This window comes from Helianthus annuus, chromosome 6 (genome assembly GCF_002127325.2).
Source record: "Helianthus annuus cultivar XRQ/B chromosome 6, HanXRQr2.0-SUNRISE, whole genome shotgun sequence".
Lineage (NCBI taxonomy): Eukaryota > Viridiplantae > Streptophyta > Magnoliopsida > Asterales > Asteraceae > Helianthus > Helianthus annuus.
This window is the reverse complement of record NC_035438.2, coordinates 39,874,715-40,018,893: the sequence shown is the minus strand read 5'-3', so window position 1 is coordinate 40,018,893 and position 144,179 is coordinate 39,874,715. Positions and strand designations below refer to the sequence as shown.

Genomic DNA, 144,179 nt, shown 5'->3' with positions numbered 1-144,179 from the left:
CAACTGTCCCTCAATGCTAAAATATGATTAGGGGTCGCCCATATCTCTGGAAGATCTTGGCATTTAAGTTTTACCGCTTAAAACAGCCAACAGCCAACTTTCTGTCGCTGGGCGTCTCTTACGGACCGTATGGCTTGGGCCTTGCGGTCCGTAAGCCTGTGGCGGAAACACTTTTACCCCTTCATCCCCTTACGATCCGTAAGGCATGATCCTTACGGTCCGTAAGCGATCATCAGTGGCAAAAAAAATTAACCTTTCATGCATTGAACGGTCAACTTTGAATTAATAATTTTGATGGCTGGCCTTTTACCCATACTTGACCAGATGCCTACCCCATATGCAATATGGGTTTGCAAGAAGGATGGGCTTATGACCAATTATTTGTCTTGCATTATTTTCTTAGGATTAGATTAGCAACTTGTAGGCTTGTGATTATTATTAATGACCCGATTAAGATTAGGTGCTTATAAACTTGCTTGGGGTCTCGGGATTTATAATACGAAGTCGCTCAGAGGTATAAAATTAACATGTCGACATATTCGAAAATCCTACCGCATATCTTAATTAAATCCGGGTTTATATTATTTTTGTCGTATTTGACACGTGTCATTTATTTATTGGACACAAAAATTCGAGGTGTTACAAAACATCAATTTAAACCATCCTTTTTATCCAGTTCGCGTCCGACGCTCCAGTCTCTCCAGATTCGTCATCTCACTTCACATCACACTAAATCCCCCAAAATTCGTCATCTCGATCTTATAATTCATCGTGTATTTCGTCGTATATTCAAATTAGGGCTATAAGAAAAGAATCACGATCATATATTCGTAATATATTCAAAATTATGGCAATAATAACATAATCATTGAAGATTGTGGCACAATTAGGGAGAAACTGAAGAACAAACGTCCAACGGATTTTCCATAACCTAGTTATTGTCGGAATATCCAACATCGTTACACAGTTCCGTGAATTTGTAAGTTTATACAGTTTGTTTTTGCACTTTCATATGTTAACATGACACTTAATCATCGATTCAAATCTTTTATATGTTAATATGACGCTCAAATCGTAGTTTCATATCTGCATTAGCGAAAATGGAGCGATGTATATGATGTTTGAGGGATTAGGGGTGATTGTTGTGATAGACCGATTTGTAATGTGGTAGGTATGTGTGTTTTTTGTTTGTATGTAGTTTTTGTTACTGAATAATTTTAAATATGTTTGATGGTAAGACGAAATTTGAGTTGGTAAGGGTTAGGGTTTTCTTTTGAAGCAAACATGTTGATAAGGTAACTCATGTTAATGCACATGTGCATATTTTTTGCTAGATTATTTAATAAGGTCAATAATGTTGATGCAAATGTGTATATTATGCACATGTGCTTAATTTTTCAGAATAGGTTAATAAGTTCATTCATGTTGATGTACATGTGTATAGTTATGCATATGTGCATAGTTTGTCAGAATACATTAACAAAGTCATTTATGACGGTGTACATGTATATAGTTAGGCACATGTACATAGTTTGCCATAATAGATTTGTTAATGATTAATGTTAAACATGATTGATGATAATATGAATTTTGATTTGGTAATGGTTAACACGTTTTATTGAAGCAAGCATGTTGATAAGTTCAGTCATGTTAATACAAATGTGTATAGTTATGCACATATGCATATTTTTTCCGATTAAGTTAATAAGGTTAGGCATATGGATGCAAATGTGCATAGTTATGTACATGTGCATACTTTGACTGAATGGGATAATATGGTCATTCATGTTGATGTACATGTGCATAATTATGCACATGTGCATAGTTTGCCAGAATATGTTAACAAAGTCGTTTATGCCTATGCACATGTGCATAGTGTATATGGTGATGATAAAGTTAATGTTAATTCACATATTCATTGATAATTTATGTTTATTGTTCTTTTTTTTTCCTGTTATTGTAAATCAACAATGGAAAAAATCAAAGAAAGTAATTTTGGTTTTAAAGTCGAGGGATGAAGGGTCAAAAAAATGTCAGATGCAATAGAAGATGATTACAGGACGGTTAAACAAAGAGGTAAAAAAAGATTGATTAATTTTTATGATGCAATTAGGAGTTTATGCACATGTGCATATTTGTATTACATTCATTTTAAATGATATTTCAAATGTCATATGTAGGTGGTTAGCAAATAGAAAGAAGAACAGAGGGTGTGAGGTTGTGAACTATTGAAAATGTTATATGTAGGTGGTTTATGGACATACAAATCATAAAGACAATTTTATTTTTATGTTGTTTTTCTTTTCTGTTTTGATGTCTTTTGATGGTATTATAAAATCTGAAACTGAAATTTGGGTTTTGGTTAGGGGATGATGATGATGGTTGAAGGTGGTCATGTTCTTGAAGATATGTTCTTGAAGATGAAGATGATGATGCATGTGCAGATGATAGAAATTAGATTTAAAAGGGATGAGAAATTACAAAAATACTCATCATGTGACTTGCATGTGACAAATAATTAACAGACTCAGGGGCCAAAATAGTTAGTGTCACACCCCAACCGATGGCGGAATCATCGGGGCGCGGCACTAGGCGAATCAGATTGCTCAAGGGAATCCATAACAACTATATTGCGACAGTATTTATTACATTTGTTATCCCATACTAACAATCAGTACAATCACATAAGTTATCACAGATTTCTTGTCCTCTCGAACAATACAAATCCGACAACCTAGATTTTAGGTGAGTTTCTAGACTTCCTAGCTTGATTTGATGTAGGCTGCGACTAAACCTGTAACATACGTTAAAACAACGTCAATACAAAAGAATTGGTCAGTATGCAAGTTTTGATAGTGTAGGGTAATCAGATAAAAAGTGTTGCGAATTACCAAATACATAAACGAGATACCTAAACATATATGCATATAAGACTGATACTACCAGCTAAGTCACTCGAGTTGCGATTGCGATTGCTATTCATCCTAACTAGACCCCGTCGGGTGCTATAGTACTATACTAGTTAAGGCGGGACCTCGCGAGTATAAGTCCTAACACATATGTAACTAGCATCACGTGTAAATGTGCATAACAGTTATTCGCAAGTGATAAACAGTTTGATTGAATAATTCATTTTGATAAATTCGATTTAATAGGAACGTATGTTACACCCAAAATGCGATAAAAAGGGATTCGAGTATACTCACAGTCGGTGTTTGGCAAGCAAACACAACTTGGTTGGATCGAAGGGAGCGCGTCTGAGATTAACCTGATTACAGATTGATAATGTAAGCGTCGAACAGTGCGTTAAACGGTGGCGAGTGAACCAAGTGTCGAATGGTAATCCGATCGGATGGCCAGTCGTTCGGGTGGCAATCCGTTCGGATGGTCATCCGATAGGATGGCCAGTCGTTCGGATTGTCACCTGGCTTGGTGAAGGTGTGTTTGAGTGTGGAACTAAGTGTAATCCGATCGGATGGTTGTCCGAACGGATGGCTGTCCGAACGGATGGCAGTCCAATCGGACGGCAATCCGTCCCAACGATCTAATCGTCTTTGGCACTTGATTATTTTTTAAGGTTTTGCGGTTTTCTCGAGATGGTGTGACAACGTGTCAAACAACAGAACCTTATCAACACCCAGGTGACCCGATCGGGCAGGAATCACCCTAGTCCGATCAGTCCCCTATTTGACACGGTTGCTCATGTTTAACCCAAAATCAGTAGTCTCTTTGGAAGAACTCAGATCTTGAACCAACGCTTCACTAAGAACGAGTAGAAGATCAGAACAAGCTCCGATTCTATCGGTTTTAAGTGCATTGAATGTAAAAGAGTTAAAAGAAGGTTGGAAAACCATCCTTCAATCCTTTTATCCATGAATAAGTGTAGATCTATGCGAAAATGTTGTTTATTCATGTGGAAATCCTTCAGATCTGAGTGGTTCTTGGTGGAATGAGGCCAACTCTTGAAGTTCATAAGAACTGCATGATGACATCACCCTAGAACTCCTCAAATCCATTGATTTCACGGTTAAAAATTAAGATTCAAAAGAGAAAAATGATGAAGAAGTGCGTGTAGATCATAGAAGTACAAGATTTGAGTTGTAAACTTACAAGAATCATGAGAAATCGAGAGAAAATAGCCCAAAAGCGTGCTGGTCGAGTGGAAGTTGTCACATCAAGGCAATTGATGTGAGAGTGGGGGTATTTATAGGTAAGAGAGGAAAGGAGGTGGTGCAGTGAGTCGGGTCAGCTGGCTGTCCGATCGGATGGCGGTCCGATCGGATGGCTGTCAGATCGGATGGCAATCCGATCGGATGGCCATTCGATCGAATTACCATTCGATCAAATGCCTCCGGCGAACTGAGTTTTGGCGTTTCGTTTCGACCGTTAAGCGTTGCGATAGTTTAGTTGCACATTTTCATCCTCATTTTCGTATATTTATTTTAATTAGTCACATAGGGTCGTATAAATATCCATATTTCAAAGTTGCGGTACAATAACCGGGTTTCGTTTCGAATATGCGTTACTCTGCGACGCTTCACGACCATCGAGGAGGGTAGAATAGGTCCTCACTCAACGTCATCGTGAGCGTTGATGTGTGTGATGCGATGTGTTATAGCGATAATGTGTGCGTAATATGCGAAAATACTGCGAAATAGCGATGTATACGATATAGTTACATTATGATCCGAATCTCTGGTGCTAGGCATAACGAGTATAGTGAGTGGTAACGACGCACGAACGTGCGGGTTGTTACAGTCTCCCCTGCTTTAGGAAATTTCGTCCCGAAATTAATCCATAAGAAGGGTTGCAAGAGTTGATGCGAGTGAGAGTAGCGACTAAAAGCGTCAAAATAAGCGAGCGATTGATTGAAGATTGACGAGAGAGAGCGCTGCAAAGGCTGGGCGATTGCGGCGAGTAAGACGATTCGTATACGAAAGATGAGGGATGAGCAAAGGGTATAAAATACCGTCCCGATCCCATCCCGATCCCGATCCGTTCTCGGTACCGGAAACGGTATCCACTTTTGTGATTTTTCGGTATCGGTACGGTACGGTATCGGTAAAATACCGACTTTTACCCTTAAAATACCGATACCGTACCGATACTATCCCGAACCGACGTATTTCGGTACCGGTATCGGTATCAAGTTTACACAAAATTCGGGATCGGTATTGGTCGGGATCGGGACGGTATTGGGACGGTATCGGTATTTGCTCATACCTACGAAAGATGGCAACACACAAAAAAAGTGATCCAAAAGTGTTTTGAATTCTCGAAAAGTTGATTTAATTCGAAAAGGTTTGAAGGAACTTGTTTATGAAAAATCTTCCCACAGTGTGGCGTTAAACTATTTTGATGTTCATACTAGCGCTATGAGTGGGGTTTTATTAGGTTACTAAAAGATTTTAGGACATTTAAACTCGTTTTACGATATTTTCTCGTCATGCAGCAGTAACTTGAGTCGATTGTCACACCATCGTTACAAGAAAATCTCGTTTTGTACAAAGGTTTTAATAAAAAAAAATTGGAAAAGCTTTGTAAGAAAAACCTTGTTTACATAAAGGTTTTAATAATATCAAAAGATTTTAATTTTAAAGTCGGCCCCGCATGGTGATTTCCCACGAAAGTTCGACAATATGGCTAAAACACTTATATATAGGAAGTACCAGCGGCGTATCCACCATGTTTTTGCCATATGGCTTCCATCCCGTGAGGCGGTGTCATGTGTGTCGACATCACACTTATAGATTTCGATCACCTCGGCCCAGACGAAAGAGAGTCGGACCAAGTGTAAGAGAAAGATTGAGCAAACTGAGCGATGAAGTCGTTTTCGAACTCAGTTTAGCGAGCAAGTGCGATAAGCAATAAGCAGTATGCGATAATTGATAGCACAAAACAAACATAATAAGCGAAGAAGACGACGATAAGTGAAAAACGATGAGCGATAAGCGACGAGTGATAGCGACAACCGTCGAGCGATAGGTGACGATCGATACATTGCAAGTGATGGGAAATATGCGCGATGAATGCGGTTCGTTTGGATTGATTAACACCACAAAATTTAACTAACATTAGACCCCACACGGCCTTTTTCCATGAAAGTCTGCTGATATCGCTAAAACACTTATATATAGGAAGTACCAGCGGCATATCCACCATGTTTTAACCATATGAGTTTCGTCCCGTGAAGCGACGTAATGTGTGCTAACTTAACCCAGACAGCACAGATATTGGTAAGCGATAGCGATATTGATTACGTTAAGCGTTACACGATGAGCGATGGAGCAATACACAAGCGATGGAGTGATACCCACGATATGCGATAGCGCGACATAACAAGCGATTGAGCGAACACACACTAAGCGATCGAGATTGCGAAATACCCATAATAAGTTATAGCGATTGCGAGGTAGATTCTAGCGATAATGCGATTGCGAGCGTGTTGACTTACCAAAAGTCTAGCGAACACACGCTTTGAGTTGCGATTGAGATTGTTACACCTTGCAATGTAGTGTAGTGTGTCGAAAATAGATCCAATAGTATACTTGGTCTAATAATGTTCAACTTGTATGGCACTTTCTTCACAATACATCGGTTGGCATGGCGAAGCACTTATATATAGGAAGAACCAGCGGCGTATCCACCATGCTTCAACCACACGCCTCTGCCCCGTGAATAGGTGTCACACTGTGTCGACATGGTCAAGACGCTTATATATAGGAAGTACCAGCGGCGTATCCACCACGCTTAACCATGCTTTTAATGTTATGGCATCATTGAAACTCATTACGATCTCCGTGCACTGATCACAGTAATCCCGTGTGCACCCGTGATTAATTTGATCTTTGCACGTTTATCGTACTTTATCTCAAGAACGCATAGTAGGGGTAAAACGCATTATATAGTACATAATGCTAGCATATAGTCCGTGCGTGAGTGCGAGAGAGTGAAAGATAAATAGAGTCCATATTGCGTCGAGAAATAGAACAAGTTCAACATGCAAAAGAAATTATCGGCGAAAATCGTATCATTACAACAACATTGGAAGCATAACTAATGTTGTCGTGGAGGACTTCTGCGGAGACTGCGATCGTTGCTGAAATTCCTCAAGTCTGCGGCCCCGTGCGGCAGTGTTGGGTAAGATGACCATACCAGTTGCAATTTGCGCAATAGCGGCAGTTAGCTTCTGGCGGGTGATGATACGTACACGTGAGACACAGGGGATGAGTTCCGTCGTACGCGCGCTTCGAGTGAACTGGAATGGCTTGGAGAGGTTCTGGTTGCGACAATTCAGTTGTTGAAGAGTTCAGGCTCATGGTCTTTCGTTTGCGGCTGGACTGAGCTTCCTGAAGCGGTGCGTTGTCGTCGGAGGATTCGTCTGAGGACTCGCTTGAAGAATCGTCGGTAGAATCGTCCGAAGAATCGTCGGAAGAATCGATGATGATTGCTTGGTGAGCTTTCTTGACAGGATTCTTGGAGAAAAATCCGTCCAATACTCGTTTGTCGTTGATTTCTGCGGCCAAGCGGTAGGTTTCTTCGATGTTAGCAGGTCTTGCAGCTTCGACAAAATCGCCCACACATTCAGGCAAGCCACGAATATACTTCGTGCTGTCTTTTTCTGAAGTGTTGACTTGACTTGGGTAGATTATGCTAAGCTGTTTGAACCTTGCAGTGTAGCCAGTATTGTCACCTCCGACTTGCTTGATTTTCCAAAATTCATCTTCTAGCTTCTGGACTTCATAGGGAGGGCAGTACTCTTTCTTCATGAGCTCTTTCAGCTCATTCCAAGAGAGGGCATAAGCTGCAGAGATCCCATGTTTGTTACGTTCAGCTGTTCACCAGTCGAGTGCTCGCGATTGAAATACTCCGGTAGCGCAAGTAGTACGAAATCCATCGGGACACCCACTCTGACGAAGGGTAACTTCGATAGAATCGAACCACTGGAGTAGATGGGACACACCTCCTTCACCCGTGAAAACTGATCGGAGTGTCGCGCTCCGGTCAAAGATAATGTTTATATACCCTAATTACCCTTAACAAATAGCTAGGGGTAGTGAGGGGTCGAACCACGAAGAGTATGTGGTTTGTGTACGGATTTGATTGAATTATGAAGTTGTCACAATTATGAAGATTGCTAAGATATATTTTTGTGTTTTTGTTTGATTGGAAGATGTGAATTAGAATTACTAAAATGATTAATTAAATTAACTACTCGAGATTACTAAATGCAAGAATTGAAAATGATTGTTTGAACAATAATGAGAAAACAAGGTTCACACCCGGTTTCAACAATTGCAAGACTTAGGGTTACTATGTATTTTTATTAGTTTCACTTGAAATAGTTCATTAACGGATCACAATCACAAAGCTTAGGTGTCAATCGCTATCAACGTCGTAAACAACGGACCATGATACACTTCGTTACTTTGGACTAGCAAATCCTACCAAAAGACAAGGCATAAATACGTGTACTCATTTCACAAAGTCAAATTTAATCATTCACTCGACAGTTTGCAAATTCAATACCAACGTAGGACAATTGTCTAAGATTCAAACGCAATTCAAGTTGTCACAAAACAATTAACAAAACATAATAAACCCTAAACCTTACAAAAGTCTACACCGGGGTGAAACCTCCAAGAAATTAGCCAAGCATGATCGAAGAAACTTGATCACCGGATGTTGGAAGCATGAATTGGATCATTGTGAAGCTTGAAGATGAATTGATGGATGAAGGTTAGGGATTTGGATGATTGGTGATGGTGAATGGATGAGTGAATTGATGGATCGGGGAATTCGTGGAGCTAGGGTTTCGAATCAAGAAGATGATGATGAATTCTTCTTGATTCGGGTTGTCGAGAGGATGATAGATGGAATGCTAGGTGAAAGATAGATGATGATTGGCTCCAAGAACAAAGTTCAAAACCCAAGAATTGTGTAACTCCCGAATTATTGCCAACAACCCCCTTTTCATTCGTCAAAACAAGCTAATGTGCAAACAAACGCGGCTGCAACATAGAAGGACCGTCGCCGACGGCCTGAAGCCCCGTCGGTGACGGTGTGTGCTTGTTCCATTTCACCCGATGGCCTAACACGCTGTCTATGGTGAAATCTTGGCGACGGTAATAAACAATGGTCGTCAGCGACGGCCCATATAGGCGTCGGCGACGGTGCTCAGAATTCCGTTTCTTCGTTTTTCGCGTTCCTTGCTCCCGGTTGACCCGTTTCGCTTCTTGGTGGTTTATTTTTCGCTCCGGTGACTCGTAAAGCTTCCGAAAAGCTCCTTAAACTCTGTTAAACCTGTAAAATACATATCTAATCAAGAGTAGGCGATTCGAAACTAAAACTTGCGAAAAAACATCAAATTAAACAATTACAAGCACCGGATTTCGACCACGTATCACATCCCCACACTTGTCTTTTGCTTGCCCTCAAGCAAATCTGTTTTTCACTTTCACGTGAGTCGAACAACGAATGCACATCCCATTCCCGAGACGAAGGTCAAGGTCTAATGCCATGCTAAAGTTCAAACTCTTTACAATATTCAACGTATTTAATGGTAACACGATTTTAGTTGCACAAATGGTTACCCAAGATTAACCCGCCCGTGAAACCAACAGTTCATGCACATCCCTCACAATGTTCTCTCCACTCGGCTTATAAATTGGCTAATATTTATAATGTATTAGCACTTCAAAGAATATGCACTCAAACCGATTAGAGCATATACCCGCATAAGCTTGCAACTCAATCATTCTCCACTATTGATCACGGACACTAAGCACAAGTCATAAGGTCTTGTAAGGGTTGTAACGGGGCTAGGCTAAGGGTAGGAATTAGGATGTTTTTAAAGTGGCTAAGGCGATGAAAATTCGATTTTTATTACAAACCACGAACCTAGACAAAACTAAATATAACTATCAACTATAAGGCAACAACTTTCGCCTTTTATTCAACGACTACTAACACATCTTTTTGTATTTTTCTCAATGCCTTTTTACTCTTTTTCATAACATTTTCTGATTTTGATGGATTTTTTTTATCAAAACAACTATACAAACTTAAATTCCTAAAATCGAATTTTCATCACACGGGTTTAAAAAGAAAAGGCTTATGGTTATGGGCTATGGGTGGTCAAACGAAAGGTTTAGGCTCAAATTGGGCGACTAGGGGATTTATTTGGGTAAGGCTAGATAAATGGTTTTAAGAGAAAAGGTTTACCTAATGCCTTAATCATTCTCGTACTTGTATTCGGTCTATAGTCTCAAACGTATCAAAAGTTGCAAGTTCTACAATATATGACTAATGGTCCACTCAAACAAAGAAATACAAACATGTAATCTATGATATAAAAGTGGCTCAAATTCTCACATATCTAGAAGGGTATGTTATGTGACATGCATAAACTACTAGTTTCTTAGGCGGATTATTCCCAAATAACCACCCACTAAATACCCGTCATGCTATTAAATTGAACTTGACCATGACAAAAGACTAAATGGTTTGTGACATCCCTCGTTGACTTAGTTACTTGTGTTTTTACGATCGCTTTTGAAACAAGAATTTTTGAAAATATTTTTTGAAATTTTTCCCCCATCTCCACACTTGAGGTAAACATTGTCCTCAATGTGTAGTGTTTAAATGAACGGGTCAAAATCGAAAACTTTAACTACTCCCCCATCCCCACACTTGAGGTGAACATTGTCCTCAATGTGTAAGAACTAGAGTTTTAAAAACGCACAAGGGATGTGACACGACTAATCCCCCAAATTTTTCACCCCGGAAATAAAAATACAATATACAATCCACTTATTCCTAACTAACAATCAAAGTAAAAAGAAACACATGCACCTGATTTTTTATCAGTTGATGTTCATATCCTTCATCTCTTCATAAAAATGGTTGTCCCGCGAACATGTTGTACCTACAAATTCTAATCCTTGTGTAGAAGCATGCTTCTCACAACCACCAAAATTTGTTAGTTACATAGTTCTACCCTTTTTATGAACACATTACCAAGCCATGCATTATTTCACTTCGATTTTTGTGGAAAAGATTTTACAACAACAACAAACCTAACTCACTTTCGTAGGAATCACGGTTGCATTTAGCTTATGCAACAAGCCCTTTTAAACCCCCCAATAGCTTGGGAGGACGAGAGGTCTCGTGAGGGTTATATAGGGAACACACCCACAAAGTTCATTTAACTAGACATAAATTAAATAAAAACGATAAGAAATAAAGGAACAAAATATACAACAACAACAACATAAAACGTACCTCGCTTCTACCACTGATATCTCTCATTAGGGTTCACTGGCGGGTTCGGCTGGTACGGATAACCAGTAACGGCCTCAAACATATCCCTATAGTTATCCAGCGGGCTTGACCCTTGTTGAGGTGGCGGTTGGTACGGCATCGGAACAAAACTCGAACCGACTGCTTCGGGCCAATGAGGGGTTGGATCGGACGGCCCTTACGGGTGAGGAAGGTTGGGGTAATCGGTCCACCCCGAGTGTTCAGCATATGGGAGACCGGCTTGATAATCTCATTGATGGCGTTCTTGGTCATGGAGCACCTTGAAATTATTAAGCGCCATCTGGTTGGAGAAAGCCATCGCCCCCCATCGGCGTTGGTCCAACTCTGCTTGTGCATTTCGGTGCCTAGCATCCTCTTCCTCCCATGCTTGTCTGCTGGCCCTTTCCTCTTCTTGCAACTGTATCATGCGTTCCATTTGTGATTGTTGCAACGCATATTGCAGCTGCTGTTCCTCCAACTGCTTTTCCACCCTCTCGCGAAAAGACGATTGAAAACCCCATTGTTGTTGCGAGTACGCCCCTTGCGCCTCTTCCCATCCTTTCTACTAGCATGGTACTCTCTTGCTTCACCAATACCCGCCGACACATTGTCGTAGATTGCTTGATCCCCACGATTCCACAACCGATACGACGGTATTTGCCTTTGATTCACAAAATCTGCCACATTGGCAGAGATTTCCCTATGCTTCTTCCTGTACCTACGCCTCAGTCCCCGTGGACCGGAAGGATCAATGTCCTCCTCAACATCGGGCATCTCCTCATCGCCCCCTTCTTCATCACCTTCTTCATCACCCTCTTTGTCGTTGAACCGATAACTATCCCCTTGCTCATCTTCAACCGTGTGCAAATGCCCAAAAGCTTTCACGGTTATTCTCCAATGTCGCCTCATAGAAGCGAAGTTGAATTGATCAATGGGCTTGGACACCCACAGTGAGTCTTGAGGTAATGCATTTTGTTGGAGAATCATGGCGCTAATCAACCTTGGATAAGGAATCATTTTGCGTTTAAACGATTCCCGTGTATCCCATGTGTTAATCATAACAATTTGACGCCACGAGAGCTTGGGCGTCCCATATAACAATGCATGCACAACCCGACAGTCGGGTGCCTTCACCGTTCCATGGTCTCCGAACCGTACCATAATGTTCTCCAATGAGATACCTTGAAGTATCTTTCCCATCAGAGACAAATCGGCCCTTGCATCACCCGCACCCCTAGAACCCGGTAGGGTGTCCTCTAAAAGCCTTGTTGGGTCAGCATCGTTCTTCTTGTTGTCCAAAAACTGATCATACCCATAATAGTCATACGCATCGACCCCAAGCGAGTCAAACCTCGCTATAGCATTCATATGTTCGAAAAACATGACCATTTGACTTTTTCCAATGTTACCAACCAACTTCCACCTATGAGCCGGCCTATCAGAATTCTCAAAACGAAGGGTGGATAGCCATTCACAAACTGCCCCCAAGTATACCCGAGTGGTGATGTCATCACACCAGTCAATCACCCTTTCCCAGCCAAGTTTCTCAAATCTTTGCACTATACCAATCTTCCTAAACTCTTCAACATCTACCGTACGTTCACAAACCGCCCTGTCGGGTACGGGTTTTGAAATGCCCGTAACCATTTTCATCTTCCACATTTTAGCTTCCAACCTCTTATTATTGTATCGAGAAAGGCCTTTGTTTTCTCTTCCTTCCATGCCGAGGCCGACCCACTGTTCTTAGCCTCTTCCCAATTCCAATCTTGTCTTTCAAGTTGCCCATCACCCTCTTCTACGTTACTAAGTTGTTCCCAACGTCTTTGATATACCCTGGAGCCCGAGCCGGCTCCCGAAGATGAACCTTGGCTGGAAGTCTTTGCTTTCTTGCTTCCTTGAAACATGGCTACAATCACAAGACAAAAACAACAATTAGTACATTCCAGACCTTTAACAATCTCAAACTTTGAACATGGTATGCAATGTTGAACTTCAATCAAATTTTAGATGTAAAACCGCCATTTTAAACTTCCAAAGTCGCTCATTTTATCATCTATATTGACTAGCATGTTTAATCCTAAGATTTTTCAACAGAAAATCATGGTTCAACAATGTTCAACATCACTACTATGTTCAATCATGCCGAAATTTTAGTGTAATCACATCACTAGAACTAAGCATGCTCAAATCCCACCCAAATCAAGCAAACACCCTGAAATTTATGCTCACACATCCTACATTGTGATAAACAACCTACTCTTAAACAATAAGTTTAAAATATCGGAAGAAATCAACAACACATATGAAAATCATGCATAAATTAAATGAAAGTTCATACCTTTGGTGAAGATTGACAAGAAGAACTAAAGAAAAGTGTAAAACAAGAAACTTGGATGAACACTCTTCAAAACCCTAAAACACACGTCCAGAAATCTTGCAAACGAGCAAGAATTGATGAAATTTGTTATGGGGGTTTTGTTCCTCTCTGAAAATCACTCAAAATAGACTCAAGAATCAAGTGATTTGATGGAGATTTGAGGAAGTTATGAGAAGTAGAAAGATTAGGGTTCTTGAGAGAAATTTGGGGAAGATGAAGTTAGAATGCAAGAGAAAGAAAGAGAAAAACGTATGGATCTGAATTGGCAGTGATATTAGGTTGATTCCGGGTCAAAGGTCTGGTTAAAAGATGTTTCGGGTCAAGTTTTATGCCCAAAGAAAGGTTTGGATGCAATTGTGAGCCACAAAAGCGAATCAGCGTCGGATGATTATTTACGGACCGTCGGCGACGGACAGGCCCACCGTCGGCGACGGTGGATGGTTTGTGATTTGGTATCGACGGCTTAAGTGGCTGTCTACGGTGAAATGTCATCTACGGACATTTTGAGAGGCCGTGGGCGACGCCCAAACCCACCGTCGGCGACGGTGTTTATATTTTTCAATTTTTAATTTTAATTTTAATATTTTTTTTTATAAAAACTAGGAGGAAAATTATGACTTTTTAATAAAGGGCCTATGTACACAAAAAAATCCTAAAAATTATTAAAAATCTTTTTGTGAATTTTTATAAGTTAAAATTTTGAAATGCGAAAACCGTTAACGGCCCTACCACCCCCCGAAAAGTCGTGTATTGTCCCTAATACACACAAATAAGTCTATAAACATACCTTTTGTCTTCAAGACCCGTTTATGATGTCCGGACTTCACACAATTACAAAGGTTAGTAGGAAACGAAAACAATTCACACTAAAACACTCAAACAATGGAACCAAATGTACATAACTTTACAAAACTCGTTACCGATTCCTTCAGTTGACCTCATAAGTTGGCATACTTACCACGAAGTTTACCAACTCCACATTCTCATCCTTTTTTCTCATTGTTACCATCAAGAAATGGTTTAAGGCAATGCCCATTAACCGTTTGCTTCGACCCGTCCTTCGGGTCCTTGATTGTAACATCTCCAAGCCTTCCGACCCGTGTAATCACATACGGGCCCATCCACTTACTCTTGAGCTTTCCGGGAAAGTATTTAAGCCTTGAGTTGTAGAGCCAAACCTTTTGACCCACTTCAAACTCCTTTGGCTTCAACTTCGCGTCATGTGCCCTCTTCATGTCATCCTTGTATTTCGAGGCACACTCATACGCTTCTTCCCTAAGCTCCTCCAACTCGCAAAGCTTTAATTTCCGCTCTTTACCTGCATCATCGTATTTCATGTTAACTTCTTTAATAGCCCACCACGCACGATGCACAAGCTCAACTGGCAAGTGACAATTCCGCCCATAAACTAAACGATAAGGAGTGGTCCCAATAGGTGTTTTATGAGCCGTTCTATAAGCCCATAAAGCATCATTCAACTTCGTTGACCAATCCTTTTGGTCGGGTCGAACGGTCTTTTGCAAAATTTCTTTTATTTGCCTATTGGAAACCTCAACTTGACCGCTTGTTTGTGGGTGGTAGGGAGTAGCAATTCGATGGTCAACACCATACCGTTTCAATAGTTTGCCAAAATTAAAATTCTTGAAGTGAGATCCCCCATCACTAATGATCATCCGGGGAACCCCAAATCTAGAGATTATATTTGTTTGAACAAAATTGCAAACAACGGTATGGTCATTTGTCTTGGTGGCAATCGCTTTGACCCATTTGGATACATAATCGACCGCCACCAAAATATATAAATTGCCATGCGAATTAGGGAATGGGCCCATGAAATCGATCCCCCATACATCAAAAATATCTACAATGAGGATCGGTTGCATGGGCATTTCATCCCTTTTTGATATACTCCCTAACTTTTGACACTCTATGCAATTTTTAGCGAAATTAAAAGCATCTTTGAAAATAGTCGGCCAATAAAGGCCGTTATTGAGCACTTTGTGCCCGGTTTTGTGACCACTAAAATGGCCCCCACAAGCAAATGAATGCAAGTGCATCAAAACACTAGGAATCTCCTCGTCGGGTATGCATCTTCGAACGACTTGATCCGGACAAAACTTGAATAAGTCCGGTTCTTCCAACGTGTAGTACTTGATTTGAGATAGGAAGTGCAACCTCTTCCTTCTATCCCAATGAGCCGGCAAGTCACCTGTAACCAAATAGTTGACAATATTAGCATACCATGGTAATATTACAACTTTTAAAATTTGCTCATCGGGAAAATTCTCATTGATTTCTTCACGGGAAGAATCCTCCACACTCAACCGAGACAAATGGTCCGCAACCACATTTTCGCTTCCTTTCTTGTCTCGGATCTCCAAGTCAAACTCTTGTAACAAAAGAACCCATCGGATTAGTCTCGGCTTCGCATCCTTCTTGTCCATGAGATACCTAACTGCAGAATGGTCAGAATAAACAATGACCTTAGTACCCCATATATAAGCACGAAACTTGTCCAACGCATATACTACCGCAAGTAGCTCTTTCTCGGTAGTTGTGTAATTCAATTGTGCATCCGAGAGAGTCTTACTTGCGTAGTAAATGGCAACCGGTTTCTTATCTACCCTTTGACCCAACACGGCCCCCACCGCATAATCACTTGCATCACACATAATTTCGAATGGTAATGACCAATTCGGTGATTGCAAGATTGGGGCCTCAACCAACTTTTGTTTTAACACATTAAAAGCATTTTGACATTCTTGGTTAAATTCAAACGGTTGATCCTTTAGCAATAATTTACAAAGAGGTTTGGTTATATCACTAAAGCCTTTTATAAATCTCCTATAAAATCCCGCGTGACCCAAAAATGATCGAATACCCTTAACATTCATGGGATAAGGTAAAGTAGAGATGACTTGCACTTTTGCACGGTCAACCTCTATCCCACGACTCGACACTACATGCCCCAACACAATCCCTTCTTGAACCATGAAATGGCTCTTTTCCCAACTCAAAACAACATTCTTTTCAACACATCTTTTCAAAACTTTTTCGAGTTGGTCAAGGCATGTATCAAATGATGATCCGAATATTGAGAAATCATCCATGAAGATTTCCAAAGACTCCCCCACCATATCTGAAAAGATACTCATCATACACCTTTGAAAGGTGGCGGGGGCATTACAAAGTCCAAACGGCATTCGCCTAAATGCGAAAGTACCATAAGGACAAGTAAAGGTAGTCTTTGCTTGGTCTTCCGGATGTATGGCAATTTGATTGTATCCAGAATAACCATCCAGAAAACAATAAAATTTTTGTCCGGCCAACTTCTCAACTATTTGGTCAATAAATGGCAAAGGAAAATGATCTTTGGAAGTTGCAGCATTTAACTTCCTATAATCAATACAAATACGCCACCCGGTTACCAGCCGAGTGGCGACCTCTTCACCTGCGTCATTTGTGACGACTTGAATACCCACCTTTTTCGGAACTGTTTGTGTCGGGCTCACCCATTGGCTATCCGAGATAGGGTATATGATACCCGCATCTAGCCACTTTAATACCTCCTTCTTGACCACCTCTCGCATATTTGGATTTAATCTTCTTTGGGTGTCACGGGAAGGACTCATACCATCTTCTGTGATGATCTTGTGCATCACCACTGAGGGACTAATTCCCTTCAAATCCGCGATGGTCCATCCGATAGCGGCTCTATGGATGACCAATACCTTCATCAACTTCTCTTCTTGCTCCCCGGTTAAATTGGATGCAATAATTACCGGGAGCGTGCTACCTTCACCCACATAAGCATATTTAAGATGCTTGGGTAGCACCTTCAACTCTAACACCGGAGGCTCTTCCAATGACGGCTTTAACTTTGTATCGATGTTTTCCGGAAGACTCTCCACTTAATGTGTCCAAGTAGGTCTTCCTTCCCTTGCCGCCAAAATCTCCAATTCCTTCATTTCTTCATCCATGCTCCGATTTGTTTCTCCTTGCAACCTGTCAAACATGAAACACTCTTCTATTGTGTTTTCCTCTTCGACACTAGTGTCACATAGAGGTATACACTCGTTAACGATGTCCGCCATGTAACATTCATCGCCAACTAGAGGATCCGTTAATCTTGAAAAGACATTTAACCGCAACCGACGGTTACCAAAAGTCATGTCGACCGTACCCGATTTGCAATTAATTTGGGCATTCGATGTTGCCAAAAATGGTCGACCAAGGATCACCGTTGGTTGCTTGGTTCGGTCCAAAGAAACATAATCTAACACAAGAAAGTCCACCGGATAGTAAAAGTCCTCGACCTTGACTATTACATCCGTGACTATCCCACGGGGTAGTTTAGGAGTCAAATCGGCTAGCACCACGGTGGTGTTAGACACTTGAAGTGGACCAAAATCGTATTGGTCATATAAACTACCCGGCAAGATACTCACACTTGCCCCAAGATCCAAAAGTGCCCTTGTCATTTTGAATTCACCCACTTGTATAGAAATAATGGGCGCCCCCGGATCTTGAAGTTTTAGTGGAAGTGCACCCGAAAGAATTGAACTCACATTTTCAGTTAAATCAAGTTTCTTAGGAAACTTGTGAGTCCTCTTTTGGGTACATAAATCCTTCAAGTATTTAGCATATGAAGGTATTTGCTTAATAGCATCTAAGAGTGGTAAGTTAATTTTAACTTGTTTAAAAATTTCCCACATCTCTTCTTGATGTGGACCTCTCTTGTTTACCACTTTCTTATATGGTCCCAACAAAGCTTTGGGATAAGGGGCGGTATTAACCTCCACGCCCTTTTCCTTAGCATTTGGGACAGGAACGGTCTCAACGGGGGTGTTAGTATTAATTTTTAGATCACTTTTCTTTTGACCCGTTTGCCCATTTTTACCTTCATCATCACTCGCATCTTCCACCACCCCTTCAACAAACTTGGGTGATGGTGGCTCAACACCACTATCTATGACTCGACCACTACGCAAAGAAATTTGATTAATTGGTACCTCACGTGTGTTCCTCGAGCTTGACCCTTGGTGCTTGGGGTTCAGCGTGGTATCACTTGGGAGTCCTCCTCCACTTCCACGCATTTGAGCCATCTCTTGAGCGAGTTGCCCTACTTGCTTCTCTAATGCCTTTTGAGATTTATCCTTCACTTCAAACTCTTTCTTCACTTCGGCTTTGAACTCTTGGTATGAATTGGTAAGAGTTTGTTGTGAGTTGGTAAGATTACTCACGGCATTCATGATAGCATCAAACTTCGAACTTATCGACTCATCACCTTGGGAGTTTGATGCACCTCCCCCATTTCCACTTTGGTTGTAAACCCGTTGATAGTTGCTTTCACGACTTTGATATCCTTGGTTACCCCCTTGATTGTAATTCCTTTGGTAACCCCCTTGGTTACCACCTTGGCGATTATTATACGAGGATCCACCTTGACCACCTTGATTACCCGATTGAAAATTCGGGTTCATTTGATTCGAAGAATTACCATACCGGAAATTAGGGTGATTTCTCAAGCCCGGATGGTAAGTGTTGGAGTTCATGTCATATTGCTTTCGGTCCCCATACACTTGATTAACTTCTTCGGTGTAGTCATTCGACCCCGTTGGACATCGTTCCGCTCTATGCCCAATATCACCACAATCTTCACACACCTCAAATTGAACCGCGTTTACTTCTTTCTTCTTCATCCGAGCCATTTCCCGCTCTAGAGTAGAAATCCGATCTTTAGAATCAAGATCGGGAAGTGACCGGGAAACGGGATGCTTCTTGGCTCGGTCGGCCGATTCTTTCTCTTTCGAGCGCTTGCTCATTCGTTCCAAAAACTCGCAATCATCATCTTCATGGTTGCTTAGAAGGGTCCCGTTGCTTGTGGATTCAAGTCGATTCCATGTATTGTCGTCTAGACCCCGCACAAAGCATTTAACTAACTCCCACTTTTCGATTTGATGATAAGGGCATCTTCGCATCATTTCTCTAAATCTTGTAAAGGCCTCATGTAATGGTTCGCCCGACAATTGGCGAAAAGACCTAATTTCGTCACGAGCATCATCGGTCTTCGCCATTGAGTAGTATTCATCGAGGAACGCTTGTTGCATTTCTCCCCAAGTGTGAATACTATTTGCCAGGAGTGTAAAAAACCACTGCTTCGCTTTATCCTTTAGTGAAAATTGGAATAAGCGAAGTTTGACTTCTTCTAGAGCAAAGTTATGTCCCCCAATAGTATTGCAAAATGAAGAAAATTCCGCAAGATGTGTGTAAGGCTCATCGTTAGACCTCCCACTGAAATGAGGAAGTATGTTGATGTAATGTGGTTTACAATCAAACATCCTTCGCTCACAAACAATAGGCGAATCGTTCTCGGTGACGATCGGCCTGAAACGGTCATTTACCCCCGTGGAGGTTGTTGACGACGATAAGGACCATTGACCTCTTGATCTCCCGGCCTTCGGTTACCTCTTCGATCACCACCCCTATCATCCCTTCTATCGTCTCTTCTTTCATCTCGCCTCTCATCCCTTCTCTCACCCCTTACTTGATTTCCACCTTGATTACCTCTTTGATTTCCACCTCCCACGAAACGAGGAATCCGATTGGGGTTTTCATTATTATTGTTATTGTAATACCCTTCATTTCGATTCCGTTGGTTGTTGTTTCGTGGTTGGCGGTTATTCCCGTAACCGTCATTCCTTCTATTCCCGTAGCCATACTCTTCATCCCCAACGTAGTTGGCATTTTGATAGCCGAACTCTTCATCTTCGTACCCTCTTGCGTTGTAGACGTTACCCCTATTGATGTATCCCCAATCTTCATCATCGTTCATTCGATCATCATAGTAACCCCCATCATCCGAGTTTTCCGTATGAATGCTTACATGTTCCTGTGAGTGATAACCGGGAACACTGTAAGGTTCATCATCGGGGATTGCATTCCTCAAATCGTCGATATTGAAAAATGGGTCTTCATCCGCGGGATTGCCGCGATCACGATTACCCCTACGGTCGGAATTGACATTCCGATCATCAAGGTTGATAGGTAACGACGCTTGTCGGTGAAGGGTTTGTTGTTGAGGTGTTCGTTGGGTGTTATTAGGATTTTGGTTTCGGAAAGGTGGGGTGGGTGGTCTAGCGTTGGTATTACCACCTGGTTGTTCTTGAGGTATAGGTTGGGTGTTTTGAGCGGGATTAAAGTTGCTCCGGGATTAATTTGATCTTTGCACGTTTATCGTACTTTATCTCAAGAACGCATAGTAGGGGTAAAACGCATTATATAGTACATAATGCTAGCATATAGTCCGTGCGTGAGTGCGAGAGAGTGAAAGATAAATAGAGTCCATATTGCGTCGAGAAATAGAACAAGTTCAACATGCAAAAGAAATTATCGGCGAAAATCGTATCATTACAACAACATTGGAAGCATAACTAATATTGTCGTGGAGGACTTCTGCGGAGACTGCGATCGTTGCTGAAATTCCTCAAGTCTGCGGCCCCGTGCGGCAGTGTTGGGTAAGATGACCATACCAGTTGCAATTTGCGCAATAGCGGTAGTTAGCTTCTGGCGGGTGATGATACGTACACGTGAGACACAGGGGATGAGTTCCGTCGTACGCGCGCTTCGAGTGAACTAGAATGGCTCGGAGAGGTTCTGGTTGCGACAATTCAGTTGTTGAAGAGTTCAGGCTCATGGTCTTTCGTTTGCGGCTGGACTGAGCTTCCTGAAGCGGTGCGTTGTCGTCGGAGGATTCGTCTGAGGACTCGCTTGAAGAATCGTCGGTAGAATCGTCCAAAGAATCGTCGGAAGAATCGATGACGATTGCTTGGTGAGCTTTCTTGACAGGATTCTTGGAGAAAAATCCGTCCAAGACTCGTTTGTCGTTGATTTCTGCGGCCAAGCGGTAGGTTTCTTCGATGGTAGCAGGTCTTGCAGCTTCGACAAAATCGCCCACACATTCAGGCAAGCCGCGAATATACTTCGTGCTGGCTTTTTCTGAAGTGTTGACTTGACTTGGGTAGATTATGCTAAGCTGTTTGAACCTTGCAGTGTAGCCAGTATTGTCACCTCCGACTTGCTTGATTTTCCAAAATTCGTCTTCTAGCTTTTGGACTTCATGGGGAGGGCAGTACTCTTTCTTCATGAGCTCTTTCAGCTCATTCCAAGAGAGGGCATAAGCTGCAGAGATCCCATGTTTGTTATGTTCAGCTGTCCACCAGTCGAGTGCTCGCGATTGAAATACTCCGGTAGCGCAAGTAGTACGAAATCCATCGGGACACCCACTCTGACGAAGGGTAACTTCGATAGAATCGAACCACTGGAGTAGATGGGACACACCTCCTTCACCCGTGAAAACTGATCGGAGTGTCGCGCTCCGGTCAAAGATAATGTTTATATGGCCTAATTACCCTTAACAAATAGCTAGTGGTAGTGAGGGGTCGAACCACGAAGAGTATGTGGTTTGTGTACGGATTTGATTGAATTATGAAGTTGTCACAATTATGAAGATTGCTAAGATATATTTTTGTGTTTTTGTTTGATTGGAAGATGTGAATTAGAATTACTAAAATGATTAATTAAATTAACTACTCGAGATTACTAAATGCAAGAATTGAAAATGATTGTTTGAACAATAATGAGAAAACAAGGTTCACACCTGGTTTCAACAATTGCAAGACTTAGGGTTACTGTTTCACTTGAAATAGTTCATTAACGGATCACAATCACAAAGCTTAGGTGTCAATTGCTATCAACGTCGTAAACAACGGACCATGATACACTTCGTTACTTTGGACTAGCAAATCCTACCAAAAGACAAGGCATAAATACGTGTACTCATTTCACAAAGTCAAATTTAATCATTCACTCGACAGTTTGCAAATTCAATACCAACGTAGGACAATTGTCTAAGATTCAAATGCAATTCAAGTTGTCACAAAACAATTAACAAAACATAATAAACCCTAAACCTTACAAAAGTCTACACCGGGGTGAAACCTCCAAGAAATTAGCCAAGCATGATCGAAGAAACTTGATCACCGGATGTTGGAAGCATGAATTGGATCATTGTGAAGCTTGAAGATGAATTGATGGATGAAGGTTAGGGATTTGGATGATTGGTGATGGTGAATGGATGAGTGAATTGATGGATCGGGGAATTCGTGGAGCTAGGGTTTCGAATCAAGAAGATGATGATGAATTCTTCTTGATTCGGGTTGTCGAGAGGATGATAGATGGAATGCTAGGTGAAAGATAGATGATGATTGGCTCCAAGAACAAAGTTCAAAACCCAAGAATTGTGTAACTCCCGAATTATTGCCAACAACCCCCTTTTCATTCGTCAAAACAAGCTAATGTGCAAACAAACGCGGCTGCAACATAGAAGGACCGTCGCCGACGGCCTGAAGCCCCGTCGGCGACGGTGTGTGCTTGTTCCATTTCACCCGACGGCCTAACACGCTGTCTACGGTGAAATCTTGGTGACGGTAATAAACAATGGTCGTCGGCGACGGCCCATATGGGCGTCGGCGACGGTGCTCCGAATTCCGTTTCTTCGTTTTTCGCGTTCCTTGCTCCCCGTTGACCCGTTTCGCTTCTTGGTGGTTTATTTTTCGCTCCGGTGACTCGTAAAGCTTCCGAAAAGCTCCTTAAACTCTGTTAAACCTGTAAAACACATATCTAATCAAGAGTAGGCGATTCGAAACTAAAACTTGTGTAAAAACATCAAATTAAACAATTATAAGCACCGGATTTCAACCACGTATCAAAAACCATCTGGTCACGGGCTTTGAAGTGCTTGTAGAGGAAAGCAGATTGCGGCGCTTCCGTCTTAATGTCTTCCGAGGTTCGAGAGTTACTGACAGAGTGCACTTGAGCGACAATTTGAGGAATGACCTTGGCAACTTCCCTGGCCATAAGCGAGGCAATCCTCTTCTCGGCGCTTCGTTTGGCTCTTCTCATAGCTTTTCGTCTCGAGGTAGAGTCGTTGGAAGACATCTAGACAGAGAGAGAGATTTGGAGTGAGATTCGATCATAATGATTTTGAGTTTGCGATGCGATTGAGTGCGATCAAAACTTGTTGCGAGTAATATAATAGACTTCACATAGGAGCCACATAGGAGACACGAAATTCCTAAGTTCCCACACAATTGATTTGCTTGTATATATATAATTAGTTGTAGTTTATGCTTACCCACATACACGTCAGGATATAATGCGCAAGGACGCGTTGAGGGGAGAAAGCGAAAGCGAGGAATTAGACATTAATTTTGTTGCGAACATTCGGTTTTCGTTTTAGATTGCGATGGTTGTGCGAGTTGTGCGGTTGCAAAAGCAGGGAGCGAAAATCGATAAATCGAGAAATCGATAAAGCGTAAAGTTTAAAAGTGTAAACACATAAGCGTAAATAGATTCTGATAAGCGTATAATCGGCGAGTCGTAAGCTAGAAAAATAGATAGAGTGCCTCGGGTGTTTAGGCGTCGACTACCCAAGGTAACCCAACTATACGCAACAAGTTCGTGCACGCGTGTCGCCCTAGAAGACTTATGCTTCCACTGGGATGCAGCTCATGGCACTCGTCTTCCTAGTCATCGCGTGGCTCGAGTTATCGTTATAGCCGAGTCCTTGGTAAGATCTTTTGAAAACCATTTCATAGAGAGTGGAACGGTTTATTAAGATACGGGTTTCACCCCTGACTTAATAACTTCGCTCCTAGCTGTGGTTGTGCTCTTCGAATAGATTCGGGAGTTCCACTAAATTTTGAAATGGAGACTTTCGTTGAGTTATGGATGTCACTCCTAGCTCGACGAAAAGTTCTCGTGCTAGAAAAATGCGCTGAGTGAGCGATCTTATCGAGAGTTCTTGGTCTTTACGCCTGATCTCGACTGGACCACTCGGTTGTGTTATGCGAGTATTTTCGAAAACGTGTGTATTGTGTTGGCCTTAGGAAAGGCTAAGTAATATTCCAGCCTTAGGAAAGGCCCTTCGCGTGAAATTGTAGTATGCGGTGTCCACGCGAAGTTGTAGTTTTAGCAGGTTTGAATGAGAGTATCAAGTAGGCCCGTGCATATCCTACTGGGTTCGCACGAGTCAGCCCGTTGGTACTTAGACTATAGACTAGGTCATTTCTAAGACATTGACCCGGACTAGGTCAAGTCTGGCCTAATTCTCTATAGTTATGGCTCTGATACCAATCTGTCACACCCCAACCGATGGCGGAATCATCGGGGCGCGGCACTAGGCGAATCAGATTACTCAAGGGAATCCATAACAACTATATTGCGACAGTATTTATTACATTTGTTATCCCATACTAACAATTAGTACAATCACATAAGTTATCACAGATTTCTTGTCCTCTCGAACAATACAAATCCGACAACCTAGATTTTAGGTGAGTTTCTTGACTTCCTAGCTTGATTTGATGTAGACTACGACTAAACCTGCAACATACGTTAAAACAACGTCAATACAAAAGTATTGGCGAGTATACAAGTTTTGATAGTATAGCGTAAATAGATCAAAAGTATTGCGAATTACCAAATACATAAACGAGATACCTCAACATATATGCATATAAGACCGATACTACCAGCTAAGTCACTCGAGCTGCGATTGCAATTGCTATTCATCCTAACTAGACCCCGTCGGGTGCTATAGTACTATACTAGTTAAGGCGGGACCTCGCGAGTATAAGTCCTAACACATATGTAACTAGCATCACGTGTAAATATGCATAACAGTTATTCGCAAGTGATAAACAGTTTGATTGAATAATTCGTTTTGATAAATTCGATTTAATAGGAACGTATGTTACACCCAAAATGCGATAAAAAGGGGTTCGAGTATACTCACAGTTGGTGTTTGGCAAGCAAACACAACTTGGTTGGATTGAAGGGAGCGCGTCTGAGATTAACCTGATTACAGATTGATAGCGTAAGCGTCGTACAATGCGTTAAACGGTGGCGAGTGAACCAATTGTCGAATAGTAATCCGATCAGATGGCCAGTCGTTCGGGTGGCAATCCGTTTGGATGGTCATCCGATTGGATGGCCAGTCGTTCGGATTATCACCTGGCTTGGTGAAGGTGTGTTTGAGTGTGGAACTAAGTGTAATCCGATCGGATGGCTGTCCGAACGGATGGCAGTCCGATCAGACGACAATCCGTCCCAACGATCTGATCGTCTTTGGCACTTGATTATTTTTGAAGGTTTTGCGGTTTTCTCGAGACGGTGTGACAACGTGTCAAACAACAGAACCTTATCAACACCCAGGTGACCCGATCGGGCAGGAATCACCCTAGTCCGATCAGTCCCCTATTTGAGACGGTTGCTCATGTTTAACCCGAAATCAGTAGTCTCTTTGGTAGAACTCAGATCTTGAACCAACGCTTCACTAAGAACGAGTAGAAGATCAGAACAAGCTCCGATTCTATCGGTTTTGAGTGCATTGAATGTAAAAGAGTTAAAAGAAGGTTGCAAAACCATCCTTCAATCCTTTTATCCATGAATAAGTGTAGATCTATGCGAAAATGTTGTTTTTTCATGTGGAAATCCTACAGATCTGAGTGGTTCTTGGTGGAATGAGGCCAACTCTTGAAGTTCATAAGAACTTCGTGATGACATCACCCTAGAACTCCTCAAATCCATTGATTTCACGGTTAAAAATTAAGATTCAAAAGAGAAAAATGATGAAGAAGTGCGTGTAGATCATAGAAGTACAAGATTTGAGTTGTAAACTTACAAGAATCGCGAGAAATCGAGAGAAAAAAGCCCAAAAGCGTGCTGGTCGAGTGGAAGTTGTCACATCAAGGCAATTGATGTGAGAGTGGGGGTATTTATAGGCAAGAGAGGAGAGGAGGTGGTGCAGTGAGTCGGGTCAGATGGCTGTCCGATCGGATGGCAATCCGATCGGATGGCCATTCGATCGAATTGCCATTCGATCAAATGCCTCCGACGAGCTGAGTTTTGGCGTTTCGTTTCGATCGTTAAGCGTTGCGATAGTTTAGTTGCACATTTTCATCCTCATTTTCGTATATTTATTTTAATTAATCACATAGGGTCGTATAAATATCCATATTTCAAAGTTGCGATACAATAACCGGGTTTCGTTTCGAATATGCATTACTCTGCGACGCTTCACGGGCATCGAGGAGGGTAGAATAGGTCCTCACTCAACGTCATCGTGAGCGTTGGTGTGTGTGATGCGATGTGTTATAGCGATAATGTATGCGTAATATGCGAAAATTCTGCGAAATAGCGATGTATGCGATATAGTTACATTATGATCCGAATCTCTGGTGCTAGGCGTAACGAGTATAGCGAGTGGTAACAACGCATGAACATGCGGGTTGTTATAGTTAGTTATAGAAATCATGGGGGTACAGATGTTAAAAAATCATATTTTAGGCTAATATAGTAAAAGTGATATAACCATAGGGGCCAAAATCGTAATTTACTCTTAATTAAATTTAACATACATTAACGGTAGACCCTCTACTTGTTACAAATGTAAAGCCACATAACACAAATATACAACTTTTTAACTTAGGCTTCAAAAATGTGATTTAGAACAAAACCACATGTAAATATAGTAAATAACTCAAGTTTTTATGAAGAATAAATGTTTGGCCAATATGATGGTCATCTTATATCAGTGATATCATGTTCTTATGTGTTTGTATATGCATATAGGTTGGGTTCAAATAATTCCACCAAGAAAAATAAGAACTCATTAGAAACTACATATGGGCCGTACATCTTCCATAGAAAACATCACACAATGACATTTTTTTAATGAGGTGGAACATCTATCTATAAACTAGTTGCTTAAAAACATAGAAACCACATCATGGTAATATATTGTGAATAAGTGAAACTTTAATAATATAATGTATATAACAATGAATATATAACGAGTCAAAGAAATTTCGCATGGTTGTAGTATGGTGATTAAGTTAAACATTAATAAAATAATATAATATAATATAATATAATATAATATAATATAACACATACATTGATGATTAACCTACATATTTTAGTGATAATACTGTGTTAACGATGATACATCTTTTGTTTTATTTTTACGTAACATGACATCCAATGTTTGACGCACATTTGATTTTTTAAAAAAATTTATTTTGTGGTTTGATTTTCGGTTTTTTTTTCCATATCTTCACTTTTGAAATGTTCTATGTAAGTAAGTGTAATGTAATAGGTGTGGAAGAAAACCTTTTATGAGATATTGTATAGATGTCAAGATGTGAATGCTTTTACCATAACTTCCAAATATGGTAGAAAAAGACACAAAAACCATACAAAAGCCGTCCAACAAGACACACAAAAACCATACAAAAGCCGTCCAACCACAAATGCACAAAGAATATACTTTCCACACCAAGAAAAGAAGGCGGACCTTCCATCATAAACTCAGCCGAATGGCCACCTAAAACATCGAAATAAACTCATCCTCCCATCATTTTCAAACATCTCCAAATGCCCCAAATCAATAATAAATTGCATCACCACAAAAAAAAATGTTTAAAACACACATCCAATCATGGACAAACCATCAAAAATGGAGTCCAAGAAAGACGAGCTCCGGTACCACCATTTCAGCCACAACCATTCACTAGACTACACCAAATTACACCCGCACACGGACGCCGTATGTTCCGGCTGCAGACAACCCATAGCACCGGGTAAATTCTACTACAGGTGCAAATTATGCGGCTTTTACCTTCATCAAATATGCTTCAGTATGCCCGAAAATGTCACTCATCCATCCGACCCGAATCACAATCTCACCCTCGAAACGTTCCCTACACCTTCCAAAGTCCCCATTAGATGCAAAAGTTGCGAAAGCCCAATAAAGGGTTTTTACTACCGTTGTTCAAAATGTACAGATTATTACCATACTTTATGTTTAGCTGCCCCTTTGTCAATGAAAACCCCTTTGCATCGACACTCGCTTAATATCGAGTTTAAGCCAGTTTATGATTTCCAGTGTGATTTGTGTGATAAGCCCAGTTACAGTGGATGGGTGTACCATTGTAATTTATGTGAATTTGATGCTCATCTTTCATGTGTTCTTACTAACAAAGGTTCGGTGCTTCCGCCTGATGATCATCCAGTGACCGGTTTGGATCGTAACCAGCGACAAGATGAGTTGATGGAGTTGCTAACGGGGAGTTCGAATCTACCACAAAATCCAGATAATTCCATGCAAAGCTTTCAGCTCAGTGAAGCGTGTTTTTCGATAGATTTTCAGAACTCGTTGATCGGAAACAGCGATGGTGGTAAGATGCAGGTTGGTCAGGGGGGTATTGTTGGGATCCCGGAAGAGAAAAGAATGTATGGAGGTGTAGATGATAGTGAAGCTTTTGAAGAAGAATCTAAGAGGTCTGAGAAAAGTAGGGGTTCGAGTTACGGTGGTCGAACGTCGACTTCGGGTCGAAAGTCGACGTCGGTGTCCTCGGGTGTGATCGGAGCTCATATTTGGACGGAATTGGAACAAGCTACTGAGAAAAGGAATTCAAACAGAGATAGAGGAGCTGAATTGATTGATGTAAGTCAGATCAGCGCTATCGTTAGCTACTTGATGTTGACTTGTTAACCGTGGTTGAGTTTAAACCAGCTCGAGCTTGAAAAAAATAATTCCAAATATTTAAAAAAATAATTATGAGTTTATATCAAAAAGTTATTAGAATATATAAAAATTAATAAAAAGGTTGAGTTTGAGCCGGCTCGAGCTTGAAAAATGAATCAATGCTTTGAAACTAAAGCTCTAAACGAGCCTAACTTGGACTCGATCATCCGTAAGTTAAAAGCCAAGCCTGAATAGAGGAGAGTTGCTTTTTTTTCTTTAGCTTTTTTATACATATTGAAAAAATAACGATATAATTTAAACATTTTATTATTCTGGTGTTTTTCAGAGGAGACCCAGTTCAAGCTCAAGGTTCATGTGCTGTTTCAACATGGGGAAGATTGTATCCTAAATATTGATATCAAGAGTTTATATCGGTTTCTTTTTAAATAAATAAATGTTTATTAATTTCTTTGTTTCCGAATATTGATATGGTACAGAAAATATATATATTTAAGTTTTTTTCTTAAATAACGTTTATTTAAATAATTGTTTACAGCCAGCACAAGTGTTTATAGAGATTTACGTGTTTCAAGTAAAATTGATTGTAAAATTGATTATGTATTAAACAACTCATATAATTTAATAATTAATTTTGCTTTTTTGAATATAACCTAACATATTTCCAGGTATTTCTGTACTTGGATCTTAGTGTATGAACTCTTCACCTCTTGAATAGAGTGAATATACTTTACCAAAATATCATGTCCCAAAATTTAATATGTTTAAGATATGATTATTGTCTTATTTGCCTTTGTTTAGGTTTGTAGAATGCATAACAGGAAACAAAAATAAAATAATTTGATTGGCAAAATGTTTTATAGATTTTCATTACTAAAATATCTTTAAATTTTGAGTAAATTATAATTTGAGTCTATGTGGTTGATACCCAATGGCACGTTGAATCTTATTTGGAAAAATTGAACGATCAGGTCCCTGTGGTTGTCGATTTAGATCAATAATTTGATTGGCAAAATGTTTTATAGTTTTCTCCAATTTGTTTATTTATTTGTTTTTAAAGGACAACTTTTACTTCAATTTCAATTTCTCAGTGATTTAATTTAAAATTTAAAAAAAATCCAAAATAACGTTACAAACAATTTATCTCAAAAGTTAAACTAAAAAGACTAAATTGTCATTTTAGTCTATGACGTTTAGCCCAAAATGTCACTTTTAGTCCAAATAGTTTTGTTTCTCCCCGAGTCCCGGGCGTTTCCATTCTTGGTCATTTCGTCCATTTTGTTAACTCCGTCAAAAAAACTCAGTTTGTTAAGTCAGGGGTAATTCCGTCAGTTCACTAAATAGATTCTTTCGCATCTTTTCCTTGTGACGGTATCCAGGTTTGCGCCTTCTCAACCCCTCCGTACCTAGATTAGTTACTCTTTCGCTAAACTTTCCCATCCGATAATGTACGATGGCTCAGCCAAGCTCGGACGTGGCCGAGGCGGCGCTCCTGTCAAGCGGAACATCCACTCCACCCTCCAACCGTCTTCCGTTCAAATCCCATCCGCTACCCATGTCGGTGCTCGTCAATCCGTCGGTGTTGGTGGTCATCATAACCGCACCAATACTCCGACCACCTCCAGTCCTCCACCACCGAAGAATCGTTCAGTTTAGTTCGTAACAATCCTCTCAACTTCGGTATGATTATTAGGCTATCGCCTGTCCTTGTTGATGAAATCAAGCACCTTGAAGCTTAGGGCGGTGTTGCCAGGATAAGATATGACTCAAGTGCTAATAATCCTAAGGGAAATGTAGGCTTATTAATCGTTTTATGTATTTTATGAATTTTAATTTGGTACGTAATTAACCTAGATTAGTGATTAGTAAATATTAGATGTTCAGTTTGTTGCTTGTTTGTCTTTGTTGATATTTTATGATAGTGCAGCATAGAGATCTTGTGGAAATAAATTGGTAGCATAGAGATCTTGTGGAAATAAATTGGTAGATGGATTTAAGGTTTGTTGTGTAATGTCCCGTACTTTTGTACTTTCTAATTTTATAAACTTGTTTCATTTCAATCCCGAGACTTCAATCATAATGGAAATTCATATTTTATAACTATCATGTTAGATTCATACTTATCTATTATACAATCAATGATCAAACACATGTTTATGTGTGAAACCGTGACATACTATACATTTGTAATATCATTTATACACACGTCACACTTATACTATACTCTAATACACTTTGCATACTTAAAAACAAGGTAGAATACAAGTTTATGGCTTAAAACAACATCAAAACCAAGTCCAGCGGTCAAAGTTGAACAAAAAGCAAATAAATTTGGGAAAACTCATCTTCGCGTCGCGCGGTGGGTGATAACCCTGGCGTCGCGTGATGCAATCAGCCCTAATCCACAAAAAGTTGTTTCTGGAATCCGGGTTGGTCACTTTCTCCACCTCCAATCACCTTCTAACTCCATTAAAACACAAGCCCTAATCCACCACTATAAAACCAAGCGTCCTACACCTTCATTTCACTTTTTCCACACTCAAATCACTCTCTAAATACTCTCAAACAATCATATTACAACTTTAGGGCAGATTACTCTCAAGTAAACAAAAGTAAGCTTTCAATTCACTTTTTCTTCTCTTCTTCATGAATTCTTGCTTCATCTCACTTGGATAAACCTCTAAGATTGTTACCACAAGTTTATCATGGTAAACTAAGTTGGTACATTACCATTTTAAGGTCCAAAGTTGAGTTTATTTTCTGTTTTGATTGAAAACCTTTGTATTAGTTACTTGTTACAATGTTTACTTGGATCTCAATGCACCAAACCAAGGTACCAACAAGTTCCATTGTTAGGAGCCTTGTATTAAGGTATAAATCCAGAAACTTCGAGATAATACACCTCCTAATCTATCAACTTAAGTCACCAAGTAGCTTTCAAGTGATCAAAGTGGACAAACTACACCAATTCTCTAACATGCCCATGTTGGAGCACTCGTCTAGTTAAACCCACTTGGTTGCTTCGTGAATTAGAGGTTCTACATTTTTGTTCTTATATTCACATCCAAGACCATACGAAGCATCCTTGTAATGTTTTGTGTATTGGTGAATTTCCAAGGTTGAAGGATTTATCCTACCTTTGCATGACAATCTATGACTTAGACTAAGAATTACGACTATATACATACATATATATATAAGCCAAAACCAAACCATGGTACTTGCCAAGATAATGGTAGGATATTATGTGTTAAGGTGAATAATATATTGGTTCTTGGTTCCTCAATTTGGACTTCTAATGGGTGAATTTGTGCCCATGAAAAACACACTAAACATACTGTCCAAATAAGTGTTCAGACAAAGATGTATTTTGTATATTTTCATATTTATAAAATGCCTGAATCCATTCCATCAATGAATCCATAGACTCACACACCTTTGTTTATCCTTTTAGGATAACCTCGATGTTCCATCCTTCCAAACCATCAAGACTCACTTTGTGGAAAGCATTTGCAAACCGTGAGTATACTTGACCCTTTTTCGTTTTAAACCACCTTTGAGTTAAACATGTGTAATCTATCAAATTCGCAAGACACACACAATAAATCTTACGGAAACACTCAATCCATTAGAAACATGCTACTTGTTGTACTTGATGTTTATACATGCTAGAATACATTCCTGCAAACTACTTGTCATTAACTTCGCGAGCTTACCTTAACATGTATAGCGCTATAGGAGTAGCACATCGCCCATTGTTGAGTCATTGTTAAGTATTCTATCATAACGGTCTAATTCATTTGTTGACGAGACTACGCTAGTGGACACTTTGATTTGACACTTAGGTTATGCATGTTAGTATGATTGTTAAACTTAGTATAAAAGTTGTCATGTTTGGATTTGAGATTTTTATCATATATGCTATGTAGACCAAACTTGTATGCCCACCGACCTATTTTGAGTTGGCGGATACTTTAATACATATTGCAGGAAATTGATGAAATCTCGAGAAAACTATTTGGGTGGACTAGAAACGCACCAAATATTTTTCGCTTATGTATTTCTTTATGTTAGTCACGATTAGACCCGAGTTGTTGTACTTTCTCTTTCGAGACAATGTATTTCTTTTAAGTATGAAGTGAAATGAAATATGGTTTATTAAATTTATTGTCATTTTAGTACGTTATGATGTTTTAAGAAATCTCGTTCGTCTCACTCTGATGTTTCCACTATCGGTTGGGGGTGACATGCTAATTTAAGTTTTGCTATGTTAAAATACCAATAGAGTAACACATATAGCATGATTATATCTAACTAGGGTGTCTATAAGTAAGCATAATCGAAAGTATCCTTTTGTATATTAATATATATATGTGTGTTTTATAACATTAGTAGTTTTATTTTATATTTTTATATCTAAATGAGTTTTGGATGAAAATGTCAAAAGTAAAACATGTATGCAATCTAACCAGAATACCCCTGAGTTAACTAACATTTTTCACAAAGTTAGCAGGTTGGACGAAAATGACAAAAAACTGCAAACGTCAGGGATCCAGAGGAAAGAAAAAAAACTAAGACTAAAGTGACATTTTGAGTCAAACCTCATGGACTAAAATGTTAATTTAATCAACTAAAAACTTTAAAACCAAATTGCAAACACATAATTTATAATAGGTCTATGACTTATCTGATTATTTTCATTCATTTCTTTTACCATTCTTCACTCAATCACAAATATCATATATTAATTATCTAATTTCTACTTATAATAAGCTCAAACTTATTATTAATAACAATTATTATGTTATAAATTTATCATAATTTGGTGACTCTTCACATACAAAATAACTAATTCTAACGCTCGAGAGCGTTTAGAACGCGAAAGGAACTCCTAAAAGTGGGTGAATTTCTCTTTCTACTCTCTCACTAAAATGAGAGGACATGGTGCAAGAATGAAAGAACCAAAGCTTGCTATTCATCGAGTTTTAGTGCGCCTCTTACAAAGCGTATTGGTATGCTTCGTAGGGCGAAAATTGCTGTTGTTGATGGTTTTTCTTCAACTCGGTCTTACAAACCCTATGGGAAATCCTAACTTTCACTTGTGGTACTTAAGAGTCATTTTTCAGAAATGACAATTATGGTCCTTCAACTTAAACCTTGTAGAAAAGGAAGTTTTAACCCCTCAACTTTCCAAAACTTTAACAAACCATAATAAATGTGTCATGAGTACCCATACTGACATATATATATATATATATGACTTTAGGATTACAATAGCCTCATAGACCACATCTCTATGCCACTAGGCATGTTCTACTGTGTGTCAAAAGTACAACGAATCTTGGTTTATAGTTTAAGAAGGAGTCAAATGTTGAACTCTGGGATCACTGCGATGCCGATTATTGTAGGATCGTTTGTGCGACCTGAATGAATCGTTAAGAAGAGTTTAGATCTGAATCAAAGGCGGAATCAGTGAAACGGACTTGTAAACAGCTTGATGTATATATATATATATATATATATATATATATATATAATTGTCTCTATTATTGATTTAACAGTGATTTACAACCTGGAGACAATTCGGCAGCACTTCGTTACCGAATCAGAAAAGTTACAAATGAATTGGAGATCAGGGAATTTATAGGTGATGTAATTTCGCACGGAATTAGCACAAGGTTAATTTTGCATGAAATAGCCATGCTGATTTCGTACGAAATTACCTAATGTTAATTTCGTGCGAAATCACCTAATCACACACAAACCCTGTTTTCTCGTACTACGAGCCCTGATCTAACAATCCTATTACATGACTTGATACAAGACGAAGTCAACAAACATATTGCACTAATAGACTCCCCCTTGGATGTTGACGAAGTCTTCAGTGTCTAATCTTTAGCATGACACATCTTCAGCCTTGATCAGTCTTTTTGCTCTTTACCAAATTGTCTAACATTGTAGGCATCCATCAATCTTTCTTCAGGTTCCCCCTTTCGTTAAGTTTCCGTGCTTTCAGGATCGACACCTGTCTTTCTGGATACAAGCTCCCCCTTGTTTCAAGCTTGTCTTCAGACTCCCCCTTAAACTCAGCTATCGGGATCGTAATCTGGAATCACATCTGCAACACTCAAACATTTATAAGTAACAATGTTTCAAATATCCAGAATCTAAAACTCTAGCTCTTTTAACAGATTTTAACAATTTAAGAATCCAAATCCCCCACAGTTAATCATCCAAGTCCAAATTAATGACCTAGGAGATATCACAAACTATTTTTGATTTTTGATTTTAAAACTACAAGTTTCAAATTAATGAACTTGTTTTATTTACAGAAACACAATCAGCATACTAAGATTTTAAAACTCAGCACTCAGACATCGGTTGTCGAACTAAAGTGAAATCAAAATCTTTTTGGATTTTCTGAAATATAAAGCAGTAAAGAAATATTTACAAACATATTTACAATATTTTTGTTTGAGTTCGTGTCAGAGGATCATATCAGTTTATGACAAATCACTAGTACCGTTGAGCTTTAAACACTTTAAGTTTTAAACAATTCACTTAGATTGTCAGCATACTGATCCGCTCAAATTTTCACACAAAGTTCAACTGATTCGAGATACGAGATTAGTGTTTTATAAGACTTAAACTTATTCGCGTGTCCCACCTCAGAATATACTCCCGTATCCAGACTTCTATATTCAGTCTTACAGGTGAATGTACACTAATGATATCTGTAAGCGAGTAATGCGAGACCATGAGAGCTCAGGCTATTGCTTCCGCAAAATCAGAGAGATGATGACTCGTCTTTAGGTGTGTCCCGTTTGGGGATCTTTTCTTCAACAGCACATGATTAGCATTTTTCAATGTTTCATCATTTTTTATGCTGAGGGTGGGCTTTATGATTAAAGCAATGCAAAGTATTATACGAGGACTAGGCTATTGCTCCCGCAAATTCAGAAGTCCCGGTATAATACCCCAGATATCATCACATACAAAGACCTAGTATGTCAGAAATAGAAAGCCCTTCAAACAAGATTTCAGGGGTTACCTATATATCCGAGAGATGTTCCCCACGAGATAAGTAAAGTATTTGATATTTAGGTTTATATCTCGAAAACAATCTACTAAGCGTGTAAAAACCTACTGGCATATCATCAGAGAGACTGTTTATCACATTAAAACATTTCATTTCTTTAGCGTACTGTGATTGTCTACTGATGTACTATCATTTCCTCTTTTTACACAAAAACTCTTTTTCGAATTTTATCATGTTTTTGGCTTTTTCAAATGTTTTTGTATTTTCTGAAATATTCTTACTCCCCCTAAAATGCAAAACCATTTAAAGAAAATTTGACAAACCGACACTGATAGCTTTGTCACGTCATCCATTTTCTGCTTAATGTGTACCGAATTGCATGAAAAGCAATAAATACCCCCATGATTTACAACACATTGATCTTTTACAGTTTGAAAACCGTTTTTCAATCTTGTGAAATTAATCATGTTTGTTCCGCCGTGAGGATTTCGGCATATTCAAGTAACATATTTTTGGTTTTAAATTTTTCAATTTTTTAGGGTTTTTGAAATATTGTTTATCTATATACAGAAAACAAACAAACTCCCTGTTTCAACCAACACAAGGTTCAGCAGCCTCCTCTTCCCGTGCCAGGCTGCTCCGACATTCCTCTTGTTGACATTCGATTTTCTTCAGAAGCACCTGCACATTCAAAGTATTGAATTACTTGAACAAATTAGCCCAGGTCTGTTGGACCTTAGGCATTTCTACACAATATGCATCATTTAACTTCGGAAAATCTTTGTCATTTTGAACAAAGACTTCAACTTTTTCATCATTTACCGAGGTTATTTGTTTCTTAATAGACCATGTTTGACCTTTTGGAGTACCTCTTTTGTAAAAATTTGAATCTTTTTGAATATTTTGACTTTGAACAACATTTGGTTTCCAAAACTGTTGGGGTTTTGTCATATCAACTGATGTTCGCCAACTTTGCGTTGTTCTGAATCTGGGTGTGTGAGAATTCCAGGACTGTCTAGAATTGAACCTATTCAGATTTGATTTCCAAGTTTGATTCGAAGCAAACTTGTTTGTGTTGTACCTCCAAGTTTGTTTTGAATCAAATCTAGTTGACCTTTGTTTCACATTCTCAGATTTCTGTTTCTCAACATTTTCAGACTTCTTTTTTTACTCAACATCAACAGGTTTCAGATTGTGACACTTGCGTGCAAGATGTCTAGTTTGATCACATTTGAAACATGTTCTCTTGGACACATCTTTAACCTGTGGTTGTTGCTTTTTCTTTTGAGCATAGAACTCTTCATTAGACTGTCGTCTAAATTGGAGTTCTTTCTCTTCTTCAGAACTTGTTCCATGAACAAAATTCATTTTTGTCTGATAATTTGGCGTTTCATTTTTATTCCAACTTTGTTTCTTCTTATAACCCAACCCAGCCTTCAATTTTTCTTCTTGAAACCAGGTTTGTTATAAAAAGTTTTGTGACATTTTCCAGCAAACTTTGGAATTTCAGATTTTTCGATCTCAACCATTTTGAAAACTTTGTCAATTTTGTCTGAAATCACATTCTGAATCGGGAATACAATATCTAAGAATAATTTGTCCGATCCAGTCATGGTGTAAACCAATCCTTTTGAATCATCATTCAAATTTTTCTCAGATTTTGAGTTTTTCAGATATTTTTCATGAAAACTACCTTCATTTTCATCCTGTGATTCAGATTTACCTGTATCAACTGACTCTTCTTTCAACACACTTTCAACGACCTTACCTACCACCTCTGAATCACTAGAATCATCAGATTTGGAATAGGTTACGTCAATGTTATCTGGCAATTGATCTACCATGTTGAAAGCTTTTTCGACCTTTTCATCATCATAAAATGCAAACTTTTCCGGTGGTGGAACTTGATGAAATTCTGAACCAATGCCCTTTTTGATTTTCTCAGAATCACCATCTCCCGGTTTTATATTGAAAATACGTTCAAGCACATATGATGATGCGTGATAACTTTTTAACTTGTTATTATCCTGTTCTAAATCAGCAATCTGACGTTTTAGCTTGGCAACATCCTTAATGTAAGAATTTACAACTTGTTGCTTTATTTCATAGTGTCGCTTAAATACATTAGTTGTTTCAGAACAGTAATTCAATCGTGATTGAACAAGTTTCATTTCACTTTTCACCTTTTCATATGACTCTTTTGTAATGTGATATGCCAATTTATTGAATCATATTCTTTTTTCATTTCTTGACAAACATTTTCCTTTTGAGAACATTCTTCCGTTATTTTTAAAACATTTTCTTTCAAATTGTCATTTTCCTTTTTTAAATTTTTACATTTTCCTGAAATCTTTTCATCATTTTCTTTTAAAATCTTTTCATTTTCAAACATTTCTTTGTATTTATTTTTAAAAACTTCTTCTATCTTAGTAAATTCAATATCTCTTGTTCTGAACTTTTCGTCTTTCTCTGTACAAGCACTGCACGTTTCCATGCATTTCTTGCACTGTTCAACGATTTTGATTTGAGTTTCAGAATCAGAATTTACCTCAGTGATTGGCACCTCGGTGTTTACCGCAACTTCTTATTGATCAGCATCTTTCTTTTTCTCATCATCAGCACTAGCATCACTCTTCACTTCACCCGAACTTTCTAGCTTCTCCTCAGCTTCTTCAACTTGCTAATCTTCTGTAACAGCTTCTTTTTCAACAACTCTTTCTTCTACCTTATCTTCCTCTTCTATCTTCATATCCTCCACTTTCACAGCTTCGTCTTTAGCTTCTTCAGCAACTTTCTTCAAATTGTTCACCATCTCATCAACATTCTTCTTCATTCTCTCTTCATCCCTCTTCCTCAGACTTGAAGTCATAACATCTCTAAGAAGTTTTTCAAACTTTTTCACATATGTTTTATCCTTTCCAACATTTGAATAGTATTCGACGGATCGAGGGATTTCTAAAAGAACATCATCAAAAACTATGTCCTTTTTGGGAACAACAGGTTCACCATTTCTGTTGACATAGCACTCTCGCTTCTTATCCCATCTCTTATTGATGACAGCACTCTCATACTCTTCTTGCATTTCATCCATTCTGTTCTAAGCAATATTTCTTTCTCGGTATGTTTTTTCACTCAGAATCTCTTCTCTGGTTTTCACCTTGATTTCAGCCATGATGTTTTCTTCTTGAATCACCTAAAACGAACGAACAACAAGATTAGTTCAATCACTAACAATCAACTAAATCGACAGTTATCCGATCGAGTGAGTCAACAAAAGTCAACAAAGATAGGATGACATCGAATCGGGTGAAATTCCGTTCGGACGAATATCCGATGCTTTGACCTGAATCACAACAACAAATGAAATGATTAGGGTCGGGTGGTAATCCGTTTGGATTTCCACTCGATTTGTTGCACTTTGAACTTGAACAAAACAAAATTCTTTGAACAGACATAAATGCACTAACAATTATGCAGTGATTCGAACGTAAGAAGATCGACAGCTGAATATGTTTTCTTCATTGGTAATAGTGCAATATCATGGTGTAGCAAGCGACACACTACGACTTCTTTGTCAACAATATGATCCAGGTACATAGCTTTAACAATGACACCACAAGAACTAACTTGGTTGGTAAGAACCTTGGAAGATTTGAACGAGAAAGTTGATTACAAGGTGAAGTTATTTTGTGATAATAACGTAAATATTCATAAAATACTTCGATGATTTTATTCATAACCCAAAGGGATATATATACAAAGATACAATAGAGATATAAAGGAAACTAAATATCCTAAACAAAAGGAAAGATATACAATAAATACAAATAATATATACAAGATATATATATATATATATATTCATTAATACGCCCCCACAGTAAAAGCAGTAGCTGGCCGAATGCAAAGACTGGATCTGAATCGTGTAAATAATGGTCGTTGTAGGCCCTTTATAAAAATGTTAGCGTATTGATAGTCAGCGGGAACATGTAAGACACAAATAGCACCAAGTCGAACTTTTTTGCACACAAAATGTATATCGATTTCCACGTGCTTGGTGCGTTGATGCTGAATTGGGTTATGAGACAGGTACATAGCTGAAATGTTATCACAATAAATAATAGATGTATGTCGTATGGGGATATGAAGTTCTAGAAGCAGATTTCATAACCATGACAATTCAACGGCTGCATTAGCCACAATATTCTGCCTTGGCACTTGATCTGGAGATATTTGGCTGTCTTTTGAAGGACCAAGATACTAACTTATCCCCAATAAATACACAATAAACCCGATGTAGATCTTCTAGAGTCTGGCACCCCCTAGTCTACATCTGAATAGGCAGTTAAGGAGACATATTTGGAGGGAGACAGGTGAATGCCAAAATCCATAGGTCTTTTAATGTATCTTAAAATAGCTTGAGGAACTGGAAGTGTGGTTCACATGGAGAATGCATGAACAAACAAACCTGTTGGATGGCATAAGCAATGTCAGGTCTAGTAAAAGTCAAATATTGAAGTGCACTTGGAAGACTATGATAAGAGGAGTCGTCTTCAAGTAAAGAACCAGTTGTGGCACTAAGTTTGGAATTGGTATCTGTGGGTGTTTGAGCAGGTTTACAATTTTGTATTTTAGCACGGGCCAAGATATCAGATGCATAAAATTTCTGTGTGAGAAACAACCCGCCATGCTGATGAAGAACTTCAATACCCAAGAATTGATGTAATATGCCAAGGTCAGTCATTTCGAACTCACAAGACAAAGTTGTAATAAAATGTTATAGAAAAGATTGGCTAGACTCGATGAGGATAATATCATCAACATATAAAAGTAAATAAGCCATGTCATTGCCACGTTTGTAAATAACCAACGAGTTATCTGAAGCAAAACCCGTGAAACCATATTGAACTAGATATGTGGCAAAACGATGATACCACACCTTAGGTGTATGTTTAAGCCCGTATAAATATTGCTTTAACCTGCAAACATGTTTGGGTTTTTATAGGTCCACAAGCCCAGGTGGTGAAACATATAAACCGTTTCATTCAAGTTGCCAAGCTTGAGAAAATACCAACAACCGAGTTGAGCTTGAGCTCTCATAAGTTAATCGAGCTCGGCTCACCTCATTTGCACCCCTAGTTGGAGTCCCATGACTTTCAAAATAGAAGGTTATGGGTTGAAGTCTTAGATAGACAAATTTTGTTTTAGGTTGAGCCAATGGATTTTCCCAGTTATAGATTTCCTCGTACAAGCTCACCTTCTATTCTTATGTTTTAACAATTTCAGTGTGAATGTTTTTTATTTAATTTGTTTGAAAAAGAATAACAAACATCCCTAAATGTATCTTCTAATAGTTCTTATTTTATAAAATTTATTTATGTTTTTAGTCCCTAAAATTTGTAAAAAGGAACAATGGATCCGAATAACAAGCGGTAGAAAAACAAAGTAAAAAGATGACGGCACGTAGACGTTGGCCTCCGTTTTTGGCGGTTTATAAAAATACTCGAACCAGAAACCGATTCCCTCGAGCGAGATATTCATCATACCTCTGTTTCCAATCCTCAATCCGGCGAGAGTGAGGAGAGAGAAACAGGAAAAGAATCCTTCATACTTTTTCTGCTTTCTTTCTCTTCCTGCCTGTTTCCTTTTTCTTCAATTCCATTTGGCTTCAATTTTGTGGTTATGGGGTATGTTCTTACATTCATCCTTCATTAGTTTCATGTTTTAATCGAATTATTTCGTTTCCCCATTTGTTTTTTGGTTTAAATGTTTGTGCATGTAAGGTGTTTGCGTAAATGCCTCACTCACTGGGTCCAAGAAAAATTTGCTCCTTTTGTTTGATCTGGATTTTAAAGGGTTGATTTGTATGTTTGAATGCAGAGATCTGATTGGGTAACATATTGATAAAAGAGAGAATATTGTGGGCTTTCTGTGGCTGCGATTTTAATGATGACTTGCTGTTGTAAGAGGCGAAATCAGGGGAAGGCTGCCGATGGCGGTGGCAAAGCTAACAATTTTAAAACGGCACCGCCTCGAGGACCCCTTTATGGCGGTGGTAAGAAATTCAACTCCGTCCATACATGGTGTCATATTGATATTATTATATCCATAATGTATGTGGATTGTTGTTAATAAGTGAAACTTATCTTTATGGTTAATATGATTGATTATCTTCAAGGAATTTTGATGCTAAAAAGGTGATAGATATGGTTTGTCATGGATGTATTTCTATGTGATCATTACATAATTGCCATGAAACATAGTTATGATGATGATGTAGGCAGTATGAAAGAGCCGAGGACCGGTGGAGGTGGGGCTCCTAAGAAAGTTGCAACGATTGAAGCACCATCATTCTCATTAGATGAGCTAAACAAGATGACAAATAATTTTGGTTCAGAATCTTCTATTGGAGAAGGAACTTATTGTCGGGTTTTTCATGGAAAGTTAAACACCGGTGAAGAAGTAGTCATAAAGATGCTGGATACGAGCTCTTTATCCGATTCTGAATCTGATTTTACAGACAAGGTGAAAATTTCATTTTATGTTTTAAAGAGTAAGAGGTTTGGTCACTTTTGCGACTTTCGTCCAAGGGTTTGTTTTTCCGCATCGAGATCCAAAAGGTTTGAAATCTTGTCCTTTCCATCCGACTCATTAACTACATCCATTTTTTAACGTTATGTCAGGGGTATTTTCGTCTTTTTGGACATCTTTGTGATGAGTAAAGGGTTTGGATGGGGAGAAAGTCAACAGAGGTGGATGTTTATTTCTTATAGTGTTTTTTATTTTAATAAAAATGTATAAGACGACATAAATGCCCTTCATTTAACCGGAGAAAATGGATGGAGCTAACGAGTCGGATGAAAATGGCAAGATTTCAAACCTTTTGGATCCAGATGCGGAAAAACAAATGTTTGGACGAAAGTCGCAAAAGTGGCCAAACCTCAGGGACGAAAATGGCATTTTGCTCTTTTTTAAAATATATGGTTTTATAGTTTATATTGTTTAATTTTGGGTGTCTGCAGTTAGCCATGATTTCAAGACTTAAGAATGAGTATTTTTCTCAACTGTGTGGTTACTGCTTGGAGAAAAACAAACGAATCTTGGTATTTCAATATGCAACCATGGGTTGTTTGCATGAGATATTACACGGTAAACACATCACAAACATCCTTTTTGATGTTTGTACGTGATATTTGACGGTAATAAACATATATTTATGTTAATTAGGGAGAAAGGGCGGTGTAGTTCTCAACTGGGCTCAGAGGGTTAAAATTGCCTATGGTGCAGCAAGAGGTCTTGAATATTTACATGAAAAGGCTCAACCACCAATAGTACATTGTGATGTAAGGTCAAGCAATGTTCTTGTGTTTGATGATTTTGAAACAAAAATAGCCGATTTCAGCTTGAGCAATTTGTCTTCTGACAACGCAGCTCGGCTGCATTCAACAAGAGTGTTGGGAACTTTTGGTTACCATGCTCCTGAGTAAGTCTTATTGTCAGATAACACTGATTTTCCGGTTCATAATGTTGGTACTTACTGATTAGTTTCATGAAAACATTCATATGTTTTTACTCAGATATGCTATGACTGGACAGATAACTCAAAAGAGTGATGTCTACAGTTTTGGGGTTATTCTTTTAGAACTTTTGACAGGAAGGAAACCTGTGGATCACACATTGCCGAAAGGACAACAGTCTCTCGTTACATGGGTGTGTCTCACATGCACATTTGACATTTTGAGTATCAAATTAATTTCTTTTTAACTAAAACATGCAAGTCTCTTAAGAGGGACGGGTAATACAACACCAGTTTTAAATAGAGAACTATCCGTACTTATTGCTTTAAATGTGATACCTAACACGGTTATGTAACCGCATGACCGCCTCACTCTCTCTCCTACGTTAATAAGTGCTTACGATGTTCTCTGTTTAAATCCGGTAGTGTGTTGAACGCTCCCAATCATTAAAATGAAAATATTTTCAGTTTATTTTAAACTATCATGTTCGACTTTCTAATGGAAACGGAACTTCTACGCACATACTGATATTGAGTCTCATGTAATTGTAACAGGCAACTCCAAGATTGAGTGAGGATAAAGTAAAGCAATGTGTTGATCCCAGTTTAAACAACGATTACCCACCAAAGGCAATTGCTAAGGTCCACTTCATATCCTTGTTCTCCATTTATATTGTCCCGTCGTGTATTTAACACGTAAACGGGACAGCGATCACATGATAGTTGGATGTGTTAAATGCAGCCCATTTACTTATAAGTTATAACATATTGATTCAAATAGTGCTTTGCTTCAAAGAGTCAAGTGAGTCAAATCATGATATTTTGCTGAAAGAGAATTGAGTCAAATGGTTAAATGGGTTGAAAGTCAACAAAACTTTTAAATGCATACAATCTACAAAACTATTATGTTCAAAAATTTAGATACTTTTGTAACCATATTTTGATGTATTTATAATCAACTGTTAATCATGTATAAAAGCTTAAATAATGACGAGAAAAAGTGTTTTTTAAACCGATATGAAGAGTTGACTCGTTTCAACATGACCATGTTATTCAACCACCCCAACTAATCACCTCTAATGAAAATGGTTGAACAACAAACAGAAGCTAAATGTGTTTATGATGATCAGTTGGCAGCGGTTGCAGCACTTTGTGTCCAGTATGAGGCAGATTTCCGGCCAAGTTTGACAATTGTGGTGAAGGCGTTGCAACCACTTCTTAACTCAAAACCAGCCTCAGAGTCCTAAACCTAGTCAACATTTGACCATCAAGCACGACAACAAATGTCCCTAAAGAACTGCTATTAGATGGTAGATCATACTAAAATTGTCGGTTATACAAGATACGCTTGTACATATTCTTTTTACAAAGTGTATTCCTTGTCATTCCCCATACAAGCACAATCACTTGAGTAGAAGTATATTTCAATTGAAATTTCTTTTGGGTGTATTTAAGGATCATTCATATAAAATTATCTCACTGGCAGGCACAATGAAGCAATCATGACTTTTTCAACTTAAATCTAATCTTATGATGTAAACTGCACATTTTTTGCAATGAAGAGTAAACAAAGGGAAATAAACCCAAAATCAATAAGATCAACAATTTGTAACAGCAAGAACCACACTGAAACAAGAACAAAAAACGAAATGTCATTAAAACTTTTGTATTCAATTCAAACTGGGCCGTATGTAACGAATTTAAATAGTAACAAACAAAAAGTGTCACACATCTTTCATTCCTCTATTTCCCCCCACCATTGAAACACCTGCTCCACGAGAAAACTTCAACTCATGGGTCACGACTAAGTTAAACTGCTGAAATTATATTTCTATTAAAACGATTGATTTTCCTGAGTCAAAGGTAGCATGATACAGAGTAGTAGATCATTGCACAAATTCCCTACAAAATCTACTTTTTTCACACTTTTCACTTACATTGGTTTCCCTTCACTTCTATCACCATTATTCAACCTGATATGCAAACACTTGGATTAATACGCGATTTCTTGATTATTTGAATGATAACTGTGAGCTTAAATTACTTGCCTAAAAGCGTTAACGTCTAGTGCGTGGCTTGCACCGAAACTCAGCTAAGAGTGCAATGTGATCAGATGACCACTCTGGAGAAGGAAGTGCTGTATCTTTCCTCAAATTATCTTCATCCAAAAGCTCCAACAATGACTCCACCGTCAAACTATCAGCTGAAATAAGCAGTTACAGTATAATAAATTCAAAGATGTAGTGTTTGGATGATGATCACATGTTTTAAGTTTTCAATTAATCCCAGTTTCCGACTAATTTAGAAATTAATCATAAAATGATCAAAGAGTAAAATACCATTTTCGTCCCTGAGGTTTGGCCAGTTTTGAGACTTTCGTCTAAAGGTTTGTTTTTTCAAAACCTGGATCCAAAAGGTTTGAAATCTTGCCATTTGCATCCGGGTCGTTAACTCCATCCATTTTTCTTCGTTAAGTCAGGAGTATTTTCGTACATAAAGTGAAAAAGACCGAATTTCCCTTTTAAGTAAATACTTAAACATTATGCTAAATGCTTGTACATAAAGTGAAAAAGACCGAATTGGCCTTTATGTTGACAAAAAAGATGGAAATATCCCTGACTTGACAAATAAAAATGGATTGAATTAACGAGCCGGATGAAAATGGCAAAATTTCAAACCTTTTGGATCCAGATGCGGAAAACAAACATTTGGACAAAAGTCGCAAAACTGAGGAAACCTCAGGGAGGACGAAAATGGCATTTGCTCATGATCAAAAAAAATCTACAAAAAATACTTTTAAGAGAGGATGACATAGCAAGCCATACAAGCAAAAATAAAGAATAAACATATACCAGAGTAGAATATGTAATCAAGGGTGCCGATAAAGTCTCTTGTGCAATTTGTAAACAAGGGTTCGTTTGTATTAGGGTCCACTCTCTTTTTCTGTTGCTCATAACCAATTCTAGCAAACGACGAGTATGCGCTAACCTGAAAAATATGAAATCATAGTTAAACAAAGTGCAATAATTCCTAAAAACGCTCAACTAACAGTTAAAGGTGCGTAGATTACCAAGGGGAGAGTGTGAGTAAGTTTGGTGGCAGGTCGTAGAATTCCAAGAGGGTCTACAGCTAAATCTGGATGCATTGGATCAACTTTTCCGATTGCAAGAAGGGCATGTGGAGCACTGTAAATGTTTAACGTTGTATGTTTTATTGAAAGTAATAAAGTATTAACGTTTTATTTTACTAAACTATACACCCTTTACTCACCTTCCGGGAACTGAATTGAAGTCACCACACACTAACATTGGAATATCTGCACTGGCGGCTATCTTTTCGAGTCCTTTTAACAGTGTGTGAACCTTCACCATTTGCCAACCAAACACGTTTTGTAAATAATAATATAGTAGTAGTATTGATAACGATAACAAGAAAGATAACAATGATGAACAAATATATATATTTCAAAGGTCAAACCTGCCACAGTTTCACATCCTTTAGGTCATGCTGCACGTTCACATGAGTATTTGCCTACACTCCAAAAGAGAAAAGAGTGAAGTCGGTGAATTTTCATACATGTTTTTTGTATTATACATTTAGAACTTTTATATGAATGTGACAATCCGGTCAGACACATTAATTAAGAGTTTAAATATTCTAATGTATGTGTTGTAGTATCTTACCACACAAACAAGTTGTCGCTTCCCAAGATTATCCACACCTTGGTTACTGAACTTTGCTTCTAGAACGACAATTAATGCAACATTATCCTAAAGACCACAAAGTTATCATCATAAATGACACATTTAACCCATAACAAATCTATTGAAACGAATGATCAGTTAAAGATTTAAAGCTACCTTGACCAGTCGATTTAAAGCGGTTTTCTTCTGTGCATTAGGAACCAAAGCGTCGGTTAAAGATTGTGCGGCTTTATTGAACTCAACCTCGTATTTTTTCACGTGTGAGAATCTATCTCTGCGAAAAAATGTAGCACATCCGTCAATAGTCTGATTACTGCCATTGTAAACCTCAGTAGTTCGCCTCTTAAAAAGCGCCTGATATCCGTGTTTGTCGAGCTCGGGTGCAAAAAATTCTTCAAAATGGTCACTTTGAACCTGAAACAAAAATAAGTCAAAGTCAAACTTAGCACAGCCTTACAAGGAATTAAAGTCAATGTGTCAAACTCACCTCTTGAAGACAAACAATGTCTGCAAGGTAGCCAACGATTTCTCTTAACAAATTCTGCCTGCGGTAAGGCCAAGAGAGGGCCCACGAAGGACAATAACCATACAAATCACTAGTAGCATACGAATCACATAAAACATTATACGAAAGCACAGTAAAAGTTCCCGAAGATGAATCCAAATGGCCTGCCACGTCAGCATTGGTGACGGAAATCAACCGCCTTGGACTCGGTGATGGAGCAGGAATCACACGAGATGTTAGTATAGTGTTTGGTTGTCCGACAGGCGTTTTTGTCTCTGAGTCTACCACAACACACTCGAATTTAAGAACATGGCCGATATCATCTGCTGTTGGTGTGTATGTTTTCGAACGCCCGACTTCAAACCAAGTTTCACCACCGTTTCTTTGTGTAACTGCAGCGGGATATAATGGCGTTGTACCGTTGACAACAGGTTGTACACTTGTATTACTGTTGTTATTATTGTTTATCCCGGATGTTGTATTATTGAATCGCCCATAAATATCCTCCTCTTCGTTTCCGTTCTCGTTAACGGCACTGGCAGCACGCTCGTGTAATACACGATGGTGTTGCCATGCATCAGAAAAACATTTTGGAGTGCAATGGTAGCTTTTAGCAACGGGTATCTTGGCTTTAACACAGCCTAAACACTGCAAAGTGGCTTGTTCGGATGGATGTACACTACAGATAGCAACTTTTTTATCACTCTGTATGCGATACCTGCAACAAAAGTAGAATAACAATATGATTATGAAGACAACATCTGGGTTCAATAATTAAGGCCGTGCAACTTCACTGATCACAGAAAATATATGAAAACACAGAAAAAAAGAGATACAAAAAAGTAGAAAACTTTTAACAATATGATTATGAACACAGCATCTGAGTTCAATAATTAAGGCCTTCTAGCATCGCTAATCACACAAAATTAAATGAAAAACACATAAATAAAGAAGATACAAGTAGAAAACTTTAACAATATGATTATATGAACACAACATCTGAGCTAAATAATAGACCGTGCAACTTCACTGATCACATAAAATAAATGAAAAACACAAAAATAAACAAGATACAAAAAAAAATTGAAAACTTTAACAATATGATTATGAACACAGCATCTGAGTTCAATAATGAAGGCCCTGCAACTTCACTGATAACACAAAATGGATGAAAAACACAGAAATAAATAAGATACATTAAAAAGGTAAAAAAACTTCAACAATATGATTATAAACACAACATCTGAGCTAAATAAATGACTGTACAACTTCACTGATCACAAAAAATAAATGAAACCAGAGAAATAAAAAAGATACCAAAAAAATCATATTCCTATAAGTTTTAACAAAATTCCAAACCTCCGTTATGTACTTATGTCTGTCCTTATTATTACAGTTAACCCCCCCCCCCCCCCACCACACGCACACACACATGCAAGCAGGAACACAAACTCGACGATCACACTCATTTAGCACCACCTACCACTCTACCAGGCCTCAAGTAATCTTTATAAGGAACAAAAGTCTAACTGACGATATTCAGCAAAACAAGAGCAGGTTCACTTGTCATCAAGCAAACTTTCAAAGATATTACAATTTGCACAAACTAATACTTAATCCCAAAACACAATCATACAAATCAAATTCAAATAAATAAACTGTCACAGCATATTAACGTGAAAGATATACCGCATTCAAACAGCAAGCCGTTCATTAATTGTGAATTATTCGGCAAAATGATAACAGATTCACTAGTTTACACAAACTAATACTCATTGTTAAAGCACAATCATACTAATCAAATACAATTAGCAAAATTTATCACAACACATTAATATTAATAAAAAGTAATACTGCAACTAAAGAGTGAAGCATTCAGTAAACAATATGCACTCATTACTAATCAAAGAAACAGTTAAAAACAGCTGCAAGAATAACTAATAACTAACAACTCACCACTTATATCTCAAAAAACAACCCTCAACTGGCGCAGATTCAGGAACATCTTCAGTAGAAACAGTCTTATCAGGATGACGTATAAGCACGTACGGCGAAAGCTCACAGCCCACAATCGGAATATCGGACGGAAGGTGCACTCTCAGCACACTCAGCATACTTGTAATTAAAACAACAACAAACAAACCCTAATTCGAACAGACCCTAACCCTAATTTAATAAACAACAAAGAAGATGACAGTAAAAGTATATTAAGGAATTGGAATACGTGGCGGACACCTGGCGAATCCGCCATTACATAGCGTGTACAGGCGCCAGAATTGCGCAATTGTTTGATATGAGATTTTGAAATTGGAAACCCTAATTTGGGGGAATTGAGATTCTGAGATTGATTGAGAAGGTTCTGGAAGAAGATCGTGAAGGTGAAGAGTTGATGTTGTGATTGGAAAGGGGGATTATTGATTGATTGATTGATTGGATTTTGAAGAAGGAGAATTAGGGTTTGTGATTTGATTTGATTGGGCGTGTTGTATTGTGTTGTATGTATTGGGGATTTGGGGTTTTACAACACACAGATAAGAAGACGACCTAATTTTTAATTTCTTATTATTATTTGTTTTTCTATTCTATTTCGTCAGATTTTGTATTTTGCAAAGGAAAATGAAATTAAACTGTGATATATTAATCACCTTTTTGTTTTCTATAATATATGTTTTTGTTTTCTATAATATGCTTTTCCTATTTTGAAATGATGACGAGTGATAAGATTTAGGGTGTGTTAAACGGATCGGGTTCATTGGTTGGCGGGTTTAACCCGATCTCAACCCAAAAATTTTAGACGAACCCGAAGATTTTGTCATACATATGAACCCGAACACGACCCAAATATTAGTAGGTTAACCCGAACACGACCCGTTCAACCCAAATTTAAAAAAATCGCAAATTAATATATCTAAATTAAAATTTTACTAAAAAAATTGTATACAATACAATTGTATTTTAATTATAAAACTTTATGTCAATCTCTTTTTTCAAGTTATAATTATGCATAAAATATACATGTAAATTAATTTGTGACATAACATATATTGTAAAAAAAGATATATAATATAAATGGGTTAAATGGGTCAACCCGTCAACCTGACTGGGTTGACCCAAACCTGACCCAAACATGTTTAGACTAAACCTAAACCCGCAAATTTCGTGTCGTGTTTTCAGGTCATGTCAGAAATCCATATACTTAATAAAATTTAATAGCAATTGTTGTATGTGATTATTTAAGAGCAATTGTTGTATGTGATTATGTATATCAATTATTGTGAAACATTATTTCATTAGCATACAAGATTGCTTACTACATGGATAAAATAAAATATAAGATTAGCAAGAGGCAAGATTAGTTACGAAATTGTTAGCCTAAATATACCACTCTTTCTTATTTGTCTAGTCACACCTCTAGAAAATCAATTTAAAACTTGTCCTTCATTTGAAAATCATTATTTGTAAAATGTTTTTTAAGGTTTAAAAACACTATGTAAAAGAAAAAATGTAGAAACGTTTTTCAAAAAATAAAAAAGGGAAAAGAATTCTTTTAAAAAACCCCTTCTCTATAAACTCAAAAATAGCGTTAAAAACAGTTTCTATAAGTAATATTTGTTTCTTTATAAAATGTCTTTAAAAAATAATCATGTTTTTCAAACGATAAAAAGTTTGGTGTATTTATTTTGTCATCCCTCAGGCCTGTAAATAAATTGAACTTTCAGTTAACGATTCGGTGGAAAGTTGTTGCATTTATGAGTGTTCGTTTATTCATTTATGTTCGTTAATATTCAAATATGTTTGTTCGTGAATTGTTCGCTTAGAATGTTAACGAGCTTATATAAACGAACACGAATACATTCATTTTTCTAAATGAACACGTTTATTTTTTATAGAAATACTGGATTTTAATAATCAAAATTATTCGTCATTGGACGGCAACGGTCCCAACTTAAAAAATTCTCACTCATGGTCTCACATTTTAACGTATTGTAAACCATTGGGCATTTTTTAACTGAGATCTAACCCAGTTAACTTTTTGGTGACGTGGTTGTTATTTGATGATGTGGCAATAATGTGGCACTCTCATCACCATCTCACCTCCACCTTAACTCCACCACCACCCACCTCCACATCCACCGCCGCCACCCACCTCCACCTTGACTCCTCCACCACCACCAGTAGCCACCGCCACCCACCTCCACCTCTACTCTTCCACCAACAATACACACAAAGTTATACGAATCTCACTCTTTTTCTGTGTGTTCATCTACACATACACATACACACACAGAGTTAGGGCACAATCAAGTAAGTTCGTATTAGCAACTTTTTCAACGAATTCGATTCCGGTGTACCTCCGACGACTTCACCGGAACGTTTGTTGAAAGTTCAGCCATTGCTTTCGATTCCGGTGTATAACTTTGTGTATTGGTGGTGGAGGTGCCTAGTGGTGGTGGTGGAGGAGTTGAGGTGGAGGTGGGTGGCGGTTGTGGAGGTGGGTGGTAGCGGATGATGGTGATTGTGGTGGTGGAATTGAGGTGGCGACGGTGGTGGAGGTAGGGTGGTGGCAGCTTGTGGTGGTGGAGTTAAGGTAGAGGTGGAGATGAGATGGTGATAAGAGTACTACATAATTGCCACCTCATCAAATAACAACCATGTCAGCGTTCATGTCACCAAAAAGCTTAGACCTCAGTTAGAAAATGCTCAATAGTTTACAATAAGTTAAAAAGTGGGATTATCAGTGGGAATTTTTGAAGTTGAGACCGATGCCGACCAATGGCGAATAGTTAAGATTATTAAAATCCATTATTCCTTTTTTAAAACATTTTTAATTTTCTTAAACCACGTTTTTTTTTTCTTATTTTCAACACGTTAATAAACAAGAAGATTTGAATTGCTTGGTGTAAAACTTAAGAGGAAGAGAGACAATTCAATAAAAAAAGGGAAAGTGAGGCATGGTTAGCACCACCCTTACAAAACTTAACAGACTCAAAGAAGTGGCGGTGAAACTAGGTTGGTACGTATATGATGAAATATCGATACAATACCAACAAAAAATTAAATACATAATAGAAAATCAAGATTAAGATTAACAAGCTCAAATGCGACATGTATGATTAGTGGAAATAAATGAAATATATTAAGAACACGTAATGATCACTAAATGTTTGGTTATAAAATGAACAAAGTTTTAAAAAATGTAATGCTATAATATAAAATTAATAAAACTCTCCGAAGATTTTAAAACAATTTAAAGTTTGAAAAGCTCATAAATATAAGATTTGTTGTAGGTGTTGAAGTACTAAATGAAATTGTTACAAGCACTTTCTTATACAAGTCTTTCATCATGTTTTCAAGCCTTAAACTTGTAAATAACACACTTTCATTAAACACTAAACTATTTAAAATACTGGCTCAATGTCTCATTCATTAGCCATGCCATAAATATTCAAAATACTTTTAACTAAGTGGTTCCTTTTTATGTTTCGAATTTGTTAACATGTAAAAGTGAATTTGCTTTCAAATGGGGGCTCAAGCAAGTGACCCGCTCTCCCCATAGCTTTTTATTATTGTGATGGAAGTTGTTATCCTTTTCATGAAAAAGACAGCTAATATTGGGCTTTATCATGGGGTAAAGTTGCCGAACGATGGCCCTTTGATTACGCATCTTTGCTATGCGGATGACGTTATTTTTTGTCGGTGAATGGTCGGCCCATAATATTGTTAGCCTGAATCGCTTTCTTAGATGTCTTTATCTTGTCACGGGCCTAAAAGTCAACTATAATAAATGTAGCCTGTTTGGTGTTAGTGTCAGCTATGATGAGGTGAGTGATATGGCTAAAATTTTAAAGTGCTCGGTTGGAAAACTCCCTTTCAACTACCTCGGAATCCCGTTAGGAGCCAACATGAAACTTAGTAAGAATTGGAGAAATGTGATAGAGAAAGTGCAGCGTAAATTATCGACTTGGAAGGCTAACACGCTATCTTTTGCTGGACGGGTGACTTTGGCTAAAGCTGTCTTGGGTAGCATGCCGTCTTATTACCTTTCTATTTTTCGGCTCCTAAAAATGTAATAAAGAAGATTGAAGGCATAAGAAGGGATTTTGTATGGGATAAAAAAGGAAACGTCAACAAGATGAGATGGGTTAAATGGGATGTGATGACAAAACTGTTGATCAGTTCTGTTTAGATATAATGGAAAACATGAATAACATACCTGTTACAGCAGACAGGCCAGCAGAGAATCCAGTCAGAGAGGCAGCCATCGAGTTCGACATGATTGTCAGGATGATCTGGTTCCTCCTTAGGGTGTAAAGTTATGATGGTGATGAAACCGAAACAAGGGTTGATTTCGGTTAGGAGAGAGAGCCGAGAATGATGTTATGAGGGTTGTGAAATTGTCTAATCGTCTAACCCTTAAACTCTCTAATAATCTCCTTATATATACACCCAAGAGGAAACCTAATTAGTTAATAAGGGTAATATGGTCCATCAACAATTACCAACTAATTATTAATAGGTTATTAATATATTTTGATCTATATAATATAAATGATTATAATGGCTACAAGATTAAATATTATAACAATAATATATTTAATCTCACATTCTCCCACTTAGCCAAGTAATCATTTATTATGAGTATTAGATGAGTCTGGCCAGGAGCATTTTAGCTTTAAACCAAGAACTATAGCAAAGAAATACAGCCATTGAATCATCATTCGACTCAGGACCCCCATTAGTCATACTATAGCCTCAATTTAAAACCTAATAGTTATGATCAAAATACGCATAAGCCCTTTAGCGTCTGACTTGTATTTATATTTGTTTATATATCATTACACCGGCAGAACATATGTTAGAGACATACAAAATCAAACTGAGGAAAATTCATTAATTAAAAACATAAGCTAGTATAATATGCCATTAAATAAGGTCTTTAGTAAGTCCCATATTCGATACATGTTCTTCGAAAACTTTAGGTGGGAGACCTTTAGTCATTAGATCCGCAAGCATATCTTTAGTACTAATATACTCAATACAAAGATTATTTTCCTCAACTCGTTCACGTACGAACAAATATTTTGTATCGAGATATAAACCAGCTCCAATCGAACTGTTACTGTTCGAGAAACTAACGGCAGCTGAGTTATCACAGTAAAGCTTCAATGGTCTAGAAATTGAATTAACGATTTTGAGTCCAGTGATCAGATTTCTAAACAACATTCCGTGACAGTTTGCGTTGTAAACAAAATGTATACTGCCATCATTGTGGAAGTTGTAGTTAACTGTTGTTTATGACTCTTCCATGAGATATGTCCGCCTGCTAACATAAAGATGTAGCCCGAAGTGGATTTCTTGTCATCTTTGCATTTGGCAAAGTCAAATCAGAATAACCTACCACTTCTAAGTGATCACTTCTTCTATAAGCCAGTTTATAGTCTTTCGTCCCTTGCAGATATCTAAGGACCTTCTTTGCTACTTTCTAGTGATCTAGACCAGGATTAGTCTGATAACGGCCTAGCATTCCAGCAATATAAGCGATATCTGGGCGAGTACAGACTTGAGCATACATCAGGCTCCCGACTACTGACGCGTAAGGTATCTGGCTCATTTGCTCCTTTTCAACCTCTGTTGTCGGACACTGGAATGAACCGAAAACATCTCCCTTAACTACTGGAGCGGCGGAGGGTTTGCACTGTTGCATGTTGTAACGTGTAAGGACACGATCTATGTAAGTCTTTTAAGACAATCCTAAGATCCCTTTATGTCTATCTCGGTGAATTTCGATGCCAATGACGTAAGAAGCATCTCCGAGATCCTTCATGTCGAAGTTATGCGAGAGTAACCGCTTCGACTCATGCAACATGTCTAAACTATTACTTGCCAACAGAATATCATCTACGTAAAGGACAAGTATAGTAAAATTACTCCCACTCATCTTGAGGTATGTGCATTGATCCACTTGATTCTTCATAAAACCTTGCCTCTTCATGACTTCATCAAACTTGAGGTACCATTGACGTGATGCTTCTTTTAACCCGTAAATGGATTTCTTCAACTTACAGACTAGATGCTCCTGACCTTCAGGTTTAAAGCCTTCAGGTTATTTCATGTAAACATCTTCGTCTAAGTCTCTGTTAAGGAAAACAGTTTTGACGTCCATCTGATGCAGCTCTAAATCAAAATGAGCTACTAGGGCCATAACGATTGATGTGTGTAAAATGCAACATATAAATCACATCAATTAAGGCATAAAACTAACCCTTTTTAAGTACTAATGTTGGAAAAAGAGTGTTTTTGTCTTTCTTTTGTATTTTCAGGATGAAATGAGCTCAAAATCACAAAAGAAGCAAAAAGACAACTAATTCTAGCATAAATACAAGAAAAGGAATAAAAGTAGACTGCCCGGACCCTCAACGACAACCCCCAAGGCAAAGAAGAGAAAACAGAAGACTGAACACGCCCCGTGTCCAGCGAACATGGGGCCGTGCCCAAGAAGCAGCAGAAAAGACAAACTAGTAGAAGCTTCCATTGCCCACCACGGGGCCGTGTCCAGCGGGCACGGGGGCGTGGTGAAAGTACAGCAGGCGCATTAATTGTAATTGCGAATTACAATTAATGAAGAGAGAGAATGTCAGACGGGCACGGGGGTGTGTCCAGCGGACACGGGGCCGTGCCCAGCCTTCTGTTCAGCCTATAAATAGGGGTGCTTGGTTTCATTCCATCTCATCCCTTGGCACACCACCTCTCTCACACTTCATCCACCACCCACCACCACCATAATACCATCATCCACCACCATCATCCATTGTCCATCATAGAGTGTGTGAGTCGTCTCGGGATCCAAGATTGATCGTAAGAGTTCTTGACAATCAAGGCCATGTTTGCCTAAGTCTCTTACATCACTTGGTGAAGACAAGTGTTTAGTATAATACTTTTTATTTTTAATCTTTTGCACTTTTTATTTGGTTTTGTATTAGTGACTTTAAAAACTAGTTACTTATGTTGAAGGTGATCTTTCCTTATCGTTTGTCCGTGGTGTCTTGGCGTTATTTTACTGTCTATATAAAATAAAAGATTTTCACCATTCATATCTCCACGGTCTATATGGAGGTATGTTGGCTACCTGGTCGGGGGTTAAGGGAACGGTTTGGTAAGGGTCTTGCCCTTGTTCAGCGTTCAGAGGTCCTGCTTGGGACCTGGGTCAAATTTAGTAGGATCTCCTTCAATGCCCATAGGTATTGGATAGCGGGGATCCAAACTCTTTGACCCCCTCATAAGTTAACTACTATTAATACTATAACCCGGCTATTTAGGACTGTATCCCTGCTGACTCAGACTACTTAGCCGAGGGTAACGTCACCGCCGAAAGCGGGGCCTACCACAATTTGCATTAATAACTTAATTCATTATCTTTCAATAATCCGACCCTTTAGGATTGTATCCTTGCTGACTCAAACTACTGGGTTGAGGGTAACGTCGCCTTCAAAAGAGGGGCCTACTACAATAACTAAGATAATCTCTTAAACAAGTGCAAAAGTGCGGAAATAATCAAAGGTTATACTAACACACGTGTCGGATCCAAGTGATTCATCTTGTCTATCTGTTTTTATTTTATTTTATTTTTCAGCATTTAGTTAGTTTTTATTTTTCTTAGTTTAAAACATTTTTCTCACTTTTTGATTTGATTATACGTTGAGGATAAACCGGTATTAAAAGCTCTTGTGTCCTTGGACGACCTCGGTATCTTACCAACACTATACTACGTCCACGATGGGTGCACTTGCCCATATGTGTGTTTAGTGTTAGTAAATATCGTGTTTTATAAATTTAAAACTTGGCTAAAAGTGTAAAAAGGGGCTTAAATATACATCTAAATTATATACACACTAGCACGCATCAAGTTTTTGGCGCCGCTGCCGGGGACACAAGGATTTTAAGAAAGTTAGGAATTAACGGCCTAATCATATTTTCATTTTTTTCTTTAATTTTTAGGATTTTTCGTAGATTTTCAGCTTCTGCAGAGCTCAACACGGGGCCGTGCCTGCTGAACACGCCCCCGTGCTCAATCATTGGAACTGGCAATCCTGTTTTAAGTCAGACAGTAAGCTGAACACGGGGCCGTGTCCACTCAACACGCCCCCGTGCCCAAGATTCTCTTACTGAAAACAGAACCGTTAAATCCCGGCGGTTGGTAATTTCTGACACAAACATGAGTGATAGTAATTCTTTTTACTTTCGGCACTCTTATGGTATGTGGTGTCGATTATGTGGAGGCGAACATGAGGAATTAAAATGTTATTTTCTCAATTATAGGCCCCACTATATAGACCCACCGATTCCTTGTAACCTTAAGAGGGGCGAAAGTAAAAATAAGCACTATCTCTCCCTCGAATGCGCCCAACCAGATATTCTAGGAGAAATGCTCCTTGACGAGTTATTTCAACTAGAAGAGCTAATTCTCAATTGGTCAAAAGAACTTAGGAAGGATTTTATAGATCCATCCCAAGATGATGACCATGAGGAAATGTTGGAACCGCATTCCGACAACCTCGTTGCTCCCGAAAATACCTTCATACCTAGAAAAGACTTGGACGATAGTCGTCCCTTTGTCGATTGTGCCGTGAAGGACTCCCCATCGACTTCGTTCGATGCATACATAGACCTGAGCGATTCGGCATACACCTTCTTTAACGAGAGCCCGGAAAAGGGTTGGACTTGTCCACCTAGAATGAAAATAGGAATTACCCTCACCGATAACCTCTTGCGTTCTCGCCTTAGTATAGGACAATTAAGGTATCTTAGGCACTTTGGGGTTGTTCCAACAAATCAAGAACCACCCGATATAAATAAACTCCTTAGTAGCGACAAACTTCATAAACAGCTACCCGACACGGGGCCGTGCCCGGCCAACACGCCCCCGTGTCCACCAAAAGATTCCCTTCTGATCAGAACGTCAGAATACGGACAAACTGTGTCAGAATTTCATCTGCACACGGGGCCGTGTCCAGCGAACACGGGGCCGTGTCCAGAAGGCTGTCGTTTTCTATAAATGCAGCCAAAAATCCTGCACATTTGGACCAACTTGGGACAGAGATTTGAAAGAATCTTCTCTCAAACAATCCTAGGTAAGTCTAAAAGAAGGTTCCAACAACCCATCTTGTCCTTTCCTCTTCTAGACATTTCCTTCTTTTCATCTTTCTTCAAGAACTACCATGGAAGGTTTGAATTCTTCAACCTTTGTGGTAGGAAACAATGAGTTTTGATCATGGAATCTTGGTGAAAACATGTTGTGTAACATTGTTTAAAGTTATTTATTGCCAAAAAGTCTACATAAATTCAGAAAATAACTTAAAAACCAAAGATTCCTTGTTTCGAAATTCTGCAGAAAGATGAACACGGGGCCGTGCTCAATGAGCACGGGGCCGTGTCCAGAAACTGTTTCGTCATATAAACTACTTTTGGTTTATTTTTCGTAGAATGGCGAGTGAAAACAGCGAAACATCATCCGTTCATTCCTCAAACAGCCGAAGGGGAAGAAGGCCGTCCGTTGAAGCTACACTTGTGCACTATGTGATAGCATTGAGGGAAGCTCTCGACGAAATGACTTCAGTAGAGGAGGTCCTAATTGACCGTATTAACGATCTTACAATGGGACTTGAAAGTAGCTTCCAAGAAATTAACCTTTTGCACCAAAGGTTAAACATTCTTGTAGCACATCCTATGGAGCCAGTGCTTCCACAACAGGACTGGAACTTGGCACTCGGGGTTAACAACCCTACCGGGTGGGACGACTTTCCCGCAGAACCTCCCATGGAACACCCACAAGAAATTCCAGCGGAAGTCGAAACTCCTCAAACTAATGCAAACGAGCCCTCTTTTCTCCTTCCAAGGGAGGTAGAGGAGTGGCTCGCCGATATATGAGGAGGACTACACCCGGAAGGAGTTCTAAAAAGCCTTATCTAACCAAGATTAGTAGCTTCTTGGAAATTTTGCTAAATTAGAATAAAACATAGGGCTAGAACTCCATAGTTTAATATTTATGTACTTTCATCTTTATCTTTATGTAATATCTCTCTATGTTTGCAATGTTATGATGGTTTTTAAGATTGATGGTTGTTTAGCGAATAAAACACACTCATGGTGGTAATGGATGAATAGGGGAACGAGAAAAATGGACCCATGCATGAAGAACAGAGCAACCCGACACAAATCTCCATCACAGAAGGCTCAACACGGGCCGTGCCCAACCAACACGGCCCCGTGCTGAGCCACCTGCAGAAAAACACCCAGTTCAGGTAACTGGACACGGGCCGTGTTCAGCGGACACGCCCCCGTGTCCAGGCTTCTGTTTTAATTCTTTAATTTTTGTTACTGGCACCTGACCACGGGGCCGTGCCCGGTCACCACGGGGCCGTGTCCAGGATGCCAGTAACATAAATCTTTGCTTTTTAACATACTTTTACACATTCTAATCAACCAAAAAACCTTATTTTTGGACACATTGAGGACAATGTGTAATTTAAGTGTGGGGGGATGCTGAAACCTTGAATTTTGCAAATCCTAAATACAAGCCTTACACAAAACTCTATTGGAACCGCTAAACACCCCAAATTTTTTTCAAAAACTTTTTCATTTTTTTTCATTTACTTGTCTTAGTTTAAGTTGGGAATAACAAGTTCTAAAAAGGTTATATTTTTACAAATTTACAACCGATAGCGTCGTGATAACAAAGAACCAACATAAGAAAATTACGAAACGGCATAACAAGTCTAGTTAAAAATTCGATTATATATACTTGATCACATTAAAAACCCATTCCCACAAAAGTGAGTTTTAAGCCTTTATTGAGCATAAAAATATACATATTTAGACTAAATGCTCATTTTTCGTTTCTTGTGTGAATAGCCGCTTGGTTCTTACAACTCTAGAACTTGCCACGACGATACATTCCCGGTCCTTACCAACTTAAACCCAAGTAAGTAAGTGATGGAGGCATTAGGACTAACCATATTTTTCTTTCTAAACCATTATTTTTCATTTTCTTTACCACCTACCCAAAATCCCCCTAGATAGCCCCTTTGAGCCTAAACCTTTCATTTCATTACCCCAAAACCCTTTTTACCCACCAAAAAAACCCTTTTTATTTTTCACCCTTTATTTTAGTAACAAGCTCGGTTTTTCGTAAACTCTCCTTTTTATGTGATGAAAAAAAAAACAATGATGAAGTCAAAAACAAACAAAAGCTATATAAAAGCTTGTTTGGAGAAATACTTCAAAATAAAAAGTCACTAAAAACAAGGTATTTCACGGAAACCGACGCTTTTTACGATTTTCGCCCTTTTACTAACCACTAACCCTAACCACCCACCTTTAACCCAAGCCTAACCCTTCACCCAAAAGTCCTCTTGATATTTACAAAGGTAAAAAGTTAAAAAGGAGGAGGATTGATTGCTTGGCAAGCCTATGGAAGGCGTAGTTCCATGCCGCTCACGAGTGATTCACTAAAAAAAATCTACACCTTCGGCCGAGTGTTGAGTGATCTCCCGTGAGGTATGTGAACTTGTATATAAATGGAATTTTAATAAGGCATGATATGCCCAAATAAGTAAATTATCTTATGAAACGTTCAAAATAAATCATAACGAATAGGATTGTAAATAAATAAAAATAAAACTTACAAAGACCTTGGATTCCCGACACTCTAGGACAAGCTAAAAAACTTTCTCTTCTACCTATTCCATTTGGGAGTGTAAGCCACATTTAAAGAGTTTTGCTTGAGAAAAAAGCAAAAGTTCAAGTGTGGGGGTATTTGATGTGTGTAAAATGCAACATATAAATCACATCAATTAAGGCATAAAACTAACCCTTTTTAAGTACTAATGTTGGAAAAAGAGTGTTTTTGTCTTTCTTTTGTATTTTCAGGATGAAATGAGCTCAAAATCACAAAAGAAGCAAAAAGACAACTAATTCTAGCATAAATACAAGAAAAGGAATAAAAGTAGACTACCCGGACCCTCAACGGCAACCCCCAAGGCAAAGAAGAGAAAACAGAAGACTGAACACGCCCCGTGTCCAGCGAACACGGGGCGATGCCCAAGAAGCAGCAGAAAAGACAAACTAGTAGAAGCTTCCATTGCCCACCACGGGGCCGTGTCCAGCGGGCACGGGGGCGTGGTGAAAGTACAGCAGGCGCATTAATTGTAATTGCGAATTACAATTAATGAAGAGAGAGAATGTCAGACGGGCACGGGGGCGTGTCCAGCGGACACGGGGCCGTGCCCAGCCTTCTGTTCAGCCTATAAATAGGGGTGCTTGGTTTCATTCCATCTCATCCCTTGGCACACCACCTCTCTCACACTTCATCCACCACCCACCACCACCATAATACCATCATCCACCACCATCATCCATTGTCCATCATAGAGTGTGTGAGTCGTCTCGGGATCCAAGATTGATCGTAAGAGTTCTTGACAATCAAGGCCATGTTTGCCTAAGTCTCTTACATCACTTGGTGAAGACAAGTGTTTAGTATAATACTTTTTATTTTTAATCTTTTGCACTTTTTATTTGATTTTGTATTAATGACTTTAATAACTAGTTACTTATGTTGAAGGTGATCTTTCCTTATCGATTGTCCGTGGTATCTTGGCGTTATTTTACTGTCTATATAAAATAAAAGATTTTCACCATTCATATCTCCACGGTCTATATGGAGGTATGTTGGCTACCTGGTCGGAGGTTAAGGGAACGGTTTGGTAAGGGTCTTGCCCTTGTTCAGCGTTTAGAGGTCCTGCTTGGGACCTGGGTCAAATTTAGTAGGATCTCCTTCAATGCCCATAGGTATTGGATAGCGGGGATCCAAACTCTTTGACCCCCTCATAAGTTAACTACTATTAATACTATAACCCGGCTATTTAGGACTGTATCCCTGCTGACTCAGACTACTTAGCCGAGGGTAACGTCACCGCCGAAAGCGGGGCCTACCACAATTTGCATTAATAACTTAATTCATTATCTTTCAATAATCCGACCCTTTAGGATTGTATCCTTGCTGACTCAAACTACTGGGTTGAGGGTAACGTCGCCTTCAAAAGAGGGGCCTACTACAATAACTAAGATAATCTCTTAAACAAGTGCAAAAGTGCGGAAATAATCAAAGGTTATACTAACACACGTGTCGGATCCAAGTGATTCATCTTGTCTATCTGTTTTTATTTTATTTTATTTTTCAGCATTTAGTTAGTTTCTATTTTTCTTAGTTTAAAACATTTTTCTCACTTTTTGATTTGATTAGACGTTGAGGATAAACTGGTATTAAAAGCTCTTGTGTCCTTGGACGACCTCGGTATCTTACCAACACTATACTACATCCACGATGGGTGCACTTGCCCATATGTGTGTTTAGTGTTAGTAAATATCGTGTTTTATAAATTTAAAACTTGGCTAAAAGTGTAAAAAGGGGCTTAAATATACATCTAAATTATATACACACTAGCACGCATCAACGATCCTTAATGAATCTTTATGAGAGACAGGTGAAAACGTCTCTTGATAGTCAATTCTCTCTTTCTGAGTGTAGCCCTTTGCAACCAATCTCGCTTTGTAGCATTGAACGTTCCCATTCGGATCCAGTTTTGTTTTGAACACCCATTTACAACCTACAGGTTTAACACCGTTGGGTAATTCGACCAAATCCCAAACGTCATTTTTCTTCATGGATTCAAGCTCATCAATCATTGTTTTATTCCATTTAGAAGACTGGTCATTACTAATGGCTTCATTATAAGAGGTAGGATCATTGAGCTTTCCTGCATCCATTTCAGTCAGGTTGGTAACATAATCATCCCAATTAGTAGGCCGTCTTTTCCTAGATGACCTCCTGAGTTGATTATCTGGTTCAGCGTTGTCTTGGTTTTGAGTGTTTGATGTGCCTTCGTTATGAGGTATAATGGGTTCTGATTGTGGAGATGGAGTTTGTGTAGTGGCTTCAGGTGCAGTTGTTGCATGGGGTACAAGAGGAGTAAACGGAGTAATGGTAAGCGACGAGTCTCTCCCCCCGCGTCCTGTACTTCTTGCAATTCTTCGTAAGGGTTGGTACTGCTCCCACTGACCTTGAAATCCTCCAGGAATGCAGCACGCTTGGTTTCAACAATATGGGTGACATGGGAAGGACAATAGAAACGATAACCCTTTGAATGATTAGGATACCCGATAAAGAAACAGGTAACTGTTTTAGGGTCAAGTTTCCTTAGGAAAGGATTATAGAGTTTTGCTTCAGCAATGCAGCCCCATACTTTCATGTATTTAAGACTCGGTTTCCTTCCTGTCCAAAGTTCATAAGGAGTTTTATGGACAGACTTAGAAGGAACTCTATTGAGTATATGAACAGCTGCTTTTAACGCTTCAGTCTAGAGGAATAATGGTAAATTAGTGTTGGCTAACATACTGCGCACCATGTTCATAAGGGTACGATTTCTTCGTTCAGCGACACCGTTCTGCTGAGGTGTACCAGGCATGGTGTATTGGTTCATGATCCCCTGGCCCTTACAAAACTCATAAAATGGACCAGGAGCTTGACCCACATCAATATGTCTTCCATAATATTCACCGCCTCTATCTGATCTCACAACTTTAATCTGACGATCTAATTGCTTTTCAACTTCAGCTTTATAATCTTTAAAAGTTGTAAGAGATTCAGACTTTTCCTTAATAAGATACAAGTACATGTAACGAGAATAATCATCAATGAATGTGATAAATGAAGTATGTCCTGTTATGCCAGCGATTTGGTAGGGACCACTAATGTCAGTGTGAATGAGTTCTAATAAATTAGAACTCCTAGTGGCACCTTTCTTATTCGCTAATGTCATTTTGCCGTTAAGACATTTGACACATGTTCCAAAATCGGTGAAATCGAGAGGAGGTAAGACTTCATCCTTTACGAGACGATTTAATCGTTCTCTTGAGATGTGGCCTAAACGTTGATGCCACAACATGGATGAAGTCTCTAAGTCTCGTTTCTTTTCCATCTTTGTGAGTAATTCATTAATATTATATGACAACAAAGATTTGGAAAAATTATTATCTAGTTCTAATCTATAGAGACCACCATCCAGAATGCCAGTACCATAAACAACGGAATCATAGAGAATAGAGAGTTTGCGATGACCATGAGAAACGACAACACCGTCCATGTCTAACTTTGGTCCTGATACAAGGTTCCGAGTTACCTCAGGAACATATAAGGTATCATAAAGTTTAATACATAAACCAGTTTTCAAAAATAATTGTAATGTTCCTATGGCATTCACTTCTAATTCCCGATCATCCCCAACTTTAAGTGTTCATTGGTTTCTTCCCAGCTTCCGGATTGAAAGGAAACCCTGAGTAGAGTTAGTTACATGAACCATAGAACCAGAATCAAACCACCAAGAATTAGCAGGAACATTTAAATTAAAGGACTCAAGTATCATGAAAAAATCGTTACCTTTCTTAGCCAGCCACTCCTTAAAGTCAAGGCATTCCTTTAGCTTATGTCCTGTTTTCTTACAGAACTTGCAACCCAAACCTTGTCGTGAAGCGTCGCAGTATACTACGAAGTCTTCAGTTCCTTCGGGTAAAGATAGTATTGGTGCATCGCATAGCTTATTCTTAAGTAGTTGGAAGGCTTCTTCCTGCTTGTCACCCCAGTCGTACTTCTTGTCTTTCTGTGTAAGGGTAGTTAGCGGTTGAGCTATCTTTGAGAAATTCTCAATAAACCGTCGATAATAGCCCGCTAAACCCAAAAATTGTCGAACTTCAGTTGGGGTTTTGGGGGCTTCCCAATTCTTTATGGCTTCAATCTTGGACGGGTCTACATGAATGCCCTTCTCAATCACAACGTGACCAAGAAATTGTACTTCGCGAATCCAGAATTCGCACTTTGAGAACTTTGCATATAGTTTTTCTTTCTTCAGTAGTTCCAAAATGGTTCTGAGGTGTTGCTCATGTTCGTCTTTCGTTCGCGAGTAAATCAGGATATCATCGATAAATACAATCACGAATTTATCGAGATATGGTTTGCATACGCGGTTCATCAGATCCATAAATATTGCTGGCACGTTCGTCAGTCCGAATGGCATCACAAGGAACTCGTAATGCCCATAGCGTGTTCTAAATGCAGTCTTTGGTACGCTTTCCTCTTGTATCCTTAACTGATGGTATCCAGATTGAAGATCGGTCTTGGAATAGTAGCTTGATCCTTACAACTGATCAAATAAGTCATCAATCCTTGGTAGTGGGTACCGATTCTAGATTGTGAGCTTGTTCAGTTCTCTGTAATCGATACACATCCGTAGTGTTCCATCCTTCTTCTTTACGAACAATACTGGAGCTCCCCAGGGAGAGAAGCTTGGCCTTATGAATCCTTTATCCAACAACTCCTGGAGTTGTGTAGATAATTCTTGCATTTCGGATGGTGCAAGCCGATAGGGTGCTTTGGCTACATGAGCGGCTCCTGGAACCAAGTCTATACGGAATTCGACTTGTCGTTGCGGAGCTAGTCCTGGCAGAACTTCAAGAAAAACATCAGGGAATTCCCTCACCACTGGAATGTCTTTGAGTTTCGGCTCCACCACCTTCTTATCCACAACGTGTGCTAGGAAAGCAACACATCCTTTCCTTAGGCACTTCTGTGCCTGCATACAACGGATGATTCATAGAGGCGCGTCTCGATTTTCTCCATGTACGATGGGTGTTTCATCATTCGCCAAAGGGATGCGAATGATTTTCTCATGACAAATACTTCAGCTTTGTTCTTGGACAACCAGTCCATTCCGACCACTATATCGAAACTACCCAATTGAATAGGTAAGAGATCGATGCTAAATCTTCGTTCACAAAGTTCTAATGTGCAGCCTCTAACAACTTCGCCCGATTCAACAAGTTTACCATTGGCTAGTTCTATGGAGTAAGGAATATTGTAAAACCCCGTGTTACCGAAAGTCAAAGTCAAAGTCAAGATTGACTACTTTGACCGTAGTTAGTCTATTTTATGTTTTTACGTTACTTGTATTATGCAGAGTAATTAATTACAATCGAATTAATCGAAGTTTATTTATCGACGCGAACCGCTTTACGACTGTGAATAATAGGAAGTAACAATGTGATAAAGTCAATTAATCAATAATCGAGCTAATCTAATCATCATCAAACTCGAGACTCGAATTACGCGGATTTTGGTGTTAATATACGTGTGTGTGTGCCTTATGTGTTACTTGTGCGTGTTTACTTTATGTTGTGTGTGGTAATCAATCGAAACTCGGCTCGAAATCGAAACTCAATCGAAATCGAATCATGATAATTGGTGGAGAAGAGATAGCGCGATATATAGATGATTGTATGTTAGGTATAGTGGTTGGGACTAAAGTAATTTGCAAAGTAGCCTACAGACTAAACCTACCAGCTGAACTCGGTGCAGTTCACAACGTATTCCACGTGTCGGATCTGAAGAAGTGCCTGTCAGATGAGACTCTCATAGTTCCTTTTAAGGAACTCACTATCGACGAGCGGTTGCAGTTCGTCGAGGAACCAGTTGAAATCACGGACCGGGATGTTAAGGTCCTCAAGAACACTAGAATACCTCTTGTACGAGTTCGTTGGAACTCCCGTCGTGGCCCAGAGTATACCTGGGAACGAGAAGATCAAATGGAACTCAAGTATCCCAGTTATTCAAAAACCGTGCAACCACTACTGAGGCTGAAGCTACTATTACAGAATTCGAGACGAAATTCCAAATCAACGGGGGGATGATGTGACACCCCAGGAAAACCAGTAAACGATACAACTTACCTAGCTTCCTCAGTAACCGCATGCTAAATTTCGGGACGAAATTTCTTTCAAGTTGGGGATAATGTGACAACTCGAGTTTCCAAGATTCCATTTTCGCATTTATTGCACGCTCACTGTTTGTTTAGTTGTTTATTTGCACAGTTTGGTTTGCTTTGTAACTGTATACGTTTTGATACAATAAAGTGTATTGTGATTGTGCTTGGTTATGTGTTACGTGTGAAAGATTTGGCAAATACTTGAATGTGGTGATGAAACTGTAATAGATAATACTTAAGGGTGTTTAGTGCTATTAGTGAAACTCTAATCATTCTTAACCCTAATCCCTTTCACTAATCATCACCCAAGAATCAAAGCACGTACTTTCACTTTTTCTAACCCTCTCTGGCAATCATCATCCTCATCATTGGCACAAGCTCTTCATCACTCTTGATTTCCTCTCTTTGTCTAGAATCAATCCAAGGTAATTGTTTAATCATTGTTATTGTAAATCATTGATTGATTGACTCATGCTAAAACCCTAGTTCTTCACATACTAGTTCTGTGTTTATTGATTTGGATTCTGATTTTTGTGAAATGATGTTGATTAGTTGTGTAATCAATTGCCTGATGATTTAGATGCATGATATGTTAGAAAGATTGATTGTTGATTTGATCAGTGCAATGCAAATGTATGAAGTTAGGGTTTCTTAGTCGTGAAAACGTGAAAACGTAACTGTTACAATTACAATGAACTTGAATAGTCGTAGGTATGACTGATTGTTTGTCTGAGTTTCATGAGAATAAGGTCCGAACTTTATGAATGATATATAGGGTCCGAAGTTTGTATAAATGTTTTGTCTGAGTTTTGTAATGGAAAACATTAGATCCGAGTTTGTTATGATGAATACAAGTCCGACTTCTTGAATAAATGAGGTCCGAATTTTTATATAGCTAACAAAGGGGTCCGAGTTTTGATAAGCATGCTAGTCCGAATTTTGTAGAAGATAAGGGGGTCTGACCTTGTGTTTATGAGAGGTCCGACTTTTTGACCAAGGACAGGGTTGTCCGACTTTTAAGGGGAGAGCCCCTCTTGTCCGACCTTTACACATGTGGTCCGAGTTTTAAGGCCCTTCCCCCCCCCCCCCCCGTCCGAGTTTTGTTAATGTATCAAGGGGTCCGAACTTATGAGGCCCATGATGTCCGAGTTTTAGTGAAGCCATGATGTCCGAGGTTTAGTGAATCTCATGATGTCCGAGGTTTTGTATTCGAGTCTGTGTTCGAGATGTGTGAATGCCCTGAGGCTCGCAGGGTGAAGTACGCCACTGGCACACTTGAAGGAATTGCGCTAACTTGGTGGAACGCGCATGTTCAGATTTTAGGGTTGGCAGCTGCTAACGCCACCCCTTGGAATGATTTCAAGGAACTGATCAAAAGGGAATACTGCACACGGGAAGACATCCACAAGTTGGAAGATGAGTTTACCATTTGAAAATGACTGGGTCAGAAATTGAAGCTTATACTAAAAGGTCAAACGAACTGGCCGTGTTGTGTCCAACTATGGTGGACCCTCCAATCAAGCGCATTGAGTTGTATCTCAAGGGGTTAGCGCCAGAAATTCAGAGCCATGTGACATCGGCTAATCTTGACAACATCCAGGCTATTCAACGCCTCGCTCATCGCCTCACGGATCAGGCAGTGGAACAGAACAAGCTGCCTAAACGTATCAGCGCTACTGCTACCGCTACCACTTCTACTACACTTGCTACTCCTAGCGACAACAAGAGAAAATGGGATGGAGATTCCAGCAAGGGATCAGCTTCAGTTCAGTCACAAGTTCAGCAACGAAAGACTGACAGTTATCAGAGTCCCAGTCAGCACTCTTCAGGCAGTCACAGGTAGGGTGGATATCGAGGGAACCTTCCAAGATGCAACAACTGTAACAGACACCACAGTGGCCAGTGTAACAAGGGTCGCTGTCAAAGATGCCTCAAGATGGGTCATGAGGCCAAGGATTGTAGGAGCCCTCGGCCTGCGAACCAGAATCAGCAGCAGCCACAAGCACAGCAGAATCAACAACAGGGCAACAAGGGATGTTTTCATTGTGGCGCTGAAGGTCACTTCAAAAGACACTGCCCTCAGCTAAACCGGAACCAGAACAACAACAACAACAATAACAACAATCAGGGCAATGGCAACAACAACAACGGTGGGAACAACAACGACAACGAAGCAAGGGTTCGTGTATTTGTGTTGGGGTAGGGTGATGCCAGAAATGATCCCAACGTAGTCATGGGTAAGTTTCTTCTTGACGACTTTTATGTTACTGTATTGTTTGATTCGGGTGCGGATACGAGTTATGTGTCTTTGAAAGTTAGCCAAATGTTAAAAGGTGCTCCAACTCCCTTAAACACCAAACATGTCGTAGAGTTAGCTAATGGTAAAAGTCTAGAGGCCACACACATAGTTCAGGGTTGTAATCTTATCCTCGCTGGTCAGACTTTCTCCATCGACCTCATTCCTATAGTTCTGGGTAGTTTCGACATCGTCATTGGCATGGATTGTTTATCCAAGCAGCAGGCAGAGATCCTGAAGATCATTCGTATTCCTCGTTCTGGTAGAGAACCTCTCGAAGTTCAAGGCGACAAGAGTGGTGCTGTGGTTGGCATCATCTCTTTCCTGAAGGCTCAGAAATGTTTACAAAAGGGTCATACTGCCATTTTGGCACTAGTTACTGATGCATCGACGAAAGAGAAAAGAATAGAGGATATCCCAGTTGTACGTGATTTTCCTCAAGTGTTTCCTGAAGATTTACCTGGTCTACCGCCTCATCGCCAGGTCGAGTTTCAAGTCGAGCTAGCTCCAGGAGCAGCACCTATAGCCCGCGCACCGTATCGTTTAGCTCCAACTGAACTGGAAGAACTGTCTAAGCAATTACAAGAGCTCTTGGATAAGGGCTTCATTCGTCCAAGCTCTTCGCCTTGGGGAGCTCCAGTATTATTCGTGAGAAAGAAGGATGGCACTTTCAGGATGTGTATAGACTACCGCGAACTGAACAAGGTCACAGTGAAGAACCGCTATCCTCTTCCACGTATTGACGACTTATTTGACCAGTTGCAAGGGTCGAGCTACTACTCCAAGATTGATCTGAGGTCAGGGTACCATCAGCTGAGAGTCCGGGAGGAGGACGTCTCCAAGACAGCATTCAGAACTCGCTACGGTCACTACGAGTTTCTAGTCATGCCATTCGGGCTAACGAACGCGCCTGCAGTTTTCATGGATCTTATGAACAGGGTGTGCAAACCTTATCTAGACAAGTTCGTCATAGTATTCATCGACGACATTCTGATCTACTCCAAGAGTCAGGAGGAACACGAGCAGCACTTACGTCTTATCTTGAAACTTCTTCGAAAGGAACAATTGTACGCCAAGTTTTCAAAATGCGACTTCTGGCTTCGTGAAGTCTATTTCTTAGGCCATGTGGTAAACAAGGAGGGGATTCATGTTGATCCATCCAAGGTAGATTCGATCAGGAACTGGCCTGCACCGCGTACACCAACGGAAATACGCCAATTCTTGGGTTTGGCGGGCTACTACAGACGCTTCATCAAAGATTTCTCCAAGATCGCACAGCCGCTTACCATGTTGACACAGAAAGGTGTTACCTATCGTTGGGGTAATACACAAGAAACGGCTTTTCAGTACCTGAAGGATAGACTATGCAGCGCACCTATTCTCTCATTGCCAGAGGGCACGGATGATTTTGTAGTCTATTGTGACGCATCGATACAGGGGCTTGGTTGTGTATTGATGCAGCGTGATAAAGTTATTGCCTACGCTTCGCGGCAACTCAAAGTTCATGAACGGAACTACACGACGCACGATCTAGAGCTGGGAGCTGTTGTTTTCGCGCTTAAGATATGGCGACACTACCTGTACGGTACCGAGTGCACTATTTACACCGATCACAGGAGTCTCGAGCATATCTTCAAGCAGAAGGAATTAAACATGCGTCAACGACGATGGGTCGAGCTGCTTAATGACTACGAATGCGCCATCAAGTACCATCCAGGAAAAGCCAATGTTGTGGCTGACGCTCTCAGTTGAAAAGACACTCTACCTAGGCGTGTACGAGCTTTGCAGCTTACTATTCAGTCTGATCTTCCTGCACAGATACGAGATGCTCAGGTGGAAGCATTGAAGCCAGAAAACGTCAGGGCTGAAGCCTTACGCGGCTCAAGGCAACGATTAGAACAGAAGGAAGACGGCGCCTACTATGTAACAGGACGTATATGGCGGTTTACGAGAACTTGTGATGGATGAAGCTCATAAGTCTCGCTACTCGGTACATCCAGGTTCGGATAAAATGTACCACGATCTTAGAACTACATATTGGTGGCCTAGCATGAAGGCCCACATAGCAACTTACGTCGGCAAGTGTTTGACTTGTGCGAGGGTCAAGACAGAGTACCAAAAACCCTTAGGCCTACTGCAACAACCCAAGATACCACAGTGGAAATGGGAAGAAATTTCCGTGGATTTTGTCACTGGTCTGCCTAGATCCCAGCGTGGGAATGATACTATTTGGGTGATCGTAGATCGACTTACAAAGTCTGCTCATTTCTTGGCTATCAAAGAAACGGATAAGTTCTCTACATTGGCAGACATCTACTTGAAAGAAGTTGTTTCGAGGCACGGAGTGCCAACCTCTATTATTTCGGATCGGGATGCACGATTCACTTCAGAACTATGGCAAGCAATGCACAAAGCTTTTGGCTCTCGATTAGACATGAGTACAGCTTACCACCCTCAGACGGATGGGCAGTCTGAGCGCACTATTCAAACCCTAGAAGACATGCTTCGGGCGTGTGTTATCGATTTCGGCAACAGCTGGGAGAAACATCTTCCTTTGGTGGAATTTTCATACAACAACAGTTACCACACCAGCATACAAGCCGCTCCATTCGAGGCATTGTATGGACGTAAATGCCAGTCACCTCTCTGTTGGGCAGAGGTGGGGGATAGTCAGATCACAGGTCCAGAAATGGTAGTTGATGCTACTGAACGAATTGCACAGATACGACAACGCATGGCGGCAGCTCGTGATCGCCAGAAAAGCTACGCTGATAAACGTAGAAAACCGCTCGAATTCCAAGTTGGGGATCGAGTGCTACTCAAAGTCTCACCCTGGAAGGGTGTGGTTCATTTTGGTAAACGAGGCAAGCTCAATCCACAGTATGTTGGACCGTTCGAAATAACTGAAAGAATAGGCAAAGTAGCCTACAGACTAAACCTACCAGCTGAACTCGGTGCAGTTCACAACGTATTCCACGTGTCGAATCTGAAGAAGTGCCTGTCAGATGAGACTCTCATAGTTCCTTTTAAGGAACTCACTATCGACGAGCGGTTGCAGTTCGTCGAGGAACCAGTTGAAATCACAGACCGGGATGTTAAGGTCCTCAAGAACACTAGAATACCTCTTGTACGAGTTCGTTGGAACTCCCGTCGTGGCCCAGAGTATACCTGGGAACGAGAAGATCAAATGGAACTCAAGTATCCCCAGTTATTCAAAAACCGTGCAACCACTACTGAGGCTGAAGCTACTATTACAGAATTTCGGGACGAATTCCAAATCAACGGGGGGATGATGTGACACCCCAGGAAAACCAGTAAACGATACAACTTACCTAGCTTCCTCAGTAACCGCATGCTAAATTTCGGGACGAAATTTCTTTCAAGTTGGGGATAATGTGACAACTAGAGTTTCCAAGATTCCATTTTCGCATTTATTGCATGCTCACTGTTTGTTTAGTTGTTTATTTGCACAGTTTGGTTTGCTTTGTAACTGTATACGTTTTGATACAATAAAGTGTATTGTGATTGTGCTTGGTTATGTGTTACGTGTGAAAGATTTGGCAAATACTTGAATGTGGTGATGAAACTGTAATAGATAATACTTAAGGGTGTTTAGTGCTATTAGTGAAACTCTAATCATTCTTAACCCTAATCCCTTTCACTAATCATCACCCAAGAATCAAAGCACGTACTTTCACTTTCTCTAACCCTCTCTGGCAATCATCATCCTCATCATTGGCACAAGCTCTTCATCACTCTTGATTTCCTCTCTTTGTCTAGAATCAATCCAAGGTAATTGTTTAATCATTGTTATTGTAAATCATTGATTGATTGACTCATGCTAAAACCCTAGTTCTTCACATACTAGTTCTGTGTTTATTGATTTGGATTCTGATTTTTGTGAAATGATGTTGATTAGTTGTGTAATCAATTGCCTGATGATTTAGATGCATGATATGTTAGAAAGATTGATTGTTGATTTGATCAGTGCAATGCAAATGTATGAAGTTAGGGTTTCTTAGTCGTGAAAACGTAACTGTTACAATTACAATGAACTTGAATAGTCGTAGGTATGACTGATTGTTTGTCTGAGTTTCATGAGAATAAGGTCCGAACTTTATGAATGATATATAGGGTCCGAAGTTTGTATAAATGTTTTGTCTGAGTTTTGTAATGGAAAACATTAGATCCGAGTTTGTTATGATGAATACAAGTCCGACTTCTTGAATAAATGAGGTCCGAATTTTTATATAGCTAACAAAGGGGTCCGAGTTTTGATAAGCATGCTAGTCCGAATTTTGTAGAAGATAAGGGGGTCTGACCTTGTGTTTATGAGAGGTCTGACTTTTTGACCAAGGACAGGGTTGTCCGACTTTTAAGGGGAGAGCCCCTCTTGTCTGACCTTTACACATGTGGTCCGAGTTTTAAGGCCCTCCCCCCCCTGTCCGAGTTTTGTTAATGTATCAAGGGGTCCGAACTTATGAGGCCCATGATGTCCGAGTTTTAGTGAAGCCATGATGTCCGAGGTTTAGTGAATCTCATGATGTCCGACTTTTAATGTGAAGCATGATGTCCAACTTTTTGGAGTGTTATATTTGTCCGACTTTCTTTGAGGTGCTTTGTCTTAATGTATTAACATTGTTAGTATGTTAACCCTAAGGGTTGTCAACTTCTGTTAGTTTACATGGTTCTGTCAAGCATGCTAATGAATAACAATGTTACAACAAACTGTGAAAGACACGTGTGTGAAGCATGAATGTTATGAATGTGATTACCTGTTTATGTGGTGCATGATGTTAACTGCCAAGCATTTTGTGATATAGACTTGCATGCGAACCTTTATGATCTTGAACTGATTGTGTATACATGCACGCTATAGGACTTGACTGATTACTTGTGAACACATAACTTAGCATACCGAGCAAACCAAGGTGAGTTCACACTCTTTACCAAGGCATGGGATTCCCGGGGATAGGGAATGGGTTGAATTATGGAATTGAACAATTACGCGTACATACACGGTTACTAGACTATCTACCATGGTCCTCGGGTTAAGCAGGACACTTACGTAAAACCTACGTAAACAGGAATATGCTACTGTCTTCCGGAGTCAGGAAGGACACTTACGTAAAACCTACGTAAACAATAACATGCTACTGTCTTCGGAGTCAGGAAGGACACTTACGTAAAACCTACGTAAACCCCACGCGTACCACTATCCTCGGGTACAGAAGGACACTTACGTAAAACCTACGTAAAGCTTGTACGTACTACTGTTCTCGGTTGTGAAGAACACTTATGGTTACGAATAGTCTAGTGGATATACAACATGGGAAGCCCCCACCAATAGAACGTACTATCGGCCCAGTAGAGCCACATGTTACAAACGAACTTACTATTACGCATTTACTTTCTGTGAACTCGCTCAACTAGTTGTTGATCCTCTGTTACATGCCTTGCAGGTCGTTAAATACATAGAGCTTGCACAGGGAGGAGCTGGTCGTTGTGGGCTTGGATCGTGATTGTTTCGTTAATCACTTTATGACATTTCATACTTTATTATGTTGGGTTTTATTTATACGCTTCCGCTAAACAGTGATAACATACTTATATTTTGAACACCTTTCATATTGGTGGTTGAATGGCATTTACTTTTATATATTAATTACATGTTCAATATGATTGGTGGCTTGATCCTGGTCAGTCACGCTCCCAAGCGGTGATACTCCGCAGGTGGATTTTGGGGGTGTGACATGGGTGATTCCTGTCCGACCAGGAGGAACAAGTAAGAACGAGGGTTCTATGGTTCAACTTGTTGTGAAAACACCTCGAAATAACAACAAACAATCAGAACAGCCAAGTGTTAGACGAACAGGCTGATCAGGTCAGGATGCTGACCGATCGGACTGCTGTCCGAACGGACAGCCAGCCGATCGGACAGTCAGCCGATCGACCAGTCCAGCCGATCGGCTAGCACATGGTCCCTCACTTGAACAATTCATTGAAGTCTAGTATTGAACGAACTGCTGTTCGATCGGACTACCGTCCGATTGGATTACTCTTCGGATCATGAGATACTATACTTCAACACTTAGTCGATTTTCAACGTGTTCAATGCACTAGGAGTGCCACCCAATCGAACAGCCGTCCGATCAGGTGACACCCTGCTAAGAACTTGTCTGCTGAAGTACCTAACCGATCGGTTAGCCAGCCGATCGAACAACCGTCCGATCGACCGACCTGAAAGGTAAAGATACTTCAATGTTTCCAAATGCTACAACAAAAACTTCAAAAGTCAAACATCATACGCAAACACATCCTTCGCAAAGGAAGGAACAATCCACTCAACAGCCATCCGATCGGCCTACCGACCGACCGGACTGGCTGTCCGAACGGAATGCCACTCCGAACGGTCAAGCCGTTTGATCGGACAACCGTCCGATCGACCAGCTGTCCGACCCTCCAACATTTGCTTTTCGTCTTACGCGTTGCTTATCGTTATGCTATCGAACTATTCAGGCTAACCCTACTCTCAAGTGCTCCCTTCAATCCATCAATCACTGTGAGTATACTCGATCCCTTTTTGCTTTCAGCACTTTTGGGTGTTACATACGTTACTTATTCTAAATCACAATCGAACACACAACTCAATTACTTTAAACGCTAACCGTTTTACGTGACTAAATGAATGCTTGTTGTTATGTGTACACGTGGAATGCTCTCTACCTGCCTTAACGACGATAGTACTATAGTTTGGACTCAGCACCCGTTCACACGGGGGTTGTTAAGGACAATTACTTGCATGGATTACGGTGGTAATCATGTATTGCGAACTGCCTCGGGCAGTCAACCCGCAGTCATTGGTATCGATAGATCCATGTCGATAATTAACATGCTTCGCTTTCCTCTGTGTACGTGCTGGTTATGTGTAAATTATTCGAACTCTATTATGCTATTATCAAACTTGTATGCTCACCTTTACATTTTATGTATTGACTTTATTTTAACGTATGTGACAGGTGTTTAAGATGCTTATCTGCTAGGAAGGCGAAACTAGAATAAAAGTCTAGAGTATAGTTGTCTGTAGATCTTGCAGCTTGAGTCTCTAGACAGAGATAAACAATATTTATATTTAAATCTGAGTTGTCGGAACAGAATATTTGACTAGATGTTATCTGTAATAATTTGTTTGCTATTTGAGGTACGGTATGGGACGTATTATATAAATTAAATAGTAATGATAGTTGTTATGGAAACTTCTGGACAATCTGTTTTGCTCAGTGCCATGCCCTGATGATTCCGCCATCGGTTGGGGTGTGACAAATATCCAATCTACTAGACTCCATCCCAAGCATACGTTTAAATTCCACAGACATGAAACTATAATCGGCACCAGTGTCAAATAATATGGATGCAAAGTGATTGTTAACGAGAAACGTACCGGTGACCACGTTAGGGTCCTCGCATGCGTCCCTTGCTCCAATCACAAATGCTCGAGCCTGAGCGTTGTTTCCCCCTGGGCAATCTTTCACGAAATGATCCTTGCTTCCACAACTGAAGCATCCTTGGTTCCGCCCATTCCTGTTACCATTCCTGTTACCTTTGCCATTTCCATTTCCACCACCGTTCCTATTACCAGCACCGTTGCGGTTTCCATTCCCGTTCCTATTTCCCTTACTCCAACAGTCTTCAGTGCGGTGACCCAGCTTTCCACACTTGTCGCATTTTGGAATGCGACAAACTCCCTCGTGATGATGCTTGCCCTGATTGCATTTGGGCATAGTGCCCAGGTATCCCTTAGCTGGAGCGTCATTCATGGCTGCAAAAGATTTCGCCTCCTGAGGCGGGTTAGTGTCACGCTTCTTGTTGGAACCCTTGTTGTTACGAGTTGCTTGATTCAGGTTTGCATGTTTCCTTTTCTTGTCGCCGGACGACTCAGCATGCGTCTCGGTCTTTTCTGTTGGGTTCAGTGATAGCTTCTTCATACGAACACAATCTTCAGTAAGGCTGACAGCCAGAGTTACAGCCTAGGTGATTGTTTGAGGTTTGGCCGAAGTTACCATGCCACGGAATTCTGAGGCCAATCCCCAAATGTAGCGTTCAACGCGCTTAAATTCCGGAGTCACCATATAGGGGATCACCCTTGACAGATCGTGGAACCTTCGAGTATACCCAGTGATGTCAGCACCTTCCATAGTCAAGTGCCAGAACTCAGTCTCCAACCTTTGGAGTTCAACACGAGAGCAATACTTCTCTCTCATACGTTCTTTTAGCTCATCCCACGTCATACTGTATGCAGCATCATCACCCAGAGTTTGAACTTGCAAGTTCCACCAAGTCAGAGCTTCATCGACAAACAACCCAGTAGCAAAAGTGACTTGTTGATCCGCAGTACACTTGCTCATACGGATAGTGGCTTCAGTCTTTTCCGTCCAATGTACAAATGCCACTGCACCTCCCGTGCCATCGTAGTTCAGTGGTTTTCAGTCGAGGAACTGCTTGAAGGTGCAGCCCTGAGCTGCGTTTCCTCCAGACGAATCTCCATGTCCGTTACGTCTAGCATTGCTTGGTCCTCCACTGTCTTTGGTGCGGTTCGCCTCATATTGTGCGATAGCTACGGAGATTCTTTCTTCCCGTAGGGCGTTCAGCTCTTCAGCAATCTTTGGCAGTGGGGGAGGAGGAGGTTGATCACGAGCGTTCACAACTCTTCTGGGTGCCATGTTCTGACAGAACACAACACAATAGGGTTAGACATTTGTTTGATATCGTCATATGAGACAGTAGTAGTATATATATACATAGGCATATACCACATAAGTGACATCAAACAATCCGCCCAATGTATAAATCAATTCATACAGCAGCAAGCATGTATAATTAGGTAAACACCTTACTTCACATTGGCGGTTCTTGTCTTTATACCCTAAATCATTACTCTTAAAAGAGTATTTAATAGGCTGGGGGGAGTGTTCATGTTTGACCTTTTCTTGCACTTAGGGAAGCTATACGTGACAAGACTTGTTGTGGTTTCTGTGCACTGAATTCCATAATTATGTATGCATCCATAATTATGTAACTCCTTGCACAGTCCACACAGTTCGTTTCATCCTTGTATTTCTTCCTTCAGATGGGCCATTGTTTTCAGGTAAAGTCACGTATACTTGTGACATTCTACTTCTAGTATATACATCAATTATCACACATAATTGCAAGTAATTCTTAATCACAGACAAGTGCTACTCCAGTGCACCCTAAGTCTCGTAGCGTCTTTTCTTGATTCTTGTAAACAGTTTTCAGGTAGTGGATGTCGCGGGACGTTTTATGCAATGAAAACTTTTTGAAAAATTGTTTTCGTGCAAGGATCCTTAGAGATTGTAGACTAGACTCGAGAAGGAATCCTGGTTCACTTCAATCGCAGCTCTGATACCAATCTGTCACACCCCTTTCTTAGGCGGAAGCACGAGGTGTGATCATGAAAGGTTCTCATTGCATACGAAAGGTAAACATACTATATGCTCGTAAAAATAACTTCAAATACCCAAAACATTGCATTACTGAAAACATAGGTTTAAGCGTTTACATCACGAGACAACACATTGTCTGGAAGTTTACAACTTTATTTAAAGATAAACATAAACAACATCCAGGAGCTTGAGTAAGACCGCATTCACATCCACTTTAGTTACCTGAAATACATGTGAGTTTTGGAAAAAATGTCAACATAATGTTGGTGTGAATTCATTCAGTTCTTGTATTGAACGCTTGTATACTTTGTATGAAAAACATGGTATGTATCTTGTATAAATCAAGTATTCATGTATAAATCAAGTTTTCTCGTATAAATCATGTATTCTTGTATAACTCAAGTATTCCTGTATGTATCAAGTTGTTAATGGGTTGCAAGGCCATTAACATGTGACACGACATAGGAAGCAACCAAACCATAGGCATTTTTCTAGTTGTCGATTCACGACGGAGACACAAAAAAACTACTCGGTACTAGTTATCACCAAGAGTGGGGCTGCCCTAGTACCCATTAGATCTAACCTTTTGTTTTGCGGTCTAAGTATGTACACGATTAATGGTGCTTATGGTACCCTATTCGTGACACGATTTCTCGTATCATTCTCAAAATGCATCATACTTGGTACTAGTTATCACCAAGAGTGCTTCTTGTTTTTGTAATCAACATACCATTTGTAAACATTGTAATATTTGTAACATGTATTTCACCCCCGAAGTTATAAAACTGAAAACAGTTAAAAGAAAAGGGGGAGCATGAACTCACAACTTTGCGTTCCTGCGTCGTAAACTTCACCGGATTTGCTTATCTAGCTTCGTGACCTAAACGTGTTTTATTATCGTTAGTCACTAGACTTGTATCGCACAAGCACAAGTCACTATCTTTTGTATATGTATTCTTATGTTAAAAATAATTTATATTTTTAACTAAGTGTCTTACTTATATTATTTTCTCAACAATAAATATAAGTATCTTGTATTTTTCACCCGAATTAAGTATTTTGTCCAACACTTCATTTCATGTTCATAACTTATCCAAGTTACTTATTCTATCAAGTAATATATTTCCACAAATATATTTTCTTGTGTTTGTCTAAGTATATTGTATGTGTATTCTTTGTGCTTTTACTTCTTATGAGTATTTAGCGTATTTTCAAGTCCTAATTCACTATCACGTATAATACATACTACATACACTTAGCACAAAATTTGGTGATCAATTAAATATGTATATTTTCTCCAAAAATATATACATGCTTAATATCAATTTTAAATCTTGAAGAAATCATCGTTTCTTACACCAAAAATTAGGGAAACCTTGGAAAATATTTTTAGATACACTTTTAGGGAAGAAGTTTCTCAAAACTTATATTTTTCTAAGTGTCAAAATTTATAGAAATTTTGACAGAGTTTCCCTTAAAAATGGAGGTTTCCCATGTTTTCAAACATGTGTTTATTTTCTTTTAAAATCATCATCAATACCAACAACACAATCAAGTCTTACCATAAGTCTAGATCCTGTAAATCACACTACATCATGAACTTGAAGTTCTTGTAAAAAATTGTAGTAACTTACTAGTGTTCTTAATAAGTCTTGTTACCCTTTAAAGTGTGGTTGATCTTTTAAAAATATCATTCTTAAAGAATTTAGATCTTTACAACTTGTGCTCATATTTTCTAAAAATGTTTCTTCATGGATTTTTCTTGTTACTTACATACTTCTATACTTTAGTAACCTCCAAAAATAAGGTTTATTTGTTTAAGAACCAAGATTAAGTAAAACTTGTACTTTTAACTTGGTTTCTTGAGAAATCATCCATGAAATTTTAGGTCTACAAGTGTTACTACTCACCTTGATCATTATTTTTCAAGAAATCCATGTATTCTTTCAAGTTCATGCTTCTCATGAGGATGATCCATTAACTTTCATCAAGTTCATCCTCTCATCTTGCTAGATTATGTTTTTAATCATGATCTAGCAAGATCATATGACGATCAACATCAAATACATGAATAAACAACAATCATCAAGCATAACAACACATAAACAACATAGTTTCTTCATGATTTAAGCTTATGTTCAAGTTTCATCCTTGTGATTCTTAGTGTTCTTCATGATTAACATTAAGATTCTTCTTTTAACCACTTAAAATGGAAGTAAAATATCAAGATCAAAGTTCTTACCACTAGCACAAGGCTAGGGAAGTAAGATGATGGAAATCGAGTGGATAAAGGCACACAAGAGAGGTCCTTCAAGTTCCGTGTTCACCGAGCTTCGTGATTCACCTTCTTACACCTTAGGATAACTTGAGAATGAATGAGGATTGGATGAAGATGATGATGGTGTGTGTATGTGGGTTCGGCCGAGAATGGGCAAGGGGAAGAAGAAGAGTTGGTGTGATGTTCATGGAGTTATGATCTTGAGGTCCTTCATATAGTCCATAATCTCATGTTAACCCTTGGTTTTTATGTCCCCTCTAGTACACTATGTCCCCTCTAGTACACTACAAGATCTAATAAACAATTCAAATAAAATCCCACAATTAGGCATGTGGGCCGATTCTTAGGATGAGGGGGAGGGGGTCTAAATGCAACTTTGAGCTATTTAGTTAGTTCATCATTCCAATCTAAGTGTAAGGTTACAAGTATTAGTTACTAGATAATTTAGTGGGTGTTAGGGTGTTCGGGAATCATAACTAGCTCTGAAAAATAAAAACAATGCTTCTAGCAATATTTTGGTGTTCCGGGTAGTGTCCGGTTGTTCGGTTCGATACTGGTTCGTTAAAGTGCTAAATTGCACCGTTTAGTGTCTTTTGTGTACCCTTTTGTAACCCTTTCAATTCCCGACACTCAGGGAAATATTCTGGATGATATTTATGTGTTAAAAGCTGATTTATTGCTGAATTTAATAAAATTCAGCACTTAAAGTGCGTTTCGGAAGCTTTTTAGTGCATATTTTAGCTTTCGTAATGTCTATATATAAACCCTTGTATGTATTCTTGGGTTTTAATGTATTCTTGTCATTGGACCTACACCTAGGCTCCAATTCTATTGTCTAACTGCTTTATGCAGAATTGTTGACACAATGTGTCTTACCGGTGAGTTTACTAGTATTTCTGACGCAACGTTGTTCATTAATGCATAAAGTAATTCTTGTAGTATAAAACGTGCATGAATTCACTTGTTTAGTATGTAATCAGACAATGTTAACATTTAAGCACATAATTGCAGTCATTAAATAATAATTAAAGTGTATGGAAATTACCGGTTTGGTGCCAGTTGTCACACATCAGTAGTGCAATCCATCTTCATACGATCTTCCTCCTGTACGCACATAGCGACCAGCTCACTCATCGTCCATTTGTCCTTCTGAGTGTGGTAGTTGATCTTGAATGCTTCATAGGACGAAGGAAGTGAAGTGATGACGAAGTGAACAAGAAAACCATCACTGATTTCCATCTCTAGCCCTTTCAGCTTATTGGCCATGTCATGCATCATCATGATGTGTTCGCGAATGCCGCTCCTCCCATCATACTTAGTCGTCACCAGCTTGAGGATAAGAGTGTTAGCGTGTGCTTTTGATGTTCCTTTGAATTGAGCCTCCACAGAAGCCAGGTAGGTTTTAGCATCCTCAGAATCAGGAATAGCGCCTCTAATAGCGTTGTGAATGGATTGCTTCATGAACATGAGAGACATGCGGTTACACCTAGTCCATTTTTCATGAACTATCTGCTCAGCAGCAGTACTTTGAGTAGTAAGATCCGCTGGCTTATTCTCTCTAAGAGCATAATCGAAGTCTAGCAATCCTAGTGTAAGCATGAGGGCATCCTTCCATTCAGCAAAGTTATCACCAGTCAAAGGTGGAATCGCGCAATTGGGTGCTGATAGTGGAAATAAGATGAGCAAGTTATGATACTAAGAAAGAAGTCCTAATGTGATCTAAGGGCATGTTATACTAAGGCAGGCATAAGTAATGACCATTTTAATTATGAAGCTGTGATATTGTCTATTACTAACATCAAAATAATAGACTTAGTAAAATTATACTTAAACGAAGACAAATCAGCTTTGGCCAGAAGTGTAATCATTTAAGTATGTGTGCAAAGTAATCGTGACAAATCAGCTTTGGCCAGAAATGAGACAATCACTTTAGTTATGCACTTGTAAAGCATGCTAAATATAAATGAATTAAATCAGCTTTGGCCAGAATTAAGACATTTCACGTTTGTAATGCATACTCAACATAGCTTTTATAATACTTAAACAATAAATAGATGTATTAAATCAGCTTGCCCAGAAATGATACATCAGAAGCTCATTCAAGTGAAGCTATTTTGGTTTTGTAAAAAAAAATTATCTGATTCTGATTAGTTAATTAAGTGTTAACAAAACCAAGTATTTAATAGCAAACCACCTGTTAGCGCGGATCGAACTCCGCGGTGAGTTCGCTGGGGGGTGCAGCCTAAAATAATGAGGTTTCGAGTCAGGTCTCGACTGAGTTATGAGATCTCGAGTCATTATGAGGTCTCGAGTCGTAACCTTGTTGTTTCGAGTCGGAATCATGGTCTCGACTACTGCATTTTATGAGATCTCGACTCATAATGAGGTCTCGAGTCGCAACCACGGTCTCGAGTCGCAACCACGGTCTCGAGTTGTGAAAATTGAAGCCCTTAGTCGAAATCTCAGTGGTCTCGAGTTGTGACTTTATGGTCTCGAGTCGAGACCTTTGTCTCGAGTTGTAAACATTTGATGACCCTTATGATTTCGAGTCGAGACTTTGTGGTCTCGAGTCGAGATCTGATGGTCTCGAGTCATAGTCTGATGGTCTCGAGTCGAGATCTGATGGTCTCGAACCCACTGTTAACAGCTGTTTTGTAATAATAACTGAAAACTCGAAATTTTAGAGATTGTGGGATAGTGTTCCTATTTTATTGCTGATCTAAATTATCAAAAGATTTCGAAAATAATAACTGAAAATCTATTAACAGTTTTCGAAGTTTTAAAAGATAAAATTCAGATCAAAGACAGAAAAAACACCCACTAATCCAAATTATATTCCAAAACTTAAGGAATTTTCGAGTTTTCCTTAGAACAATATGATGAACCCTAAAAATTAAAACATAATTCTGGGATCCGAAACCTTAATTTTAAGACTTCTATTAACAGATTTCCGATATTAATTTACCCGTATTAGTTTCGGGTGACATGATTAATCACCCCTTTCCTGAAAACATTGATTTCGGTACAATAAAACCGAAAACCAGCCGTGATGTATATGGCTTTTAAAAAACTTTTCTGTTTTCCAGATTATGATCCCAGAATGATGGATACGAAAACAGAACTGATTTATCAACATATGCTCTGATACCACATGTTGATCAGTTCTGTTTAAATATAATGGAAACAGAACTGATTTATCAACATATGCTCTGATACCACATGTTGATCAGTTCTGTTTAAATATAATGGAAAACATGAATAACATACCTGTTACAGCAGACAGGCCAGCAGAGAATCCAGTCAGAGATGCAGCCATCGAGTTCGACATGATTGTCAGGATGATCTGGTTCCTCCTTAGGGTGTAAAGTTATGATGGTGATGAAACTGAAACAAGGGTTGATTTCGGTTAGGAGAGAGAGCCGAGAATGATGTTATGAGGGTTGTGAAATTGTCTAATCGTCTAACCCTTAAACTCTCTAATAATCTCCTTATATATACACCCAAGAGGAAACCTAATTAGTTAATAAGGGTAATATGGTCCATCAACAATTACCAACTAATTATTAATAGGTTATTAATATATTTTGATCTATATAATATAAATGATTATAATGGCTACAAGATTAAATATTATAATAATAATATATTTAATCTCACAAAAACCCAAATTTAAAGGTGGGTTAGGGATTGGTAAGTTGTCGGATTTTAATTTAGCGATGATGTCGAAATGGTGGTGGAGATACAAAGACAATCCTACTCAGCTCTGGGCTGCGGTGATCTATGCTATTCACAAAAACAAAGTCGATATGAAATTGATCCCGGCAAAAAAATCGATTCCAGGTGTTTGGAAGGATATCGGGGCTGTGGACGGGAGTCTCTTAAAGCATGGTATTAGTATAGATGAGAAAATGAAAGTCGATATTGGCAACGGGATGAAGGTTCGCTTCTGGAAGGACCGCTGGCTTCAGAAGATGGCTTGGTGTGGAGTTATTCGAGGAAGATGGGCCTGGATAATGGTTGGAAGTGGGACTGGATTCGTGAACCCAGTTCAGCGGAGGAATGTGACCAGTTTCAACGGCTCTCGGGTCTGCTGCATTCGGTCACTATTGATGAGAATAAAAAAGATGTTTGGCGTTGGGATACCAAAGATGGTGCAAGTTTCTCCACAAAAAGTGTTCAGGCTGAGATAGCGGTCGAGAATGATACCAATAGTGAGGATTCGCTTTGCTGGAACTCGTGGGCTCCGTTAAAGAGTAACTATTTGCTGTGGAGGGCATTAAAAGGGAAAGTGGCGGATAAAATTAGTTTGGAAAAAAGAGGCATTCCTATTCGAAATCATATGTGTGATAGATGCGGGTATGGGATTGAAGATACTAATCACGTTTTTGTTAATTGTATATGGGCCCGAATTGTTTGGTGGCAAATTGTGGTTTGGATGCGGATTCCTCCTCCGATAAATCTGGGCAGCCTAAAGGAAGTGGTGGATGTTTTGACTGGAAATATTGGTTCGGCTAGATGGAGGAGAATCGTTTACACGGTAATCTTGGCTACGGTATGGCGAATTTGGAATGCTAGAAATCTCAAAGTTTTCGAGGGGCAGTTTGTTTCAACACTGAGAACAGTCGACCTTGTTAAAGAAGACGTGTATCTTTGGATTGCTTACCGCACGAAGCTTCCGAAGCTGGAATGGGACAAGTGGGCGGATTTTAATGTTTTAGATATTTTGTAATCGTTGCTTTTGTGTCTTCTTTTTTGTTCGTTTGTTTTGTTTGTGTTTTTTCAGCCCATTGCTGGCTCTATTTATATATATAAATAGCGAGTTGTCGTTCAAAAAAAAAAAATCGTTTCTGCTCTAATGTAATCCCGCACTCATTACATTTAACAAATCCTTGTACAAAGGATCTTAACCCTCTTACATATTTCATTATCAAAATCAAGGTGATGATTAAAGATCTAATGCCACATGAGAAGAAGTGAGGTTCTGAGTTTCATTGTAAAACTACAAACCACTCATTTCTATATCTATATGTGATCAATAGTGAAAATAAAAATCGATAATCAATACCATGTTAGTGAGATGAGAAATGGTGATAATTGATCTCTACCGCCTAATAGAGGCGATGATAGTAAACAATTTTCGACTATGCACCTTGGATCTCTCTCTTTTTCACATTTTTTTATATTGTTCTTACAAAAAAATGTTTCAGGAAAAACCCAGAAAGTAAAAACAAAAAAAAAGCATATCGTTCTTTATGTTTCTTATAATTAAGTGATTCGGTCCATAAACTTTCTACCAAGACATCCTATGAAAATACAACACTATTCAATGAGTATGTTTACACATTGTCAAGTTTCCAAGACATTATAAAACAACAATGTCATATGCTGCACAAGAGTTGTCATGTACTATCCCTTTAACCGAATAGTTTAATTTTTCTTTTTCTTTTTTTGGAATAGGAGAAACCATTTGTGACCAATAAGTTAGCCACCTAAATCTTCAAAATGAATAAAAAAACCCACTTTTTGTCTTAAATACCTGAGCTGAATCGCTCAGGAACACAACACAATTAATCAACCATCTTGTTTCACTGTTCTAATTTTCTACATCTAAGTAAATGGCAAGCCAGCCAGCCAACAACACTCAAATATGATACAAAAAGCATTCGCCCCACGAAAAATACAGATTACAGAACAGTCTCCACTGCTATAGAAATTGTGTATCTCAATGTAATATGACTTTGTAATCCTACATCATTTTGACTGGCCCGAGCTTGACGACTGATTCGACTGACCCCCGTTTTCTTCACTTGTTAATAAACGTGGAGGGCCTAAAGTGAACCCGTTTTCCTTAATTGACCCAAACGGGTCATCTTTAGAGAGTAAGGATGTAAGTTGTGGTGTCTGATTCTGAATTGTTTCCATTCGCTTTAAGGATGGAACTTTACCGTTACAGTACCCACGCCACATATCGCGATAAGCGGACTCCAACCCAGTAATAAACTTCGATCCATTACACAGTGCGGATTTTGACATGAGGTTTCTTAGATCCATACGAAGGCTTGAAAGTGATGCAACATCAGAAGCCAATTCTATTGCTAACCGAATATACTCATCTTCAGTTTTTGCAACCAGGCGTTCTAATCCTGAAATTTAATGTTATATTTAACTAATTATATAAAAGTTGACGCAAGTACAAACTGTGTTAAATAAATTAATAAAAAACGTGACATAAGATATCTTACCAACTGCAGTTAGAAGACTAACACCGACATTATGTGCGTGTACTAAACCACCCATGGTGACACATGGAACTCCCATATAAAGGGATTCACATGTGGTTGTAGTTCCCGCATATGGGAAGGTATCCAAGCTACATCCCAAGAAAAGATCATCAAATATAACACAAAAAAGTAAACCGATTACATCTTCTACTCTTTAACAAATGCATGAAAATAAATATGTTTTTCATCCCTGTGGTTTGTTGAACATAACCATTACAGTCCATTAGTTTAAAAATTGCCAAAACAGTATCAGTACTTTCACTTCTGTAACAGTTACAGTCCACCTCCGTTAACTCCATCCAACTCACCGTTAAGTTTCGATGAAAGGACTAAAATACCCCTCAGAAGAAGAGAAAAGGTAGAGAGAGAATGAGACTGAGGGGTATTTTAGTCATTTCATCAAAACTTGACGGTGAATTGGATGGGGTTAACGGAGGTGGACTATAATTGTTACAAAAGTGCAAGTATTGGTACTGTTTTGGCAATTTTTAAACTAAGGGACTGTAATGGTCATTCAACAAACCACAGAGACGAAAAACGTAATTAACTAATTTATAATTATATGATGAAAAGTTTACCTAATGTCCATAAGAGAATACGCTTGCATATGGTCATGGTTGAGTAAAATCAAGGGGACAAGATCAACACGATGCGATTCCAAACCCAACTGCTCCAATGTCGATAGAAATTTCTGTCTTACACTATCACAGCAGAAAGGCTTGCACTTCACAATAAGCCTAGAGTTCGGGACTGCGCATAAGATTTTGGCCCAAACTTGAAGCACTTTCGGTGTTATCTGATACAAAGTAAAAATTTTAGAAGTCGAGAAAAGCCGCTGAAAATAGAAAACTATAAAATTGCCTATGTTCTTTACCTTTGCTAAATTGTTGAAACTACCAAACGTAACAAAGCCATTAGAAAGAGCAGGTGCTGGTGATGCGGGCCCGGCCTCAGGAGATGGTGTATAGCAAAGAAAGCATTCAGGTAGACGAACAAGATCCTCGACATGCCTGTCATCAGTACAAATCTTCCATAGAGTTTAATATCCATATTAATAAAAAAAATGTTTTACCAGGTCATGAGAATATATTGTTTAAAAAACGTACTTCTGCTTTGTATCAGGAGGGTCAGCCAAGGCATCAGTGATTCGATAGTCGATAGTAGGCAAACCAGTGGTATTTGGGTACCCAATCCAAGTCACCTGTCGGTATATGAAGCCAAAATGATATAAGCAACATGTTGAATTTAGAGCATTTGCTTCAACCATGTACTATGGATGTATTTTCACAGATAGAAGAGTAAAATGCCACTTTCGTCCCTGAGGTTTGGCCAGTTTTACGACTTTTGTCTAAGGTTTGTTTTTTCACATCTGGATCTAAAAGGTTTGAAATCTTGCCATTTTCATGCGAAAAAACAAACCTTTGGAAGAAAGTCGCAAAACTGGCCAAACCTCAGGGACAATGGCATTTTACTCCAAATAAAAAATAATTTAGAAAAATACAATAGGTGAATAATAAATATGTTAATTAATAACCTGAAGAGGTGCAGGGCGGCAAGCCATCATTCCGAGCTTATTATTAGCGGTATGACCGGTTAGTTCAACCAAAATATCAACTTTGTCTTCTCGAACCATGCTTGCAACCTTCTTCTCATCAATTCCGTAAATATCTCTCCATACGCCTCCTCTTTTCATAACTATATCTCTGAACTTAAAAGTTTTTGCATCTGCCTGTAACATTTACAAATAGCAAATAACTGTCATTACAGTTACCTTTCTTGAATCAGAAGAAATAGCGGGCGCATAAATGGCATGTAGACAAAAGCTTTACCTTAACAACCGCCGAGTAAACAACCACCTTATAGTTAGAATAGTCATGATAGAAAAGAGGTGCTTCAATGAAATAAGATACGGAATGTGTGAAATAATCAGGAGACACGTATCCTATAACAAGTGGCCTTTCTGGAGCTTTTGAATTGTCCCATGAAGTATATTGAGGATATAATCTCATAAATCGCCAGCCCCAGTCCCTGCAAAAAGTCATATAAGTTACATACGTGTGTGTGTATATATAATTGTGAACTAATAACATGCAAAGTATACAATATTTCGCATGTGTAATAGTTGAAGGACCTGTGAGCTTCATATAGTTTATCATCTGTTCCCTCGTTTATGTAGTTCATCGCAAGTAATCGATTCTGCAACAAATAGTCAACGTACGGAAATAAAAAAATGCTGTATAGGCTCAACCAACAACCATAAGGTAAAGAATTTCTAACCGTCTTCAATTATTGGTTTAATTCAGATGCAATCAACACATGTATGCGTTGAGCTATTAAATATACATAACAAATACCAAATTACATTAAATATACATAACATATACCAAATTACATTAAATATACATAACATATACCAAATTACATTAAATATACATAACATATACCAAATTACAAGCTCCTCACTTGTAGTAAGCAAATGATCAAAAGAAATCGACTTTAAAACGTTTGGACAATAATGCGCCCACCAGCATTATTGCTTAAAATAAGATTATGTTCTTCATAGAAAAAAAAACAGATTTCTATTAGACTACAGAATTACATTAGAAAAACTAGAAATAATTGAAAACTTACTAGTTCATATATATAAACAAGAAGGATGTGTTGAGCAATAAGTGCAAATGTACTATTGTTTATGACAGAAATACCACTTTCTTCTTATTACATGCTATGCCATTAAGTTTTACCTTTTCTCTGTTTTGACAGTCTTTGAATTTTTTCGTGTCATATTTTACCTTTTTGTTTCCATTTTCTCTTTTATCTATAATATTATGTTACCACTTCTACATATTAGATGTTTAGTTTTTAGTTTAATAAACACTTTCAAGTTTCGCTGTAATCAAACAAATATAACATCAATAGTTGTTCTTTAAGCATTTAACCTTCTGTAACTGTTATTTACATTTAATATTTTCCTTTGTGTTCTTTACACTAACATCCGAGAATATGTGTGCAACAATTATATTACTTTTACATAGCAGTTGGAAAAAATATCATTTCCGTCACACAATGTATCAGTTAACTTCCCTTAAGTAAAATTACGATATAATAAGATTATTAATTATTTACCATTTATCACTCGCCAGTCACCATTACCAGACAACACTGTCTAAAAGTGGTATACAGTGAGGCGCTAAGTTTGTATAGTCAAAATGCTGTATACAGCATAGTTATTAAAGACGCAAGGCGCACTCAGGGCGATTTGTTGGGCCGGGGCCTAGGCGAGAAGCGCAAAAAAAACATGTACTCGGGAAAAAAAAGCGCAAGTAACATAATTATATAAAAATATATCTTAAAACAAAACCAAAGTACCAAATTCATCATATAAAAGCGAGTTAAATGCTTGGTTGGTCCCTGTGGTTTGCGAAAATTGCAGACTTGGTCCCAGTGGTTTACTAATTACACTCGTGGTCCCAAAACTTGTCAAAAGTGCACTCGGTTGGTCCCCAGCCCTAACTTCAGTTAAATTTCTCAGTTAAGTACATATGAAATTACTTATTTACCCCTAAATAATTAAAAAAATAAAAAATATAAAGACATCATCTTCTCCCTCTTATCTCTAAACTTCTGAACATAACCCACCCTACCTCTTATCTCTCTCTAAAAACTTCTGAACATAGAATCCACCCTAAATCGTTACGATAATGGCAACCGAAACCCTAAACACTCCGGCGACTAAATCAGAATCCAACAGCCGACGACGGAAAACACCGCAACCCTAAACACTCCGGCGACTGAATCACTCCGGCGTTTGAATCACTCCGGCGACTGAATCAGAACCATCAGCTGACCACGAACGGTACCAGCGCCGGTGAACCGAACCTGCCGGCGTCTGAATCAACATTGAAAGGCACCGACGCCGGTGAACCGAATCTGCCGGTGGTGGCGCACGGCAGTTCAGAGATGAGAGAGAGAATCGGAGACGAGGCAAGAGAAGGGGCGACGCCATTCGCGGCGGCGGCGGCTTGGTTCCGGCTGTTCAGGTCTCGATTTGGGCTCCGGTTTGGGTCTCCCAACACAGTCGGTTAAGGTTAGAATCCGGTTCTGGTTTCGTTTGTTTAAGTTTTGATTCCAGTCTTGTTTCAGTTTTGGTTCCGAGAGGAGCGGCGCCGCCGCTCACGGCGGCGACGGTGAAGATGATTTCTAGGGTTTCTGTGTAGATGATGAACTGATGATGATATGGGGACAGAGTATCTATCTGATCTGGTGGAAAAGGGGCATACATCTCATAATCATGGTAATCGCCTCTGGTTTAACTGTGAATCTGTGATTTAACTAGAACTACCACCATTACATCCTACTTCATGCATTATTGTTCCTTCGCTTTGTGTGGGGGTTGGGTGTTCGATTGGTGTGGGGGTTGGGTGTTCGATTGCTACCGGAGAACGGAGACGCCGGAAAACCGGCCGGTCACCGGTGTGAGATCGAGAGAGAGCAGAGGGAAATGGGTATTATGTTGGTGATGAAGATGATCCAGAGGGTAATATAGTTTTAGGTTTTTAATTGTTCAAGGGTAATATAGTCATTTCACACATAGTTAACTGAGAAATTTAACTGATGTTAGGGCTGGGGACCAACCGAGTGCATTTTTGAAAACCACTAGGACCAAGTGTGTAATTAGTAAACCATTAGGACCAAGTCTGCAATTTTCGGAAACCACAGGGACCAACCAAGCATTTAAGAGTTTCGAATCCAAACATTCAAAACAACAACCAAAAAAACCAAACTTTCAAAACCAAAGTACCAAAGTCTTAAAACATTCAACCATCGGACTCGTCATCAACTTCAAACACGAGAGGATCTCCCACCTTCATTCATTAGGTCTTAATTAAAACATGGACTGTTTTAAAACAATTCAGAAGCTAACATGGACTGTTTTAAGACTTAAACACATAGTTATTGATAGCGAATAGCGGTCAATAGCGATAGACAACCTATATGCTACGTAGTGATAGCCATAGTTATCATTAGCGAATAGCGACAAATAGCGACAACGTACCTATATGCTACGTCGCGATAGCGATGAAATAGCGCCCGCTATTTCGTGTTTAGCGATAAGGTAGTTAAAATTTTAAGAAATAAAAATAGCTATCTATATAATTTTTTTATATATACAGTGTTTATTTTATACCTTTTTATGTATAAAAATATAAGTTTAAGGACCAAATGTAAGCTAGTGAAAATAGGGGGGTTAAATGTTAAGATACACAAGTAATGAAAGATAAAAGAGTTAAAAGTTAAAATCCATAAACTTATTTACCCCTAAAAAGGCTCCAACGTAATAAAAACGCAGCCGCTCTTCTTCTTCTTCCTAAGTTTCCAGCAAGTTTCCGGCAGAAATTGCAGGTTTCTGGCCGGAATTCATAGATTATAAAAGCCTAAAACACGCTAAAAACCCAGCCGCTCTCTTCTTCATCTTCTTCTTCTTCTTCCTGCTTTCCAGCAGAAAGCATCACCGGAATAGGAATTTTTCGCCGGAAATCGCCGCCGGAGTCGCTATCTGCTCGCTATGGTCGATATGCATCTTGTAGCGGAGGTTGGCCGCCACGCCACGCTAGTCGCTATAGCGTCCGCTAAGGACGCTATTGATAACTATGGTGATAGCGATGAAATAGAGCCCGCTATTTCGTGTTTAGCGATAAGGTAGTAGATAATTTAAAAAATAAAAAATAGCTATCCATATTAGATATATGTATTTTATAATGTTAATTTTGTACTTTTTATGTATAAATTAAAAAGTTTAAGGACCAAATGTAAACTACTGAAGATAGAGGGGATTAAATGTTTAAATACACAAACTATCTTTAGACTTTTTAAGTAAAAAGTTACAAGTTTTAGGGATTGATAGTAAACTAATGAATGATAGAGGGGTTAAATGTTTAAAAACCTTAACTTATTTAAACCCTAAAGCCTAAAAGACACAATACGCAGCCGCTGTTTTCTTCTCCTTCCCCTTCTTCCTGGTATCCGGCTGAAAGCAACACCGTCGCCGGAATTCACGTCGGAAGTCGCTATATCATCGATATGTGGTCAATATGTACCTGCGCATTAAATGCCTCGGAACCCAAAGCGGTGTTTTCCCGCCCTGCGCCTTATTTGCGCCTAGGCGTGCCTGGGCGCTCGCTCTAATAACTATGGTATACAGTATGCCTACAAACACTAGTTTCCATCACTACCAGTTATAGTCAATAATGCAAAGCATCTAACCACTTAACAAATTTCATTCAGTTTTATCAAACACTAATTGTGGTTCACATGGTTGATATCCTAAATGAACTGTGAACTAAAAAAAAAGTTGTGAACTAAAAAAAAGCATATATTAATACCTGGCCCGCATTGCGAGAATCTGCGTCTATTTTAAGACATTGCTCATATGCTTCAATTGCCAAAGTTATACTCCCAGCATCTCTGTATAAAACCCCTACAAGTAACAATTTGCAACAAATAATTGATAACATGATACATATAAAAATATATGTATCATAACTTGCATGCAAGAACGAAACAATGATGTCAATGTATGATTATGTTGGAACAAACCTAAGTTATTGTAGGCTTCTGCATAAGTAGGATTTGCCACAATCGCTTTCTCTATCATGCTAGCAGCAGCATCCATTTTGCCCTATATATTTATTTAAAATGCAATAACTCAATAAGTATTAGTTGAGCCATATCGTCCTGTTAGACGATTGATTGATTGATTAAATTGTACCTGCACCGTGTAGACAACTCCAAGGTTGTTCAACGATTGAGAGAAATTGGGTTTAATTGACAAAGCCAACTTCAAAAGATCAACAAAATCTATTAGAAGAAGTTCTACAAATATTAATCGTGATACACCAATACTGGCAATGCTGAGATGAAATACCTGATAACACTCCACAGCTTTATCAAGGTTGTCTCGGTCCTTATAAATAACTCCAAGATTATTGCACGCCTCTGCGCAATGGGGATTAAAGTGGAAAGCAAGTTCATAGAACACAATTGCCTGCAAACAGAAGTGAGAGCTTACTTACCACGTAATATAGAAAATAACACAAAGTCGCTACAGATGACTGAAAGTACTTCTTTATATACATAACAAAAAATAATAGAAGTGAATTAACAATATAATGAAAATAAAAACACAAAAAAAAATTAACAATAATCAACTTTACCATTTCAAACTTGAGCATTTCCCCATAAGCAACCCCTAGATTGTACATGGCATCTGCATAATGCCAGTTATAGTACAGAGCTTTTTTGTAATAAGCCACACCTTGGTTAATATCTCCCTCCAATTTTACCTGAAAAATACGGTGAAAAGTATAGAATTAGGAAAAGAAGATATGAACAGAACCATTAGATCTAACCAAGAATACATATGTATAAAATTGTATGGTTTGTCCCATAGTTACCTAATTCGCGATTCGCTCCGGTACGGGTACGCGGTTCGGGTACGCGATTCGCTAGAGGTGACGTTTTCGGTACGGAGGGGGTAGGTTCATTTCGGTATGAACCGGTACGATGTACCATGGAGTCCAGTTCGGTGTACACAAATTAAAACAGAGTGTAATTTATAGGTTTTATGTATAAATTTATAAGTTTAAGGACTAAATGTAAACTAGTGAAGATAGAGGGGGTTAAATGTTTAAACACGCAAACTACTTTCACACTTCTATGTAAAAAACTTTTAGGGTTTAAATGTAAACTAGTAAAAGTAGAGGGGTTAAATGTTGTAATAACTAAACTTATTTTAACCCTAAAAACCTAAAACATACGCAGCCGCTGTTTCTTCTTCCCCTTCTTCCTGGTTTCCGGCTGAAAACAACACTGGCGTCGGAATTCAGTTATGGATCGCCGTACCCAATCGATTTGGAACGTCCACCTTGTCTATTTGGTTCGCTGAACCAGGGAACCAGGTCAATTTGGATCGCCATACCTCCGCAATCAGGAACACCGTACCGACGCAACTCGGTTCGCCGGACCATGTCGTCCCGGTACACTTACGATTTCCGATTGGGTACACCACGATCCAATACGTGGATCGTGGCTACCCTAGCGATTTAGGTAACTATGGTTTGTCCGTGACAAAATGCCATCATTTCGTCATCTTTCAACTTGTAAGAATGAAACTTTTTAAGTGCGTAGATATCTTGGTTTTAAAATGTGCGCATCAAGAGTGCATAATGCGCACGATGCGCTGATGAGATCGCGCTGCAATTACATGATGCGGGAATGATTCGGTCTAACTCGCACAATGCGCTACAGTAACTGGGTTCGGTTTTTTCAATAATAAATATCTCAGTATGCTTGATTTGAACCAAAAAGCACAACTCATATCTTCTTATTACGTCATTTGATTTACTTTAAGTATGTTTTTATAAGCTTTTACGTATTAATAATTTTATAATATTTTTTTATAAAGCGTGCATCGCATACGTGATGCGCCCGCATCGCACATCAAATTTTTAGACCAAACGCATCGGGGCGCATCACGCAATTTAAAACCAAGGCCCTACTGATGCGCACTGATGCGGCCATTTTTCTGAAATAGACCACTATAGAGTAAAACTGTACAATGAGCTTGTACAATGTGCTTAATAAGCTTGTACAATGAGCTAATGAAGTTGTTAAGTGAGTTCCTACATAGATCAACATAACGAACGCCTCGCATATGTGATGCAGGTGCATCATGCATCGGCTTTTGGGATCAAAACGCATCGCGCATTATAAAACCAAGGTAGATATGAGAATTATAAATATAATACTATCCCTGCCCCATTCTCTATTTTAAGATGCATTGCCACTGCCTATTTTGGTCTTATTGTACCCCCCCCCCACACACACACACACACTGGTGGTCAATATATTACCTTTGTGCCTAAATCTGTCAAAGCAATTGCCATGTTATTCTTAGCAATCTCAAAGTTAGGTGACACAGCTAGACACCTGAAAATACAACAATAAAACCATACAAATACAGTTAGCACAACAGAATAATGGTTAACCCAATGGAAAACAACAAATAAACATTCTTAACCTCTCATAACACGCAATAGCTGACTCCAGATCTCCACGGTTTTTATAAATCACACCCATGTTACAATACGCTTCAGCATACATGGGCCTTTCCAAGGCAGCCTTCTCATAGCAATTAAGTGCCGTATCATATTGCATCATTTCAGAATACACAACTCCAAGGTTGTAATATGCAGGCTGCCAAAGAAAACAATAACACCATTAAGAACGCACATAAGGGAATGAAACCTTAAAAAATGTATAAAGAAGATGAAACTACAGCGTAATGAGGGTCAATCTTGATAGCGTCATAATACTTCTGAATTCCCTCTTGTGTGTTGCCAGCAAGCTTTAAGCTAGTTCCAATATCTGTAAGTACAATTGCTAAGCATTCTGCTGCTGGTTTATATGATGGATCCGCTGCCAGAGCCTTACGATATGACTGCATGAACAGAGAGCATATTTGATATATCATAGAAAAACGACACAGTGTTATAACCATCAAATGGGTACAACCAAGATTTAACCGCATGTAAGCTCAGTAGAACTGTAATGTATGCAAGTACAACACAACAATACCTCAGAAGCCTCCACCAATCGACCTTCATCTTTATATAAGATACCACAATGAGTGAGTGCACATGGATTTTCCGGATCTAACTTAACAGCCTCGGAAAAGCTCTCAAAAGACTGTTTTCCCATATTTTGCATCTGCAAGCAAATTCCTTTGCCAATATGAGCCTCAACAACTCCATTATCTTTCTCTAGTATACTTTCATATATACCCAGAGCTTCCACAAACTTGTTTCTAGACCGTAACACATTAGCATAACCAAGCGCATCTTTACCCTCATAACTCTTTTCTATCGGACTGGTAGAAACTGTAGAATTGCTGCCACTTAACGACGGCTCAACAGCTTTCAAGAAACCATTATCTTTAATCTGACCCTTCTCTTCCCCTCCGCCAACATCCTTCTCTGTCAATGTCATCGCGGTACACCTACAAGTTCAGATACCTGATCCAACTGCAACAAATTGAAAACTGATGGTAAATTCGCAAAAAAAAAAAAAAAAAAAACTACAAAAACGAGTAGGTTTCAAAGATGTACTACCCCGCAAACTTTTAAAACTTAAATCCGCCTACCATGCCCAACAAGTTTCTACAGCACATTTATCAAATGTTTCAACAATCACTTACACAGATACCGAACTATTCAATCCCATTACTAACAAGAAAGCTGCCTTGTTATGAATCATAACACCAACGTACCACCAGCATTTAGCATATACAATACACATAACGTGGATTACCGTATTTCTCTATTTCTACAAAAGAAAAGTTTCAAAAAAAGGTAATCTACAAACCCAAAACTAGCTCCTTTTAACCAAACAATGAGGCATATTCCACTACACCTTACAAACTATTCCAGCATCCTCTTATCCCCCTAAAAACCTAACACAAACACAAAAAACCGCAACTGATCCACTCCAAAACCCTAACAGAGAGATACACCAAACTAACAATTTAAAAAAAAAAACAGCCTCAAATAATACAAATCAAGTATTTAACTTCACTTCAGTACTACAAAATCAAATTACCAAATAACAAAAACCTAGAAAAACGTGATTTAATTTCATACACACTATCTAATTATCACAAAACAACTACATAATAAAATGCAAAACTCAATCCCACATAGTACCATTCAATCCCATACCACCAGCATTTACCATTTACAATACTCGTAATGCGGATTACCGCATTGGTCCATCTCTATAAAACAAAAGTTACAATAAAACAATAATCTTCAAATCCATAACTAGCTACTTTTAACCAAATCAGTGAGGCATATTCCACTAAACCTTACAAACCACTCCAGTATCCTCTTATCCCCCTAAAACCCTAACACAAGCACATAACAGAAACACCACACCAACAATCACATATAAACATCCAAAACCTAGCCTCAAACAATACAGATCAAGTATTTAGCTTCACTTCCAGTACCACAAACTCAAATTACCAAATAACAAAAACCTAGAATAACGCGATTCATATACATACACACTATCTAATCATCACAAAACTATTACATAACAAAATGCAAATATCAAAAACCTAAATACACATTCTGAACAAAGTTTTGTAAATAAATAGCAGTTCCGATGCTTACGTGTGTTGGCAGAGTTGATTGACAGAGAGGTGAGAGGTTTTAGAAGGGTTTGTTTTGTGTGTGAGGGAAGGATGACGGTGAGATGAGGAGGAGGAGTTCGGGCGCTGACTACCGACGCGGTGGTAGGGTGAGTGGCGGCGAGCGACGGAGCGCCACCGTTGCGGTGGGGTTGAAGAATGGAGCAGTGGTGACGGAAAGAGAAAAGAGAAGTTTGGAGTCAAATGTTGAAGGTGTTCCGTCTATGATTTTGCCCGCGTTATGCTGCAACCCTGGCCCGAATAATAAGTAATCAAAATTAATTATTATTATTATTATTATTATTATTATTATTATTATTATTATTATTATTATTATTATTATTATTATTATTATTATTATTGTATTGTGGGAGTTATCAAAGTGGTCCTTTGAGTGTTCAACATGCACATTTTTGGTCCATCTAGCTTTTCTAGTGAGTGGGACAGGCCTTGTGGGGTACTTTGTCTTTAAAAAACTTATCTCGTTTATAATGTGGTGGTAAGTGATAACGTATTTATCCTCTCTAAGAGACGAATGGTTCAAATTCTGAAAAGTGTAGATTTGTTATATTTTTTTCTCTAAATCGTACACTGTCACCTCTCACCTCCAAGCTCTCTCAAAACTTCAATCAAGAACATAAACCATCAACCAAGGTTATTACTTCCTCCTTAACCTCGTGTTAATCCTTGTTCCTTATGATTCTAATATCTAAAATCTAACAAATTCCATGATATAAATCTCTGAATCCGTCAATTAGAAGCCATCAATCATATGGAGATTCATCATATTCTTCGATCCTGAACATTTGTATGATATGTGTCTTTACTTGTTGTTTTATGCTATTTAGATTCATAGCTAATCTAATAAACCCTGAAAACCCACAACCTTAATGTGTAACAATGATTAAAGAATAGATCTAGTGTTTATAGGCATGGTTGTAAAAATCCCGACTAGTCTCCGGTTAATCGTTGATTAATCACTAATCGAAGGTTCACCGATTACTGGTCGATTAATTGTTAGGCGGTCAATGGTGGTCCTATTCTAGCTAGATCCTAGCCAAATTTCGAAAAACCTTTTAAATTTCCACCAATTACTTAAAAATCGGGTAAATGAGGGGTTAAAACGTGTCTACTTGGAAAAACTACATCTAAAAATGTTTGTGTAAGTATTTAACTATAAATTATATATAAAATGCCAATCCGACTAATCCCGATTAATCGATAGTTCGTACCCCACCGACCGACTAGTGCCTAGCGACTCTTACAACATTGTTTATAGGTTCTAGTCATGGTAATCAAACCCGAAATCATGCATAAACACGTTTTTTTAAGCAATATGTGAATAACAATTTGCTTATGTAACTCAAACTCAGTTTTGTAATAGTCCTAACTTGATCATAACAACACCAAAGGCCACAACTGACTTCAAGACAAAAATATTAGTTTATCTTCTAAAAGTCATGACTCATTCAATATAGCTCCAAATGACCTCAAATTCTAACATAACATAATTCTATGATTCTAGAAGCTATTCCTGTTGGTCTTGCATTTTTAGGATAAAAACTCGAATTTTACCAAATTTTAACATTTATTGTCACTTAAAAATAGTTGTTACTGTCACACCCCAACCGATGGCAGAAACATCGGAGTGAGACGAACAAGATTGCTCGAGACTTCATACCACTAAATGTGACAAGTAATTAATAAATAATTTCATTTTATTGCTAAAATCAAGTACATTGTTTGGAAGATAAATACAACAAGTTTGGAACGAACATATTACAACAAGTATCAAATGTCTAAACTACTAAACATGAATTTAAGTGTTGTGCGTTTCTAGGCATTCTGTTAAGTTTCGTGCATCATCATCATCATCCATAATCCTGCAACATGTATTAAAGTATAGTTCAATACAAAAAATATTGGCGAGCATACAAGTTTGAGTACTAGCATACGTATACAAAAAAACTGAACAATCCACATGACAAAATTAGTTAACAAGATTAACGCATTACTGGCATGTGAATAAACAAGTCAACCCAAAGATTACCGCAAGTATGAATGAATGACTTAACATGACCTTAAGAATACGGGTGGTGCGTTACTCCTATAGCGCTCTACATGTTAAGGGTAGGCTCGTACGAAGTTAGTAACAAGTTTATCACAAAAAGAATAACCCCATAATAACGAATCAAGTATAACATATTAGCATGCATGTATTGGATTGTTGTGTAATTACGTAAAGAATGTGTGTCTTTGTAAGTTTGAATAATGTAAACATGTTGCACCCAAAAGTGTAAACGAAAAAGGGTGTCGAGTATACTCACAAATTTGCAAAATCTTTCCCATTATTCGTGAGTGACGAGTTGTTTGAGGATGGGGAATCGAACGTAAGGTCATACGACGTTTAAGGAGTAGTTGGTATCGGGATTCAGAATTCAAGTACAAAAGTATGTATGCATAAAAGTTTATCTAGTCTAAGTACTCGTTTTGACACTAAGTTGTATGTGATTTCATGGGTCCTAGTTTGCCCATCAGAATCAACAACGAGAGACTTGAATCATAGATAAGTTAGCCTAAGTTCATGACGAATAACCATAAACCGATTATCATCATAAATTCGGCCATGTTCATATATATACATATATTTATATAGTTATAATAGTAATCCTAATCTAAGTCCATCATGAGTTTCATAGATTGTCATATAAGTCAAGCATGGGGGATTAATCCTCATTGTATGATTCACCACTACACAAATCATCACAAGGATGATTCGGAGGGTGATGGATGGAAAGAAATAAACAACTAACAAACTAAGACACCATCAAGTAGCCAAGTAAGACCTAACCCGGGTGAACCACCACAACATGGAAAGAGTTAACTAAGTGTTGGAGGCTAGACGGGGTTATGTTACTTTGAGGCTAGAAAGCTACTTGGAAAAGCAAAGTAAAACATCAAGTGAGGTGTGGAATAAGCTAGGATAAACCAAACTTCCAAGGTTCATGTAACCCCTTGCTTTTGTAACTTTCCTTATTTAGCAAGTTTGTTTGTACTTTCCATTTATGGAAACTTGTTTTCTTTTGTAATCGTATTTCATTTCAAACGTTGTAATCTGAGGATTGAGTCATAATGAAAATCCGATCTTTTATACACTTGTGTTATTCCTTATTTGTAAACACTTGTTAAACGTTCGTGATACATACATACTTGATACAATTTATATTCAAAATCATACTTATTATACATGCAAAATTCATTAATACATTCATTTATTTATGCACAACACTTATACAATGCACGTATACGTTTAAAACGCTTAAAACCGACAAAATACGCAACTTTGGGATTTCGAGCATAAGGGCCTAGCCCTCTCTCACGAAAGGACCCATTCGTCCCAAAATGTCGCTTTCGTCCCAAACCACTCATCCCAAACCTGTCCCTCAGTCTATAAATACCAGCTCATTTCCTTCATTTCAAACCTTCGACTTTCGAAATTCTTTCTCAAATCTGTCTTCGAGCAAATTCTTGGAGATTGTCTCAGCTACTTCTAAGTGAGTTTATACTCACTAACAACTAATCTTCTTCTACTTTCTCCTACTTTCTTCTGATTTTTATAAACTTTTACAAGATTTCTTCATGAATCTTCACTTGGTTTTCTCATATTTACAATCGCAAACTGATACTAACTCTCAATTCGTCGAGGTCCAAGCTGGAAGTGAAGATAATCTCTCAAACCTTTTTAAAACAATCTTTCTGACCTTGAACTCAGCCGGATCTGAGGTTCTCTAAGCTCACAAGCTAAGTCAATAGTTGTGGTTTCAAGTTAGAACCAATTCCAGCCGAGAAGGTAATCAGTTCAACCAAAACCGAACTGATTTCACCTTGAAACAGCTCCAGTCGTCCGAGATGACAACCCACTCGCCCGAGATGATAGCCCTCTCACGCGAAAAGGGTGGTCCATATCGTCCGAAATAGACTGTTTCACTAAGTTCCGACGATTCTAAGTGTTGAATGATTATCCAGATCCCTATTTTCAATATAAGCGACTCTGGAATGTCAGTGTGTGTTTTGTATGAGCCTTGGCTTCCAATCTAGTTCCACCGCCTCACTTAAACTCGTAAAACGAACACCCAAACAATCTCCTAGACTTAGAACAAGTTAACCCTGTCCAGCCTCCGACATTTAGTTAATTCTTCTATGGCGTATCCTGTTAATTTATTTGTGTATTCGTGACCAACCGGTCAGTTAACTAAGTTAACTGATTTGTGCTTTGGTGAACAATAACGAGGTTATTACCTCCATGCATGACTTCTATGAACCTTATGAATATTCTGGACTGTTAATATACTAATATTATAACTAAATAACTTAACATAAATCATGAACATAATTGATTAATAGTTAACACGTTCAAATGAGAATCGGTTCACCAAACAGTCCCTTTCACGCGACAGGGTGATTCCACTCGCGCGAATCGCCTGTCGTCCCAACAGTCTCTCGCCCGAACAGTTTGTATTTTGGTTTCCCTGTTATTCTGTTTTTTCGCGTTCCTTGTCATTGATTCTGTCAGGCAAACTAGGACCCGTAAAATCACAGAAACTTAATGTCAGGATGAGTGAACGAACATAACATACTTTCTGTTTATTTATACTTTCGTATTCTACTATGTACTTTAATTCCGTAACTGTTAGGATCTGAGTTTGGATTGATTGTGTTTTACGTTTGAATTAAGATGAAGATAAATGAGAAATGCAACGGAATATAAATGATGACAAACTTTGCACACAATCAAACAGGAGAATTGCTTTGAACATATAAGTTTAACATTGAACCGAATGCTTAAATTTATTCCAAACACCGATTACAATTGCAAGTATGTAACAAACTCCCCCTCAGCCTGAGCTCACAGTGATTTGTTTGTGCAGGAAGAAAGATGGTGAATAGCTAATAGAACAGTAAAGGGTACTGTTCTATTTATAGGCACGGACAAACCACTGAAGCATCTAAGCTGACGTTACCATGAAAGTGACATATAACCTCCTAACAAACTCTAACATCTTATCTATACAACCACTGCTATGCTAACAACTGTTATTACAATACATTACATGATATAAACTAAACTACTGCTGCATCCTTCCACTGATGTGAACCCAGCAGTACTTGACATATCTAGCAGAGCTTGACCCATAGCAGTAGATTGAATCAGCAGAGCTTTAGTCTTCCATCAGTCTTTAACTTGGACAGCAGTTGTAGGTCAGCAGTTTGTAATGATCAGCAGATTGGAGGTCAGCAGATGTTGAAACCACTTTCAATGGGAGAGGCTTGATTTCATAACTTTTGCTTATTCTGGATCCACTGCCCTGATCCAGTTTTGGCTTTTAATTATCTGTTCCTCTGATAGGGTTCAATCCCAACAATAACATAATCCTCCAACTCCAACTCACACCTTCGTTTGCCCTGTAGGGTAACCTTGGTGTTCCTGTACTAAATCAACAATCCCTTTGCTCGTCGGGTAGAATAACCTTGGCGTTCCTGTACTACGTCAACCAACACTACGCTCGCGGAATTTCTAAATAAGATTTAGCAAAACCGTGAGTATACTCGAACACCCTTTTTCCGTTTTACACTTTAGGTGTAATATGTTTACTATTAAACCTACACAGTTACATTTAGACTTATTCAAAATGCACAAACAATCCAATACATGCATGCATACGTTATAATTGATTCGTTAATCTGGGGTTATTCTTTTTGTGATAAACTTGTTATTAACTTCGTATGGGCCTACCCTTAACATGTATAGCGCTATAGGAGTAACGCACCGCCCGTGAATGTGAGGTCATGTTAAGTCTTTAAACATTGCGTTAAACCTTAGGTTGACTTGAATATTCACATGCCAGTTTTTCATTAATCTTGATAACTTAGATTGCCATGTGGATTTGTTTAAATCTTTTATATTTATGTTATGTATCAAACTTGTATACTCGCCAGTACTTTTGTATTGAACCATGTATTTTTAACATATTGTAGGATGATGATGATATTAAAATGGGCGTAGCGAAGATGCTTTAGATATACACTTAGAAATCATTAGATTATGTTGTTGTATCAATTTTGAACTATGTTATATTGTAAATTGTTTTTATGTATTTGAACCATCGTTGTATTTGAAATTTATATGATGTATGTGATGATGTGCAAAATGTAACATATAAATTTCATCAAATGAGGCATAAAACTAACCATTTTTTTAGTACTAATGTTGGAAAAAGTGTGTTTTTGTCTTCCTTTTGAATTTACATGACCAAATAAGCTTAAACGAGCAAAAGGAACAAATATACAGCCAAAACCAACATAAATACAAAGAAAAGGAATAAACGTGACATGCCCGACCCCTCGGCAGCATCCCCAAAGGCAAAAACAAGAAACAGAAGACTGACCACGGGGCCGTGCCCACTGGACACGGGGGCGTGCCCATTGGACACGGGGGCGTGCCCACTGGACACAGGGGCGTAGTCAGCTACCTGCAAAAAAGACAAAGCTGTGGAAGCTTCTACGCCCACCACGGGGGCGTGCCCAGCTCAGCACGGGGCGTGGTCAACGCTAAGATACACAGAATCTTGCAAAATCTTGGTAGTACAGATACGCTTCTGCACACGGGGCCGTGCCCGCTGGACACGAGCCGTGTTGAGCCCTATGCTGACAAATGCAATTAATGAAGGAAAAGAAAAGGATGGGCACGGGGGCGTGTCCGCTGGACACGGGGCCGTGGCCGGGCTTCTGTTCAGGCTATAAATAGAGGTGCTTAGCTCACTTCAAAGGCATCCCTTGGCAAACCACCACTTTCCCACTTCACCACCACTCCACCACCACTACAACACCCACATCCACCACCATCATCCATCATCCACCTTAGAGTGTGTGTAGTAGTCTCGGCATCCAAGATTGATAGCAAGAATTCTTGTCAATCAAAGGCCATGTTTGGCTAAGTTTCTTACATCACTTGGTGAAGACAAGTCTTTAATGTATTACTTTTGATTTTTAATCTTTTCGCACTTTTTATTTGGTTTTGTATTAATGACTTTAATAACTAGTTTCTTATGTTGAAGGTGAAACTTCTTTATCATTTGTCCGTGGTGTCTTGGCATTACTTTACTGTCTATATTAAGTAAAAGATTTACACCATTCATATCTCTATGGTCTATACAGAGATATGTTGGCTAGCTGGTCGGGGGTTAAGGGAATGGTTTCGTAAGGTTCTTGCCTTATTCAGTGTATAGATCCTGCAAGGATCTGGGTCAAGCTTACTAGGACCTCCTTCAATACCCACTGGTATTGGATGGCGGGGGTGCGAATGACTTGATCCCCTCATATGTAAACTACTATTAATACATTAAACCGGCTACTTGGGATTGTATCCCTGCTGACTTAAACCACTTAGCCGAGGATAACGTCACCTTCAAAAGAGGGGCCTACCACTTTTCGCATTAATAACTTAAATAATTATCTTTCAATATTCCGACCCTTTTGGATTGTATCCTTGCTGACTCAGACCACTGGGTTGAGGGTAACGTCACCTTCAAAAGAGGGGCCTACTACTATAACTAAGATAATCTCTTAAAAAGTGCAAAAGTGCGAAAATCATCAAAGGATACATTAAAGGCGAGTCGGATCCAAGTGATTCATCCTGTCTATCTGTTTTTATTTAATTTTTTTTCTGCATTTTTTATTTTTATTTTCATTTTTTAAAATCTTTTATCAAAAATTTTAGATTGATTAGACGTTGAGGATAAACCGGTACTAAAAGCTCTTGTGTCATTGGACGACCTCGGTATCTTACCAACGCTATACTACAATCACGATGGGTGCACTTGCCCATGTGTGTGTTTAGTGTTAGTAGATTATCGTGTTTTATAAATTTAAAACTTGACTAATGCGTAAAATGGGCTAAAAATATCAATAAAATCATATTACACCTCGCACACACCGGTGACAATTTGTATCAATGAAATGAAATCAGTTTATTTAAACTAATGTCGCTTTTAGTGTTATGTTGCAATGAGCAATCTCGTTTTCGTCTCACTCCGATGTTTCCGCCATCGGTTGGGGTGTGACAGTTCACACTTTCACCAAACATTAGTCTTTCCATATGAAACTTATGTGACTTCAACACTTGTGGGTTGTCTTAAACCCTTTCAAGGGTGTTTGCACATCTAAACTTGTAAGAATCAACCATACACGAGCTCACTAACCATAGACTTGATTAGAAGCAATGTAGGTATGAGTTGCATAAGAAATCATAAGTTTTATAAAGTTAACAAAGTATTCTTCCAAAACAGAAAGTTTAGACCTCAAAATGGTGATGTTCCACCTTAGATTACCATGGTAATCTTGTGGAAACACTCCTAGAGGTGTTCCAAGCTTTGTATTGGAAGAGAAGATGAAGAAAGTGAGGTAGAAGCTCACTTCTTGCACTTGGAATAATTTACCCAAAATTGGTATTTTCAGCTGGTTTGAGAGCATTTTGAGAGTGAAAATGAGTTGGGAAAGTGAAAATGGGAGGTAAGAAGCTTGTATATATAGTGGATGATTAGGGTTTTGGGTTTAAGAAGGTTGTATGCTGATTGGGGAAGAAGAAGGTGACCAATCTTGGAGCTGGAAACACCTTTCTGTGGATCAAGGGGGTTGGCGCTATGCCAAGCTAAATGGAGTTTGGTGTCGCGTAGCGCCAAGCCTCATTTAGCCTGATTTGTCATTTTATTGCTTTTTAGTCCCTGAACTTTGATATTTCATTATTTCAAGCTATAACTTGTGTATTTGGCATAAAATTAAGTATAAAACATGTATGAAAGCATAGGTTGAGTATCGTGAATGTATGTACAAGCATTTACACGTATAAATAGTATTAAAACACGTATTTACGATTGTCTGTATGTAAGATAAGTACGAATTTGTGCGTAAAACGAATGTGTATCTGATGTATAAGAATTTATACATCTTTTAAACGTCAAATACGCCCCGTTTATGCGAAAAATCTTTGTATTTTCATTGATTTTGGTACTCATTTGAGTTGTTTGTGAAAATACAGGTCCGGGCTTCGGCCCGGTGATGAAACGGAAGCTTTTGGAGCAAAATAGAGCTAAAATGGTGCATTCCAGCAAACTGCCAGATATGGCACTACCGTGCCAAACAGTGGCACGACCGTGCCAAGCCCTCCGACATCGGCACTCTCAGCCAGCACTAGCATCTATCAGCCAAATCGTCAAAATTCAGGGGAGCACTACCGTGCCAAACAGTGGCACGCCCGTGCCAGGCCAAAATCAACTCCTGATCAGCTTGTTTCCGAGAACGATGTGACTATTACCGAGCACTACCGGCTCGCACGACCAGAGCATCTCTGAGCACGGTCGTGCGACCTCGGGAACATTTGAGCGGGATTTTTCCAGAAATGGTAGCAAACAAGATTGACAGACGAAAAGTGACTCTGACACTTGCCAAGCACGACCGTGCCAAAAGGTGGCAGGGTAGTGCCAAACGCCCAGCAGTTTAAATACGAGTTTCTAGCTCATTTGCAAGGGAGTTGGAGCATTTTGGTGACTTTTTCTCTCAAGAATCTGGTCTTGGAAGCTTGTTGGAGCCAAGAGGGAGCCTTGAAGAGGATTAAATCACTTGAAGATCTACTCAAACACCATTTAATTCTTGTCTTTAACTTGGTTAGCTTACTACATTATGAACAATTTATGTTTATTTGTGCTTGATTTGGTAGTCATGAGCCTTATGGGCTAAACACTTGTGTTGTCTAAACTATGTTGAAGCTTATGAACATATGATAATATGGAAGTAGATGTGATGATTGTTCTTGTTAATCTTCATGTTGTCACTTAGTCTTGTTCTTGGAATTCATATGCATGCTTAAAGTTCTTGTTCTTGAATGTTTGCTCATAAGTATTTACATGTTGTGTTGGAAAGCCCATGTAGAGATTATGATTATTGAATCTTGTTAACTTGTTAGTATGATTCATAGCATGAAACTAGGAATGGTGAGTGCTAATGTGATACGAACAATGATTTGAGCTTTTGTGTGAATTCTTGCATCTAGATTTGGAAAGATCAAAAGCATGTTTATATGAATTCTATAGTTTGTGTTCATGTTTTGTTGATGATTTAGGCCAAAGTTGTTAGCTAGCATGACCATGCTTGTGGTTCATATCAAGAACATGATGATAGTGCCAACTACTTGAAACCAAGTTAGGGTGATTAGTGTGTTGTTCATATTAGTTTTCCCTAATTTGTAGAGTTAGGAGTTTTGACAAACAAATAACTCATGATTAAAGATTAACATCAACTTAGCAAGTGAGCTTAAAAGAATAATTTTTAGGTGATTAGAATGTTAATTCATTTTTAATTTTCCTAAGAATTATAGACTAGGAAGCCTTGATTGGGGACTTAGTTAAATCTAGAATTTGCATCATCACAAATCTTCCTCCTTGTTGTCATATGCTTGTTAGTGGAAACTTAGTTTAGGCAACCCTTTCTTAGATATTGTTCTTGTTAGAATTTTTAGTAGTTTATTTATTTGCAAGCTAAGTTAGAAAAATCAACCCAAACATTTGAAAAGGCTTTAAAGTAGCAAAAGTTTAGTATCGAGACACCGCATCCACGGATTGATATCCGGTTCTTACCGATTAGCTATATTACCACCCGACGGGTACACTTGCCCTTTTGTGTGTGTAGTTAGTTTTTAGGTGAAAACCCATTTTTAAAACTAAATCTGTGTGAAGAAAAACTTAATTAAAAATATATATAATTCACGCACATCAAGTTTTTGGCGCCGTTGCCGGGGATGCGGTCTTCTTGAAAACGATTCGAGTTACTTATTTAGCCATTGTGAAAAGTGTACAAAGTTTTTGTCTACTTGTTTTATTTGCCTTTGCTTGATTAATTGAAGAAAAAAAAGAATATGATTATTTGCTAGTTGTTTTTGTTTTTGTATATATTTTGTGCATTGTGCTCCTTATTCCCTACAGGTCGTGCATGTCCTCAACCCCCGCTGCTGATATCGTTGAGCCTTCATCGGAGCCGGAGCGCGATCTTCACCGGAGACTGCGGGAGCGGTTTCGCGTGGTAGCTGAGACGATTGAGACAGACACAGCAGACGACGACACCTTCTACGAGGTTCGGGTAGACATGGCGGACGCGGAAGAGAATAGGATCTTGAATGAAATTGGAAAACCGTCACTCGATGGTTTGCCTGCGAGCATCAATGCACCGACAATCGAAAATAATAATTTCGAGATCAAGGCTGGCACCATATCGATGTTGCAGAATGCGGTGCAGTTTTATGGCAAGGATCACGAGGATCCTAGTGTTCACATCGCGGGGTTTCTAGAGGTTTGTGCCACATTTAGGATTCGTGATGCATCACCGGATGCTATCCGCCTTCGGCTCTTTCCGTTTTCTTTACGGGATGGAGCCAAGGAGTGGCTTCTTTCACTTCCAGCTTGATCTATCACTACATGGAATCAATTAGCTGAGAAGTTCCTTCAGAAATATTTCCCTCCAGAGAAAACTGTTCGGTTGAGAACCAAGATTCTGAACTTTCGTCAGGACGAGGACGAGTCCCTTTACGAGGCATGGGAGCGGTTCAAAGAGCTTATGAGAAAGGTCCCACATCACGGGTTGCCCAAGTGGCAACAGTGTCAGATCTTCTACCATGGTTTGGACAGTCAGGGACAGATGATGGTTGATACCTACTCGGGCGGTGATATCGGCACGAAAAATGCCACCGAGGCATTTGAGATTCTTGAAAAGTGTGCCGTGAAAAATCGGACGCAACAGCCCCCGAGGGGAAAGAGTTCTCGGCAGGGAGTTCATCATGTGGACGACTACACAGCCATGACAGCACGTATGGATGCCTTATCTTCGAAATTTGATCGAGTGATGGAAATGCACTCGAGAGGTTCTTCGAGTGGGGGAGCATATCAGGCAGGTGATTTTCCGACGGGAGAGATGTCACACGAGCATGTTGATTTCATGGGAAACCAATACCGTCCTCAAAACAATCCCTACAGCAATACTTATAATCCGGGGTGGAAGAATCATCCAAACTTTAGTTGGAAGCCCGATGCTTCTAACCAGCATCCACCAGGATTTGCTCCACGTCCCACAGCTCCGACCAATGGAGCATATGGTCCACCTCGTCCTCAGCAGACGCCTCCTTCTAGTGATCCTAGTGTGCATGATATGCTTAGTCAAATCTTAGCTGGTCAAAACACTCAAAAAGTGGAGAATGAGAAGCGTTTTAGGGAGTATGACGGTCGTTTCACGAGGCACGAGGGTGAGTTGAGAAGCCAAAAGGCTTCCATGCAGGCCATTGAGAACCAAGTTGGCCAGATTGCCAAGATGTTGTCTGAGAGACAACAGGGGGGCCTTCCGAGCAACACAGAGCCAAATCCAAATGCTACAGCAAAGGCCATCACGTTGAGAAGCGGCAAGACCGCTCAAGCCATCCCTCCGGCTGTTCCAGAAAAGCCAGTCGATGACGAGGAGGTTGATGAGAGATTGAGGCTGAGTCTCCGGGTGAGGTGCAACAGAGGCGAGTCCCAGCAAGTACCGCATGACCCAAGGAGCCAGTGAGAGAGTATGTCCCTTCCATTCCATATCCGGGGAGGTTGAAGAAGCAGAAAATGGAAGAACACTATGGTAAATTCCTTGAGCTTTTTAAGCAACTTCATATAAATTTACCATTTGTCGAGGCACTTGCTCAAATGCCTAAGTATGCCAAGTTTCTGAAGGATATCCTATCCAACAAAAAGAAACTTGAGGAGCTTTCGCAAGTGACCTTGAATGAAGAGTGTTCAGCGGTTCTTCAGAACAAACTACCGAAGAAGATGAATGATCCTGGGAGTTTCACTATCCCGTGTTTGATCGGTAGTTTGTCGGTCAGCAATGCGTTGGCTGATCTTGGAGCTAGCATAAACCTCATGCCATATGCGATTTTTGCTAAGCTAGACTTGGGAGATCCCAAGCCGACTCGTATGAGCATTCAGCTAGCCGACCGTTCAGTGAAGTACCCTCAAGGCATAGTTGAGAATATGCTGGTGAAAATCGACAAGTTTGTCTTTCCTGTCGATTTCGTGATTCTGGACATGGATGAGGATAAAAACGTTCCACTTATCTTGGGTCGCCCATTCCTAGCCACTGCGAGAGCCTTGATTGATGTCTGCACCGGTAGACTTACTCTTAGGGTTGATGATGAGGAGGTTACCTTTGACATTGGGAAATCCATGCAACACTCACAAAGTCAAGATGATACACTCTACTTCATTGAGACTATCGATACTTATGTGAGTGATCATCTTCATGCTACATTCGAGGAGGATGTTATGGACACACAGCTGCTTAGAGGGGAGACTTTTGGTTCACCTAGTGTGGACCGAATGGTTGAGGAGGTGACCTGTCTGATAGGTCACTCATCTCCCCCGTGTCCCGAGGTTTTTGAGGTTGTGGATCGCGTGACTGAGCCTAAAGCACGCCCTTCTATTGAGGATCCACCTTCGGTTGAGCTTAAGGAGCTCCCAGATCATTTGGAGTATGCTTTCTTGGAGGGTGAGACTCATCTACCCGTTATCATTTCTGCTGGGTTGTCGAAGGAGGAAAAGGATCGATTGCTTGAAGTCCTGAAGCAGCACAAGAAGGCGATTGCTTGGAAGATTATGGATATAAAAGGGTTCAATCCATCCTTTTGTACCCATAAGATCTTGATGGAGGAGGACTTTTGACCTGTAGTACAGCATCAGAGGCGTTTGAACCCCAACATGCAGGAGGTTGTGAACAAAGAGGTCATCAAACTACTTGATGCAGGTTTGATATACCCGATCTCTGATTCACCGTGGGTTAGCCCTGTACAGGTAGTCCCGAAGAAAGGAGGCATGACAGTGGTGACCAATGAGAAAAACGAGTTAATTCCTACTCGTACTGTCACCGGATGGAGAGTTTGCATTGACTACCGCAAACTCAATGATGCCACGAGGAAGGATCATTTCCCACTCCCTTTCATTGATCAGATGTTGGAGAGGTTGTCGGGAAGGATGTACTACTGCTTCCTTGATGGTTTTTCAGGATATTTTCAGATTCCCATCTCTCCTGAGGATCAGGAGAAGACGACATTCACATGTCCCTATGGCACATTCGCCTACCGGCGGATGCCCTTTGGACTGTGCAATGCCTCGGCCACATTTCAGAGGTGTATGGTGGCCATTTTTCACGACATGATCGAGGACTCCATGGAGGTTTTCATGGATGATTTTTCTGTGTTTGGAAGTTCTTTTGATCAGTGTCTCGGGAATCTGAAAAGGATGTTGGCTAGATGTGAAGAAGCCAACCTTGTGTTAAACTGGGAGAAGTGCCACTTCATGGTGAAGGAGGGCATTGTGCTTGGGCACAAGATTTCACAGGCGGGGCTCGAGGTTGATCGAGCCAAAGTCGAGACTATTTCAAAGCTTCCGCCTCCCACATCCGTGAAATCTATCAGGAGTTTTCTGGGTCATGAAGGTTTTTACCGGTGATTCATAAAGGATTTTTCCCAAATCGCCCGTCCCATGACTCAGCTCCTCGAGAAGGATGCCTAGTTTGTTTTCTCCGATGAGTGCCTTCAGGCATTTGAGTTGTTGAAGGAGAAGTTGGTGAATGCCCCGATCATGGTTGCTCCCGACTGGGAGCTGCCATTCGAGTTGATGTGTGATGCGAGTGATTTCGCAGTCGGGGCTGTCTTGGGTCAAAGGAAAGATAAACACTTTCACCCGATTTACTATGCGAGCAAGACCTTGAATGACGCTCAGGAGCACTACACCACGACCGAGAAAGAGCTCCTAGCTGTGGTCTTTGCCTTCGATAAGTTTCGATCATATCTGGTCCTTTCCAAGACCATTGTGTACACGGACCATGCAGCACTTCGGTATCTTTTTAGCAAGCAAGATGCTAAACCGAGACTGATACGTTGGATTTTGTTGCTGCAAGAGTTTGATATCGAAATCCGTGATAAAAAAGGGGCTGAGAATTTGGCAGCCGATCACTTGTCTCGACTTGAGCATTCCGAGGAAAAGGAAACTCGTGGGCCTAGCATCAATGACAATTTCCCCCACGAGTTCCTCATGAGGATCGAGACTAGTGGATTCCCCATGGTTTGCTGACTTTGCAAACTACTTAGCTAGTGGCATCCTGATCAAGGGGATGACCCACCAGCAGAAGCGAAAGTTCTTTGCGGATGTCAAGCATTACTTCTGGGATGACCCTTACTTATTTAGGGTAGGCGGATCGGATGATCCGGTGATGCATGTATGGTGACGAGGCGAGGGATATTTTACACCACTGTCACGAGGGACCCACGGGAGGCCACCACGGAGCAAACAACACGGCGAGGAAAGTGTTTGACGCCGGATTCTTTTGGCCGACTATTTTCCGTGATGCCCATGAGTGGGTGAGGTCGTGTGATGCTTGCCAGAGGGCGAGCAACATTTCTGCACGCCATGAGATGCCACAAAACGGCATCCAAGTTTGTGAGGTTTTTGACGTGTGGGGGCTAGACTTCATGGGCCCCTTTCCGACCTCTTTTGGCAACCGCTACATCCTAGTCGCTGTTGATTATGTTTCAAAGTGGGCCGAAGCACAGGCTTTGCCCACTAACGATGCGAGGGTAGTGGTGCGATTTTTGAAAAAGTTGTTTGCTCGCTTTGGTGCCCCGAAGGCATTGATTAGTGACCGTGGGACGCATTTCTGTAATGCTCAGCTTGAGAAAGCATTGTCCCGATATGGTGTGCAACATCGATTCTCTACACCGTATCATCCGCAGACGAGCGGACAGGTCAAGGTTACTAATCGGGGTATCAAGCGGATCTTGGAGAAAACGGTTAATTCTAGCCGTAAGGATTGGTCCGAGAAATTGGACGATGCGCTGTGGGCTTTTCGGACAGCCTACAAGACTCCTATAGGCACCACACCATTTAAATTGGTCTATGGGAAGTCTTGTCATTTGCCTGGTGAACTCGAGCACAAAGCATACTGGGCTTTGAAGACAGTTAATCTTGACATGGCTACTGCGGGTGAAAACAGGTTTGTGCAGATTCACGAGATTGAGGAGCTTAGGCACGATGCGTATGAAAGCTCCAAGCTGTACAAGGAACGTACTAAGACGCTCCATGATGCCCGCTTGAAGGACAAGAAAGAATTCCGAGTGGGTGATCGTGTGTTGTTGTACAATTCACGTCTTAAGTTGTTTCCTGGCAAGCTAAAATCTCGGTGGTCGGGTCCCTACACTGTACGATCAGTGTTTCCTTACGGGACCGTGGAGATAGGCCATGAGGATGGCCGGTTGTTCAAAGTTAACGGGCATAGGCTAAAGGCTTATGTTGGAGGGCCCGTTGACCCGAGTGAGGAGGTTGTTACCCTCCACCCCAGGAACAAATGAATTCGGGGTGGTGAGTCTAGCTGAGGACTCGTAAATAAACTTAGCATGTTTGTGTGTTTATTATTTTTGTTATTATTTTTTGTGTGTGGTTGTCTATTTATTTTCAGGTTGCGGTTCGTTCTGGTCGCGAGGGATGTTAGAGCTTGTTGCCGGCTCTCAGGTATGTTAGTTCGGTTCTTTTTCTTGGTAGGAGATGCTTCGTGAGTGCCCCGGGTTCAAGGAGTTTGTCTATAAAGATGTCCATTTTCTACACCCTCAAAAAAAAAATAAAAAAAATCCGAAAATTAGCACCACCATTAAAATTCTGGCACTACCAGAAAGTGTCAGCCCCTTTTGCAGGCCAATAATAGAACACTTTGAATAAAATCAACCAACCACCACCAATTCTTCATAACTTCATCTTCCTCACTTGAACCCATTCAAGGCACTCACGAATCCTCTGCATCTCCTAGCTTCCTCCAAGAAATTCTTTCATTCCAACATCATTCCAGGTACGGATTCATCCTTTTCTAGTTAGATTCAAGTGTTTTGTTGATATGTTCTTCATGTTCTTCATAGTTAGTTTCCTTAGGTTTTTAGGGCTTGGTCTAAATCACCCGATTCAAGCCCGTTTTTAGTGTTTTTAGTGTTGATTTGAACCACAATGGACCGATTTACAAAACCCCTAAGCAAAAAGTTGAAAAAATCGGGGTTTCGGGGCTGTTTTGAGCGTTTTTTCAGGGCTGGTTTCCGTCGCGCACGAGGGTGCCATACCCAGGCACGATCGTGATCTTCATAAATTCATCAAATCTTCATAAAATAGCCCAGAAAATCCAAAAGGCACGAGGGTGCCAAAATACCGCACGATCGTGCTTGTCGAGAGATCGCTCAAATCAGTTTCCGGTGATCGGCCAAGCACGAGGGTGCCATATAGTGGCACGGTCGTGCTTCACCGAAAATCGCCGAAGATCAGTCACCGGACATCGGTCAGGCACGACGGTGCCATATGGTGGCACGACAGTGCTTCACCAAATTGCTGGTTCAAATCCGAGCCGTTTACGGCCGAGCACGATGGTGCCGTGGGATGGCATGGTCGTGCTCCTGGGGAATAAAAACCCACTCTTCATAAAATTCCCAGAAAACTTCATAAACTCACTGATTTTCAGGTCTCGCACGGTAGTGCCATATGGTGGCACGATCGTGCCATGTTGTCCAGTCCCAAAATTTTTGCCTGTTTGTTTTGGTTGCTGATTAATCTTGTCTCAATCTTGCAGATGGACCACCCCTACTTGCAGTTCTCAAACAATGCCAGGGAAGGGTATTGTATTCCGAAAGTGGAACGATTGTGGGCCCGACGACACCTTATCGAGCCCATGAGGAAGCTGCAGTTGGTGGATTTGGATTTGCTCGGACAGTCCGAGAGGTTCGATGATCTGATGACTCCCCCGTGGTCTCGTCTTTTTGAGATCGCGGAACCGCAATACGTGGAGCTGGTTATCGAGTTTTTCACATCATTCCGATTCACTTTCCCATGTCCGGATGTCTACGACAAAAAGGTTGGTGTTAAATACCGGTTGGGAAGGAAATGGCATCACCAATCAATAAGTCGATTCGGGACGGTGTTGGGGTTGTACAAAGACGATGAAATAGACTCGGAACTGTTTCACGGGAGCCTACAGGATTGGGAGCCGGATGCAAACAAGGCAGCCTTTTGGGAGGAGATCACTGTGCCGGGTCGGATTTGGGATCCTCGTAGAGCCAAAGCTACATGGATACTTGACCCGCTACATAGAGTCATCGAGCGCGCCATTTTCCACGTGATCGGAGGTCGGGGTGATAGCACAGGGAACATCACCACCCGTGACCTCTTTCACCTATACTCCATCATCTCTGGTTCAAACTGCAACCTAGCGGTCAGCGTTGCAGAGTCGATATTTCGAGGCGTTGGTTCGACACCCACGTCACGGATTTGTGGAGGAGCCTTTGCAACTAAGCTTGCCAAATTTTATCGGGTTCGGTTAGACCACCTAACCGAGGCCTGCGACTACGGCCTTCTCGACTTGCAACAGCTGAACTCGATGCATCTTACCAGGAAAGTGAACGGGATTCCGAAGCTCGTTGACCGAATGGGAAGAATTTGGGACCCGCTACCTGTAGTTGAGGAGGGTGGTGGTGATGATGGTGATAATGGTGATGGCGGCGATCATGATGTGCATATGCACGATATCCCGGTTCAGGGGCAGCATGGGGGAGCGGACCCCCACATGCAGGTTGGACATGTGATTCACGGGTTTGATAGCCCGAATTGGGATAACGTGTATGGTGGCTTTGGTGGTGGAGGTTATGCACAGGGTGGTTATGGCGCCTACGGTCCTTCCGAGCCGTCATCGTTGGACCTCTGGAGGCGGATGGACGGACTGGCACTGGACCAAGAAGAAGTGAGGCGAGATGTGGGTCTCATACGCGCGGAGCAACACCGGCAGGGCAACTATTTGGAGGAGTTGCACGAGCAGCACCGACGAAGCATGGATTGGTCGTTCGGTTCGCAGCAGCATATCGCGAACTCACTCAACCATCCATACACACAGCCGCCGCCGCATTTTGCGCGTAGATCCAGGTTTGATCGCAGGGACGACACCGGTCCTTCGGGATCCGGTGGGAGGTTTTAGTCCCGCCCTCATCTCGTATTTGTATTACTATTTCGTGTTTGAGGGATGTGCCATTTTCCATCGTACGTACATCCCTCCGTTTTAGGTGTTAGTTTTTCTCGCTTTATTAGTGGGTTAAATTAATAAACAAAGGCAAGGGAAGAAATGGGTTGGGTAAACTTCCTATGTGTTTGATCTTGTTTGCTACATGTGCAGTGTTGGGTTAAATGAGGTGTTGGCTTGGTGGAAGGGTTGGTAGTTCGTTGTGGATGCTCCTAGTTGCTTCATCTTGTTCCGCTTCTAGCTTCATGTTTCAGGGGAGTTTTCGTGTTCCCGCCTTCCTTTAGTTGTATTGAATTCGCAATTCTTTTGCTTATTCAATTTTTTGTTGTACATCGAGGGCGATGTACAATTCAAGTGTGGGGAGGTGGTCTATCGCTTGAGCTTTGTCGTTGTCATATATATATATATATATAAAACTAATAATAATAAATAAAATAAAATAATAATAATACAAAGCTCTCTTTTAACAATTTTTATGGCATATAAATCAAATCAACATAAGTATCTAAATAAGCACCAAAATTTTTGATAAATAAAATTGGGTTGACACAAAAAAAGGGGGTTCACTCGTGTAAGAAAAAAAAAACGTTAAGTAACTTGTTTTTTTTTTATAAATTGAGCATGAGAAATCAAGCGATTGACCTACTTGTTTGCCTTGCATATTTACCCAATACGCCCGTTTCCGTGAGTTATTTTTGAGCCTTATAGCTTTAGATTATTTTTGCTCATGTTTTTGCGGGCAAAGATTGAGTGAGCCGGATAACTTTTGCGATTTAGAACTTGTGTTAGGCATGCATTTCGAGGCCACAAAACGAGAATACAAGCATAGAAGTGATTGAGGCATTAGGAAACCTTTTCATTTTAGCCATTTTCATTCACCTCCCTACCCGAATTATTCCCCTAGTTAAACCAATTTGAGCCTTTCCCGTTCGTTTCTTAAAAACCCCAAAACATTAGCCACTTAGCCAAATTAGCCTTTTATTTTTTTTAGCCCATTTTTGGTTGGAAGCCCGGTTCGGTTATGATTAACTTATAGATTTTGTATAGTTCTTCTTAGTTGTTATATCACTCATGTTCAAGAGTTTTTAGCTAGGTAGACGTACTTAGTTCTCTCCAAAGCATGGGTTAGTTCTTGTTAAAAAAAAAAAACGAAAGAAATATAGTTGAAAAAGCCTTATCAAATGGCTTTGCTAGAGCGATTTTAGGAGCGAAAAGAAATACTTGTTGGTTAGCTCTCGGTTAGTTACTTTTAGTTGAATAGTTCTATTTTTCTTATGCTTTAGGTTAGTCAAACCGTCGGGTTACAACCGTTTTAGCCACTTTTCAAAATCCATTTCCACACCCTTAACCCAAGCCAAGTTACAACCCAACCAAGACCTCATGATTTATGCTATATTTTCGCCGAGTGATTAGATTTGATCCTTCCACAAGCTTATGATATCGCATAGTTATCGTCTTGGCATCGAGTGTTCTAAACATACTCCATGAATTGTATGTGCACCTATATTAAGCCGAGTGTGTGTGAACATTGTGAGGATGCTTGGTGAATTGGTAGGGATTTCTAAGATGGACCATTGCTCATAAACTTATTTTACATATCTCTTTTCGGTTGTTTCTTTATATTGAGCACTCCTTGATTGTTTTGACCCGAGTTATTTGTTTGTGCTTATGAAATGCTAGTTGAGATGATTGCCATTTAGAGAGTTTCGTTGATTTTAGTTTGCTTGAGGACAAGCAAAGTTCAAGTGTGGGGATGTTTGATGTATAAGAATTTATACATCTTTTAAACGTCAAATACGCCCCGTTTATGCGAAAAATCTTTGTATTTTCATTGATTTTGGTACACATTTGAGTTGTTTGTGAAAATACAGGTCCAGGCTTCGGCCCGGTGATGAAACGGAAGCTTTTGGAGCAAAATAGAGCTAAAATGGTGCATTCCAGCAAACTGCCAGATATGGCACTACCGTGCCAAACAGTGGCACGACCGTGCCAAGCCCTCCGACATCGGCACTCTCAGCCATCACTAGCATCTATCAGCCAAATCGTCAAAATTCAGGGGAGCACTACCGTGCCAAACAGTGGCACGACCGTGCCAGGCCAAAATCAACTCCTGATCAGCTTGTTTCCGAGAACGATGTGACTGTTACCGAGCACTACCGGCTCGCTCGACCAGAGCATCTTCGAGCACGGTCGTGCGACCTCGGGAACATTTGAGCGGGATTTTTCCAGAAATGGTAGCAAACAAGATTGACAGACGAAAAGTGACTCTGACACTTGCCAAGCACGACCGTTCCAAAAGGTGGCATGGTAGTGCCAAACGCCCAGCAGTTTAAATACGAGTTTCTAGCTCATTTGCAAGGGAGTTGGAGCATTTTGGTGACTTTTTCTCTCAAGAATCTGGTCTTGGAAGCTTGTTGGAGCCAAGAGGGAGCCTTGAAGAGGATTAAATCACTTGAAGATCTACTCAAACACCTTTTAATTCTTGTCTTTAACTTGGTTAGCTTACTACATTATGAACAATTTATGTTTATTTGTGCTTGATTTGGTAGTCATGAGCCTTATGGGCTAAACACTTATGTTGTCTAAATTATGTTGAAGCTTATGAACATATGATAATATGGAAGTAGATGTGATGATTGTTCTTGTTAATCTTCATGTTGTCACTTAGTCTTGTTCTTGGAATTCATATGCATGCTTAAAGTTCTTGTTCTTGAATGTTTGCTCATAAGTATTTACATGTTGTGTTGGAAAGCCCATGTAGAGATTATGATTATTGAATCTTGTTAACTTGTTAGTATGATTCATAGCATGAAACTAGGAATGGTGAGTGCTAATGTGATACGAACAATGATTTGAGCTTTTGTGTGAATTCTTGCATCTAGATTTGGAAAGATCAAAAGCATGTTTATATGAATTCTATAGTTTGTGTTCATGTTTTGTTGATGATTTAGGCCAAAGTTGTTAGCTAGCATGACCATGCTTGTGGTTCATATCAAGAACATGATGATAGTGCCAACTACTTGAAACCAAGTTAGGGTGATTAGTGTGTTGTTCATATTAGTTTTCCCTAATTTGTAGAGTTAGGAGTTTTGACAAACAAATAACTCATGATTAAAGATTAACATCAACTTAGCAAGTGAGCTTAAAAGAATAATTTTTAGGTGATTAGAATGTTAATTCATTTTTAATTTTCCTAAGAATTATAGACTAGGAAGCCTTGATTGGGGACTTAGTTAAATCTAGAATTTGCATCATCACAAATCTTCCTCCTTGTTGTCATATGCTTGTTAGTGGAAACTTAGTTTAGGCAACCCTTTCTTAGATATTGTTCTTGTTAGAATTTTTAGTAGTTTATTTATTTGCAAGCTAAGTTAGAAAAATCAACCCAAACATTTGAAAAGGCTTTAAAGTAGCAAAAGTTTAGTATCGAGACACCGCATCCACGGATCGATATCCGGTTCTTACCGATTAGCTATATTACCACCCGACGGGTACACTTGCCCTTTTGTGTGTGTAGTTAGTTTTTAGGTGAAAACCCATTTTTAAAACTAAATCTGTGTGAAGAAAAACTTAATTAAAAATATATATAATTCACGCACATCAAGTTTTTGGCGCCGTTGCCGGGGATGCGGTCTTCTTGAAAACGATTCGAGTTACTTATTTAGCCATTGTGAAAAGTGTACAAAGTTTTTGTCTACTTGTTTTATTTGCCTTTGCTTGATTAATTGAAGAAAAAAAAGAATATGATTATTTGCTAGTTGTTTTTGTTTTTGTATATATTTTGTGCATTGTGCTCCTTATTCCCTACAGGTCGTGCATGTCCTCAACCCCCGCTGCTGATATCGTTGAGCCTTCATCGGAGCCGGAGCGCGATCTTCACCGGAGACTGCGGGAGCGGTTTCGCGTGGTAGCTGAGACGATTGAGACAGACACAGCAGACGAGGACACCTTCTACGAGGTTCGGGTAGACATGGCGGACGCGGAAGAGAATAGGATCTTGAATGAAATTGGAAAACCGTCACTCGATGGTTTGCCTGCGAGCATCAATGCACCGACAATCGAAAATAATAATTTCGAGATCAAGGCTGGCACCATATCGATGTTGCAGAATGCGGTGCAGTTTTATGGCAAGGATCACGAGGATCCTAGTGTTCACATCGCGGGGTTTCTAGAGGTTTGTGCCACATTTAGGATTCGTGATGCATCACCGGATGCTATCCGCCTTCGGCTCTTTCCGTTTTCTTTACGGGATGGAGCCAAGGAGTGGCTTCTTTCACTTCCCACTTGATCTATCACTACATGGAATCAATTAGCTGAGAAGTTCCTTCAGAAATATTTCCCTCCAGAGAAAACTGTTCGGTTGAGAACCAAGATTCTGAACTTTCGTCAGGACGAGGACGAGTCCCTTTACGAGGCATGGGAGCGGTTCAAAGAGCTTATGAGAAAGGTCCCACATCACGGGTTGCCCAAGTGGCAACAGTGTCAGATCTTCTACCATGGTTTGGACAGTCAGGGACAGATGATGGTTGATACCTACTCGGGCGGTGATATCGGCACGAAAAATGCCACCGAGGCATTTGAGATTCTTGAAAAGTGTGCCGTGAAAAACCGGACGCAACAGCCCCCGAGGGGAAAGAGTTCTCGGCAGGGAGTTCATCATGTGGACGACTACACAGCCATGACAGCACGTATGGATGCCTTATCTTCGAAATTTGATCGAGTGATGGAAATGCACTCGAGAGGTTCTTCGAGTGGGGGAGCATATCAGGCAGGTGATTTTCCGACGGGAGAGATGTCACACGAGCATGTTGATTTCATGGGAAACCAATACCGTCCTCAAAACAATCCCTACAACAATACTTATAATCCGGGGTGGAAGAATCATCCAAACTTTAGTTGGAAGCCCGATGCTTCTAACCAACATCCACCAGGATTTGCTCCACGTCCCACAGCTCCGACCCATGGAGCATATGGTCCACCTCGTCCTCAGCAGACGCCTCCTTCTAGTGATCCTAGTGTGCATGATATGCTTAGTCAAATCTTAGCTGGTCAAAACACTCAAAAAGTGGAGAATGAGAAGCGTTTTAGGGAGTATGACGGTCGTTTCACGAGGCACGAGGGTGAGTTGAGAAGCCAAAAGGCTTCCATGCAGGCCATTGAGAACCAAGTTGGCCAGATTGCCAAGATGTTGTCTAAGAGACAACAGGGGGGCCTTCCGAGCAACACAGAGCCAAATCCAAATGCTACAGCAAAGGCCATCACGTTGAGAAGCGGCAAGACCGCTCAAGCCATCCCTCCGGCTGTTCCAGAAAAGCTAGTCGATGACGAGGAGGTTGATGAGAGATTGAGGCTGAGTCTCCAGGTGAGGTGCAACAGAGGCGAGTCCCAGCAAGTACCGCATGACCCAAGGAGCCAGTGAGAGAGTATGTCCCTCCCATTCCATATCCGGGGAGGTTGAAGAAGCAGAAAATGGAAGAACACTATGGTAAATTCCTTGAGCTTTTTAAGCAACTTCATATAAATTTACCATTTGTCGAGGCACTTGCTCAAATGCCTAAGTATGCCAAGTTTCTGAAGGATATCCTATCCAACAAAAAGAAACTTGAGGAGCTTTCGCAAGTGACCTTGAATGAAGAGTGTTCAGCGGTTCTTCAGAACAAACTACCGAAGAAGATGAATGATCCTGGGAGTTTCACTATCCCGTGTTTGATCGGTAGTTTGTCGGTCAGCAATGCGTTGGCTGATCTTGGAGCTAGCATAAACCTCATGCCATATGCGGTTTTTGCTAAGCTAGACTTGGGAGATCCCAAGCCGACTCGTATGAGCATTCAGCTAGCCGACCGTTCAGTGAAGTACCCTCGAGGCATAGTTGAGAATATGCTGGTGAAAATCGACAAGTTTGTCTTTCCTGTCGATTTCGTGATTCTGGACATGGATGAGGATAAAAACGTTCCATTTATCTTGGGTCGCCCATTCCTAGCCACTGCGAGAGCCTTGATTGATGTCTGCACCGGTAGACTTACTCTTAGGGTTGATGATGAGGAGGTTACCTTTGACATTGGGAAATCCATGCAACACTCACAAAGTCAATATGTAACACGTAACGGGCGAAACGTGTAACTACCAACAATGATACAACCTAACCACGAGATTGCGTTGTAGAGTATGCGCGACACATGTTCACCGAAGCGAACACGTGAAGTAAAGTATTGTGATCCCTAGCAACCCCTGTCCATAACATGTGTTGAGTCCAAACTATAGTACTATCGTTGCTAGAGGCGGTCTAGTGTAACACTGTATAAGCATAGTACAAGCATTCGACAAATCACGTATAGTATGCGGGAGCGGTTAACGTTTATAAAGTGTTTGCGTTGTGTGTTGTGTTTTGATATAGAACGTATGTAACACCCAAAAGTGTGTTAAGCGAAAATGGGTTCGAGTATACTCACAGTGTGTGTTTAGCAAGTAAACACAATCTGGATTGGATTGAAGGGAGCGCGTTGAGTTAGCCTGTGCATGAGAATAGTAGTATAATTAAGTTTTAACACGGTCGAAATCAGAAAGTCGAACGAGATAAATGTTAACAGATGATCCGAACGGATGGCCATTCGAATGAATGGCCATTCGAATAGAATGTGTTTGTAAATCGTTAAAATTCAAAGTTTCGTTAAAAGTTCTCATTGTTTAAACGCCTTAAATAAGAGTCTGGTCATCCGGTCGGATGGTCATCCGGACGGATGGCCATTCGAGTGAGATGATTTATAGTTGAAGTTTTTATAAAATTTTCTAAGTAAGAAGTTTTGAGTTAACGAAGACGGTGTGACAACGTGTCTAGCAACGGAAAAATACCAAGTCCAATTCATTCGGTCAGATGGTCTCAACCCATTCGGTCAAATGTGTTATTCTTGATGAAGATTCATGTTTAACCCGTTAATCGGTCCATCTATCCGGTGGAAATTCGTTTTCAAGCTGGCTCTCGACTAAGGAACGAGTAGAGAGTCTGATTGAGTCCAGATTCCATCAGTTTTGTGTAGAAAATTGAAGAAAAGTCGAAAACAAATGAAAAAGTGTTGAAATCTTTCATAACATAGTTGAATAGTGTGGAAATCCTTAAGATCTGGAACCAATCTTGATTGAATGATGCTTCCACAACAGTTGCCTGAGCGAACCGAGCGAAATCCACCTTCAAGAGGTCCAAATCAGTCGATTTCGAGGAAAAAGTTAGTGTTTGTGTGTGATTTTGATGAAGAAGATGATGTAGAAGAGATTAGAGATGAAGATTGGGGAAGATTTGAGTGAAAAAGCTTACAAATTGGCCTTGAATCGCGACAGAGTCTTGGGGAGCGGATGAGAGTGGCAAAGTCAGAGAATGGAGGTGTACGACGCAATTTATAGAGGTAGGGCGAAGGTTTAAGTCGGTGGCGAAAGGCAGCGTCCGATCGGATGGTCGTCCAGATGACCATTTGAACGGATCTCCATTCGGACGGCCGTGTTTGCGCGAGTTAGTTTTCCAACTTTGGTTCGTTTGTTGAGCGTTTTGTTACGTTTAGTCGAGTTGCGAGTGAGCGTATAAGTGTATAAGCGTTGCGTTGATAACCACATAACATTCAACCAATAATCACACAAATAACACACATAATATAATTAAATCCGCGTTTCGATTCTGCATTGAGTTCGCATTGAGTTTGCGTTGCAATAGTGTTTAGTCTAAATAAACGATGTAAAATGCGATAAAATGCATTTAAGTAGTAACCTCTGTAAACAACGTTTAAATGTGATAACTGCGGTTTGAATAAGCATTGTAATAAGCGTTTAAAATGTGTTTGAAAACATAGTTTAACCCATTGCGTTAATCGAATCCCAAGAGTACAAGCAGTTACGAATACAAGACAGTGATAGGTAACGATCCGAAAAGTCGGGTTGTTACAGCCTCCCCTACTTTAGGAAATTTCGTCCCAAAATTAAGGAGCAGGCGTAACAAAGAGTTGTGGATATTTAGCTTTCATATCACTTTCGAGTTCCCAAGTGAACTCGGTGCCGCGTTTGCCTTCCCAGCGAACCTTCACTATAGGAATGCGAGAGTGTCGAAGTTTCTTAGTCTCTCGATCCATGATTTCTACTGGCTTTTCCACAAAGTGTAGGGTCTCGTTTATTTGCAAATCTTCAAGAGGTACGTGAAGATTTTCGTCAGCTAGACACTTCTTGAGGTTCGAGACGTGGAAAGTCGGATGTACGTTGCTGAGTTCCTCTGGTAATTCGAGTCGGTAGGCCACTTTGCCAATTCTTTCCATAATCTTAAAGGGACCCACGTATCGTGGCGCTAGCTTTCCTTTCTTGCCGAATCGGATCACCCCATTCCAAGGTAAAACCTTTAGGAGTACGTGATCACCAACTTCAAAACTCAAGGGGCTTGCGGCGTTTATCAGCGTAACTCTTTTGACGACTCCGAGCTTTCAAGAGATTGTCTCGTATTTAGAGGATCTTTTCAGTCGTTTCTTGTAATAACTCAAGACCGGTGATTTGAGCATCTCTGATCTCGTGCCATACAATGGGCGATCGACATTTTCTACCATATAATGCCTCAAAGGGTACCATTTGAATATTAGCGTGATAACTGTTATTGTACGAGAATTCTACTAAAGGTAAATGCGAATCCCAATTACCACCAAAATCTATAACGTACGAGCGAAACATGTCTTCAAGGGTGCGGATCGTGCGCTTAGTCTGATCGTCGGTCTGGGGATGAAATGCGGTACTGAGATTAAGAGTCGTTCCGAGAGCGGACTGAAAAGTCTCCCAGAGGCGTGAGGTAAATCGACCATCGCGGTCAGAGATGATGTCCCGTGATGGTCGATTTACCTCACGTCTCTGGGAGACATTCTAAACCACTCTCGGTACCGCTCTTAACCTCAGTACCGCATTTCATCCCCAGACCGACGGTCAGACCGAGCGCACGATCCGCACCCTTGAAGACATGCTTCGCTCGTGCGTTATAGATTTTGGTGGTAATTCGGATTCGCATTTACCTTTAGTAGAATTCTCGTACAACAACAGTTATCACGCTAGTATTCAAATGACACCCTTTGAGGCATTATATGGTAGAAAATGTTGATCGCCTATTGTATGGCACGAGATCGGAGACGCTTAAATCACCGGTCCTGAGTTATTACCAGAAACGACTGACAAGATCCTCCAGATAAGAGACAACCTCTTGAAAGCTCGGAGTCTCCAAAAGAGTTACGTCGATAAACGCCGCAAGTCCCTTGAGTTTGAAGTTGGTGATCACGTACTCCTAAAGGTTTCACCTTGGAAGGGGGTGATCCATTCGGCAAGAAAGGAAATCTAGCGCCACGATACGTGGGTCCTTTAAGATTCTGGAAAGAATTAGCAAAGGGGCCTACCGACTCGAATTACCGGAGGAACTCAACAACGTACATCCGACTTTCCACGTCTCAAATCTCAAAAAGTGCCTAGCTGAGGAAAATCTTCACGTGCCTCTTGAAGATTTGCAAATAAACGAAACCCTGCACTTTGTGGGAAAGCTAGTAGAAATCATGGATCGGGAGACCAAGAAACTTCGACGCTCTCGCATTCCCATAGTGAAGGTTCGCTGGGAAGGCAAACGCGGCGCCGAGTTCACTTGGGAACTCGAGAGTGATATGAAAGCTAAATATCCACAACTCTTTGTTACGCCTGCTCCTTAATTTCGGGACGAAATTTCCTAAAGTAGGGGAGGCTGTAACAACCCGACTTTTCGAATCGTTGCCTGTCGCTGTCTTTTTTCTTCGTTAACGCTTGTACTCTCGAGATTTGATTAACGCTATGGGTTAAACTATATTTTCAACGCATTTTAAACACATATTACAACGCTTATTTAATCACGATTATCGCATTTTAACGCTATTTATAATGCTTATCACTTAAACGCTATCGCAACGCAAACTCGAAACGCGAATCATTTATATTATGTGTATTATTTGTGTGATTAGTTGTTTAGAATGTTATGTGGTTATCAACACAATGCTTATACGCTCAAACGCTCACTCACAACTCGATTAAACGCAACGCAACGCTTAGCAAATGAACCAAAGTTGGAAAACTTACAAACGCAAACCCGACCGTCCTAATGGCCATCCGCCCGGATGACCATCTGCCCGGATGACCATCCGCCCGGATGGAGCCATCCGGACACTCCACTCGCACACCGACTTAAAGCTTGCCCTCCCCCTATAAATACCAGCCGTATACCCTCATTTCAACACTTTGACACTCCCATCCGCTCCCCAAGTCTCAGACGCGATCCAACACAATTTTGTAAGCTTTTTCTCCCAAATTTTCATCAAACTTCGTCTCTATTCACTTCTACTCCATCTTCTACATCAAAATCACACACCCACACTAACCTTTTTCTAAAAATCACTGATTTTGGACCTCTTGAAGGTGGATTCCACTCGATTTGCTTAGGCAAACTGTTGTGGAGCACCATTCAATCGAGATTGGTTCAAGATCTAAAGGATTTCACACTTTTCAACTTGGTTATGAAAGAATTCAACATTTTTTCAACTTGTTTTGAGCTTTTCTCGGTTTTTACACATTATTGATGGAATCTGGACTCAATCAGACTCTCGACTCGTTCCTTAGTTGAAAGCCGGCTTGAAAACGGACTTCCACCGGAGAGAGAGACCGATTAACGGGTCAAACATGAATCTTCACCAAGAACAGGTCGTCCGAATGGGCGGGACCCATCCGATCGAATGAACTGGTTCTGGTATATTTCGTTGTTTGACACGTCATCATGCCGTCTCCGTAACTTAAAACTTTCACTTAGAATTTTTTTTCAAAACTTCAAACACAAACCACTCGCCCGAACGGCCATCCGTCCGGATGACCTGACCCTGATAATATCCGTCAAAACATTTTAAATCAAAACTTCGAGAATTTTAACGGTTCACGAACACCCACAGCCAGTCCGAATGGCCATCCCCATCCGTCTGGATGGGATCCATCCGTTTGGATAGTCTGTTGAACACTTAACCCGTCCGACAATCCGTTTACAATCATTCAGCCCTGAGGAAGACTTATGCTTCTGTTTCAGTGCACAGGCTAACCCAACGCGCTCCCTTCAATCCAATCCAGATTGTGTTTACTTGCTAAACACACACGGTGAGTATACTCGAACCCATTTTCGTTTAACGCACTTTTGGGTGTTACATACGTTCTATATCAAAACACAACACACAACGCAAACACTTTATAAACGCTAACCGCCCCCACATGCTATACGTGATTTGTTGAATGCTTGTTACCATGCTTATACAGTGCTACACTAGACCGCCTCTAGCAACGATAATACTATAGTTTGGACTCAGCACCTGTGTGACAGGGGTTGCTAGGGATCACATTACTTTACTTTACTTCACGTGTTCGCTCGGTGAACATGTGTCGCGCATACTCTACAACGCAGTCTCGTGGTTAGGTTGTAACATTGTTGATTGTTACATGCTTCGCCCGTTACGTATTACATGCTGGTTATGCATAAACGCTTTTTATACTATTATTATGAAAACTTGTGCACTCACCTTTACTTTATGTATTGACTTTATTTTAACATATGTGACAGGTTGATTGGATGTTGTGCTGCAAACAAGTTAGGAGTCAAGAAACCCACTAAATAAAATCTGAGTTGTCGGAATGGAACTTGTTTTTGAGACTGAATATTTGCAATGACTATTATTCTTTATTTGTTTAATAGTATGGGATATTGAACCTTAAAAATATTGTCATTAATAGTTGTTATGGATTCTCATGAACAATCTGTTTCGCTCAGTGCCATGCCCCGATGATTCCGCCATTGGTTGGGGTGTGACAGGGCCGACTAAGTAAGTTTGCGCGTAAATAAGAATGGGGACTGTCTTAAAAGTAAAGAAGTATTTTAGGGATTGAACGTTTGGGTTGATTTATTGTAAAGAGGGTTTGGATAATATGTCTAAGGAATAACTAGGAATAATCGTGATTTGAGGGTGAACTAACGATTCAGTAGATGAATACAAGGGTAGGAATGGTATGCTTTTTGGATACAATGCGAATATGAAGCGTTGAGGATGAGGTTTCGTCATGGATAATCGGATATCGCGTGTTTAGCAGTGCGTTTGTGAGTCACTGAAGATTGTGTAATCGCGTTTAAAATGGTCTTGGAAAAACATCGAATTTCTCATGGCACGTTTTACGAAAGTTAAGTAATATGGTAAAAACACTTATATATAGGATGTACCAGCAGCGTATCCACCATGTTACATCCGCTTCGTTATTCGGTGTCATGTTACGTTCCGTGTCTTACCATACACAGTAGTACACCCTATGGTTCTCATGCGCCTATCACTATAATCCCTTGTGCACCCGCGATTATATTGGTCATTGCACGATCCGCATAGTTTGTACTAGTTGTGTATGAGTCAGGGTATGCAGTAACATTAAAAGTGAGAATGTGTGTATGTGATAGCGTATAAAAATTAGTACGTAAGCATGATTATGTTTAAGTATGTATGTGACCAGCGTAAGGGAACCTGACGTGACCGTGTCGACCCGATCAGTCAAAAACCCAATTAAACCTAGGTAGCTAGGGTAAGTCGATTATCGAATCCACGAAGAGCAGGTGGTCAGTATTGCACGACCCGTTCGATTAGTTATATTATTTACAAATAATGTACAAGGTGATTATGAAGACTGCTAATTTTATTTGTTTAATTAGTTTGAAAATAAATCGGAGTGAACCGACAATGGGTATTATCTAAAACACTTGTTCACTAACTAAGATTGCAAAACTAAATTACTTATTTGAAAACAAGGATTGGGAATAAGGTTCACACCCGGTTCGATAATTGTAAGTCCTAGGGTTCCTACATGTTTTAATTCAACTCAATTACATAATGATTAACGGATTTAGTGTACCATGACTTAGGCGCCAATAACTATCAACGTTTCGAAAAACGGACAAGAATGCACTTTGTAATCAACACAAGTAAAACCTAACCACGACAATGCATAACTACACATAACCATTTCGTAAAGTCATAACTTTTAACATCGTTCGACAATTTACGAATACGAAACAAATGTAAACTATTGTCAATGGTTTCAAAATTTGTCACAAAGTTGAATCAAGAACAAATACATAAACCCTAGAAAATCTTACAACAATCTACACCGGGGTGAATCCGACGAGACTAGCCGCGCATTATCTTCAAAGCAATTCTCATATTTTCTCCTTGTGCTTCTCGATCCCTGTGCAAGTGACAAGAACAACCTAATGCCCTCAAAATTGTAACTTCCGTTTTTCTTTACTGTTGACGGTTTTTTTTTCTTTTTTTTAGTCAACAAACGGCCACCTGGCCTTCTTTCTTTGTGGGTCCATTTAATAACTTTCAATATCCATTTACTCATTTGAACCCGCATGTGATCGTGTAGCCCAAGACCTCAAATGACATAAATAATTTTGATATTCTTTATTTCGATTCCTCCTGTACAAACGAATAATAACTGACGAGGTATGGTACTGGACCCGACCCGAGCGGTCGGACTTTCCTGCTATTTATCACTTTTATGTTAATTATTATTATTATTATTATTATTATTATTATTATTATTATTATTATTATTATTATTATTATTATTATTACTACGTACTAACCTGCGAAGCCCAGCGCATTGTTGTTTACATACTACACTAGGCTGTGGGCTTGTAGAGATAACCCCTAACTGGGCTTGGCCCATTGAGGTTAGGGTTTCCCATATCTCCTATATAAGGAGGTCTCCACCTCTTTATTAGGGTATGCAATATGGGGCAAACACTTTTGTAGCTGGAAATAGGGGATTCTTCCCCTACCGGTCGTCTCTACATCCCTGTTTTTCTCTTTTCTTCTTATTTGCAGGTCTAGGATTCGGGCGAAGAAGACGAGGTGTGGCCATATCCGTGTTCATCATCGTAGAAGTACTGACCCTCGGGTTCACTCTTTTACATTGGCGCCATCCGTGGGACCAACAACAAACCACATCTTGTTATTTAGTTCTATCAAGAATCTCTAGATCCGCGTTTTTAACCAGATCCACACACGGATCAAGGGAGAGATCTGTTATTATACAAGGTCCTCTTACCCATATTATACGGTTTCCCATGCTTCGATTGACGAGATCAGCCGTCATTTATACCTGTGATCATGTAAGTTATTTACTTTTCTTTCTTTATGCAAGTTTCTGTCAAAAGTCTAAACCAAGCTATGATGAAGGCATTAAATGCTTTCTTCCTATGTAAATGGCTTTTATAAGGAATACATAAAATAAGAGAAAGTAAAAGAAATTGTAAAATCATTGATTCCTAAAAAGCACAGACATAAAACTTTATGTCTTCAAGTCAAATAAGATATATGAAAAACAATTTTACAAATCACCTTTACCTCTTAACTGAGGTTATACTTGCGAATGTTGGTCAATCAACCCCTTAAACAAAAAAGCATGAACAAAAGGTTTCATGGCCGATCGTACTTTGTTACAATCAACCGATCATGAGATACACGTATTATACTATATACTTTATATGATTATCACGTTTGCTGTTAATCTGCGAATATTATTTTAGTGCATTGCTATTAACATTGTTTATCAACAACAAACTGGGGGACTAACATGGTTTCGTACCGTTCCAATGGTCAAAATTGTTTTAACATATTGTTCAAACGAGCACACATTGTTACCGCGTGTAAACCGGGTAGTGCGGACACACTTCGCCGCCGTGCAAGTATGCTCCGCGCGAGCACACCTTGCCTACCGAACACACTCCGTTACCACGGGTAGAATCTGCAGCGCGTGTACACTTCGCCTTATCGGACGCACTCCGCCGCCGCGCATATACACCCCACCCGCCGGACAAGCTCTGTCAACCGCGTTTACACTTTACCCTTGGTAGAATAGCTCCGTGGATAAACTTCATCGTGCGTCGTGTGAGTAACCTCCCTATATGCGGACAACCTCCACCCTGCGAGCAAACTCTGCGTTTATCGGTGTCGCGTGGGCCAGAGATCACACTCATCGGAGACCCGCGCTCAGGCGACACCACGCACATGTCATTGGCGCGCCGGTCACACAAGGCGCTGAAGAGGAATCCCTTCCGCTGTATACACTCAAGCAAGGTACTCTCTGTGTTAAATTTCTTGCTTCTAAAAAAGCTAAAGGTGTTTTTGTGGTGGTGATATTTGTAGAGAATCAACATAAACGTGCTTAATATTATGTTGGCATTCACATATGTTTGTTTTTTAAACTTCTCACACAAATCATCCCTACAAGTTATATAGGGACATTTTTAATCCCTTGGCAATTAATACATTTTGTTTTGGACCAAGCTAAGATGCCCACTGTCTTATTATAAAAAAATATATCATTAAGAATGATGTGTGTAAAATGCAACATATAAAACACATCAATTAAGGCATAAAACTAACCCTTTTTAAGTACTAATGTTGGAAAAAGAGTGTTTTTGTCTTCCTTTTGTATTTTCAGGATGAAATGAGCTCAAAATCACAAAAGAAGCAAAAAGACCCCTAATTCTATCATAATTACAAGAAAAGGAACAAAAGCAAACTGCCCGGACCCTCAACGGCACCTCCCAAGACAAAGAGAAGAGAACAGATGTCTGAACACGCCCCGTGTCCAGTGAACACGGGGGCGTGCCCAGGAAGCAGCAGAAAAGACAAACCAGTAGAAGCTTCCATTGCTCGCCACGGGGCCGTGCCCAGCGGACACGGGGGCGTGTTGAAAGTACAGCAGGCGCATTAATTGTAATTCGCAATTACAATTAATGAAGAGAGAGAATGTCAGACGGGCACGGGGCCGTGTTCAGCGAACACGGGGCCGTGTCCAGCGTTCTGTTCAGCCTATAAATAGAGGAGCTTGGCTTCATTCTCTCTCATCCCTTGGCACACCACCTCTCTCACACTTCATCCACCACCCACCACCACCATAACACCATCATCCACCACCATCATCCATTGTCCATCATAGAGTGTGTGAGTCGTCTCGGGATCCAAGATTGATCGTAAGAGTTCTTGACAATCAAGGCCATGTTTGCCTAAGTCTCTTACATCACTTGGTGAAGACAAGTGTTTAGTATAATACTTTTTATTTTTAATCTTTTGCACTTTTTATTTGGTTTTGTATTAATGACTTTAATAACTAGTTACTTATGTTGAAGGTGATCTTTCCTTATCGTTTGTCCGTGGTGTCTTGGCATTATTTTACTGTCTATATAAAATAAAAGATTTTCACCATTCATATCTCCACGGTCTATATGGAGGTATGTTGGCTACCTGGTCGGGGGTTAAGGGAACGGTTTGGTAAAGGTCTTGCCCTTGTTCAGCGTTTAGAGGTCCTGCTTGGGACCTGGGTCAAATTTAGTAGGATCTCCTTCAATGCCCATAGGTATTGGATGGCGGGGATCCAAACTCTTTGACCCCCTCATAAGCTAACTACTATTAATACTATAACCCGGCTATTTAGGACTGTATCCCTGCTGACTCAGACTACTTAGCCGAGGGTAACGTCACCGCCAAAAGCGGGGCCTACCATAATTTGCATTAATAACTTAATTCATTATCTTTCAATAATCCAACCCTTTAGGATTGTATCCTTGCTGACTCAAACTACTGGGTTGAGGGTAACGTCACCTCCGAAAAAGGGGCCTACTACAATAACTAAGATAATCTCTTAAACAAGTGCAAAAGTGCGAAAATAATCAAAGGTTATACTAATACACGTGTCGGATCCAAGTGATTCATCTTGTCTATCTGTTTTTATTTTATTTTATTTTTCAGCATTTAGTTAGTTTTTATTTTTCTTAGTTTAAAACATTTTTTCTAACTTTTTGATTTGATTAGACGTTGAGGATAAACCGGTATTAAAAGCTCTTGTGTCCTTGGACGACCTCGGTATCTTACCAACACTATACTACGTCCACGATGGGTGCACTTGCCCATATGTGTGTTTAGTGTTAGTAAATATCGTGTTTTATAAATTTAAAACTTGGCTAAAAGTGTAAAAAGGGCTTAAATATATATCTAAAATTATATTACACTACACGCACATCAAGTTTTTGGCGCCGTTGCCGGGGACACAAGGATTTTAAGAAAGTTAGGAATCAACGGCCTAATCATCTTTTTATTTTTCTTTAATTTTTTAGGATTTTTTTTAGATTTTTCAGCTTCTGCAGAGCTCAGCACGGGGCCGTGCCCGCTGAACACGCCCCCGTGCCCAATCATTGGAACTGGCAATCCTGTTTTATATCAGACAGTAGGCTGAACACGGGGCCGTGTCCACTCAACACGCCCCCGTGCCCAAGATTCAGTTGCTGAAAACAGAACCGTTTGATCCCGGCGGTTGGTAACTTCTGATACAAACATGAGTAATAGTGATTCTTTTTACTTTCGGCACTCTTATGGTTTGTGGTGTCAAATATGTGGAGGCGAACATGAGGAATTAAAATGTTTCTTCCTCACTTATAGGCCACACTATATAGACCCACCAATTCCTTGTAGCCTTAAGAGGGGCGAAAGTAAAAATAAACACTATTTCTCCCTCGAATGCGCCCAACCGGATATTCTAGGAGATATGCTCCTTGACGAGCTATTTCAACTAGAAGAACTACTTCTAAATTGGTCAAAAGAACTTAGGAAGGATTTCTTAGATCCATCCCAAGACGATGACCATGAGGAAATGTTGGAACCGCATTCTGACAACCTCGTTGCTCCCGAAAATACCTTTCTTCCTAGACAAGACGTGGACGATAGTCGTCCCTGTGCCGATTGTGCCGTGAAGGACTCCCCATCGACCTCGTTCGGTGCATACATAGACCTGAGCGATTCGGCATACACCTTCTTTAACGAGAGCCCGGGAAAGGGTTGGACTTGTCCACCTAGAATGAAAATAGGAATTACCCTCACCGACAACCTCTTGCGTTCTCGCCTTAGTATAGAACAATTAAGGTATCTTAGGCACTATGGGGTTGTTCCAACAAGTCAGGAGCCACCCGATATAAGTAAGCGCCTTAGAAAAGACAAAACTCCACGAGACAGTCCTCCGACACGGGGCCGTGTCCGGTCACCACGACCCCGTGTTCGCTCAGAAGATTTTCTGCTGATTCTGTCAGAATACGGACAAAATGTGTCAGGATTTTCTCTGCACACGGGGCCGTGTCCGGCGGACACGGGGCCGTGTTCAGTGTGCTGTCGTTTTCTTTAAATGCAGCCTGAATCCTGCTCATTTTTGACCACTCCACCAAGCAGAGATCCTTGGAATCTTCACATATACCATCCTAGGTAAGTACCAAAAGAAGGTTCCTAAGGACCATCTTATCTTCTCCACTTTTGTGCATTTCCTCTTCTTCCAAAAATTTTTCAAACCCTACCTCCATGGAAGCTTGGAAACCCATGATTCCAACCTTCTATGCAAGGTTTGTAGGAATTTTCGCTAGGGATTCTTGTCTAAAGTTAGTTCCATAACTGTGTTTTTAAATTATCTAAGCTCATAACACGACAAAAGTATATAGAAATAATTTAAAAACCTAGAACCATTAGACAAAAATTCCTGCAGACAGTGAACACGGGGCCGTGCTCACTGAGCACGGGGCCGTGTTCGAGGTACTGTTTTGTAAAAATTTAGTTCCTCGGCTTGTTTCGCAGAAAATGGCCAGCCGGAACAGCGGAGCATCTTCAAGGAATAACCGAAATGGAAGGAGATCGTCCACCGCAGAGGATTCCCTAGTAAACTACGTTTACGCTTTAAGGGAAGCCGTGGACGAATTGACAAGTGTAGAAGAAGCTTTAGTGGATCGCGTTAATCATCTGACGATAAGTTTGGAGGGCTGCCTGCAAGAAGTAAACCTTCTGCACCAAAGGATAAACCTTCTTGCTTCCCCGCCCTTGGTTCCGGTGATTACACACAGGGCGTGGAATGTGGTACCCGAGGTTATCATTCCAGCAGAATGGCACGCCTTGCACCAAGTATCGCAACCAAGGGTAATGCAAGGAGTCCCGGTAAGCGCTCCTCCTCAAGATACCGACGAGAATGAAGCTACCTTCTACCTCCCAAGGGAGATAGAAGAATGGCTTTGAGTGAGAACCTAGGAGCCATGGGCTGAAGAATGTTTCTACATCGGGAAGTTATTCCCGAAATTTTCCTAAATAAGTAGAACCTTTATGATAACCTTATGTATCCCTTAGCTAATTAACTATATTTATGTAAACTCTCTATTAGCAATGTTATGATGGTTTTTATGATTTATGGACTCATGGTGGTAATGGATGAAAAAGGGAACGAGAAAAAATGGAACCACGCAGAAGAACAGAACAAACCGACAAAAATCTCAATAACAGAAGGCTCCACACGGGCCGTGCCCAACCAACACGGCCCCGTGCTGAGCCCCCTGCAGGAAATCACCCAGTTCAGGTAACTGGACACGGGCCGTGTTCAGCGAACACGCCCCCGTGTCCAGGCTTCTGTTTCAATTCTATAATTTTCGTTACTGGCACTTGACCACGGGGCCGTGCCCGGTCAACACGGGGCCGTGTCCAGAGTGCCAGTAACACAAATCTTTGTTTTTAAACACACTTTTACATATTCTAATCAACCAAAAACTCTATTTTTGGACACATTGAGGACAATGTGTAATTTAAGTGTGGGGGGGATGCTAAAACCTTGGAATTTTGCAAAATCCTAAAACAAGCCTTACACAAAACTCTATTGGAACCGCTAAACACCCCAAATTTTTTCAAAAACTTTTTCATTTTTTTTATTTACTTGTCTTAGTTTAAGTTGGGAATAACAAGTTATAAAAGGGTTATATTTTTACAAACTTACAACCGATAGCGTCGTGATAAAAAGAACTAACATAAGAAAATTATGAAACGGTATAACAAGTCTAGCTAAAATTCGATTACATATGCTTGTTCACATTAAAAACCCATTCCCACAAAAAGTGAGTTTTGAGCCTTTATTGAGCATAAAAATACACATATTTTAGATTAAATGCTCATTTTTCGTTTCTTGTGTGAATAGCCGCTCGGTTTTTACAAATCTAGAACTTGCCACGACGATACATTCCCGGTCCTTACCAACTTAAACCCAAGTAAGTAAATGATGGAGGCATTAGGACTAACTATTTTTCTTTCAAAACCATTATTTTTCATTTTTTTTACCTACCCAAAATCCCCCTAGAAAACCCCTTTGAGCCTAAACCTTTCATTTCATTACCCCCAAAACAATTTTTTTTTTACCTACCAAAAACCTTTTTCATTTTTTCACCTTTATTTTAGTGACAAACTCGGTTTTTCATAAACATACCTTTACGTAATCAAAAAAAAAAAAAAAAAAAATGTGTTGAAGTCAAAAACAAACATAAGCTACAAAAAGCTTGTTTGGAGAAATACTTCAAAAATAAATATCACCAAAAATAAGGTATTTTACGAAAACCGACAATTGTTACGATTTTCGCCCTTTTTACTAACCACTAACCAACCACCCACCTTTAAACCCAAGCCTTCACCCCAAAAGACCTCTTGATATTTACAAAGGTAAAAAGTTAAAAAGGAGGAGGATTGATCGCTTGGCAAGCATATGGAAAATGTAAATCCGTGCCGCTCTCGAGCGATTCACTTAAATATACACCTTCGGCCGAGTGATTGAGTGATCTCCCGTGAGGTATGTGAACTTGTATATAAATGGAATTTTAATAAGGCATGCTATGCCAAATTAAGTAGTTTATCTTATGAAAAGTTCAAAATAAACCATGACGAATAAGATTGTAAATAAAATAAAAATAGAACCTATACAAACCTTGGATTCCCGACACTCTAGGACAAGTTAAAAAAAAAACTTCTCTTCTACCTATTCCATTTGGGAGTGTAAGCCACATTAAAAGAGTTTTGCTTGAGGACAAGCAAAAGTTCATGTGTGTAAAATGCAACATATAAAACACATCAATTAAGGCATAAAACTAACCCTTTTTAAGTACTAATGTTGGAAAAAGAGTGTTTTTGTCTTCCTTTTGTATTTTCAGGATGAAATGAGCTCAAAATCACAAAAGAAGCAAAAAGACCCCTAATTCTATCATAATTACAAGAAAAGGAACAAAAGCAAACTGCCCGGACCCTCAACGGCACCTCCCAAGACAAAGAGAAGAGAACAGATGTCTGAACACGCCCCGTGTCCAGTGAACACGGGGGCGTGCCCAGGAAGCAGCAGAAAAGACAAACCAGTAGAAGCTTCCATTGCTCGCCACGGGGCCGTGCCCAGCGGACACGGGGGCGTGTTGAAAGTACAGCAGGCGCATTAATTGTAATTCGCAATTACAATTAATGAAGAGAGAGAATGTCAGACGGGCACGGGGCCGTGTTCAGCGAACACGGGGCCGTGTCCAGCGTTCTGTTCAGCCTATAAATAGAGGAGCTTGGCTTCATTCTCTCTCATCCCTTGGCACACCACCTCTCTCACACTTCATCCACCACCCACCACCACCATAACACCATCATCCACCACCATCATCCATTGTCCATCATAGAGTGTGTGAGTCGTCTCGGGATCCAAGATTGATCGTAAGAGTTCTTGACAATCAAGGCCATGTTTGCCTAAGTCTCTTACATCACTTGGTGAAGACAAGTGTTTAGTATAATACTTTTTATTTTTAATCTTTTGCACTTTTTATTTGGTTTTGTATTAATGACTTTAATAACTAGTTACTTATGTTGAAGGTGATCTTTCCTTATCGTTTGTCCGTGGTGTCTTGGCATTATTTTACTGTCTATATAAAATAAAAGATTTTCACCATTCATATCTCCACGGTCTATATGGACGTATGTTGGCTACCTGGTCGGGGGTTAAGGGAACGGTTTGGTAAAGGTCTTGCCCTTGTTCAGCGTTTAGAGGTCCTGCTTGGGACCTGGGTCAAATTTAGTAGGATCTCCTTCAATGCCCATAGGTATTGGATGGCGGGGATCCAAACTCTTTGACCCCCTCATAAGCTAACTACTATTAATACTATAACCCGGCTATTTAGGACTGTATCCCTGCTGACTCAGACTACTTAGCCGAGGGTAACGTCACCGCCAAAAGCGGGGCCTACCATAATTTGCATTAATAACTTAATTCATTATCTTTCAATAATCCAACCCTTTAGGATTGTATCCTTGCTGACTCAAACTACTGGGTTGAGGGTAACGTCACCTCCGAAAAAGGGGCCTACTACAATAACTAAGATAATCTCTTAAACAAGTGCAAAAGTGCGAAAATAATCAAAGGTTATACTAATACACGTGTCGGATCCAAGTGATTCATCTTGTCTATCTGTTTTTATTTTATTTTATTTTTCAGCATTTAGTTAGTTTTTATTTTTCTTAGTTTAAAACATTTTTCTAACTTTTTGATTTGATTAGACGTTGAGGATAAACCGGTATTAAAAGCTCTTGTGTCCTTGGACGACCTCGGTATCTTACCAACACTATACTACGTCCACGATGGGTGCACTTGCCCATATGTGTGTTTAGTGTTAGTAAATATCGTGTTTTATAAATTTAAAACTTGGCTAAAAGTGTAAAAAGGGCTTAAATATATATCTAAAATTATATTACACTACACGCACATCAAAGAACCACTGGCAAAACAAGGTCTTCATTATTTTATTTATTCTCATATAATAACTAAATTCTAGTCATAATGCAAAATCAAGATCATAGCTGTCTTGTCTTCGCCATTACAACGCACAATATTTTTAGTGAATGGCCCCACAAATGTTATAAAGTGACACTTACATCAACATCAAGTGTCATGCCTTTTTGTAACACCTCGAAATTTTGCGTCCAATAATGTATTGACACGTGTCTTGAGTTTACACGTGGTATTAAATACTAAATAAAGGACTAAAGTTGACAAACATCGAAAGTACGTAAATTCGAGGGTTTAGAAATGTCAACGAGGGATAAATATACTGTACAGTAACCTTAAATGACGCTCGTACCTTCAAACGGATAAATCAGGGATCGTACAGAACGAAATGCGGAAGAAAGTGAGAGATTACAAACTACAGGGGTTAAAGGTGTCAACATGTTTAATTTATACCTCTGAGTGACCCTTTGACGAACCCGAGACTTTGTAACCGTAAATTACGCTCACTAGAATGTACGATATAAATTTCGCAAAGTTCCGTTTTAAAACGAGAAAGTTATGATCAATTTCGTATGCGAGGGGTCAAAAGCGTCAATGTCACACCCCAACCAATGGCGGAAAAATCGGGATGAGACGAAGTGTGAAGATTGCTAGAGACATCATAACGCTATTTGTGACAATATTTAATAAACCGATTTCATTTCAGAAAGTAAATTGTCAACATTACAAGAAATTCAAATACAACAAGTTCAAAGAAGTACATAACAACATAAGCAAAATTGGTACAACATATTAAACCTAAACGTCTATATGTGTATCTAGGCATCAACGCTACTTCTTTTCATAGCATCGTCATCATCAACCTGTAACATGTTTAAAATACAATTCAATGCAAAAGCAAAGGCGAGTATACAAGTTTGATACGTACATAACAAAAGATAAGTTTTAAACAATTCCTCATAGCAAGCATGCGATTCAAGATAAACAATAAATTTGGCATGTGTCTAACATATCAAACCAATAATGAAACGGAAGATGCTCATGACATAACCACAAGTTTACGGACGGGTCGTTAATCCTATAGCGCTACATATGTCACGGTTAGGCTTGTATGAAGTTAATGATAAGTTTAACACATAAGTATCACCCAAGTTTAAAGTATCAAGCAATCACGTATACAAGCACGTTATAGGAATGTTTGTGTGTTTAAGCAAAATGTTCATGTGTAAGTTTTTAATAAGTAACATGTTACACCCCAAAAGTGGTAAAAGTAAAAGAGGGTAATACGAGTATACTCACAATATTGCATATGCTTTCCGATTATCCAATGTGACGAAGTTGATGAGGTTAGAAGGTTGAATGTGAAAGGGTTAAAGTTCAAGTATGCTCAGAGTCGAGATTTAGAATAAAACAACATGAAAGTATTATATCAACATATTCATCTTCAACACATAACACTTGTATGACATTTGGTAACCACAAGGGTTGTAATGATTTCATGAGTTGAACACTCATAAGAATCATAACAAGGTTTAGCCTTAGATGATGTTCTACTACTTTGACATATGAACATGAATTCAACATCAAAGGTTCGAATGTACATAGATATTGTTTAGGTTATATAGTATATATTATTAACTCCAAATGTTCAAGTATTTTAAGCATGAGGTAGAAGATTACATCTTCATTTAGGTACCTCAAAATGTGTCATAGAAGTCATGTAGGAGGTAGGAAGAACAAGCTTCCATTTAGGCACCTCGTATGCGTTCACCACTACACTTGTTGTAAGAACAAACAAGGAGGGTCATGAACTAAGATTAGTACAATAATATAAACAATCTAAGTTATGTGAAATCATCAAATCATGTGGGGATTTTATGTTGGAAAAACCCAAGTTGTTCCATAATCACTCCTACATCAAGTTGAAGCTTGAACATGACTTGTGGGTTAAAAACCCTAATTAAAACAGAATTTATTTGAGGTTAAACTCTGATTTTGTATGTCTCAACCTTGTTTTTAAGCTTAACCAACCATAAGATATGTTGTAAGCATTAGGACATAGGTTTGAGATGAGTTAGACTCAAGTTTGATAAGTTTAAACAAGTTTTGAAAGAACTTAAAACACAACAGAAAGTTTATGGACATTTTTAGGGCAATTCCAGGTCTGATTTCTCCAAGGAGAGATCAAGGAATCAAACCCCATGATTATCCAAGCAAGTAGGAAGAAGAATCAAGTAATTTGGTTGAGTTTTGAGCAAGTTATGCTCACTTTTGTAAAGAGGTGTGAATCTGCCCGAATTTCTGATTTGCAAGAGTTTTGAGAGTGATTTAGGAGAGATTAGAGAGTGTTTGTAAAGTGTAAAAGACTTGGGAGGCCTTGGGTATTTATAAGGAAGTGATTAGGTTAGTTGGTTGTTGGTTAATTAATGTTAAAATTGGTTTAAACTTGAGAAAAACACAAAAAAACCCGCTTAAAAACGCGCTGAAAGGGAGCTGATTCGCGGCGCCAGGTTTGGTTCGGGCGAGTGTTTAAGGATATACTGATCCGGGATTAGTTCGATAAGGAGCCACAGCTCAGATGGTTAGGCGCCTGTTTGGTGTTGTTGCGACCCGGGTTCGAAACCTGGGATCTGCAACCTTTTTGTTTAATTTTTTTTTTCTGTTTTAAACATTGAACATTCATCAAATTGCACAACTGGTCCCTGTAAGTTTAAACTTTCAGCACATTACACTATCAACCCTTGTCTTTAACTGAGTTGTATCTTTTTTTTTTAAGAAAGCTAACTTTAAGGTTTAAACTAACTAAGTTAATTTTACTAACCTTATTATTTAA

General features: G+C 39.7%; 7 protein-coding genes across 14 annotated transcripts; 5 read left to right on the top strand and 2 right to left on the bottom strand.

Moving 5' to 3' along the window:
* Positions 1–28,150: 28,150 nt before the first annotated feature.
* Positions 28,151–29,839, top strand: LOC110863930. The gene is made up of 2 exons (XM_022113141.2): positions 28,151–29,249; positions 29,617–29,839. The coding sequence occupies exons 1-2, from the start codon at positions 28,242–28,244 to the stop codon at positions 29,677–29,679; spliced, it is 1,071 nt and encodes a 356-aa protein (XP_021968833.1). The 5' UTR covers positions 28,151–28,241; the 3' UTR covers positions 29,680–29,839.
* An 11,899-nt stretch (positions 29,840–41,738) lies between these two features.
* LOC110865274 (probable protein kinase At2g41970) lies at positions 41,739–45,292 on the top strand. 2 transcript variants are annotated; one of them, XM_022114515.2, is made up of 8 exons: positions 41,739–42,014; positions 42,208–42,382; positions 42,608–42,852; positions 43,350–43,476; positions 43,555–43,810; positions 43,905–44,037; positions 44,399–44,485; positions 44,974–45,292. In XM_022114515.2, exons 2-8 carry the CDS (start codon positions 42,274–42,276, stop codon positions 45,088–45,090), a joined length of 1,074 nt encoding a protein of 357 aa, XP_021970207.1. In that variant the 5' UTR covers positions 41,739–42,014; positions 42,208–42,273; the 3' UTR covers positions 45,091–45,292. The 2 variants fall into 2 exon arrangements, with proteins under 2 accessions (XP_021970207.1, XP_021970208.1); XM_022114516.2 differs by lacking the exon at positions 41,739–42,014 and having other exon boundaries at positions 42,245–42,382; positions 42,591–42,852.
* Positions 45,293–45,412: 120 nt separating this feature from the next.
* On the bottom strand, positions 45,413–50,614 carry LOC110865273 (carbon catabolite repressor protein 4 homolog 1). Of its 7 annotated transcripts, none has more exons than XR_004860556.1 (11): positions 50,009–50,614; positions 48,035–48,770; positions 47,704–47,961; positions 47,527–47,613; positions 47,321–47,374; positions 47,114–47,205; positions 46,914–47,028; positions 46,696–46,831; positions 45,892–46,046; positions 45,781–45,821; positions 45,413–45,469 (listed from the first exon to the last, which is right to left on the bottom strand). XR_004860556.1 is itself a non-coding variant. In XM_022114513.2 (11 exons), exons 1-9 carry the CDS (start codon positions 50,164–50,166, stop codon positions 45,901–45,903), a joined length of 1,782 nt encoding a protein of 593 aa, XP_021970205.1. In that variant the 5' UTR covers positions 50,167–50,614; the 3' UTR covers positions 45,480–45,660; positions 45,781–45,816; positions 45,892–45,900. The 7 variants fall into 7 exon arrangements, 4 of the variants coding, with proteins under 4 accessions (XP_021970203.1, XP_021970205.1, XP_021970206.1 ...); XR_002550467.2 differs by lacking the exon at positions 45,413–45,469 and adding an exon at positions 45,471–45,660; XR_002550468.2 differs by lacking the exon at positions 45,413–45,469 and adding an exon at positions 45,471–45,657.
* Positions 50,615–85,958: 35,344 nt separating this feature from the next.
* LOC110944640 lies at positions 85,959–86,687 on the top strand. The gene has a single exon (XM_022186294.1). It carries the CDS (start codon positions 85,959–85,961, stop codon positions 86,685–86,687), a length of 729 nt encoding a protein of 242 aa, XP_022041986.1.
* A 774-nt stretch (positions 86,688–87,461) lies between these two features.
* On the bottom strand, positions 87,462–99,735 carry LOC110865272 (probable UDP-N-acetylglucosamine--peptide N-acetylglucosaminyltransferase SPINDLY). The gene is made up of 18 exons (XM_022114509.2): positions 99,471–99,735; positions 97,876–98,321; positions 97,577–97,738; positions 97,319–97,494; positions 97,152–97,227; positions 95,454–95,582; positions 95,165–95,284; positions 95,009–95,077; positions 94,837–94,918; positions 94,623–94,717; positions 90,371–90,435; positions 90,069–90,267; positions 89,774–89,968; positions 89,346–89,440; positions 89,114–89,249; positions 88,818–89,035; positions 88,201–88,328; positions 87,462–88,101 (listed from the first exon to the last, which is right to left on the bottom strand). The coding sequence occupies exons 2-18, from the start codon at positions 98,284–98,286 to the stop codon at positions 87,710–87,712; spliced, it is 2,748 nt and encodes a 915-aa protein (XP_021970201.1). The 5' UTR covers positions 98,287–98,321; positions 99,471–99,735; the 3' UTR covers positions 87,462–87,709.
* A 12,444-nt stretch (positions 99,736–112,179) lies between these two features.
* On the top strand, positions 112,180–113,274 carry LOC118479549. The gene has a single exon (XM_035974116.1). It carries the CDS (start codon positions 112,180–112,182, stop codon positions 113,272–113,274), a length of 1,095 nt encoding a protein of 364 aa, XP_035830009.1.
* A 10,843-nt stretch (positions 113,275–124,117) lies between these two features.
* LOC110944635 lies at positions 124,118–124,768 on the top strand. The gene has a single exon (XM_022186289.1). It carries the CDS (start codon positions 124,118–124,120, stop codon positions 124,766–124,768), a length of 651 nt encoding a protein of 216 aa, XP_022041981.1.
* Positions 124,769–144,179: the final 19,411 nt, after the last annotated feature.

Coding starts and splice junctions, on each gene's coding strand:
- LOC110944635 (XM_022186289.1), top strand. CDS start 124,118: ATGGAAGAACACTATGGTAAATTCCTTGAGCTTTTTAAGCAACTTCAT.
- LOC110865272 (XM_022114509.2), bottom strand. CDS start 98,286: ATGACATTGACAGAGAAGGATGTTGGCGGAGGGGAAGAGAAGGGTCAG. Junction 90,268..90,370: donor AAACTATATGAAGCTCACAG/GTCCTTCAACTA, acceptor GACTTTTTGCAG/GGACTGGGGCTGGCGATTTA. Junction 88,102..88,200: donor TAGTCTTCTAACTGCAGTTG/GTAAGATATCTT, acceptor ATTAAATTTCAG/GATTAGAACGCCTGGTTGCA.
- LOC110863930 (XM_022113141.2), top strand. CDS start 28,242: ATGGACAAACCATCAAAAATGGAGTCCAAGAAAGACGAGCTCCGGTAC. Junction 29,250..29,616: donor GAGGAGCTGAATTGATTGAT/GTAAGTCAGATC, acceptor GGTGTTTTTCAG/AGGAGACCCAGTTCAAGCTC.
- LOC118479549 (XM_035974116.1), top strand. CDS start 112,180: ATGGAAGAACACTATGGTAAATTCCTTGAGCTTTTTAAGCAACTTCAT.
- LOC110865274 (XM_022114515.2), top strand. CDS start 42,274: ATGATGACTTGCTGTTGTAAGAGGCGAAATCAGGGGAAGGCTGCCGAT. Junction 43,477..43,554: donor TTTGCATGAGATATTACACG/GTAAACACATCA, acceptor TATGTTAATTAG/GGAGAAAGGGCGGTGTAGTT. Junction 44,038..44,398: donor AACAGTCTCTCGTTACATGG/GTGTGTCTCACA, acceptor TAATTGTAACAG/GCAACTCCAAGATTGAGTGA.
- LOC110944640 (XM_022186294.1), top strand. CDS start 85,959: ATGGGCCTGGATAATGGTTGGAAGTGGGACTGGATTCGTGAACCCAGT.
- LOC110865273 (XM_022114511.2), bottom strand. CDS start 50,166: ATGCTGAGTGTGCTGAGAGTGCACCTTCCGTCCGATATTCCGATTGTG. Junction 46,832..46,913: donor TTACTCACACTCTCCCCTTG/GTAATCTACGCA, acceptor CATATTTTTCAG/GTTAGCGCATACTCGTCGTT. Junction 46,047..46,695: donor TGATTACATATTCTACTCTG/GTATATGTTTAT, acceptor TGCTTATTTCAG/CTGATAGTTTGACGGTGGAG.